This window comes from Perna viridis, chromosome 13 (genome assembly GCF_037379345.1).
Source record: "Perna viridis isolate PV_CMFRI_1.1 ecotype Kerala chromosome 13, ASM3737934v1, whole genome shotgun sequence".
NCBI classification, from domain to species: Eukaryota; Metazoa; Mollusca; class Bivalvia; order Mytilida; family Mytilidae; genus Perna; species Perna viridis.
Window position 1 is genome coordinate 22,494,883 of NC_142457.1, and position 133,552 is coordinate 22,628,434.

At 32.0% G+C, this 133,552-nt stretch overlaps 3 protein-coding genes across 11 annotated transcripts in view; 1 reads left to right on the forward strand and 2 right to left on the reverse strand.

Annotated features, from left to right (window-relative positions):
* LOC148600011 (arg8-vasotocin receptor-like) overlaps positions 1 to 2,857 on the reverse strand; it is a 9,363-nt gene extending 6,506 nt beyond the window's left edge. The window contains exons 1-3 of the mRNA XM_088559123.1: positions 2,822 to 2,857; positions 2,527 to 2,624; positions 1 to 106 (exon numbers count right to left, since the gene is read on the reverse strand). The exon at positions 1 to 106 is cut by the window's left edge and continues 24 nt beyond it. Of these exons, the coding sequence (XP_088415249.1) occupies positions 1 to 106; positions 2,527 to 2,616 (196 nt within the window). The 5' untranslated portion in view covers positions 2,617 to 2,624; positions 2,822 to 2,857. The remainder of the gene's footprint in view (positions 107 to 2,526; positions 2,625 to 2,821) is intronic.
* A 29,892-nt stretch (positions 2,858 to 32,749) lies between these two features.
* LOC148600012 (protein CFDP2-like) lies at positions 32,750 to 33,757 on the forward strand. The gene is made up of 2 exons (XM_088558108.1): positions 32,750 to 32,889; positions 33,187 to 33,757. Exons 1-2 carry the CDS (start codon positions 32,750 to 32,752, stop codon positions 33,755 to 33,757), a joined length of 711 nt encoding a protein of 236 aa, XP_088414234.1.
* Positions 33,758 to 42,349: 8,592 nt separating this feature from the next.
* On the reverse strand, positions 42,350 to 116,865 carry LOC148600013 (cardioacceleratory peptide receptor-like). 9 transcript variants are annotated; one of them, XM_088557146.1, is made up of 10 exons: positions 116,544 to 116,863; positions 65,634 to 65,653; positions 65,011 to 65,157; positions 51,531 to 51,636; positions 49,054 to 49,153; positions 47,557 to 47,686; positions 46,275 to 46,597; positions 45,159 to 45,285; positions 44,228 to 44,311; positions 42,350 to 43,581 (listed from the first exon to the last, which is right to left on the reverse strand). In XM_088557146.1, exons 5-10 carry the CDS (start codon positions 49,138 to 49,140, stop codon positions 43,328 to 43,330), a joined length of 1,005 nt encoding a protein of 334 aa, XP_088413272.1. In that variant the 5' UTR covers positions 49,141 to 49,153; positions 51,531 to 51,636; positions 65,011 to 65,157; positions 65,634 to 65,653; positions 116,544 to 116,863; the 3' UTR covers positions 42,350 to 43,327. The 9 variants fall into 9 exon arrangements, with proteins under 9 accessions (XP_088413272.1, XP_088413271.1, XP_088413273.1 ...); XM_088557145.1 differs by lacking the exon at positions 116,544 to 116,863 and adding an exon at positions 65,741 to 65,979; XM_088557147.1 differs by lacking the exons at positions 65,634 to 65,653; positions 116,544 to 116,863 and adding an exon at positions 65,741 to 65,979.
* Positions 116,866 to 133,552: the final 16,687 nt, after the last annotated feature.

The following is a 133,552-nucleotide window of genomic DNA, read 5'->3' on the forward strand; positions in this document are numbered from 1 at the left end:
AGAAAGCCATTCTGGAACTTTTCCTTCTTCTAAACAGCAAAATAATTACGAGGGCATTAAAGCATACAATACCAATAAACACAGATAGAGCAATCCAATTGTAAGGCTGAAACATAGTAAATATTTAAATTAAATGATGTAAGAGTAATCAAAGGAACCACATTCCTAAAGGAAATCAAAAGAAGGTAATCCAGTAACAAAGACCAGTCATGGAAAACAGACAAACACAACAAAGAACATAAAGTAATCAAAATTATACATACAAAGTAACGAAAGTAAATGCGGAACTCCAATAAAAACTGGGTGCACGGACCAGTTACACTGGTAGGGGAAGCGTCCTCTGCTTTTCTAGAAACACCCGTCGAGTTGCTTATAAAAACGCAAGTCCAGGGTATACGAAAGAGAAAAAGAAAACTATGACACGTTGAATAAATCCGTTTTCATGGACCCACGAGTTCAAGATGATTACCACAAAACTTCTTTAGTGATGACTACAATCTCGTAGCAACATAATCCTGTTCCATAACAAAAACTGTAAAAAGTCTAGCGCGATACAAAAATGCTGTGTAGTTACGGCAAGCTTTAGCATAATGTTGTGATAAAACTCCATACGCAGGTGCAGAAGGGATGTTGCCACATATGAAAGGAAAGATGACAATTTGAAAGGAAAGTCATCACACTTGTCTTAAAGTTTGATCAATAGTTTTCCTTTACCACCAAAGCCATTGATGTTATTTTAAATTGCAAGCTAAAATATCTTCGCTTGTCTTGAGGAGATACTGTAAACCGAATTGTTTTCACTAGCGATTTAAATAGGTAGACTTAGGGTGAGGGAAATAATTCTTAAGATTGTTGATATTTTTGCATTGTTTTCGAATTTAACAAAGCCTGTCAAGCATTTGGCTCAACTAGAATAAAATCAATCTAAGTTACCTCTATGCCTACATAGTATATATGTTAAATGGTTTACGCAAACGTACCAATTATTTGTCAGAGTTATGCCCCTTATCAAAGAGGAAGAGGAAATTGCGATAAAAATCGTTTTCAATATGTTTCTTTAATAATTGGACATATAATATATTGTTAGTCCCAAAGTTACATAACTGATACATAAGAATGATGGTCGTCATAACAAACTCGTGGATCGTAACGATTATTCATCAGCACCATAAGAACCGATTTATTCATATTGTCATAATTATCCTTTCATCGTTTGTCTACCCCAGACGTGACATTTTAAGAAAAAAAATGAAAAACCCACCAACAAACAACGCTTTTTCAATCTAATATGCTCTATATTTACATAACAATATTTATTTCTGTATTTCAGATCTGCACTTTTGAGAAAATATTACATGTGTTTCCCCCTAAATTTCAAAAACGCAAACACAAAATGAAAAACGAAACATATCTTATAAGAAAGTGTAAGTCGCGAAAGGGACTTGTTTGTCATATTAAGCAAAACTATATAAAGATTGATTTACACTATACTAAAATAGGGCAAATTCTTTTTTGTCTGAAATCTTTCTATGGCTATTTATGTCATTTTATTCTTTGAAAGATACTATTGTCTTTATTGTTATCTTTTCACGTAATGATAGAGTTCATCACGACATGTTTATTACATTTCTAATAAAATTTGTATTAGTTATTTCACTGTAGATTGCATAAACATTATTTTTTTCTCTTTAGGAATTTAACGAAAAACACTGCACCTCTAGACACTAATTACTATTAATGGCTTAATGAACATTTTACTCAAACATCTAATTCATTTGAGTTCTGTTTGGGTCATGTTTGTTATTGCCATATATTGTTAAAATTCTGGTTTATATGCAACTGAAATTTATTTTGTCATTGCAAAGCACGTAATTATTACGAGAAAGGGTGTTAAATGTTTTGCCTGGATTATATGCCTGGGAAGCTCAGCATGAAAAACAATTTCAATTTTAAAAAGGCCTAAATATGTGTGTTAGCGACTGATAATGACGTGACTAATTATATATTTGTTGTAATATTACATCCTAAGGCATAGATATTTGTATGTTGCATGTATTTAAAAACGTCAATGGTAAATAAGTATGGAAAAAAAGTTGTGTGTTAGCTAATACTTTGAGTTGGATGTAAGATCTGGCAGTTCAAGGAGCAATGACTTACAGGAGCGTTTAAACCAAGTCAAAAACTTTATTTTTTTTTCAAACATACAGTCGGTTTTTTGTTTTGTTTTTTGTTTTTGTTTATTGTTTTTGTTTTTTTTTGTTTCATAATAGTCGGGCCAACAGTATACTAAATTTTAAAGTCCAAGATATGAATTGGCCGGTATATATACCATGCCCTTCCTCATTTGATGCAATAATGCTAAAAAACACCGTCGAGTCAGCAACCAGTAAGCCGAAATGGCGCAAAACAAATATTGGACTTAACAACCAGTCCTTAACGGAGCTTAAGAATGCTCTTAAAAAGGAGCTTACAGCCAATAGACAAAATAAATGACTTGAACAGGGATGTATAAAGCAATTCACTTACTGTGTGGTCAAAAATAACTGACTGGATGTTAGATATATTTGAAACGTTGGATGCATTCAAGTCCATTAGCGTTAGATTAGATATTTCCATCAGCAATTCTGGAAAAGAAATAAACAAATATTAAATCTAGTAACGATGAGGTTTCTATTCATATGGGAATAATATTTAATCAAACGATAGTAAACATTTTTTTAGAAAAGGGTTAAGGAAAGAATGTCACGTTTTGGCTTTAAATTCAAGTTTGTGAAATGTTTGTACGATATTGGCGTTTAAACAGCCCCACTAACATACTTACTTTTATTTTCTATGTCAATAAATCTCGAAAACGTCCTGAAAGAATATATCGATTGTCTAACTTACCTTTTACCTTATTTTGACATATTTAAAAAAATCAATCTAACATGCATTTATTGTCCTTTAGAAATTGATCACATATCATAAATAATGCTTTATTATATACCACAGATGAACATATCTTTTATGATAACATGCTGTTTATATTTTGGCTTTTTTTGAAAAAGAAGGAGTTATTTCTGGATTCATTTTTTCTATATTTTTATTTTAATAAGTAACGCCGGTTATTATCGAATGCAAAAGTTATTAACAGCATAGTTAACAAGCTTTGAATATCATGTTTTTAATTAATCACGTTTATGCAAATTCATATTTTCAATATCAACAGAAACACGTTTGGGTATTGAATTATTGATTTTAATAACCAATATGTAATTTGATTTTATCGGAAACAAATTATTGAAAAAAGTGAAAATATTTAATATTTTAATACATCTGTTTTCAGTCAGTGCTTCGGTAGTGATATAAAACTATGGGAGATTATTTTAATGGCTGGGCATATATTTCAAACATCTTCACCTACTAATACTTTCAACAATGATATAATTTTGACATACTTAAAACATTTTTGTGTATGGTTTTTGGACAGAATTTATCAATGTAGATATATATCATGTCCCAATATTGTAAATGGACCATGCAATGCAGACAGACTAAATATAACTGTATAAAGCGAGTAGAAACGGGAAATGTATCAAGTGAAAAAAAATCATACCAAATATTTAAAAGCCACCCCAAATGCATACGATGACGTATGCAAAACAAATCCATACCCGAAGTTTGATATCATATATTGATACGAATACAGAAAAAAATAATAAGTTCGTTGTCGGTTAACTTTTAATAGTTTTATCACGATTTGTCGTCCGAAAATTCCACATCATTTGAAGATAATCTATAAAGTATCTAATCGAGGGACAGAGACCAAGGGTGCAAAACAGACGCACACATTAAAGTGCATAAATTAACCAAATAATACGTACAGAGCAACAAAATTAAAGGAGTAAATCGGTTACTCCATTTAAAACTGGGACGATGGAGTAGCTGCGCTGGAAGGATAGGCGTCCACTGCGGGAGGATTTATGAGTTCAGTGCACCCATAATTTAATTAAGACTAAATATCCTTTATTTAAGTCAAATCAATTAGTTGATGCCGTAAGCATTGAATTCAAATCAATATTATTTTCCATTGACAGTTTATATAATTCTTTTGTAGGATATTTTTGGGGTATCAACGTAATAATCTATCACTTAATTGAGTCAAATACCAAATACACAATATTTGAAAAACCTTTTCTGCTAAAGCAAACGATTAAGCTTACAAATTCATGATATTTGATCATTTGATTCTACTGAACGTCTTAAAATTTCTTTATCACTGTTAATACATCACGTCGATTACTTGAATGAAGTTGTTTTCGAACCAAGTTGTGATCATAGTATTGATTCAATTATACAACTACACAACGTTTAACAGTACAATTAATTAAATATTCTATTTTACAGACTCTAAACTACTCTTGTAAATTATTTATCGAATGTGTTTTAAATCATGACTATTTTGCTGTTGGCAACATTCATACATGTATAGACCAATCATTCATATAGTTATTAATAAAAAAAAATCTTCCAATTTTAAACGGAATAATTGCACGTATCTGCATGGACGAAATCCATTTGACTTCTTGCACGACGAGGAAAACCATTGACGTAGGCTCAAAAACCTTTATTTCAGGTACTGGTCCATATAAATTTTAGACACCGTCAATGGAAGAGGTGACGTATTTTCAAGGAAAACTCACCAGAAAAACAATATTTTTCTGTCTATATGTGCCATATATTCTATATTGGTATGTAAAGATAGTCTTTACTGAATTCAGATCGGCATTTTTGTTTAGAAAACCATTCATCCATTTCTATTTAAAAAATCAATCAAATCAGGGACGATAACTTTTGTAAATTTCATTAACATTCTACAAAATGTTTGTATGTTATTCAACAACCGAATGACAAACTAAGCCGTTTATGTTTTCCGTATTTGTTTCTGAATTAGAAATAGAAAGGCGTTCGGTGCGCTTATAACCTACATAAATTACCTGGTCTCCTGTCTAGTGTTTATAAAGACTGCAACTTGAGGGTTGGTGATTCAAGTCGTTATGGGTTAAAAATGACAAATGATATTTTTTTTTGAATATGGAGTCACTTCTAAAGTGATTGACGTCGGTATTTGCTGTATAAATAATAGATTTTTTACCAAAGACCGCACAATATTTTCGTTTTGACATTTTTTTTTCAAAATTCTATCAATAAAAAGCAGACAGAAGAAGGTGGTATAATTTTGAACTAATCATACATAACACATTTCCAGATAATCATGAATCAGTGCGTATTTGAAACTCAGGCAAGTTGACTTGAACACAATTTTCATGTCACACCGAGGTTTACGACATAAAAAACACAAATAACATAACAAAACAAAACAAACAAAAAATAATAAGAAAGAAAGAGAAAAAAAAAGAAAAGAATGAAAGAAAAAAAAAAGTTCTATTGATATTACTTTATATTTTGATTATGATCTTCCTATATATTTGATTTTAATGCTGCTGATGAGAGGTTACTCCTTAAAACACGTGTACAGCATATCGAAATTAACAATATATAAAACTGGTATTTTTTGTATTTTATATTGCTTTTTCGAAAGTTAACTGCGTGCCTTTGAAAACGGATACTAACAAGTCTAACAAACTGATTAGGAATACTACAGATAAAAATCAGCTTCAAACATACAGTTGGTGACGAGGAATCATTATAATTTATAATAAAATAAGTCTCATATTCATCAAGGATCGAGGGAAACATGTTATTTGAAGTGCATGAATAATATAAGAGTTAGTAAGCTAAGCAATTATCATTAAACGTATATGATTAAATATTTTAGATTAATGTTCAATATTCTACTGGGGCATAATCAGCCTTATGTTTTTAGCGAAATAGTTCACTTAGGGGTCACTTGTTGAAGCGCAAATTTATTATTACAGATTAGAATAAAATAATGAATTTAATTTTAAAAAGAAATACACAATACACATTCCTCGTATTACAATCAAAAACATTACGCGGATAAAATGTGTAACTTAAAATAACTCAGTTTCTCATATATATGACCAATTTGATCATATATCGTCTCGACTTTTATTAAATTATTCAATTACTGAACATATAACAACAAGAACTTAAATGAATAATACTTACAGTTTTCCCGTTTGATAATTACTAATGAAACTATCATAAAATATGTAGCGCCATATCATTTTCAACGTTAATGGAAATGTCTCTTTTTACAATTATACGTAGACTTCTATAACACTCATCTCAGTGGATGTCATTCAGTTAATGTATAACACACTTCTTCCTGTAATTTCATACAACCTAATTGCTAAGATAATCAACACTTACTTACTCTCTAAATACTTTTGAAACGTTTAACTTAATTTATTTTTGCTATTGAGCGACATTGTCGTATTCAGCCTTAAGAGTATTTCACATAGATAAAACTATCGTTGTTTCTTCCTGAGATTAAGTCCGGACGTTGTTTTAAGCGATTACAACAACTAGTCCTTTTGTTTAGTTTACTACACTGTTTTGAATAACGGATAACACATCATTCACTATTAATTTATATCGTGGGATGTTGAACAAACCCAGGTTTTATACAACACAAAAGGGAGAAAAGAGGAAAAAGAAACTTTCATGATCTTTGATATGATATGAGACGAATGATATCCAAATTGTATCATGCTTTATAGAAATGCATTGTTAATTGTTATATTTAAACTGTTTTAATGTGTATCGAATGGATATTTTAGAAGGGAATCTAATAACTCCATCAACTTGATATGACTCTGCTTTAAAATGTAGATAAATTCCGAAGTAGTCAGATCGATTCAAAGCAAAAAAATTTGTGATTAGTGTCAAAAGATGACACTTTTGTATATATTTTAAGTCGTTCTATTAATAGTTGAAAATTATGATTTTTAAGCATTATGGCCCTTGGGGTTCCTCGACTTTTTAGCCGATTTGTTGCAATGATTGGTGCATAAATTCAACACTTTAAAAAAAAAAAAAAAACGGTGCGTGTAGCATATTAGAAATTCTTTCCGATATTTCTCTGTCAACAACATTTTTTTTCACTGAGCAGTGTTTTGACCTTTCCGCCTACCTTTATATTTTTTTGATATTGATTTTTTCAATACATATTTAGTTTAAATAACGCAATTTAGTAATAAAAAAAACACAAAAATTCCAATCATAAATTTATATATATAGCAATTTATGTTCTGCTAAATACTTGTTTTACAGCATCGCGAAGCGTTATCTGTCCCAAAGTTGGTTGTTATGTGAAACTTGTAAAAAATAACAATCATTAAATGTGCTATTGACATTATCGGAGAAAGTTTTAATATTTTGAACCTGAACTTTGCTTAATTTTAAGTATTATCACATTTCCGTTCTAACAATATTAATCCATAACAGTTGCATTATCAGCCGTTTAAAATAGAAACTGTTTTAATTTATTATGTATGATAACATGCCATGTTTGATAGCATGATTTCATAAATTTAAAAAGACATCGTTTTGAATAACATACTCTTTTGTTTTTTTTTTTTTTTTTATAAATGTTTTTTTTTTAAATTATTTGAAATACACACAAAAAGACATAATCATTAAAATATTCACATAGTGTTATTGATTTAACCGATTTTGACCAATTTTATGCTGCCTCGTTGTGTTAAAATATACCAGAAATGATTAATTGTAATGGAAGATGGAGGGTTAGCTTGCTAGTAATGCCTGTAAAACGTTTGGACCATTGCGATGGTTTCCAACTTTCTGATTGTAACCTGATATTGTCATTTGTAATACGGACTTTCCTTTTGACCACTCCTTTTGTCGTTTTCCTCGCAAGCTCCACGTGACGGCAAACATTCGTTTGCTCTCGTACTAACCGCTGTAAACAGGCCGTTTGAATTTCTTCGGCTTTATTCAAATCATACATCGTTTAACACTCATATAACGTAGCGTTAAATTATTCATTTATTTCCGGGCTTTACAAGATTTTTGAATTTTCTGAGAGAGCTGGCTGCAGCGTCTGGATTGAATTTCGAACGTCAGACGCCATTCGAAGCTTGATTGCCTTATAAGTGTGGTAATAACCCTTCATCGGATTTACATTTAAGGTAAAGTTTCCAGTTTTCACGTTTTAAGCTTTGATTTTGATGTACTTGTATTGTCCCATTTTAATGATAAATTTTACTTTTTTATGGGGAACGCGGCAAGTGTTAAGAAAAGCAGATGACGCTTACCCTACCGGTGCACCTGGTCCATGCCCTATTTGTTTAGTTGAGTCCCAATTGCATATTTACTTTTGCTACTTTGTACTTTGTGTAATTTTGGTTATTTGTTGACTGTCTCTTTTTTTCATGCCTGGTCCTTGTCTTTCCGGGAATCTTAGTTCCCTTGATTACTCGTAAACATCTGCCAAGATGCCAATTTTAAATTCTATCAAAAGTCATTATATTTCCTTGACTATTTTGATCTGCCTTTAATATAAAATTATTTCCCCAAACAATCAATGAAGCACTTATTTATGCAAATCATTGAAATGTTTTTACTATCACGTAAAAAAATTGTTTCATGAAAAATGTTGTCATGGTAATCTTGTTCTATATCATCCTTCAATGTTGTTTAAATGAAAACTGGCATTCCTGTAGGAGTGTTCGATAGGAAGGCAATCATTTTGAATTCCCTGTTTAAAAATGTGACTAAGGTCAATGACATTTAAAAAATAAATTTTGAAGCCTGAAACAAGTTAATAAAAATAAATAAAACGATCCAATGATAACGATTCTTTTGAAAAGGGTAATGACTTTACAAATTATAAGAAAGATTGGAGCAATGACTATGTGTACCGGTAGGGTAAAGCAGTTTTAGAGACTATAATTACACAGGCTTAAGAGATAAATTCAAACATCACTTCATTACTTGTATGCAATACTGTAAGTATGTGAACTCCTTTGTTCTTGTGATTTACTTTACTGAAGTACTAGCCTTCAGGAAGTTATTATTTATATTATTTAAAATTTGTCGTAAACTATAAATTTAACTTACGAATTATGTTCCTATGATGATTCAATTTTGTAAAATCGCCACCGGAGGATATGTCCATAGACCAAAATTTATTTTTTTTTGAAAGCATCAGCTTAAACAGAAAGTCCGAGCTTATATACAAATGGTCTTTTTAAAAACGTTGTAACTGTGATGACTGATAGATTGATTGATATAATGAGATGGTACTTACTCTCAAAGGTTATTAAGTGTAAGTGTTTGTAAGAATCAGGCAAAATGGGAAAACATGCATGTCAAAACCCCCACCGATCTGACAATGTATTACACTCAAGGTTAATTTCTCTTTATGAGAAGACCATTATTTAATCTCTGCATCACTGGTTTTGCCCAGAAATTTTTCAATAGAATGTTGTAAAATGAGCTTTTGACAGAGTTATCTGCCCTTTAAAAGTTCAATAACAGTGGATTTCAATGAAATTATATCTCAATGTCCAAACACGATATTGAAAATGTTGTCTTTTTCCCTTGATTCTGATTGTATCAAATTACACTACCCAAATGATGTGTTTTTCATACCATGTTTCACCCACTGCCTGATTCTTACACTGACACTTAATTCTTGTCAGAACGGATGTGTTCTTCGCGTGATAATTGATCTTACCACCTCACAAAAAGCAATATTAAACAGATTAGCAGCATGGGCACATTTTCAAACCCCATACAAAATAATTCGATACTCAGTTTTATGTGTGCCACATGCTTGTTATTAGCAGCTATTTGCCTCAGCCAGGGATCTGCCCACGCCATTTTGCAATCTTCCTCAACTCCATCTAGGAGATCTTTTAAAATCTATCTACCGTTTGATTAAGAACAATTTCAGAATCAACACATTTTTTCTCTCGCCGTCATTTTCGAAAAAAAATACTTAAGTAGCTGTCTTTGTAAGAATCATGCAAAATCTGAAAAATGTGATACACCCCAAAAAAGGCTACATATTTTTATTTTTGTAATTAAGTTTTTTTATGGGTCTATACTATGAAATGTGTAATTATTCATTCAAATCTGCTTCCTCTTGGGAGATAATCGACATTGAAAATACAGTAGATTCTATTGTATTTGAGCGCATACAGTGCATTCTATATAATTTTTATCTCCTAAGAGCACGGTTATATGAAAAACCACATGTTTATGTCTGTTTACTATGACATTTCAAACAAAATATCAAAAATAAAAATATGTAGCCTTTTTACCCATGAATCATATTTTGCATGATCCTTAGCTGGAGTGCTACTTAAATTCAGAAATTATTGTGATGTTTTGATTATTACTATCTCAATATTCTTGAATATTTTGCTTTACTGTACTTACAAGTAAAACTTTATTTGAAAAACAGAAATTTCATAAATTGTCTGAAATCCCAGATAATGAAAAAGAATACGTAAGTCTTATATTTCAAGAAACAAAACACCTAATTCATGCAATCAATAAGATAAAGAATCGAATACCAATGGAAGGTTCCATTACATTTTAGTCACAAATTACACGCGAAGTAACATCCAGGTAACTCGCTTGATTTATTTGTTTACACCACACTCACGCAAACTGTTTGAACAAATAAAATCACAGAAAAATGACAGCTTTAAAGATTAAGCTCGCAAACAAAATCATGATCCGAATATTCAGTTTAAAATAATGTAATAATAACCAAGTTAAAAACCTGCGGAAAAGCAATCATGTGAGGTAGATTTTCTATATTTCTGTAATAAAAAAGATTACTAAAATTTAAAATACCATCTAACATATGATTGAATATTTTTGCGATTTTTTATTTTTTGTACGGAAAAAACCGCACAGATTGAAATTTAAAAAATGATTTTGAAACTAGGACTAGGAAAATCATAATTTTCAACTATTACTAGAGGACGCTTACCCTACCGGTGCACCTGGTCCATGCTCCCAGTGATTTACCCTACCGGTGCACCTGGTCCATGCTCCCAGTTTTTAGGGGTTGTGCACAAAAATTTGTTACCAATCAAAAACATGCAATGCAAGGCTCAAAATTTATATGATCATGTTGTTCTGTCAAAATTACTCTAATTGCACTTAAATATTGGCAATTCTAAGAATAAGGCATCCTCCGTTTTATAGGTTTTGTTTATTCACCACTTTCACATGTGTATCTCTTTTTAGACATACAATGATAAAGTGTAGGCAATTTTACAAAAAGTGTGAAATTTGTCGTAAGAAATGATTTTAGTGGAGTCCGAATTGCTCATTTGCTTTTGTTACTTTGTATTTATGATTTTAGTTACTTTATGTGCTTTGTTGTGAATGTCTGTTTTCCCATCTGGTCTTTGTCACATTCTGTTGATTACCGCTATAACCTTGGTTCCCTTGATTACTCTTTGATTAATTTATAGTGACCTGTAAGTGACTTGTGACATTGACTTGTAAAGATGTCATGATAATTAATATGGTATTTTAATGATTAAGTTGAATTGACAAGATAATTATTTTGATTAATCAATGCTTAATCAACTAAATCTGTTAATTATCATTACAATTTTGATAAAAATAGTTGATATAATTATCTTGATTTCTGGCCTCTGTTCAGTGGATGCAAGGAACTTTGTTGCATATGTTTGCCTTAGTTATTTACTTCTCCTTCTGCCCGGCAGCACACGTGTTTTTAGTTATATAATTTTTCCATGAAGCAGATATGTTTCACAGTTATTTTTTCTCTTATGAAGCAGATGTGTTTCCCAGTTATTTTCTCAAAGAGGCGAAGGGACTAACTAAACAATCCACTGACACGGGTCGGGCACCCAACGTAGTGCAATCACAGCGGTAGCCCCGACACGACTCGTGCTATTATCGCAGTAGTAGCCATGCATACGCAAGCTTCTCGCCTTTGTCCGAGGACATGTCGAGACCATGTTCTATAAGCCACCACAGCACTAGCCACGTATAAGCACAGGCAAGCTATCCTGCTTGTGGTGTCTTCCACATAGTCCGTGGCTCGGCCTGGGAAACTTCCGATGGCATGGTCAGTCGTAGTCTTATGCGATGTCCTCGACAAGGTATCTTAGGTATCTGTAATTGTGTTATATTTTTACATAGTAAAAAGGTTTTATAAGGAGGTGGGTTGTGATCACGCAAAAGTACTTTAAACTTTTTCGTTTTCACATTCGGTTTGCGTATGTGTTGCTGGATTTGATAGGGGCAACTTTAGCTGAAGCTGTGTATAATGTTGAACTTATATTGTTCATCCTGCTAGGATTTTTATTCACCATTTCCATTTTCGTAATATTAGTGATAGCCAAAATTAAAAGTTAGCATGCAAATTATTTTGTCAAGTCGATTTTAAAATGAAAATATCACGAGAGACATCTTGCCAAAAAATATGGCATATCAGCACGTAATCATAATTTTTTAAAGCATGAAAACAGGATAACTATGTCATCTTATTATTAAAATCATCACGATAATTAACTGGTTATATTGACTAAGTGTCAGCTAAAGTGACAATTTGGCAAAATAGTTATCTGATCAAGTCAACTTAATAATTAAAATATCATGATAAATTATTCAACTTGACAAATCAATGTCACATACATGAAAAGGCAATTATGACCTGAAATAGCTGGAATTAATGACGGTTTTCCTGAAGTAACCACTACACACGCACATTTTGAAAATATATTAATATATCAATATTCATCATCCAAATGCGGTGACAAATTGTTAACATCAAAATTTGGAGGATAGATTGACCAAAATTAGCTTATCATGAGTTCAAACAGCTAAGTGAGTTTCAATTACATATTTTCAAAATGGGACAGATAGACCGTTTGTAAAAGATAGATTGAGCGCTAAGTGTAAACGGGTTCTTATCAGAACAAATTAGTTCAAGGACTACTGAGAATCGTAACTGGAAGTGTACGAAAATTTGAAAATAAACATCAGTAGACAAAAAAGCTGTTTAACTCTCTTCTCGCAAACGGAAAAATATGCATTGCAAAATAGAAATGCTACCCTAAAGCATCTCTTTTAAAAATGTCCAACAATGGGTAAATTAGGCTTTGGTTTCGAAATTCAATATGTGCATAAAATCATTGCTGAGTGACGACAAAAAGGTACAAATATACATATACATGCATTTTCTTTAAATATATAGGAGTTGTAAATTCCAATAATTGGTATGCAGTCAATCGTACAATTAATTTTGCCTGTGACAAAAAAATCTTAACTGTATTGAACCAATTCCTTTAAAAGATACCTTTGAAGCAGTAATCAAGAGAACCAATATTATAGCGGAAATCAAACAAATGTAATCCAGTGACAAGATCAGACAGAAAAAAATCTGATACACACGACAATAAAATAACCTACAATAATACGTACAAAGATACAAAATTAAATCAGCAACTCGGAATCCAATAAAAACTGGACCAGTAGTGCCCAAGGGGTAAGCGTCCCCTGCTTTTCTAGAAACACACCCGAATCGCCTATAAAAAATCAAACACAGAGTAGATAAAAAAAGAAAAAGAAAACTACGACATATGAAACAAATCGGAAATCGGTTCTAAAGGTGCAGATGAATACACGTTCATGATGACGACAATATAACGTCTGTAGTGATGACTTCAATCTAATAGCAAAATTATCCTGTTGCAGAAGCCAAATTGTAAAAATTAGTGCAATACAAAAAGTCTGCGTAGTAACTACAAGCTCTCGCAAAACGTATGAATTGTGATATGAAAATACTCCCTACGCATGCGCGGAAGGAATTTTGCCATTTGATGAAAGGAAAATTGACGATACGGAAAATGTCGTCGCTTATGTGTATGTCATATAGAAAATATATGTATCCTTATCACCCTGGAAGCTGTACAGCTAAAATTAAAATCAATTATGCAAGAAATTCTAAAAGCTTATGACTGACTGCCACAGTCGTATAAAACAGTCATCTTTAAGCGTAAAATCACTAACACCTTATTTACCATTTTAGATTATAGTAGAATTATTTATATTCTTGTTTGTATTGGACTATGGAAGTTGAATGAAGTAAATAAGTACTTGTCCTTGTAAAATGCTGACAGTGGCTCTTTTAAGGTGATTCAAGGTGTAGAAAAGCATACAGAATAAACGATGCCCTTTGATCTACATATGCCATATCCTACATGACAATAGTCCTTTCTGTATATAGATTTGTACTATTGATAAAACCAAATATTTACCTTCCACTAAATTTAACCAAATTAAGCCAAATTAAGAATGATTACTATTGCAAAGTGCTAATTTCGTGTACAATCTATACATCTCAAAAGCGCAACACATGCATGAATAACCTACCGTTGGACGACAAAAGGCAGATAACTGATGCTTGTGTTGGTAAACAGTTCTTGCTTTGACCAGATTATGCTTGATTTCATTAACAAAAGCTGTACATTGGATTCGTTTTTACTAAGTAAGAAGATTATCTTCAACAATACTAAGTCGGAATTTCAATTGAGCACATGAATAGCAGTATAAGGATTTGCTAAATAAAATGTCATGATGCCATAATATTTCGACTTACATCAGCAGAGAGTTTCGGGATTCATATCGAGTTTACTGTTGATAGTGTAATTAAAAATTAAATTGAACAATATTTGCCTGTGTGCTGGTAAAATATCATTGCAGCACATAATAAAACAATAAAAAAAAACTGTTTATGTGTGTCTGCACGGGATTAGCGTAGAGGAACGAGTAAAAAGACCGTAAAATTCCCTTACGAATGAAATAACACGTACACATGAACAAAAGCAAACGAGAAACTCGGACTCCTCCAGAAACTCAGAGCATAGACCAGGTGCCCAATAGGTAAGCGTCCTCTACCTTTCTAGAACCACTAATGCTCATAAAAAAGCCATGTCCGGTATAGACGAAAGAAGGAAAGGAAAACCATTGCACGGTGAACAAATCGGTCCTGATGGCGTAGTTGGAAATGATCCACGAGTTTATGATAACGGCCATAAATCTTCTAGTAATGATTTAAATCTTAAGCAACACAAGAAACATCTTCTTTTTTTTTGCTCAGTTGCTCGTAAAATATATGATGAGGGGTAGACAAAAGTGCAAAGGTAAACTATGACACGGTGAATGTCAAGGTGTTGAACTAACACTGGTTGATTTGCATTTGTCAATAATAAAGATGACCTATTAAAACAAACACCGACATAAAAGTTTCTAAATAATTGATCTTCAAAGGGTTTGAGAAAGCTGAAATCGCAGAAAAGCATCATATTTGATTGGTTAAATGTTCCACAGACCATCATTTGATAGGGTTGTTCTTTTTACGCAATGTTTATGTAGTCTTAACTCTATCCAAAGTTTCGTCTTCTAACTGGATACTGACCATTAAGATTTTTTTTATTCCTTGTAAATTATTGATTTGTTTGACAAATCAGAAACTCCGCGAATATATCGTATTAAGTATTTTCTTCAACCCAGCTTATATGAAATGGTTGCATTGGTGACAATGTCAGCTTTTCCAAGTATTGATTTTATTTGGTAAATTGAAATGTTTTTCTTTCATTACTTGTTGTCAGTCTCAACACGAGGTCACGAATTGCATTGGGTTGTACATGTAAGAGATAGAAGGGTAATGCTACATAAAGGACGTTTTAGAGTCAGCAAAACAAGTTTTATAACTGCAAATGTATCAATGAGTCAGAAGTGCACGGATTGGATAAATGATAAAATGTGGTCAAAACGGATGTCAGGCGATGCGCTGTAATGTATAAGGCTATGTTGTCATTGTCAATTTCGCAATTTTAAGTACCATTCTGTGTATGAATCATGCAGTTTAGGTACGTATTTTTTCTCTGTTTGTCTTTATTGTGCATCAACTAAATTCAATACATTCAGAAAACAATCGATAATCTATTTAGATTTATTCTGAATCATCTGTAACGTAAATATGTTAAGAATGCTTATATTATGAAAAAGTGGGGGGCAATATTCAACTAAATTTAACATCATCACTTTAAAAAGGCTAACAACACAATTTTTATGGTAATTTTTAAAGGTTTGTTTAAGTCTAAATACTTGCATATTACAAAAAATGACTTTTGTCTTTATGTGTCATACCTTATCAACATTCAGCCTCATATTTTGACAGGAAAAATCTACTGTTTCTAGTAATGATAATTTGGGTATAAAATGTATAGGGATTGTACCCCCAACCAAATATAAATATTATAATTACACGTAATGAATGGAAGAAATGTAAGTTTTTATTCCATGTTTTTTTTTATATTTAGGTAGCTTTAAGGCGTATATTGATTGCATCAATATTTTGATTTTTATGATATGACGTGCTGTATATATGTGTATATTCATATATTCGAGTTTTATGGAAAGGTACACAATGCATTACTATCAATCTAAAGCTCTTGTGATTAACCTTTTCCAAAACAAACCTAATGCAAGAAAATTTCATTTTGGAATAATTGTTAGATAATAAACAAACTTATACTAATTCAGATTTATCAACAATTACTTGAATGTAATATAATTCATGAAAATGATAAAGCATAAATAAACTCAATTTTAATTTTAACCCAATATTTTTCAAGGAAGACACAATTAATTATCACAAGACTTATAATGTTTGATGATATATTCAATTGGTAGTCAAAACGCATTTCCAGGCAGAAAACTCAATCCGTTATGAATTTTTGAATGAAATGTAAAAACAAGTAAAAACACAATTTTACTGCGTCTGCTATCTTTTTCTTAAAAGATAATACTTGTTTTTAATTATTTGTAAAACTAAGGTGACCGATGACTTCGTTGTTTCTTAATTAGTGGCTGCGAAAAGTGGAATTGAAAGGCGTATGCCACTTAGTTCTAAACTTTTCGTCATTAAATTGAAACGGAATTTCTTCATGAAAAACTGAAATATTCATAGATGTGAATTTAGCGTACATAAACTTATGGAATACAAATTAATGAAAACTAGTAAAATTAGATAAAAATTTAAACGGTAAATGGTACGTAACCGAAAAAAAAACCAAACAAACAAAAACAAACAAACACGCCTGAAAACCCAAATAATTTTGAAACGCATAGTAGTATGCAAACTACGATTTGTGACACATCAAACTCTGCGCAACTTAAAGCTAAATTCATTTTTGTGATATCACAGCCGTCACAGTGTGTGACATGAAAGTTTCTGAATGACTACAACAGGGATTATTTTGTGTACGTATCAGGCAATTTCCTTTTTTTTCCTCACATCTCTTTCCAGAATATCTTTCGAATAAATATAAGGAATTTGCAAGACTGTTCATTAGTACAAATGGTTCAAGGTTTTAGTTTTTTTGTAGTATCCCTATCTAATATTAAATTTCTTTTACTTATTGTTTTTCTGTATTGATTTGTTTCATTATCTATTGCTTCATCTTTGATTCTTAATATTCGAGTTTTCATTGTATTTCGGAATGGTAATTTCGACGTCTAAAACGGCAGCATGTCTAACTGTTTTAAAGTTTTCTGTTTTTCCTTCGTCTACTTTGGAGCATTTAATGAACAACTCGGCGGATGAGTCTAGATTAGTTGAGGACAATTACCCCATCGATGCTCTTGGTTCATGCTCCCAATTGAAGGTGAAGTCCGGGTTTCTCATTCAATTTTTATTCTTTTGTACGTGTTATTTTGTTTTTTATGTTCTTTGTTATGTCTTCTTTTTTCATATCTAGTTTTATTTTAGAAGTGTTTTTATTTTACATTTCCGCTTGTTACTTCGTTCCCTTGAATACTAGTATTTACATATCTCAACTATGAGTTACAACTTAATAGTTCTTAGTTTGTTCTTCGAAACCATGACTTTGTGTCTCATACTTTGTATATCATCTGAAAGTATACCATTCCGCGTCATTTTATTCAGTAGTTTTCTAGTTAGGAATCAGGCAGGTCTTGTGATATACTCGCATCAAAGTAAATTTTATCCAAATGGAACTAAATAAAAGGTCAAACAGAGCCGACGTTTTACTATATCAAAACTGAATGATAAAAAATTTGTTCATCTTAACAAAGAATATTCTAATAAATCATATTAAATCAAACGCATCATGAAAACATCACAGAGATACAAATTTTGACATATGCCACACTGGACCTGGATCCTGATACCCTATAAAAATCAACAGGAAGAAATATTTTGTATTAACTCACAAACAGCTATAGCCACAGTGAAAAAAAAGAAAAAAGAAAAAAAAAGCGTAATGTCGAATAGAAATCTTCACAAAGAATTGGAAATTGGTCCTTCTTTTACACGACCATTTTCCGTGCTTTGTAGATTTGGAACAGGTTTATAATGCTTAAAGATCAAATTTAAAAAAAAAAGGTGTATGTTCTTTAAGTTGCATCGATCTGCATTGTAAGAACCAATTAGACCACCGTGTCATAGGTTTCCTTGTCCCAAACAAGCCATTTTATGAACATCTTGTCAAGTATTTATAGACGATCTAAAGAGGCTTAACCCATCATTGCAACTGGTCCGTGTTCAAGGTTTTTATTTGATCTGTCATTGAAATGCTTTACTAACCTATTTTTGCAAGGAAAAAAATCCGCTGTTTCTTTTCTGTATTTGTTTTACCATCATACAGTAACTGATCACTATGACAGCGACGGATATAAATATAAGTAATGATGATGAAATCCATAATTCTGCCTGAAGTGAAACAATTCAAATGATAATAAAACACTTGTTGATGTCATGTGACATGTCAGCTCTATCATTTCCTTTTAAAATCGTGTTCTTCACGTTTATGTTAGAATAATGTTTAAAACAATTCTTTTCACTGCGGGATAAAAGAAAATTGGTTGTAAGACGAAAAAGCAATACCACAGGTATAAACTAACAACATGGATCGACAAAAACTAGGAAAACTCTTGCGAAGTTCTATTTTTATCTATTTTCGCGTGGATTGGAGAATCGTTTAGCATGAAAGCTGACCAAATCCAAGCATGTAAATTCGTTTTTTTCTCTGTTTATTGAATTTTGGAATGAACAAATGTTTTGTAAACTATGTCCGCCTCTTTCTAAATACAAACCTACGTCCTAAATACAAAATGATCATGTCCCATTAAGTCTAACCCGTATTGGAAATGTTGCACTCACTTCTATATCTGTATTAGTATTATGACAACTTTAACCAAATGTCCTATGAAATATCCCATACGGAATACTAGACAGAATTATCCATACAGTTAATGCTAGCCCATATCTATATATTCTTCTCTGTGATATTGCCGATTTTCGAATCACAAATAAACTGTCTATCGTTAAAACGACAATAGCGTTTGTCAATACATGAAATGACATCATGTGTAAATATCCATATGCCTTACATGAGGCATTTTTCCAACATACAAGAACAAAATAATTAATCAAGATTAGTGGAAGTAGGTAAAATAATCAAACAAAAATATACAAAACAAATTAAAAAAAGAGATACCAAAAACTCAAAGACAGCACAAGATATCTCAAATCTGTAAACTGTATGATTATTTGTAGAATATATACAAAAAATTGTATCATTTCAGAGTTTATGCTGAGCAAAATGAATACTGTGAAAGCATTATTCTTCGTGGGGTACCAATTGTTGTTTTCGTAACTCCATAACGGGGAGTCATAAAGAGTTAAGACTACCACTGTACACCCAGGAATCATTTGACCTAAAACATGGTCATACTGTAAAATCAAGGTCACAAACCTTAATCTTTGAAACAATTAAATTGTCATAACCTTTGAACAGAAGCTCGGAGGGTTCTAAACGTTGGATCAAAATTTCTCAAGGGGGTCATTTAAAATGAAGCAAGTATGCACATATTTTTTATCAATATGAAAGTCTGAAGTTTGCAGTGAGAAAGCTTTCAGTAGATTGTGACCTTTGACCGTGGGTGCAAATCAAAGGTTACATCAACCAAAGTTCATTAAGGGACGTCCCATGACCCTCTGACTGCTGATTCTCGAATATACATTTTCATAGCTTTATGCTTCATGCGACCACACTCTCCAAAGAAGAGATTGTGGAAAACCATACATCTGTGCTATCCTCTTTTGGTCTCTCTACCAAGGACGATGATTGTGATTTACCGTCTATGTACTGGATTCCTAAACTCCACAAGAATCCATACACACAACGTTTCATAGCTGAATCTGCAAAATGTACCACCAAACCTCTTTCAAAACTTTTAACTTCTATACTCACAACTGTCAAAGAGGGTTTGCAGTTCTACCACAACACTTGTTACTCCCGTAATGGTATTAATTCAATGTGGATCCTGAAAAATTCGAAAGATCTTTTGGAAAAAATCAGTTCAAGACTATTATCTGAATATAAGAGCATTAAAACCTATGTTTTTTTCAACACTGTATACTTCTATTCCCCAGACTCAGTTAAAAGCTCTACTGAAAAACATTATCCATCGTTGTTATTCAAAAAAAAGATGGTACACCTAGATACAATTATATAGTTCTTGGTATAGATTCCTTATACTTTGTAAGAAAAAAATCCAAATTATCTTCCAAATATACAGAGGAAGATGTTTTCAAAATATTGGAATTTTTAATCGACAACATGTTTGTCCAGTGTGGTGGACGTGTTTTTCAACAAACGGTCGGCATTCCAATAGGAACAAATTGTGCTCCTTTACCAGCTGACCTATTCCTTTACTCTTATGAGGCTGACTTTATAGCTGATTTGATCCGAAAGAAAGAATATCGTTTGGCTAGATCATTTAATCTCAGTTTCCGCTATATAGATGTCGTATTATCTTCAAACAATCCTAGTTTCCGGGAATGGATACATAAAATCTACCCTAAAGAACTTGAGATAAAGGATACTACAGACACTGTAAGGTCAGCCTCATATCTTGACCTACACTTAGAAATCGATGGTAAAGGAAAACTATTGACCAAACTTTACGACAAACGTGACCTTTCATTCAGAATTGTCCCTTTTCCTTTTATCAGTGGCAATATCCCTTCAGCACCTGCGTATGTAGTGTTCATATCACAACTCATACATTATGCCAGAACTTGCCGAAACTACGCAGACATTTTGTATCGCGCAAGAACTCTAACAAATAGGTTTCAGGAACAGGGTTATGTTGCTACAAGATTGAAGTCATCACTACAGAAATCGTCATCGTTTAATCATCGTCATCATGCACTCGTGGATCGCTATTGTGTATCCGTCTGCACCATGAAAACTGATTTATTCAACGGGTCATAGTTTTCCTGTCCTCGTTTGTCTACCCCGGACTTTTTATAAGCAACTCGGCGGGTGTTCCTACAAAAACAGAGGACGCTTACCCTACCGATGCACCTGGTCTATGCTCCCAGTTTTTAGGGGAGTCTGAGTTGCTCATTCACTTTTGTTACCTTGTATGTATGATTTTAGTTACTTTATGTTCTTTGTTGTGTATGTCTGTTTTCCATGTCTGGTTTTTGTCCCTGGATTGCATTCTTAAGATTACCGCTATAACCTTGGTTCCCTTGATTACTCTATAGTATGATATTTCTAGGGATATAATTCATGTAAGCTTTGATATCAGAATATGTATTCATGTTTATTCATTTGGTAATCTGTATTGCTATTTAGACGATGTCGATCGCTATGCGATACTTTCGTCTAAGGTCTGTGACCACAAGATCAAAAATAGCGAATTACTGATTGCAACGTCTTTTATATGCCCAGGTCACATACTTTAATCACATGACTGGTTCAGTCAATTAAAGCCAAAGGGGTGGTTACAAATTATCGACCATACCAATGTATTAAAAATGATGTCTAAATGATCGTATGCAAACAATATAACTAAATTCCAATTGAAATTGACAAATACAAACGTACATATTATAACAATGACATCGAACCAACCATGAATCATAATGTATCAGTGGACTTACTCCAAAATCGTGCACTATTCCTCACTATAACGGTATAAAGAATGAACTACAAAATGTATATTTAAATCTCTCTTGATGGTCAGTGTAATTATTTACTGAGATTAACTGGATTTAACTGATGTATTTTGCAGATAAAAGCATCATGTAATTTGTTTAACTTTGAGCACAGTTGATAACAGTATATTTGACAGCTGACCATAAATCAATTTTATTACAAATTGTTTTACCATTCGGGAAAGACCTTTATGAATTATTAAACCAGCTATGGATACACATTATTTTAAATTGCATATCTCTATGACTACATGCTACTACTATGATTTACTGCTCGTTGACTAAGCCTCACCTGAAAAGGCTAAGTCCTGTACAAAAAATGACATTTGACCTCTTTTGTGTTTTTAGTAACAGCGCAATAAAAAAAATGTTTAAAACTGAATTCTGAGGGGCCTTACTAGTGCTATCCAGTTGTTGGGCTGAAAAAAAAAACAGCTTTATTTAAGTTGTCTTGCTCTTGTACAATTTTGTCCGGATTCATCTTAGAGATGATGTGGTATATTTGAACTTCAATCTTTGTGTATTGCACCTTAAACAAACTAATAAAGGTATATTCACTAATAGTCAAGTTGCTGTCGGGGCATCATGGATTTCAGTTACATGTCTTTCTAACATTTTAGTTCCAGATAGATCACATATAAAGACGGTTTTTACGAATATAAAATAAAAAGCGTAATTTTGTCATACATAAATGCAGTATTTTTATCTATAAAACTTAATTAACAAATTAAACTATAGCTGGTCATGTATATACCGCATGTTGGTACTTTTTGCGGTGTGCTTATTTAAGTATATTTGATAAAAAACGTTAATAATCATTCCTATAAATATTTAATCTGGGCTTAAGAACTTTGTGCACCACTAAACGTTTGCCGAAAAAAAAGAGCCACCAATATTATTCGTATACATTTTTGCCTTAATTTGCCAGACTTCACCCCTGCAAAACTACCCCCCACCCTATACGGTATATTGCTCAGTAGAAAGATTTATTATTAGATATTACGCGGTTCATTTGAGGATATGACTTGATTGTCTGTTGTGGAGAAGTTTCAAAGTTTAATTTTCCAATTTTATTATTCCAGCATCAGTTAGATATAGAAGCCACGTGCATGTCCGGGTGTTAAAAGAATAGGCCTGCAGCAGCGCTAAGCTTATCGTAAAAGGCGACTAAAAAGTGCTCAGTAACCTAGCCGGGGGCTAGGTGCTTTGCCCACAGAGCCAGTGTGATGTGTGTCCCAGATGGTGGAATGGGGTACCCCTGGCGTGTTACATGCTGGAGTTGTCAGGCTATAATACGAAAAACCTGACCTCAAACCGTAGTGGTGCACCGTGTTGGGAAAGATGTCACGTTCCTCGCACGTTAAAGAACCCTACTGTGGTATTCGATAGGAGTAGGAACATTTGCGCTCCGCGACAGGAGGCTAAATTGCCCGACCTTACCCATCCCTCCCTTTTTCGAGTGGCAATCAAAATTTGTCGACCGTATTATCCTTGTGTCCCATCCCTTTTTTTCATTTCACCATCATTTCATGTTCATTTTATTATCTATTTCATGTTCATCGTCTGAATATAGCTGAAATATTGCTGCTCGGACGTTTAACCCTAACAATCAATCAATCAATAGATATAGAAAGACAACTCAGGCGCAGTTGCTCTGAATTGCCATAATTATATTTATAAATAGTGTTTTGGGAATCTCTTTTAAATACGATTTCTCAAAGAGTTTGATTTTTTGACAAAACTTAAAGTAAAACTATAATATCCGCAACCCTTGTATGAAAAAGTAGTAGAAAGTAATTATAACATGCAGCAAGATATGTATGATTCAGAATTTAAACTAAATTTGCAGACAATACACCATAAGTAACACATACAAGTTGAAAGAATGCACATATCAACTAAGAATAAACGAGTGACTCTACTACATATTTTAAGGAAAGGAAATGAACTAATGTTGTCGTTTTTGTAGAATCATGCACCTTTTATAATATGTGATACATCCTTGTAGGCGATCTCCGAAACAGAGGTCCTTGTATCACCTATGTCAAACAAACACGAAGGAGCTACCAACCTCTGTTTCGGAGATTGGCTTGTGGGAAGCTTCACATTTTTATTTGTGTTATTAAGTTGATTTAAAGGTCAATGCAATGAAATGTATAATTATTTATGCCATTCTGTGTCCTCATGAGAGATAATCAAACAGTTTTTAGTGTATCTTGGTGTCATTTCAGAGTTATCCCCCTTAATTTTGAATTCTACAGTACATTAATTATATTTTAGTGTCATTTCAGAGTAACATCCCTAATTTTTGAATTTCGTGTCATGATTTTTAATTCTACAGTATATTCTATATAATTATTATTTCCTCCAAAAGAGAAGCCATACGTGTTTCTGTTTACTGTAACATTTTAATCACAATATCAAAAATAAAAAAAATAAGTAAACTTTCTAACCATGAACCACATTCTGCATGATTCTTATCTGGAGAGCCACTTATAAATTTGGACTAGGAGAAGGTCGTGCCTTCGGTATATATTGCAGATATGTGTTTATATTGTATATGGGGAGGGATACAGTCGAACTTCACTCGCTCGAACTCGGATGGCTCGAACACCCGGGATTTCTCGAACACAATTCAAAGTACCAAACTTTTCTCCTAAATAATCAATATAAATAACCTTGGATTTCTCGAACTTCGATTTCTCGAAAACTCGAACTGACTAGTTGGTCCGTTCGGTAATAAATCTCAGAGAATAAACCTCACTAACTCGAACTCGTCAGCCATTTTGTCGTGTTGGGTAATATAAGGTGTGAAAAACTGAAACCCTATCATTAATCAGTGTCATTTTAGTTAATTACAGGTCATCACTAATTAGGTAGTTTTGATAAAACTGATTGAAGTTCGAGAATGTTCCGAAGTCAGTATGATGAAAGAAATTCGGATGAAAACAAATTATTGACCAATGAACCCGCACTTTGGACGTTTTTAAAAGAAAACACAGCATTTTTATTGTCCACAAATCATCATAATCATCCGAAAGCGAATAAAAAAGATCCACGAACTAACACAACTTCGGAGGAAGTAAGCAATTTCTAACGATTAAGTCGAACTCGGACCGGCAACGACAGAAATCCGGAAATATACGAACTTCAATTTCTCGAACTCCCGATAACTCGAACACATTTCAATGGTCCCTTGGAGTTCGAGCTACCGAGGTTCGACTGTATATCAAAAATATATAAATCAATGACCAGTACTAACCGTATGATCAATAATGAATACTCTCTGAGTTACAGGTATATTTTGGATTGTGTAAATTTCAGTCGATAAAATATTTACTTCTATTATGTTAAATCTACAAGTAACGAAAAAAAAACAACTTGTTATAGACAGTACACGGTGTAACGGGAGTATAGATTTTATAGGGAATGCAAACTTTTATTGGGGAAAATGGAAAAATACGTTCTGAATTTATTTATTTGTTTATTAAAACACGTCATATCTGGTTGAAAATAGCATTTGAAAAGTTGATGTGTCTAAACATAAACAACTTGATAATGTAAATAATTGAACAAAAAATGGATAGAGATTCTATGGGGAATAACAATCACAATTTGATAAATTTTGACAACCATTTTCATGTGTTTCAACCGTTTTGACTGATTACATGATCAATTTTAACACCAATTGAAAATTCGAATACAAAAATACCATTCAATATAACTATTGAACATCTAGATGAGATGTTCATGTGTTTCAATGTGTTCTGCGTCTTTTCTTAACTACGGGTTCCCACTGAAAGTGTCTACTATTTTTTTTCGAATGCAAAAAAATATACAGAAAACCGTATTACACTATTGGAGAGTTTACGCTTAATTCCTTTTAGAATGGATGTTTCACTGCTTACCAGTGGCAGTACCGATCTAACGTACGAAGAAAATATACTTAATTTTGATAGTCCTTTCATATTTTTTAAAAGGTCAAAAAGATTTCTGACCTAATATTATGATTGAGATAAAATCAGTGTCACACAAGAACAGCGCTTCCACCCGTCCACTTTATATTTCTGTCCAATTTTGTACATATATTTCTGAAATTTTGGTGTTTTCTTTAATTGTTTTTTTTTTCATTGTATTGGTGTTTTTTTTTTATATTTATTGTTTTTCATTGTACTGTTGTTTTTCTTTTATTTTCTTTTTTCTTCATTGTTTTGTAAAATCTAATTCACAATTGTCTTTTTCAATATTCATGATGATTTTATGCATGCCCTCAATGTTCTAATGTTCTTACATATGCATTGTATATTATTGTTGGGAGAAGACTTCATAAGTTGGTAAAACGTATGTCCTATCCCTTTTGTAGAGTTAACAAAAACTCTTGTTGTATACTAAGGAGCAACCTCTCATCAGCAGCTATCTTATCGAGTCAATCTAGTAAAATCTAAATAAAAAACCTATTTGTGTAGAAGAGAGTAATTAAGAGAACCAAGGTTATAGCGGTAATCAAAAAAATGTAATCCAGGGACAAAGACCAGACATGGAAAGCAGACATACACAACAAACAACATAAAGTAACTAAAATCATACATACAAAGTAACAAAAGTAAAAACTGGGAGCATGGACCAGGTGCACCGGTAGGGTAAGCGTCCTCTGCTTTTCTAGAAACACCCGCCGAGTTGCTCATGAAAAGTCAAGAGGAAAAGGTACTAAAAAACGCTATCGAAAAAAGGAACCCAAAATATCATAACTATGATATACCATGTGCAATGCAAGGAGTAATGCCTCGGTGTTTTAGGGGGTTTGCTAATGTTACAATGCGTATAAGGAAAAAACATGTATGATATACTGCAGGGGTTGACACATCTTTTGGTCCACCAGCAGGGCATGGACCCAGTGGTTATTAAAATTACCTGTCATAATAATTATTTAAATATATATTTTAAATAGCTGACTCATTCATTCGAAAGGCATATTTTTTTCCATACAAACTTTAAGAATTTCGTAGCTTTGTGATTTATGGTGATATAAAATTGAACATATTTGATGTTATACTACAGTACCAATTTTTGATACAATAATAGCAGTCATTAGAAGCAAAGACAAGAGTTTTCATCGCCTTTGTTTGTTTTAAGTTTTTTATTGAACGCAAGCGCATTGGAGCAATTCGATCAGATACAATTTAATTGCAGTAATACTTTCTCATTTTGTTTTACTTTGATAGGTGAAACTTCGTTTTCTCTTGAAACCAAATATTTATTATCTTGATTGATCACGTCAGGCGCTTTACTATTTTATCAAAATTTGTTGATGAAAGCATGTGAAACAATCATTTAAAATAATACTTTAAACACATTCATTACTCTACAAAAATTGTTTTTAAATTAAAGAAATGAAATTGAACGATAGCAAAATTATTAGTTTTACATCCTGCGTTAAAGATATATGCAATAATGCAATATAAATACCTAAAACAGCATTTGTCTCTGCCAAGAAATATTATATGAATAGTGAAAACAAAGTCACATTAACTTTAACTTCCTCCAAAATCGTAATTGTGTGTAAAAATATCGTGCTTTCAAAAAGAATATTTGGCACTTTAGAAGTTTAAAACATTGTACAGAAGGTGGGAGCAACAAAATTTAAAACTGGTCCACAAAACACCATTTCATATCACTTACATTGCAATTGATTTCACCTTTTTGGAGATCATAAGACAACATTTATTTCTTAGAAATGGAGAAAATAATAAAAAAATAAATCCTTAAAAAAATAAAAATACAGCAATCTTCACAACCTCCCCCAAAGTTATTTTGATATATTTTACATACACTTATTGTATAAGAGTGTTGGGCGTAAAACATTAACAACAATATACAAAAATGATATATTTTACCCAATTGAAAATAATTTGTAAAAAGTCCCATTTCCACTATGTCTTTTTTTTTTGTATTTTCAAACTCAAGTCGTTAATGTGAATATCATCAGTTCAAATACACACCCATTAAGACGAGAAAAAATATTTCGGCCATCATCGATAAATCTAACTCTTAAAGCTTTCAAACAAATGAGGTCTTCTTTTTGTTCAATCAGGACTGCTTATGGGACAAGAATTATGTAATAAAATTATGAGTAACAGGAAAACATAAAAAAACCAAACAAACAAATAAACAAAAACAAATAGTAAGAATTAGATATCGTTTACGATTGAAAAACACAATAAAAAACAAAAAAAAAACAAAAAATCAGAAAAGCGAAACAGAACAAAACAAAAACTATCCCCAACAAAACAAAACGAAAGCAAACATACAAACAAAACTACTGGTATCTGATATGCTGTGCCAAAATGTCATTATATATTTGGTTGTCTTCCGTTTTTCATGTCACGTGGGTTGATATAAAGATATCATGTAGGTCACAATAACGCAATTATGTCTCTGTGGTTTACAGTCATATCTGTAGCCCCTAGATGGAAATTATAAAAAATAAGACTACAAAACAAAACAAAAGCAATTGCAATATGAACTCAAACAAAGAACCATGACTTACGTCAGATGCACCAGGATCATTTAAAGTGGGGACCCTCATATGGAAATAAAGTGAATAATTATGCTCTCGTATCCTTCAACGCTGAATGAATTCATTTTGCCTGAATACTTAAAACCGGACCTGCAGTGCTGCCGACTGCGCACACTTTTATGTTCAAGTTGCACATGACCTCACTCATGGTTCTTTGAGTTCATATTGCACTTGCTTTTGTCTTTTTATATTGTCTTTATTTTTATCAATTCAAGTTTTCATTTCTGATATTTTTTTATTCCGTGTCTACTTTGTATAAAATATTAATCAAGGGAACCAAGGTTATAGCGGTAATCAAAAGAATGCAATCCAGGGACAAAGACCAGACATGGGGAAACAGACACACACAACATATAAGATAAAGAAACTAAAATCATACATACAAAGTAACCAAAGCAAATGAGCAACTCGGACTCCACTAAAAACTCGGAGCATGGACCAGGTGCACCGGTAGGGTAAGCGTCTTCTTCTTTTTTAGAACACCCGCCGAGTTGCTCATAAATAGGCAAGTCCGGGATAGACAAACGAGGAAAGGAAAACTATGACCCGTTGAAGCAATAAGTTTTCATTGTGCAGATGGATACACCATCACGATCCAGAATTGTCTCCGTTTTTTTATGTTCCTCACCACTTCTGATTCCTCTGACAAGTCTATCTGTTTGATGTTTGTATTTTTGCCGATAATAAAAACGAAATAGTTTGATTGACAACCTGTTTCTTATTATTTTAAAAGCGTAAAATATTTCCTTAAATCTTTTTTTAACTACAAAAATAAAAAGATAAGTGCAATTTTCACTGGTTTTATTGCACGTACAATATTGATATCACTCTGAATCAACTGTCAGATGGTCTAGTATTTTTTTGCCGATATTGAAGTCAGAATAATATGACTGACAGGCAAAATTGTTTTTTTATGTTTCTTATTATTTAAACAGTGTAAAATATTTAATCATGTTTTTTGTACGTGCATGTGTTTTAACCACAAATATTGTTAAAGAGTAATCAAGGGAACCAAGATTCTAGCAGAAATCAAAAGAATGTGATCAGTTTGTAAAGACCACACATGGAAATTAGATACACACAACAAAGAAAATAAACATACAAAGCAAAGAAGGTAAATGAGCAACTCAGACTCCACTAAAAACTGGGGGCGTGGACCAGGTGTGCCGGTATTGTACGCACAGAAACGCCCGACGAGTTATTCATAAAGAGTAAAGTCCAAGGTAGGCGAAAAAGGAAAGGAAAACCATGACACGTTGAACAAACTATTTTATCATGGTGCAGATTGATAAACGGTAACAATCCACGCGAAATCCTGTTCCAGAAGCCTTATTGTCATGCATGAGTCTAGTGCGGTACAAAAAGTCTGCGTAAACTTTGGCATAACTTATAAGTTGTGATATGAAAACGCCAGAGGCAGATGGTGAAGTGATGTTGCCAGATATGAAAGGAAAGTTGACAATTCGGAATGAAAAGTCTTGCATTTGTCGTATAGTTTTGTTAATAGTTTTCTTTTACAGTCAATCTCTTAGTGTAGGTCAATATATCAGGCTGATGTCACAGTGTCTGTTGTATCTTTAATCTCAAATTATTTAGGTTTTAAGTATTACTGCATACAAGTCAATGTCAAAAGTCTAAGGTCAGTATCATTTATTATCTTTTTATAAGGTGATTTTCAAAAGAAGGCTTATTATGTTATCGTTTACTGAAGCAATGTTAATGCGAAAGGTCATCGGTATCTTTGTTCTTGTAAGTGTATTGATAAATTCCAAAGATAAGGTAGACGCTCTTGTCGAAAAAAAAGAAACATTTAGTATATTTAAAACCATTGGTATATTAATTTAAGAGTCTCATTTTTCAAAAGAATACATTCTGAAATATCTGTTTACGAATATGAATTATTCGTGTTTATTGTACATCAATTTCATTCCACAGCATGTTCGAGGAAATTGATGGCAATTTAATCACAATTGTATCACTAAACGGTACACGATAACCTCATACCGGTGATTAATATAACGTAACATGAGCCAGGATTGTAGTATGACGATATGCTATTTCATAAATGAAGAGCTGGATTCGATACAAAAGTAGAATATGCCTTATCAAATAATTACTTGAAAAGAAAATCGTAACGGCGAGATAAAAGTTCTGTATTTTTTTTTTATTTGAACTTAAAATCAATTGAATATTATATAATCCAAATATGTTTCCGAAACAAATTGGAATCGGAACAAAAACATCACCGAAAAACTGAAAAGAGTTTTATCAAAATTTACACGTGACAACTGTCAATACAGTTGTAGTAGTAGTTATATACTAATTAAAGTGATTGGTCATTTGATAAACGCGAACGTAGCCTATTATTTTACTCATTTTTTTTGGTTTAAGTACGTCAGAATTCTAGTGATCACGATCTGTTAAAGACTTGCAAGCACTTTCATGGATCTGAATACAAATCAAAAGTAAAATATTAAATTGATGGCGGTAAGGTAGATATGCTTTTCATCACTAATGCCATGTCTGTAAAAAAAGAAAATCTGCAGTTTCAGAACACACACCATACGCAATGTGAAAAAAGTGAAAAAAACGTTGGAATCAAATGACATGCATACACATTTATGCAGACCGCCATTTTTAAAATTTTGATTTTAACTTATTTGGTTGGTTTTGTTTTTGTTTTTGTTTTGTTTTGTTTTGTTTTGTTTTGTTTGATATTTTTTATTCGCTTTTGTTTGGTTTTCTTGTGTTTTATTTTGTCTTATTAGCTGACGATTTTTTTGTGAATTGAAGTTGCTTTCATTTTTCATTTTTAATGTCTATTTCTCTTCAAAAATACATATCAATCGTAAAAGAGATTAACTGTCGATCAGTCAGATTCACACTTTCCAGTAATGAAATCAACTAAAAGAAATAATCCGATCTTTTAAGAGCAGTTCCCACCAAAAATAAAAGGAAAACAGGTGGAGGGGTCATTTAACAACATTTATTAAATATATTTTTCCTCAAGAATTCAAATACACAATCAAACAGTATCTTTATTCTTTTAGACTTGGTTTCGTAAAAGTTAGAATTTAAGATTTGAAAAAAAAAATGAAATTTTCAATTTTAAATGAATTGATTGTTCAATTTGAATAAAATGGTTTTAGAGAAAGCTTAATTTAAGGTTTTTGATGGAACTGGGCCCAAACAATTTAATTTTTGAAATCCCTACTAGCCATTGATGGTATCACGCTTTTATGCCAACAACAAAACGAAATCTGTCACAAGCTTATCACATAGAACCAATGTTGAAGTGTGATATACCAAAACTATTAATTTATTTTGGACCATACTATTTTGTTATTCTAGTGCGTATCGATCGGATCGAGGAATTATGTAATCAATATGCGATATGAAATACTAAATATTTGAGTAAATGAGCTCCGTAAATTATCCAAAACTTTCAAACTCTGCGATTATTCTTTGTTTCAAGTAAGATAACAGGTGACATTTTATTTATGTATTTATTGGAATACATGATGGTTAATAATTTGATTTCTTAAAGAACAGATATTATCATTTTTTTTAGGCTGAAAATTAAACTCTCACATCCCCTCATACTTCATTCCACCATCCAATCAGAAATACCGCACTGTCAAGAAGAAAATTATGTGTTGGTGGCTTAAAAACCATAGGGTAGTGATATGCGTCTAGTGCAGTAGTGATCGAACGTCTCTAGATCGCTACTGACGCTGGCTACTCTACTTGTAGACGAAAAGGGGAGCAGCGTAAGCAGAAGCCTTCCTCTGCCAGTACATAGCCTCTACACTACCAAGACTCCTTCAATTTGCCTCCCCGAGGTAACACACGGTAACTTGGGTCTAGTACTCAAGGCTAACATGAAGGGGATCTCGGAGTAACAAGGACCCTAGAGGTGCAGAGTGCAGGCCCACCGGCGCGTGGAACACGCCCTGGCTCTCACCAACCTTGCCCCACCTATGGGTTAAATAGATCGCTGCCTTGTGATGGACTGTTGAGTCAAAGGCTACGGGAGACAACCCAGACAGAAAACGATGGTCAGACTGGGATCAAACCTTTGAAAGGGAACCTGTCTAGGAGAGGAAACTCTGATGTAAAACCCGGCTAGAAAGGAGTCGTCACCCATGGTAGGGAACCTATCTAGGAGAGCTAACTCTGATACAAAAGCATGTGAGGGACTTGCTGACCACCACATTAAAATAAAGCTGAAGCTAGAGGGCCAACCCCCCACTAGTGGATACAAATGGTTACAGAAACGATTACAGTAAAAGTCATTCCTCGGAGAAAGAGGACCAAACCAAACATCGAGGACAACAAATGACGCGAAAGCCGATGAAGTTGTTCTCACCAAAACAACCAACAACCATAGGCACTTGGAATGTTAGAACAATGTATCAAAGTGGCAAAAGCTTGCAAATTGCGAACGAAATGGATAGATACAATATCAAAATTCTAGGACTCAGCGAAGTAAGATGGAATACAGCTGGAATGACAACACTATCTTCAGGTCATACAGTCATATTCTCAGGAAATCCAAATGAAGACGACATACATGACAAAGGCGTGGGATTCATGCTTACAAAGAAAGCCAAGAAATCGCTTTTGGAGTGGAATCCAATACTGCAAGAGTGATATCAGCTAGATTTGACACTCGATTCCAGAAAACAACATTTATACAGGTGTATGCACCAACAAACACCGCAGACGAAGATGATAAAAATGACTTCTACAACTTATTACAATCAGTTGTTGATGCCGTTCCTAAAAGAGACATCCTTATCATCTTAGGAGATCTGAATGCCAAAGTAGGTGATGACAGAGGAGGTAGAGAAAGGGAGATAGGACCACATGGAATAGGGCAAATGAATGAGAACGGAGAGATGTTTGCTGACTTTTGCGCTATAAACAGTCTAGTAATTGGCGGTACTTGGTTTCCACATAAATCTTGTCATAAAACCACCTGGATTTCACCATCTGGAGACACTGAAAACCAAATAGACCACATAACAATAAGCCGTCGATGGAGATCTTCATTACAAGATGTACGAACAAAACGTGGAGCAGACGCAGCATCAGATCACCACCTTGTAATTGGAAAAATTAAACTCAAGCTTTACAAAAAGGAAGTTTAATGTTGAGAAGTTTAAAGATCAGAAAGTGAAAGAAAACTTCCAAATTACACTCAGGGACAGATTTAGTACTTTATTAGATCTTGACAACGAAGAAATGAACAATGATATTGATGATATCTGGAACTCAACAAAGACAGCCATTCTGGAAGCATGCGAAGAAACAGTTGGTTTCATTCAAGTGAAAAGAAAGAAATGGATGTCAGATCAAACATGGGATACAATATCTGAAAGAAGGGAAATAAAAGAAAAGTTGATGAGTGCCAAAACCAGACAGCAAAAGAAAAACCTGCAAGACCTTTACAGCGCAAAAGACAGAGAAGTGAAGAAAAGCTGTAAAAGAGATAAAAGAAACCATGCTGAAAAGTTAGCAGTAGAAGCTGAAAACGCCTGCTTAAAAGGAGACATCAAAACATTGTATAACATCACAAGACAACTCAGTGGAAAGATCTCTCAAAATGAAAATTTACCAGTCAAAGATAAAAACAACAATACCCTCACAAAGCTGGAAGATCAGCTTGACAGATGGAAAGAACACTTTAGTGAGGTATTGAACAGACCACCACCAACAAATCCACCAATACTTGAAGAAGGTCCAACACTTAACATAGAGACTGACAAAATTACCGAAAATGAAGTAAGAAAAGCCCTAAAACATCTGAAGAATGGGAAAGCAGCGGGAATCGATGGCATACCACCAGAAGCCCTCAAGTCCATGAATGACACTACCATTCAATATCTTCTTGGGCTATTAAACCAGATATGGGAAAAAGAAAAAATTCCAAAAGACTGGCAAAAGGGACTCTTGGTAAAACTACCTAAAAAGGGGGACAAATCCAATTGCAACAACTGGAGAGGAATAACTCTTTTGTCCATTCCTAGTAAAATCCTATGCAGTATAATCTTACAAAGAATGAAAGAAGAGATTGATAGCAAGCTGAGAGATGAACAAGCTGGATTTAGACAAGAACGATCATGTGTCGACCAGATTGCTACACTCAGAATAATTATTGAGCAAACGATCGAATGGCAGTCATCCCTATATCTAAACTTTATTGACTTCCAGAAAGCATTTGACAGCATAGATCATCAGGTCTTGTTGAACATTCTAGGACACTATGGGATTCCACCTAATATTATTTCCATGATTAAGTTACTGTATGAAGAATTATCTTGTCAGGTCATACATGCTGGTACATTGACGGATCCTTTCCCTGTAACAACTGGCGTAAGGCAAGGATGCATTCTCTCTCCCCTTCTCTTTCTCATAGTCATCGACTGGATAGCAACAACAGCTTACAACGACCCTCATGGTACAATGGACACTAACATCTCGTCTAGAAGACCTCGAATTTGCAGACGACATATGCACACTATCGCATCGTCTTCAAGATTCCCAACACCAGGTCAACCATCTCGAAGAAACAGCTAAAAGAACAGGATTGTATATCAACACCGCCAAAACCAAAGCCATGAGAATCCAACAAAACCAGATGGATCCAATATTGGTAAATAACCAACAGATAGAGAATGTAGATAAATTTACGTACCTTGGAAGTGTCATGAGTACAACTGGAGGCACTGACGAAGATGTACAAGCCAGAAAGATGAAAACATTACAGGCTTTTTCCATTCTAAAGCCAGTATGGAAAAGTAGAACACTGAGAACGGCTACTAAGATCAGAATTTTCAACAGCAATGTTAAGTCTGTCCTGTTATATGGTTGCGAGACCTGGAGAGAAACAGAAAACACCATGAAATCTATACAAGTCTTTGTTAACAAGTGCCTAAGAAATATACTGAATATCAGATGGCCAGAAAAAATAACAAACAAGAAACTCTGGCAAAGAACAAAACAACAACCAATAGAAAACACCATTCGAACCCGAAAATGGAAATGGATTGGTCATACTTTAAGGAAGAACAATAAAAACACTACAAAGCAAGCTTTAGATTGGAATTCCCAAGGGCAAAGAAAAAGAGGAAGACCAAAGAACACCTGGAGGAGGGGTTTGAACTCTGAACTGAAGAGAGTAGGACTAACGTGGAAGAATTGTAACACCATCGCCCAAAACCGAAGCGAATGGAGAGAAACTGTAGTCGCCCTATGTCCACCCACGGACGAAGTGGAATAAATCATTAAATCAAGAAGAAAATTCTAAGTCCTCATAGAATCCCATGTATATATGATTTATTGCATACTCTCTTATAAATAAAAAATGACTCCCCGTTTTCCCTTTCTAGATACGGCGAAATTCCTATCTCATTCCCTAAACTCTGCACCATGAAAACTGATTTATTCAACGGGTCATAGTTTTCCTTTCCTCATTTTTCTACCCCGGATTTGCCATTTTATGAGCAACTCGGCGGGTGTTTCTAGAAAAACAGACGACGCTTACCCTACCGGTGCACCTGGAGTCCGAGTTGCTCATTTGCTGTTGTTACTTTGTATGTATGATTTTAGTTACTTTATGTTCTTTGTTGTGTATGTCTGTTTTCCCTGTCTGGTCTTTGTCCCTGGATTACATTCTTTTGATTACCCTATAACCTTGGTTCCCTTGATTACTCGATATCCCCAATTTCCTACTCATCCTTTCAACATTGAATGGGAAGGTTATCCCGTCTAAGAAACACAAGTCATTACATTCGTTACAGAAATTATATTTTTTTCATATAAATGATTATAAAAAAGAACATTTTTAAGACATTTCCTGACAACTGTTGATATTTCAACTTCAATTCACGTGCATCAGCCAAAAATTAAACACTGTATCATCGTATATCATCGCATTTTGCTTATCTTCGAAAAGGTGCCCATAGATGTGCTCTGAAGATATGAGAAAAGTAAAAACCACAGTGTTTTGTTTGTTTTTATTTTTCTATTTTTTTTTTCATTAATAGAATACGTCCTTTATTCATTTTGATTTTGTTTTTTATAATGTGTTTGTTTGTTTTGTTTTATTTTGATGTTATTTTTTTTTTGGATGGATTCTGTCATATTGTTGTTGTAGGTGTGGAGAACATGTACCTAAGACCTGTAGGTGTTTAATCAATGTGGAGAACATGTACCTAAGACCTGTTGGTGTTTAATCAATGTGGAGAACATTTACCTAAGACCTGTAGGTGTTTAATCAAGAAAAGTAAAATTTGCATTATTTTTAGTTTATGTCAAAAATTGTCTGTATAGTTGAATTGAGTTAAAAAGCTTAGGAAGTTGATTAATTTGAAATCAAGTATTATCTATTTCGAGAAAAAAAAGCAATGAATTAAATAATATCAATTTATGTATTTTTTCCTTGTCTCCCTTATTAATGAGTAAAAGCTGCTGGTTAGTCATCAAGGTAATTACAATGGCAGATCGTTGTAGTCTTATTTGAAAATGATACACATGGAAAATAGTCAAGAATGAAAAAAATGTTTTTTTTTTCTATTTTAAATACGATATTGGTAAACCGAACCCTAAATAATTCGGAAAACTGTCAAACTTTTAAAAATGTCAATCAGCAGTAAATTAAATGACATATTATGCCACAATGATTTTGAAAGTACATCTTTTTGTCTTGAATGTAATTATACAGGTAAAGTTTCACGTTTAAAGTTATGGGTGATTTCATATGTTTCACCTTCTGCCTGACTTTCACGGGGACTGACACCTTAAATCATGCATCATTATCATGTTACCTACAGGAGCAAAGTATCAGAGTAGTTAAGGCGTTGAACTTGTTATCGCTAGGTCGACACCGTTTGGGGTTTAAGCTTAACATGTGTCTTGGATTTCTGGCACCTACCGTAACATAGTCATGTCATAAATTTTCGAGCATGGAATATCAGGCTTTCATACTCATTGTATTTTCTTCGCTATGCAAATTAAGTAACAGTCTTTATATACATCAGTGTTTCAAGCATGTTACAAACCTTCCGAATTCATTTTTTGCTAATTCAAAAAAAGTTATAGATTATATACCAGTCTCAGTTAATCATTCGGTTGTTATAATTTCGAGATGAAAAATATATAGATTACATGTATATATGCAAATAGCACTTTGCAATAGCTATTTTTCCGCATTTGGTTTGATTTTTGGTTTGTTTTATTGGGATATGAATGTTGTAGTTTGAGACAAAATGCAGACATGAATACCAAAAGGCCTGTCTTAACGTAAAACTCTAGCATATATATTCGAAAGATATCGTTTGTTCTGTCGGTTTTCCTACACCATAAATCACCATGAAATATTGGCTACTATACATGTCATATATGTTGTCGTACCAGCAGACAAATCCCAAAACAACATTGTTTTTGTCTGCAAAACGTTTTTCGTCCAATATTTATTATCAGAGGTAGACGTAGAAAATAATAGCAGTGATAAGACCTATACTGCTACCACACTTTCCAAAGAAGGGATTGTGGACAACCATAAATCTGTGTTATCCTCTATTAGTCTCTCTATCAAGGACGATGATTGCAATTTACCATCTATGTACTAGATTCCTAAACCCACCAAGAATCCATACAAAAAACGTTACATGGCTGGATCTGCAACGTGTACCAACAGACCTCTCTCTAAACTTTTGACTTCTATACTCACAATTGTCAAAGAGGATCTGCCATCCTATAACATCAACTGTTACTGCCGTAGTGGTATTAATTCAATGTGGATCCTGAAATATTCGAAAGATCTTTTGGAGAAAATCAGTTCAAGACTATTATCAGAGTATAATAGCATTAAAACGTATTATTTTTCAACACTATATACTTCTATTTCTAATACTCAGTTAAAATCTCGACTTAAAAACATTATACTTCGTTATTTTTTCAAAAAAAGATGGTACACCTAGATACAAATATATAGTTCTTGGTAGAGATTCCTCATACTTTGTAAAAATAATCATCTTCCAAATATACAGAAGAAAATGCTTTTTTTTAAAATGCTAGAATTTTTAATGGACAACATATTTGTCCAGTGTGGTGGACGCATTTCAACAAACGGTCGGCATTCCAATGGGAACAAATTGTGCTCCTCTACTTGCTGACATATTCCTTCACTCTTATTAGGCTGGCTTTAAAGCTGATTTGATCTGAAAGAAAGATTATCGTTTAGCTAGATCATTTAATCTCAGTTTCCGCCATATAGATGACGTATTATCTTTAAACAATCCTAATTTCGAGGATTTGATACATCACATCTACCCTAAAGAACTTGAGATAAAAGATACCACAGACACTGTGAGGTCAGCCTAATATCTTGACCTACACTTGGAAATCGATGGTAAAGGAAAACTATTTGCCAAACTTTACGACAAACGTGGTGATTTTTCATACAGAATTGTCAACTTTCCTTTCATCAGTGGCAACATCCCTTCAGCACCTGCGTATGGAGTGTTCATATCATAGCTCATAGATTGTGCCAGAGCATTCCGAAAATATGCAGCGTTTTGTATCGCGTTAGAAGATTGAAGTCATCACTACAGAAGTTTTATCGTCGCCATCATGAACTCGTGGATCGCTACGGTGTATCCATCTGCGCCATGAAAACTGATTTGTTAAACGTGTCATATTTTTCTTTTCCTCTTTTGTCTACCCCGGACTTGACTTTTTATGAGCAACTCGGCGGGTGTTTCTACAAAAGCAGAGGACGCTTTCCCTACTGGTGCACCTGGTCCATGCTCCCAGTTTTTAGTGGAGCCCGAGTAGCTCATTTACATTTGTTGCTTTGTATGTATGATTTCAATTACTCTATTTTCTTTGTTGTGTATGTCTGTTTTCCATGTCTGGTCTTTGTCCCTGGATTACATTCTTTTGATAACCGCTTTAAACTAGGTTCCCTTGGTTACTCTTTCATCTCTACCATAGGTAGTGTCTGACATTAACATGGATTGGTACATAAACAATGGACACAACAAATATAGTACACAATTTGTGTATACTCAAAGTAATATATGTCAGTACAAATATTACAACTAGATCGCTAAAGCATAGATACAATTTGTGTATACTCAAAGTAATATATGTCAGTACAAATATTACAACTAGATCGCTAAAGCATAAATACAATTTGTGTATACTCAAAGTAATATATGTCAGTACAAATATTACAACTAGATCGCTAAAGCATAGATACAATTTGTGTATACTCAAAGTAATATATGTCAGTACAAATATTACAACTAGATCGCTAAAGCATAGACACAATTTGTGTATACTCAAAGTAATATATGTCAGTACAAATATTACAACTAGATCGCTAAAGCATAGACACAATTTGTGTATACTCAAAGTAATATATGTCAGTACAAATATTACAACTAGATCGCTAAAGCATAGACACAATTTGTTAAGGCAATTCATTAAACTGTTTTAAACTGTTTGTTTTTGTATGTCATATGTCTAAATGTCTAAGATTTTTCATTCTGATTAATTTTAAATTTCGATATAATATCCTGCATGGTGATTGTCATTTTCGGTGCTCAGCCCTCTCTGTGAGGACAGTTGCACTGCAAGATTAGTTCTTGATTATTTTGTTTGCAAAAGACCAGAAAAATATGCAGTTGTACAGTTCTTTTTTTTTCTTTACATGTAAGCTGAAATCGTATCTTAAATTTTGATAAGCTAAATAATGATATTTTATTGAAGATCAGAGGGATATACAGTGAGTGTTCTGAGCGATTTCCATTCATAAGGAACATTTGTTTTAATTAAGGGACAAATAGACCATACAATTTAATAATATTTTCTCCGTCGAACCCATAACCCTTGCCTGATTTAACTATATATGTATGTAGACATGAACAATACTGATTAACAATTAGCGGGTAAGTGTTATTGTAAACGACTTATTCGGTGTACTAATTGTCACTATTTTCGCGGTGGAAATAATTCTACGAGTTTAATTCTTATATTTTGTATTTTTCATCTCATGTTATATTTGATGGTTGCAATGGTGGAAAAGTAGGTTTTCCATGTATTGGTTTTTTACTACTTTCATTACTAGTTGTAAGTCTCAACACGAGGTCACGAATTGCATTGGGTTGTACATGTAAGAGATATATAAAGGAAGTTTTAGTCAGCACAACAAGTTTTATTACTGCAAATGTAATAACGAATCTGAAGTGCACGGATTGGATAAATGATAAAATGTGGTCAAAACGGATGTCAGGCGATTCATTGTAAGGTATTAGGCTATGTTGCCATTGTCATTTACGCCATTTTAAGTATCATTCTGTGTAAGAATCATGCAGTTAGGACACTTCTTTTTTTTCTCAATTTGCCCTATGTGCATCAAATATATTCAATACATTCAGAAAAAAATTGAAAACTATTTAGATTAATTCTGAATCATTTGTGAAGTAACTATGTCTTGACTACTTGTATGAAGGAAAAGGTGCGGAAAAATATTCAACCTAATTTGACACCGTCGCTTTAGAAAGGCAAACAACAAATATTGTGATAGTTATTTCTGAAGGTTATGAAGTATAAATACTTGGATACTGCAACAATGCCTTTTTTTCTTGATGCACCACACCATATTAAGCCTGATGTTTTGACAGAAAAGATCTTCTGTTTCTAGTAATGATAGTTTAGGTATACAATGTATAGGGATTGTACTCTAACCAAATATAAATAGTTTAATTACACGTAAAGAATGGGAGAAATGTAACTGCAAAGATATTAATTCTATGTTTCCAATATGTTTGAGATATAAGGTATTTGATCAGTTTTTTTTCTATATTCAGCTGACTTTAAGGCATATAATGATTATATTAATATTTTTATTTTTTATTGACATGTATGATATGATATAACACGTTGTATATACGAGTATATTCATAGATCGCGAGTTATATGGAAAGATATACCATGCAATACTATCAACTTAAAGCTTTTGTGATTAACTTTTGCATTCTAAAACCTGCGGTTATACATATTAAAAAGCCAACACAAACCTAATCCATAAAAGTGTCTTACAATTTTAAATTAATGATAATACCAGCATTAGTGCATAAACTTCTTTCAAAGAACTGTTTATCGAGGGGATCCAATTATAATGGCCATGTAGTTATGGTTATATCAAGAATTCGGATACCGATAAAGTGATAAACGCCAATTGAGTCAATGAATTCAACATTGCACGAATCAACGAAATGTTGACAATTTCCCCCCAAAACTACAATACAATTTAGGCTCATCAACAACTATTTGAATGAAATATTATTCATGAGAATGATAAAGCATATATAAACTCAGCTTTAATTTTAAACGAATATTGCTGTCTCAAGAATACTTTTTATAATGACACAATCAATTGTCACAAGACTTAGAATGTATTATGATATATTTAATTGATAGTTTAAACGCATTTTCAGGCATAACACTGTCTCCACAACTCAATCTCTTAAGACATTATAGAATGAATTCCTTATACATTCATGCCACAAGCGTAAAATGATGAAAAATATTAATAAACTAAAATCACAATACATGTTCTTGTCAACACACCTTCTAGGAAAATTAGAAACACAATGTACGTTTCGTGTCCTAAAACACAAATCGTATTTGTGTAGAACTGTAGCAGGTCTTAACGGGGTCCTCGGTCTATCATTTATTGTTCATTGTATTTTTACGCGGTCTAATTATTTCTAACTAGCAATCGTAAATGAATACTGAATAAAAGAATGTATCCACATTTAAAAGATTACACCAGAAATAAATACAATCTATAAATATAAAAAAAAATACACAAGTAGAGTGAGAGAGAAACGTCGGATATGAGTGACACGATATGACAACAGCGGAAAACCCCTACCACTTATACCACAGACGAAACATTTCAACAAAACATTTAAAGATCATGACTGTTGAGAGCAGAATGAGATAGTTCAATATATAAAGAAATTGATAAAAAGGATAACAATATTCATAAATCAAAATGATTGTTCGAGCTTTGCTTTATCATAAATATTTAAATGGGGGGTAATTCCAAGAAAACTGATCCTTTGCTACTCAATGAACTCTAGCTGTATCCACATTACCAAGTTAATGTTTCTTATGTACTTAAAAATTATCCCTTAATATCTGATAAGACTAGATCACTCATTTCATTTTGCATCACTTGCATAGCACTTCGTACCTTACACACAAGTGCGATATTTTTTTTCATTATTTGTAGAACTAAGCTGACCGCTGACTTCGTTTTTTTAGCGGCTGCTGATGGAGGACAAATTAAAAGTAAACTAGTGAAAATAGATGACAATTGAAGCAGTAATGGTACGTAAACCTATAATTATGTCGTTAATTTTAAAATGTTTTGTTTGTCTGTCGAGGATTCAGAAAATGCATGAATAGGTCTCTAAACATTATCACAACTACATCGACGTTTTCTTCAAAGGTTACGAATTCAACAACATAGGTTTGAACGACATAAATATCGCACAGCTAAATCATCTTCAGGAAAACCAAATGAATTTTAAAACGCTTAAGTGTTTAAGCCGATAGTAGTATGCAAACTACGATTAGTAACACATCAAACTCAGCATAATTTAAAGCTTAATTAATTTTTTCATACGATTTTGAAAGGATTAAGTATGTGATATGAAAGTTTCTGAATGACTACAACAGGGATTATTTCGTGTCCGTGTAAGGCAATTTCCTTTTTTTCTCAAATCTCTTTCCAGAAACATCTTTCGATTAAATATAAGGAAAACTATTGGATTCGCAAGACTGTTTAGTGGGGCTAGTGCATAGCTTGTACTAATCCAATTGGTGTTTGTCACAATTCCATACAAATGAAAAATACTGCCAACGAATATTGGACCCCAGCATATGATGTATACTGAAACAAAAAGAAAGACAATATACACTCAAGATATTATTTAGTCGCATTTTGGTCTTACTTGCACGAACGATAACATTTGCAATCGATCAAATGTTTTCCGGAAGTTCTAAATTTGATTTGTCTACTTTTAAGTTGTTTTTGCTGTTTTGAGTATTTTCTTTCTTTTTTGATTAACTCTCTGTTTTGATGATTGTTTTTTTTAAGTTGGCTTTTATCATTCATTGACTAATTTTATTTATACTTCTCATTCAAATGATTCAAGGTTTCAGCTTTTTTCTGAAATTAAATTTCTTAATTTATCGTATTTCCTCATGGTAATTTCGACGTCTAAAAAGGCAACATGTCTTACCGTGTCAATGTTTTCTGTTTTTTTTTCTTCGTCTACTTCGGGGTTAACATTTCAATAGCAACTCGGCGGATGAGTCTAGACATGTTGAGGACAATTACCCTACTGATGGACCTGGTTCATCCTCCCAATTGCAGGTGAAAACCGAATTTCTCATTTACCATGGTTTTCTTTTTGTACGTGTTATTTTTTTTATTTATTATTATTTTTTTTTTGGTCTTTTTTCATATCTACTCTTTATTTTAGAAGTGTTTTTTTACATTTCTGCTCGTTACTTCCTTGATTATTAGAACTAACCTATCACAACTATGAGTAACAACTTTATAGTTCTTATTTTGGTCTTTGAAACCATGCTTTGATGTCTCATACTTTGTGGATCATCTAAAAATATACCATTAAGCGTCATTTTATTCAAGAGTCTTTTTCTATTGAGGAACCAGGCATATCTTATGATATACTCGCATCAAAGTAATTTTTTTCCTCCTAACATTATTTTTATCCAAATCTAATTAAATAAAGTCAAAGAGAACAGACGTTTCAGACGTTTAACTCAAAACTGAATGACTAAATATGTTCATCTTAACAACGAATATCCTAATGGATCAAATGAATCATGGACAGATGAAAGAGTCACAATTTTTTACATATGCCACCCTGAAACTGGATCCTGATACACTCTAAACATCAACAGGAAGAAACAGTTTTGTATTAATTCACAAACAGCTACTGCTTCAATTAAAAAAAAAACATAATTTCGAAAAGAAATCTTCAGCAAGAATTTGAATTTGGTCCTATCAAACCTATTTTTTTAACCGTGTTTTGTACATCTGGAAGAGGGTTATATTGCTTGAAGATCAAATTAAAAAAAGTGTTATGCTCGTTATTAAGAACTCGTCAATGGTTATAGTGTATCGATCTGAATTGAAAGAACCGATTAAATCACTTTGTCATTGGTTTCCTTTCCTCACTGATGTACCCTAAAAAAGACATTTTATGAGCATCTTGTATGTATGATTTTAGTTACTTTGTGTTCTTTGTTGTGTATGTCTGTTTTCCATGTCTGGTCTTTGTTCCTGGATTGCATTCTTTTGATTACGGCTATAACCTTGGTTTCCTTGATTACACCTTGACTAGTATTTTTAAACAATCTAAAGACAGTTAGCACACCGTTACAACAGGTCCGTGTTCTTGCTTTTTATTTGATCTGTCATTGAAATGCCCAACTAACCTTTTGTTTGCAAGGAAAAAAATCCGCTGTTTCTTTTCTGTATGTGTTTTACCATCATACAGTAACTGATGACTATGACAGCGACGGGTATAAATATAAGTAATGATGATGAAATCCATAATTCTGCCTGAAATGAAACAATACAAATGATAATAAAACACCTGTTGATGTCATGTGATATGTCAGCTCTATCATTTCCTTATAATTCATCTTTATGTCAGAATAATGTTTAAAACAATCCTTGAGTTTCACTGCGGGATAGAAAATTTGGTTGCAAGACAGAGAAGCAGTAACAGAGGTACAAACTAAAAACATGGAATAAAAAGGATACTTTATGAAGAACAAGTTGTACTACAATATCTGTACTACTGCACAGATAGCAGTGACTTATCATTTGTTTCCTGTGTAATAAACAATACGATAAATCTCATTGTGAAATATATTCGGTGATTTCAGTCTTGAAATGTCTCACGCCAATACGTCACAACACAATTAACATTTTTTTAAATGCTGAAAACAGCGAAAAATTAATTAAAAAAGGTATACGTGAATAACCAAAATATGGTAAGTCATACCAAGAAAAAATTGAGGATTTAACTCTGGAATAAAAAAAAATTCACATGCTTCGTTGATATTTGTTTCATGTTACCAATATTATCAGGGTTTTGTTGGTGATTTTGTTAAGTGACTCTTCCCAATTATTGTCGGAAAAGAAAAATTCTAGATAAAAAAGTGACTTCCTGTGTCAGCTGTTTCACGTGTTGGATCTGATAGCAATGTTCATTTATATTATTTTGTTCGGTTCGAATTTAATTTTGATATTATATATATGGTTAAAAATCAAAATCATTAGGATATGCTTAACAATATAAATATGCGCGGTCCCGGTCTACATCGCACAAAACTATGTATTTATTGACCATAACGTGGTTCAGTCTTCTACGTTTAAATTTAAAAAAATAAAATGTAAACTCGGTGTTTTTAGTGAATCAGTTTATTTTTAAGAAAAAAAAATGTTTCTATACTGATTTCCCGTAATTCCTGATACAAACCCAAATCCTTAATACAAAATTTTCATTTCCCTTGTCTAACCCGTATTTGGAATGTTGCACTCACCTCTATATATGTATTAGTATTGTGACAACTTATACCAATTGTCCTATAAAATATCCCATACGGAATACTAGACAGAATACCAAGTATCCATGCAGTCAATGTTAGCCCGTATCGATATCTTCTTCTCTTCGATATTGTGGATAAAGGAAATTGAATCACAAATAAACGGTCTATCGTTAAAACAACAATAGCGTTTGTAGATACGTGAAATGACATCATGTGTAAATATCCGAATGCCTTACATAAGGCGTTATTCCAAAATGAAAGAACGAAATAATTAAACAAGAGTTGTGGTAGCAGGTAGAATAATCCAACACAAATATCTAAAAATAAATCAAAAAAAGATACCAATATATCAAAAACAGCACAGGATATCTCAAATCTGTATAATACCTTTTTTTTAGATCATATACAACAAAAAATAAACAATTTCAAAGCTCATGTCGAGCTGAATGACTACTATCACAGTATTTTCCTTTGTGTGGTACCTATTTTCGTGGTATTCGTGGGTTTGGATAACCACGTAACTTGGTACCCAAACGAAAAGAAAATTTCATATTTGGTTGTATAATAGATATTAAATTGATGCAATTATAAACTCTAGAATCAGAAATCGTATAGACATGGGACTGCTACCATACACCTAAGAATCATTTGGCCTTCAACATCATCACAATATAAAGGTCATACTGCAGTGTCACGGTCACATACCTTGCTCTTTGAAACAATCAAAATGTCAAAACTTATGAAGGGAAGGTAGATGAGTTGTAAACCTTGGCTCAAAAATAATCAAGGTCATTTCATATGCAGCATGTATGCACCTATTCTATTATCAATACGAAATTCTGAAGTTTACAGTGAGAAAGATTTTTAGCAGTTTGTGACCTTTGACCTTGGGTGCAAATGAAACTTCACATCAACCGAAGTTCATTGGGGAAAGTCCCATATCTCTCTGACTTCTGATTCTCGCAAAATAAAGTTTCATAACTTAAGTATGATATTTCTAGGGATACTTTGTATAACTTCCGTACGGTTTGATAGCAGAAAACATGCTTATGTTTATTCATTATTTCTGTTTGTGTATTGCAACCGATTTCAGATTGATTCGATAAGTTTTCAAGATATCAACGAATAAGAGAAATTGTTTTCCCATTTGGGAAAGACCTTCATAAATCATTTAAACAACTACAACATGGATACACACTCTTTTTAATTTCACATCTATACAACATAATTAGTATAGATACAAAGTATGATTTACTACTAGTTGAGAAAGTCTCACCTGAAAAGGCTAAGTTTTGTACAAAGAATGCCATTCTAGACCTCTTTTGTCTTCTTAGCAACAACACAATCAACAAAACGTTAAAAAACAGAATTCCAATGAGCATCACTAGTGCTATCCAGTTATTGGGCTGAAAAAAAAATGCTTTAGTGAAGTTTATTTGCTCTTATACATGTCTTGTCCAAAATCGTCTCAGGGATGTTGTTGTATACACATGCTTTAAAAAAACATAGGTATTATACAAGGATTATTTCATGTATATGATAATTGAACATTAACGTGTGTGAATTGCACCTTAAACAAAATAAACAAGGTCTTTTCACTAACAGTCAAGTTGTCGTCGGGGCATCATGGATTTCAGTTACACGTCTTAATAACGTTTTTATCCGAAATAAATCCCATATAAAGACGTTTTCACGTTATTCTGTCATGCATAGATCCAGTATTATTACTTATAAACTTACATAACAAACTTAAACCGTGTATATACCGTATGTTTGGTAGTTTTTGCGATGTAATAATTTTATTGTATTTTGGCTGCGTGTCTTGGGTAAGGAGCATAACTCTAAAAATCAGTGATATGTTTGTATCATATTCAATTTCACCTAAGCCTTTCAAGCTTTCACTTGAAACATAAGGAAATCAATCCAAATTACTGTGATGCTTACATGAGATTGATACAAAGAGCCTGAATACATACAAACGTTCCAATAATTCTAAAGAGTTGTGTCCCTTACCCTAGCTCTACCTCCTTAAAAGCGTTAACAAAAATTCCGAAAAATATTTAATCTGGTGTTCAGCACTTTGTGGACCACTTAACGTCTGCCGAAATATGAATCAACAACATTTTTCGTATACCTTTTTACCTAAATTACCCTAACGATGCATATAATCCACGCTCTCAGTTTTTAGTGGAGTCCGAGTTGCTCATTTGCGTTTTTTACTTTGTATGTATGATTTTAGGTACTTTATGTTGTTTGTTGTATATGTCTTTTTTCCATGCCTGGTCTTTGTCCCTGGATAACATTCTCTTGATTACCGCTATAACCTTGGTTCCCTTGATTACTCTTTGAGGAAGGTAAATGTACTGATGTAGTAGTCTTTGTAAGAATTATGCACATTATGTAACATGTGATACATAGTTAAAAGAGACTGCATTTTTATTTGTGTTATTAAGTTGATTTATAGGCCTATACGATGAAATATTTATGTCAATCTGTCTCCTAATAGGAGATAATCCACATTGAAATTCCAATAGTTTTTAGTGTATCGTAGTGTCATTTCTGAGTTATCCCCCTTCAATTTTGAATTCTACAGTACATTCATATGTAGTTTTTATCTCCTCAAAGAGAGAAGCCATGATTCTTATTTGGAAAGCTACTTAAATATTTGGGCTAGAAGAAGGTCGTACCATACACACATATTGCAGATATGTGTTAATGATGTATATGGATAGGGATATATTAATATATGGATAAATCAATGAAATTTACTAACCGTATGATCAACAATGAATACTCCCTGAGTTACAGATATATTTTGGACGGTGTTATTTTCAATCGATGAAATATTGATTGTTTTCATGTTTAATCTTGATCTACAAATAAAGAAAGAAAAACTTAATATTAGAAAGTACACGGGGTATCGAGAATAGAGATTTTATGGGAGATAATAATTTTGATTTGGGTAATATGGAAAAATAAGTTCTGAAAGTATTTATTTATATACAAAATCATATCAAATGTAATTGAAAATAACATTTGAAAAGTTGATGTATGTAAAAATAAACAACTAAATAATGTTAATATTAAAGAAGGAAAAATGCTTTGGGATTGTATGGGGATATCTATTTGTGGAGTGGGCAATTCTGTATGTGCAAAGGGGATAGGGAGAAAGGGGGAAGGGTATATAGTATAAATTGGAAGTTCATATCCTTAAGAGCTTCATCTACTTTGATCAAACAGAACGAAAGCGTCATGATAACACAGAGATCACTTTAATATGTTACATATTGACAGTAAACCCATGAATTTTATAAAGCTTGACAACCGTTTGCATGATTTTAACCGGTTTGACTGATTACATGATCAATTTTAACACCAATTTAATATTTAAATACTAAAGTACCAATCAATATAAATATAACACTTTTCGATGAGTTGTTCAAGGAGCAAACTTTCATCACCATATTTTAATCAAATAAGTAGTCAAATCTAAATACAAAAATATTTGTGTAGGAAAGGTACTAAAACAACTTTCAAAATAGGAGCCCACAATTATCATACCTATGATATACCATGGGCAATGCATGACGTAATGTCTCAGTATTTTTGATAGCTTTACAATATTACTCTGTATATTATATTTAAAAATGTATGATATGATTCGTGGTCATAAAAGTCTGACTACTTGGTTGGTGAATACACTTGAGGATTTTTGGTCTACAAGCAGGGCATAACCACAGTGGTTGTAAAAAAAACAACCATGATTACTATTTCTAAGGGTCATATCATTGAAATAGCTAACTCATCCATTCAAGAGGCAAATAATTGTTCATACAAACTTTAACGATTTCGTAGCTTTATTATATATAACATTTAATATCTGTGATGATGTAATGCTATTTTTGATACAATAGTAGCAGGCATTAGAAACGAAGACTAATATCATACGTTTTCATCGTCTTTGTTGGTTTAAAGTTCCATTTTCCATTGACAGCAAACGCTTTGGAACAATCGATCACACAGAATTTAATTGCTGTAGCACTTTCTCGTTTTGTTTAAATTTAATAGGAGAAACTTCGTTTTCTCTTGAAACCACCAAATATTTATAATCTAGATCGATCACTCCAGACGCTAAAACATTTTATCAAAATTTGTTTAAAAAAACATTCCGTGAACCAATCATTTAAAATTACATTTGTAACATATTATTCACTTTACAAAGAGTGTTTTAAATTAAGGAAATGAAATTGAAAGATAGCGAAATTATGATTTTCTATGCTGCATTAACGATACATGCAATATAAATACTAAAAGCAGCATTTGTATCTGCCAAAAAATATTTATATGATTAGTGAGAGTCACATTAGATTTATCTCCCTTAAAAATCATAATTATGTTATAAAATACCTTGCTATTAATCAGAACATTTTTGACGCAGTTTCGCTTTTACCCTTTGAGTTAAAGACGCACTTCCATGGAAACAAAAAGTCACCTGATCGCAATTCTTTTTTCCGATAGACCAAATACTCATAACTTAATGGTGTTAAAAAGCGGTATCGAAAATTGAAATTACGTGCCATGTGTTATTTCCTGAATGAAATTTAGAAAATTATACCTGAAAAGAACAAATTTTACCGCGTCGGCTATCTTTTTTTAAAGAAAGTATTGTTTAACTTGACACTTTAAAGTTTAAAACATTGTCCAGGAGGTTGGGGCAATAGCATTTAAAGCTGACAAAAAACACCATTATATATCTCATTCGTTGTAAATCCAAATATTGGCTAATGTTAAAAATGGTATCTTAACTTCATTTACATGTATTTTAAAATCAGTTTTCTTACATTTGATGCGATGACCTATAATTAGACGTCATAAGAACCACTTTTTTAGATATGGGGCAAATTCCTCAAAAATCCTTAAATGTAGTTAGTTATTATAAAAAGTATGTAATCCTTACATTACCCATAACAGTTATTTTGATATCTTGTGTTCAAAACAATATTGTGTATCATTGTTTTATGAAAAGGTGTTGGGCCATAAAACATTAACAATAATGTCAAAAAGTAGCATATTTTACCTATTTTAAAATACTTTGTGGAAAAGTTCTATTTCATAATGTCATTTCTTAATTTTATTTTTGCAATTTAAGACTTAAGTCGTGAAACAATTAAGTGTGACTTTAAGATGTTCAAATGCACACACAGTTCAAAAAAAAGGAAAAAAAAATTTTGCCACCAATGATAAACCTACCTCTTAATGTTTTGAAGCCAATGAATTCTTCTTTTTCTTCAATCTTGATTGCCTATGAGACAAAAATTACGTGTTTAAAGGTGTTACCACGACGAACTTTTCTGGACTGGAAAAAGGAAAATAACATACAACCAGAAAATAAGAAGAAACAAAATAAATAAATAAATAAATAAAATAGAAAAAAAATTATAATAAAAGAGGAAAAAATGATAACGATCACGTTAAATATAATTTAAATAAAATAACAAACAATAGAAAACAAAACTAGAAAAAAAAACTAAACTAAAAACAAAAGAAAACCCCCCTTCACAAAAAAACAAAAACAAAAAAACACCAAAAACACAAAACACAAAAAACAAAACAAAATAAAACAAAACAAATCAAAGACATATCTAATATGTTTTCCCAAAATGTCATTTTTATATTTGATTTTTAGTGGAGTGTAAGTTGCTCTTTTATTTTTGTTACTTTAGATGTATTAATTAGGTTATTGTATGTTCTTTGTTGTGTGTGTGAGTCTGTTTTCCATGTCTGATCTTTGTCCTGGATTACATTCTTTTGATTTCCGCTAGAATCTTGGATTCCTTGATTAGTCTTACAATAGCGCAATTATGTATCTGTGGTATTCAACCTGACCTTTATCCTCTTTAATTGTTTTCGTATTTTATATAATTTTATTCCGTGTTTACTTGGTGTATGTGAATTTTCTCCGGTTTCTTTTTTATTCTTCATCACGTCTTTGGAGATTCTGATGTATCTGAGGTCTCTGATTCGTCCGTCTGCTTGATGGCTTAGTATTTTTCCCAATATTGAAATTGACAGAAAAGTTTTTTTTCTGTTCCTTATTGTTCAAACATCGTTAAATATTTTATAAGTTTTTTTTTGTAAGCGCATGTGACTAAATTAAGCACCATTTACACTTCATTTACTGCTTATGATGTTTATATTGCTGTTTTTTTTTTGTTTTTTCTTTTTTTTTTGGGGGGGGGGTGGTGGTAGACCTTGTGTAAGGGGCATAATGTTTGAAATCATTGATATGTTCGTAACATATTCAATTTCACCAAAGACTTTCAAGCTTTCCTTCGAATCAGAATTAAATCAGTCAAGGTTACGTTGATGCTTAAATGATATTGATGTAAAATGCTGAATACAAACGTTCCAATGATTTGTTGTGTCCCTTGGTCTACCTCCTTATTGTTGCAACTAAAGTGAAAGTCACACGCTTCCTATTACATCAAGTAACCAAAACATTCAAATGTTTAAGAATATGAAAGAGTTTGCCTCTTTGTTATCTTTATTGATAAAACACTATTGAATCACAAGAAATTCTTAAAGAGCATGTCCTGAAACGGAAGTATTCTTTTACAATGTTTAAAATTTGTTGTTGACATCAAATAATTACAGCTGTGAAATACATCTAACGTTGAGATAAAGTCTCTTAAACATTCATGATATGAAATATAAATAATATAGACAGAATAATTCAGAGTGCATCCTAACTACGTGAGATCACGAAACGAAGAATATAAAGAAGTTCACGTGTTCTTTGAAAACGTCCGACAAGACGACGAAATAATTCTTAGCATGTCAATTTTACAAAACTCGAAAGTGTGTATTAAGCCGTAAGGTATGACGTGATGAAAATTACCAAAAATCATTGTGACCCCATTCTTAACTTTCAGATCAATGATAGCGCAAAGTTTTGTAATGACTACTAAAATCACTTTTTCGACGAAAATCAAACTTCATTAAAATTCATATTAATAACCCATCAATGATATTCTGGTGCATCATTCTTTGTACGTGGAATTTGATAAAATGATATCGTAATCTTAACGGTTTTAAGTCCGCAATTGACTGCCCCAGTGTTTACGCTAGGCAGATGTACTTGAAAAGAATTTCAATTTTATACTTTACAGTAAATTAGTACAGAGATAATAACTGTATCGGATTTGAAAGTTTGTTGCCGTCAGTTAAGATTTGATGCCTTTAAATCTTCAGAGTCAATACAGTTATCTCCTTACGTCAACTGTGGATACAAAACTAATCTTAAACAAATATTGCAGAATTGTTTAGGGTATAGTATTTCTTCTCTTTGTGCACTTCAATTATTTTTTAATAGCTAATATACTTCAAGTAAGACATTTACGGCTACTGTACAGGTGAATGCTTAGGTGACCTAAGTGTACCAGTATCGTCGATGAAAAAATTAATAAAATATATAACGCATTGCAATTTTGAAAATGTGTTTTTTATGGCATGACTGGGGGTTTGGTGTCATGGGGGGTGTGCCAATGGAAATAAGCTTGGGGAGGGGGTTCTATAGGGAAGTCCCGTTCGGAAATGGAGATGGAAACAATGGGAATGGTGAATTTGGGATGGTATATGGTATAAGGAAGTTTATAGAATTGAATTGTCACAAATTTTGACTTTCCGAGTTGCTCATTTACTTTTGTTACTTTGTATGTATGATTTTAGTTACTTTATGTTCTTTGTTGTGTATGCCTGTTTTCCATGTCTGGTCTTTGTCCCTGGATTACATTCTTTTGATTACCGCTATAACCTTGGTTCCCTTGATTACTCTTCCAACTGAGCATAAATCGACTATAAGTATTATAATTTAAACCAATTCACTACCTGGGAAGCTTAACAGTGAGCAGCGGTTGTAGGAGTCAAATTTACAGATTGGAGACGCATATGTAAGTAATTAAAATGTGCAAACGAAAATACGTTTTATAGCATTTTGCACATTTGTTGATCTTATTTTTTTTAGCAAAGACGTTAGCGCAGAGGTTGGACAGATTGAATAATTTTATTGCATATAATTCTGTATATTGCAAAGGTTTATTCTGTTAGCTTACATTTCAAGCATATATAACATGAATTGGATTTGACAGAATAAAATTTAATACAAATGCCAGTTAAAAAAAATACTATTCAATTGATAAAAACGTCCTCTGAAGTTGCACCAGAAAGGTATGATGAATCAGGGAGTGAATTTTAATTCCCTGGGTGAACCATCAGTGTAGTACTTGAAACCGAAACGTTAATTTCTTCGCAATACATTTTACATGTAGAAGGCGAAGCATATTCATTAACAGTTAAACAGGCACGAACATTTATGTACAAAATATGTGAAATTATCTTATTCAGTTAAAACATGGTTATATTGTATCATAAATGTAAAAATAAAATCTCGCTTCCCGTCATATCTTTAATTATAAAAAGAAGTATGAAAACAGTGTACTTCGTATATCTGTCAATAACAAAACAAAATCATAAATAGTATTCTTACTTGTTGTTGCGAAATGTATTTAAGCACCAAATAATAACCTCAAATCAGACAAGAAAAAAAAACTTTTACCCCAATATTTCTCGCTACAACCTGCTGCGTTTGCTCACTATATAATGAAAGCACTTCCCTACGACCGTTTTTTTTTTTTTTTATTTGGTTCAACATATTTTGTTTTTGTAATTCTGTCAATAAGATAATCAAAACACTTTTGAGTCTTGTATGCATTATATTTAGTTATATTTTGACCTATTCCGTCACTCTTATGAGGCTGACTTTATAACTGATCTGATCTGAAAGAAAGGGCTTTGTTTAGTTAGATCCTTTAATCTCAGTTTCTGCTATATAGATGACGCATTATCGATAAACAATCCTAGTTTCGGAGATTTGATACATTGCAACTACCCCAAAAAACTTAGGATGAAGGATACTACAGACACTGTGATGTCAGCCTCATATCTTGACCTACACTTAGAAATCGATGGTCAAGAGAAACAATTGACAAAAATATACAACAAGTTTATACACCATTTATATAATATCTGAAAATATACTAATTTTCTCCGTCGCGAATTTTCGTGGTTTCCGAAAATGGCGAAAATTAGTACACCGCAAATTCTAAAACGTTTACAATAACAGTTAACCGCTAATTGAAAATAGGTTATGTTCATGCCTACATATATATCTAGTTAAATCAGGCAAGGGTTAGAGGATCGTTGGAGGAAATTTGTTGTTGGACAATTTATTAAACTGTATGGTTTATTCGTACTTTTTCCCGTGCAGGTCCGGGTGCCAAAAGAATAGGCATGCAGCAGCGCTAAGCTTGTCGTGAAAGGCGACTAAATAGTGCTCAGAAACATGGCCGGGGGCTAGGCGCTCTGCCCACAGAGCAACTGGGTTGTGTGCCCCAGGTGGTGAAATGGGGTACCCCTGGCGTCTTACATGCTGGGGTTGTCAGGCTATAATACGGAAAACCGGACAGCAAACCATAGTGGTGAACCGTAGTGTTTGGAAAGATGCCACGTTCCTCGCACGTAAAAAACCCTGCTGTGGTATTCGACAGGAGTAGGAACTTTTACGTTCGGCAACAGGAGGCTAAATTGTCCGACCCTACCCATCCCTCCATTTTTCTAGTGGCAATCGAAATTTGTCGACCCTATTATCCTTGTGTCCCATCCCATTTGTCATGTCATCATCACTTCGTGTCCATTTTATCATCCATTTCATGTTCATCGCCGGAATATATATCTGAAATATTGCTTACAATCAATCTATTTGTCCTTTAATTAAAACAAATGCTCCTTTTGAATGGAAACCACTCATGGCAATCACCGTGTACATATATCCGTCAGATCTTCAATAAAATATCATTATCTAGCTTTTCAAAATTTAAGTCACGATTTCAGTTTACCGCTAATATTGCGATGCAGCTGTCATCAATCCTCGCAATCTGGGCTAAGCATGGCGGATGATAATCATCAAGTTTGATATATCGAAGTTTAGAATTGACTTGCACGAAGGACCTTAGGCGTTTAGGGACATATAACTCAAAAATACGCACAGTTTAAGTTGTAGATTGTGTAAATATCATGCAAAATCTTTAAAATGTAACAAACCCCAAAGAGGCTACACATTTTTATTTTTGTAATTAAGTTGTGTTATGGGTCTTTATTTTGAAATGTGTAACTATTCACTCAAATCTATCTGCTCTTAAAAGATAATCAACATTGAAAATCCTATATATTCTGTTGTATTTGAGTATCATCTACAAAGTTATCTCCCTTAATTTTGAAATATACACTGCATTCTACATAATTTTTATATCGTAAGAACACAGTATCTATGAAAATCCGAATGTTAAGTTCTATTTACTATGGAAATTGAAACAAAATATCACAAATAAAAATATGTAGGCTTTTCACCCATGAATCACATTTTGAATGTTTTTCAGTTTGAGTGCAACTTAAAACAGTTTAATGAAATGCCTTTACTACTTTCTTCTATGCTTTAGCGATCTTGTGGTAATATTTGTACTGGCAAATGTTACTTTGAGTATACACAAATTCTGTGACTGTATTTTGTTGAAAATTAATTCGTTTAAATTCCAATCCATACCTATGGTAGAAGTGATTCATGGTGTACGAAAACAAACCGAACAAACGATACCTAATTAGAATTTATATGTTATATTTTTCACGTAAGGACAGTTTTTAGTATTAAGATCTGAATTTTATTTTAAACTAAAACATTCGTATCCTAATAAAATCAACCAAATCAAACCAAATCATGAACCATAACTTTTGCAAAGTGCTAATTTCATACATATTCAATATATTTTTCATCTCGATATTTTAACAAACGTATGATTCACTGAGACTGGTAATTTGGTATATAGCTGTTTTTGAATTAGCAATAAATGAATTCGGTGGGTTTTTAACATGCACGAACCACTACCTGTCTGATGTTCATAAAGACTGTTACTTAATTTGAAAAAGCTATGAACTTAATTACAAAATGGCAGCTGGTAATTGTCACTATTGTAAGCAACTTGTCTCGATTGGTATGTCTCTACAGGATTTGGAATAAGCACAAATCAGCAAATTGTTTACTGTGAACTATATAAATTTTCTTTAAAGAATTACTGTTAATTGTGGCAAAAGTGTAAAAGCATTGAACCATATATCACATTTATATGAATTGTAAACTTTGAACTTTGCAGCACACTTGGATAAGTTAAAAGAAACGAGACAACAATGTACATAGATAATTGTTTTATTTAAAAGCACAATGAAACATGGTTTGTTTGATAAATAAGTTAGGATAAATTTCATTAAACTTCGATGATTCCATCAAGATAGGTGTTATATGAGTTAATATAACATAAGCTATGATAAGCAAGTCATCGGTCTTGATTTTCGATCGATATGCTAAGATACGATTATTGCATTACCACGAAAATTTTAGGAGTTGGAAAGTCTGATATTCTATGCTCAAAAATCGATGAAACCACAAGGCTAAACCCATGCTAGGCTTAAACCACAAACGGTGATAACAAGTTCAGTGATTGGACTACTCTGCTACAGTAGGTAACATTGGTAATGATGCATGAATTAAAGTGTCAGTCCCTTTAAAAGTCAGGCAGAGGGTGAAGCAAAGTATGAAACCACCCATTACTTTAGCTGTGTAATTTTACTATCGATAAAATCACAATAAAAATATATTTACAAAACTTTTTTGGCAAAATGTGTCATGTTATTATACTGCTGTTTAACATTTCTTTAACTTTAGAAAGTTTTTTGAATATTTACGATTCGGTGTGAAAAAGTTTTACCAGGCGCGGATCCAAGAGGCCCCCCCTCCTAAATCGGTGAGAAAAAAAATTTTCACCACAAGTTTCATTCAATGATATTTTTGCCAAGCTTTGCACGGCATTTAATTCAATAACCCCCCCCCCAAACTCACATCCCGGATCCGCCCCTGTTTGAATAAAATAGTTATGAAATTACAGAAAAAAATACATTTATTGCATATTTTTTATTTTTCACGTTTGTATTATTTTCAACTCAAACTTCAATATTCTGTCATTGCGATTACCTTCAATTTCAATGATAAAAGTGATTGGTGAATAGCCAGAATCTTTTACTCCTTTACAGGGAAGAAATACATGAATTGATAATATCTAATTCAATGATTTTTTTCTTAGCGATGTGACTTTACAGACAATATCAAAATGTAGCAAAGTTAATATTTTTGCGTTTCATATCATGTTGGGAAATTGATGAAAAAAAATGAAAAAGAGCAATACACTTTTTATGCACTGCATGGATTAAATAAAACCTAATTTATTTGCATGGCGCTTTAATATTATTTGTAGCATAAAAGAGGCGTAAAGAGCAAGTGCAGCATATCATAATAATGTCACCAAGAGAGCAAAGGTAAAAAATCACAAGAACAAAACGTAACTTCAAATTGATAGCTAAAAGACATGCAAATTTTACAATTCTTGATTAAAAACTAGTATCTAACATTCGGTTGAATACACTAAAGGTCTTAGGTAAATCTTTAGCATACTAAAAAACCACAATATTAAAGAAACCATTAAAACAAACAAACAAACAAACAGAAAAAAATAACAAAACAAACAGAAAAAAAACAAATACCTAAATAAAAGACATATTCATAATGAATCACGGACGCATACAGTCAATCAGATAAATAATATGAAACAAAAAAACAAAAACAAACAAAAAAAAAACTGCTGCGTCTACTGTCCTCGTATCTACATAGCTTATTTATGCACACCTTATCGATGATAAGCATGAGGTGCTGATATACGGGTTTATAATATTTAATCTTTGGCTGATGAGATTGAATATGTTTATTTGAGTTCATGACATATCGATCGTATTTTACCTTGTTAATTCCATTCTGGTATCACAATGCAGGTGAATTGAAGAGAAAAGTATCAACAGATGTCAGGGAATTTCACTGAAAATGATCTATTTTATGACCATTGTAATTGAAAAATTTAATTTCTGTAACGATTTTAATGACTTATTGACTGAATTGGGAATAACGATATTTGGAATTGGGATAGGAATTTATCTGTATCGAGAAAGGGAGAACTAGGAAACGTATTTATGTGTAAGAAAATATGAAATAAATCATGCATCTGGGATTTTATGAGGATTTTGGATTTTCTTCTAGGCAGTGCGGAATTTCAGAAAAAAAATGGTTTGGGCTATGCGGAATGGAGAATGATGGAATGTGAGAGCTGTATTTTTAGCCTTTAAACATAATTATGTCAGTTCTCCATGGAATTAAATTATCACCCATCAAGTATTACATACACAGATGAGTAAAATGTCATCTGTAAACTTACTTAATACGAAGAATAATCGCAGAATTTGATGATTTTTGCTAATTTGTGGCACTCAATTACTCGAACATTTATTATTTTGTATCGCATATTGATTTTACAATGTATCGATCGATTCTCAAAACGATAACAGAAAAAGTAAGGTCCTAAAATAAATTATGCAAGGGATAATTTTGATACTTTAAATTATCGCCCTTCAACTTGGGTTCGATGTGATCAGCTAGTGACAGATGTCTATTAACTGTTGGCATATGAGCGTGATGTCATTTCCGGCTGGTGGGGATTTCAATTATAAAATGGTTGGGATCCTGTTAAATAAAACGTCTTAAATTGAGCTTTATCTCAATTTTTTTTTCAAATTGAAAAACCAATTTATTTTAATTTAATTTTTTAGGAAGTTTAAAGAATATGGAGAAAACTTACTTTTTACGAAACCCATACATGGTCTACAAGAATGAAGATATTGTTTACCTTCGATGCTGTTTAATTGTGTATTACAATTCTTGAAAAAACAGTTGTTTAAAATGTTGGTAAATGTCCCATCCATATGTTTTACTTTTTTCGTACGAACTTCTGTTTTGAGATCGGATTAATTCTTCTAGTTGATCTCCTAACTGGAAACTGTCAATCTCGCTGATCGACAGTTGATCGCTTATACGACCAATATGACTTTTTGCATAAAATATATTAAAAATGATACTTACATAGCAAATTATAGTCACAAAGACCCCTCCGGCTAATAAGACAAAATAAAACAAAATAAAAAAAAGAAACAAAGCAAAAATGAAACAAAAAGATACAACAAAAACAACAAATAAAAACAAAATAACAAAAACAAAAACACAAAAACACAAAAACACAAAAAAAAACAAAAAACAAACAAAACAAAAAACAAAAAAACAAAAAACAAAAAAAACAAAACAAAACAAAAACAAAAACATTAGTTAAAATCAAACTTGAAAAAAAGGCGGTCTGCATAAATGTGTATGCATGTCATTTGAGTACAACACGTTTACACTTTTGACACATTGCATATGTTGTGTGTTTACTTTTGAAGCTGTTATTTTCTATTTTACAGACATGCCATTAGTGATGGTAAGTATATCTACCTTACCGCAATCAAGCCACTAATGATGGAAAGCATATCTTTACCACAATCAATTTAATGATTTTACCTTCGATAACACGGAATACTTAACGGAAACGAAGAAAGCGTATAGAAAATTAAAACTGAAGTGATGATCGATTTGTATGCAGATTCATGAAAGTGTCTGCATGTCTTAAATTGGTCGAGACCATTAGAATTCTGACAATCTTAAGAATGCCACGCCCTCTTAGACCAAATAGGCAGCAAAACTCTAAAGTACGTACACGTGTTATCAAATGACCTATCGCTTTAATAACTATAGAAAGACTACTACAACTGTAGTTACAGCTGCTCACGTGTGACCTATAATTTTTCAGTTTTCTGGTACAGTACCTGAACCGATCCGTGCAACAAAAATTGCGATCGGTCATCGGTCACTGATCACTTTCCGATCAGTCATCGATCCGTCAAACTGATCCATTAAACCGGTGATCGCATCACGTGACCACAGAGCGGTCAATGTATTTTACGCTTTTTATCGTTTTCTTTGTCAATTTTACACATATTACATAATGTAATAGATTTATTTAAACATCAATTTATACTTTTATTTTAAATTTCTTTTATTTCAAACAGATCTTACGCCATTTTACATAACAAAAATGCGATCAGATCGGTCACCGGTCATCGATCCATCAGCGGTCAATAAATCAACAGTCATCGATCCGTCAAATCGTTGCGCAGATCGGTTCAAAGACTGTAATGTGTTAGTTCAGATTCCATTTTTTTCGAGCCCCATGCAGATCCGGGTGTTAAAAGAATAGGCCTGCAGCAGCGCTAAGCTTGTCGTAAAAGTCGACTAAATAGTGCTCAGAAACCTAGCCGGGGGCTAGGCGCTCTGCCCACAAAGCAACTGGGATGCGTGCCTCAGGTGGTGGAACGGGATGTTACATGGGGTTGTCAGGCTATAATACGGAAAATCTGACCGAAAGCCATAGTGGTGTACCGTGTTTGGAAAGATGCCACGTTTCTCGCACGTTAAAGAACCCTGCTGTGGTATTCGATAGGAGTAGGAACCTTTGCCCTCCGCCACAGGAGGCTACATTGCCCGACCTTATCCATCCCTCCCTTTGTCTAGTGGCAATCAAAATTTGTCGACCCTGTTATCCTTGTGTCCCATCCTTTTTTCATTTCATCATCATTTCATGTGCATTTTATAATTCATTTCATGCACATCGTCGGAATATAGCTGAAATATTGCTGCCCGGACGTTAAACCCCCCAAAAAAACCAAACAAACAAATATACATTTGTTTTCGAATACATATTTGGAGTATATGATATTCTGTCGATTCTATATTTAAATCAGAAATACATGGGAATTTAATCTTGCCGTAAAGATTTTACTTTCAAGTAGTTATTTGAAAAAGCATTTTCTACTTTTTGTATTCAATCCATCCGTCAATATGTCAAACAGGATATCTTCATAATAAAATCCTAGATCATGTTATTGTGTATTAATCACCGGCGTTAGGCTTTCGTGTTCCGTTTAGTGATACAATGGTGATTAAAGTGCCATCAATTTACTCGAACATGGTGTAAAATAGAAATAATGTACACTTAACACGAACAACTGATATAAGACATTCATAAGTTATTCCTTGGAAAAATTATATTCTAAAATAAATATGTCAATAATTTTTAAGTGTTAAAAGGTATCTTCCGACCACAATGTCTACCTTATCTTTAGAATTTATCAATACATATACTAGAACAAAGATACATTTCTCATTAACATTGTTTCAGTTTACGATTACATACTATGCCTTCTTTTGAAAATCACGTTCTAAAAAGATGTTTTAAATGTATTATAGTGACCTTTGATTTTTTGACATTGAAACGCATATATTAAGGTAACACTTTTTCTCTATCAACAATGTATAAAGTTCAAGACTATCGGATTATACGTTTCGGTAAAGATGTATTGTATGGTTACCACGGTTTCAAAATATAAAAAAAATGTCTCAAAATAGAGTTAAATATACTTAACATGGGGATTTTATCCATCGCATCGTCCCCAAAGAACATGAGATTAAAGATAATACAGACACAGGAAGTCAGCCTAAAATCTTGACCTACACTTAGAGATCGATGGTAAAGGAAAACTATTGACCAAACAAGAATAATAATGATTACAAGAAGGTAAACAGGAAGATTTTTTTCTCGTCTGAATATTGAAATAGGAAATAACATTGAAAGGGATGGTGCATCTGCATATATTTGTCATAACATGAATGGCTAAAATATCTTTCTGAAATAGGGAAGACTTTGAGTTATTATTCTAATACACTCCATTGTCATTTAAGGGCAATATTTCCTCCTGGACAGTAACAACACTCGATTACTACATGTAACTGTATATTTGGTTCTCAGTTCTGTAGTGTGCTCTGGTTTATCTTGTATTTGTGCGTCATTACGGACATGATGAAACCGTAAATTTTATAAAACAATAACAAAATATCACAACCGTAAATATAAAATGTTTTATTACTTAGAGTTATGTTCCAGGTTGCATAGCAACCGATAAAGTTTCTCATTTCTTTATCTGCAACATACAAGTAACACAAGGTAAAAGTACCATTTTCCTCATTTATAAAAACGCCTTTAATGTAAATGAAAAAAAAAGATAAATTAGGAAAATGGAGTACCATCCATCCGTCTTTCGATTTTTTCGACCAGGATTGGTTTTTTTTTTAATGTAGGCCCACAAATATTTATTCTTTCTTATTATACGTAATTTCGATTTCCTTAACATATTTTGTACGTTCTATATAGTGACTCCAAATTGTTATTGTTAAGATTATGTAATTTCAGCAGGGATTTAAATCGCTATGATATAGAGAACATTAATACTTCAGATCAGAAATACGTTTCCCATACGTTAAGCTAATGACTGAAATACTTTGACATGGTTAATAACTCGAAAACTTTGTACTTGTCGAGACACTTTCACAAAGCAGTTGTGCATAAATTTGAAATGCATTCCAAAGTCACTCGAAATTCACCTAATAAAGAAAAAAAAGTTAACGTACATTATATGTGTCATTCTATGAAATCTTCCGAGATATAAATCAATATAAAAGTCAGAATTTTACAGGCGTAAATTAAATTTAGATAAATGTCTTTTACATGTAAATGTATCATCTGTTAAAAAATCTAAATTTGCTATTGACTAATAAGCCTTTTTATGATATATAACTGCATGATTCAATTGGATTTATAACAAAAAATATGATTGGTTGGTTCTCTTTCATCAAAACAAGTATAACTTACTTCGTGTTTTGACGCCATTAACATCAATTAGTCCGAAGTCCGTGATTGAAACAGTTACTACAATCTTAACTTTCACTTGATAATTGAGATACAATCTAATTAAATAACAGAAACAGTAAAACGTCTTTCCTGACCTTCTTAGGTAAAGCAAATGTATTTATATATATGATTACCCAACATTTAATACACTAATTTGGAATATCTCAGATTGCACAAAATTTCACTTTAAAGACTCTTACACAAGTATAAATAGGATGCTAAGGAAAAACCAAATTTTATAAGATTTCATATCTGAAGAATCAACTGAAGTAATTTGGTTATATAATGAAAACGTCAGGCAATCATGAAAAGGCTTATTAAAGAAATCGTAGTTTGTATACATAACTAGTGAGCTTAAATATTCTTTAAAGAGGTAGACCCAGGGTAAGGGAAGCAGCTCTTGAAATCAGTGATATGCTTGTATCATATTCAATTTCACCAAAGCCTATCAAGCTTTCATTTGAAACAGAATAAAATCAATCCAAGTTACTTTGATTCTTACATGAGATTGATATAAAATACTGAACACAAACGTTTCAATGATTTTTAAGATTTGTGTCCCTTATCCTAGGTCTACCTCCTTAAATGGAACGTCCTAAACGTGTTACACCAAAGTACGTTGTTGGGCGCACAATAATGAATTTTAATTTATCATTCCTTGAATGAATGTCGTCATATTTTATCTTGACTATGTATAAAATAATAACTATTTTTGGGCGTAGATAATAACAACCACCGGAAAAGTCATATATACAGTGTTTTATAAAAAAAAACAGTTTAGTTTTTGTCACCTCTTAAAACAAATGAGTATAAAAAACACACTAAATATGTATTAAAACAAACAAACATACTTTTAAAATGGTTCTAAGTTGCTTTTCATTAAACGGGTCATTCCACTTAAACTTCAGATTTGTGTTTCATAATTTGTTTGTACGCAAGTGCTTTCTCTCAGACGACGTACCAGACAAACAGGAAGTAAAGTTAGTGACAGTTGTTTCCTACCGGTAATGGAAAACAAGTTCAATCTACATCTTTATCACACAAAGTATGACAGACGAACTACATATGATTGGTACATTAAATTACTTTTAAAATATGTGCATAAAACTTATCCAAAACACACAAATTTTAGGACAATTATACACTTTACCTTTAACTATTTAAGTACAATTGAGCCGCATATTTACCTTAATGCCAAACCCAAAACCTAAAACTATTATAAGTCTAATTTACTTAGTCCGAGTTGCTAATTTGCTTTTGTTACTTTGTATGTATGATTTTAGTTACTGTATATTCTTTGTTGTGTATGCCTGTTTTCCATGTCGGGTCTTTGTCCCTGGCTTACATTTTTCAATTACCGCCATAACCTTGGTTCCCTTGATTACTCTTCCCATGTCATTTCAACGCCTCGCTGTACCTTAATTTATGTGTTTTTTTTAACAATTGAATCAATTAAAAAAACTAAGGACCTTACCTTTTGTATCGCTTGATATCCTATAAAAATTAAAATTCTTTCCTATATTTAAATGTAAGTTTCAGCCACTAGTAAAATAGCAATATTGAAATTACTAAGGACCTTACCTTTTGTATTGCTTGATATCCTATAACAATTAAAAATTCTTTCCTATATTTAAATGTAAGTTTCAACCACTAGTAAAATAGCAATATTGAAATTAAACTGCAGACATTGATCAAGGCGGAATACGATTCCCATTTAGTGTTTTACTTAACTGATAGGTGGTGGTAATAACTATCGTCATGAATAAAAGATTAACTGCACCAAAACGATTTAACGTCTGTGTAAGAAAATGAACGATCTATTTATAAGATTATTGTTTTATGGAAAACGAACTTAGTAAATAAATTAAGATATTACATCAATTCTACAGTGGGTAATGTGGCAGTGGTCATGGCTTTTTGGTTATTTCCATTTAATTTGTTATAGATGTAGTTACATAATGGAGGGAAAATGACCAGTGAGTTTTTATTGTTGATACTCCTGCCACCGTAAAGACCTTGTAGTTATGCTATTATGCTCATTTCTTATCAATTTGTAACCGATTCCTGATTCTCTACGTATCACCGTCAAAGCCGCTGCTATAAAGGAGATAAAAAATCACAACTCATGAGCACTGCTCATGACAATTGTACAAAGCTATTACCGTTGTATTTTACTAATATTATGGAGATATTTTGTAAAGCAAAGGTCAAAAGCTTTAAATGGCGAATATACCCTCTCTGCATAGGAATGAGTTGGCAGATGCTTCAGTAGTTTCGCTTAAGTATTATTCCCATAATTTGTTTTTTTTAAAATAACAAGAATAAAACATGAAGGGATTGAAAATAAAGCGAACAATTAAACTGTCAGGCTAAGGAATAAAAACAAGTATTTTGTTTATTCTAAAATAAGATTAAAAAGGCAAGTAACCTTTTAAATGAAAAATAAAAGAAACAGATAATATGATTTAAGGCGGAGGGAGCTGATTCTTTGTTCACGGTTTACAGCCATATTGCTATTAAATCAAGTCAAAATAAAAACATTTAAAGTACATTTTCTCCCGCAAATTATACTGCAAATAAAATAACCTGTCTTGAATCCAGCTCCGAACAGAGTTTGACGTTCAAAACTCACTCTAGACGCTGCAGTAGTCTTCTTAAATATGTAGGAATCTTACAAAGTCATGAAAATGTGAATGATTTCTGCGACTTTATCCGATTGTCAATTGTCGTATAATTTGAAAGATGCCTCATAATTTCAAATAGTATGGCTGCAGCGGTAAATAAAAGACAGAACGAAAGTCAGTCGGTGCTTGGAACTCGGAATTGCATATGTAATAAGTGATAAGTCTTGTACGCTCATTTTCAAATCTTGTTAGATACGCTCCATTGTTTATTTTTGTTCGGTAATTCAATACTTTATGCATCCAATATACATTTCCCGATAATGATATCAGCATCTTTACACCTACTTAATGTAAGTGGAAATGAAAAAAAAAGTTTTCGGAAATTCAAATATTCAAGCACATGTGACTTGAGTTTTGAGGTCCATGGTGTTTGTTAGAAAAACTCTGAGTTTTCAAGAACTCTTTAATATATCTATAATGCAATTACACTTTATTAAATATGATTTATTATTATACCATATCTTCTTGTATTATCGTTCAATTTAACAAAAATAATGAAACACATTTCAAAATGCACGTATTCATCATTTTAAATCATATTATAAAGTTGTTTATGTCAGCAACCTCATTACCCTAACCTGTTTCATCAACTTGACATTGGCATCGATTGTAGTAATAATTTTTGTTTACCCTGGTCCTGCTTGACCTGATTTGAAATTACCTAGCAGTGAACGGCAATTAAACAGCATATAACATTTTCAGCAATCACGTGTTATTCTGACACTATTTTGTTCATTATAATGAATTAAAGCCAAAAAACATTAATGTATCTAATATGTATGTATAGAACTAATTTTAGACAGATCATATGTTGACATTTGGAGGCCATTATTACAACCTAATGCTCTCAATCCTTAAAAATATAAGTGCATGTGGCTACTTTTATAAATACTTACACAATTCATACAGATCGTTAAGAGGAATTTCTGTTTGGTATGGACAAGCGCACTGACTAATGGATTTTTATTCAAAATAGAACTCTAAAACCAAGTTTCATGTTTTATACATAGTAAGCGGCTTTTTTTTTTGGCGGGTGTAGAAATTGACAATTTTAAAGCTAAAATGTATATAAAAACGTTTGGTGTTTCTTATTTTGGCGAACGAGAAGTAGTGCATTTAGTACTTAAACTCAGAGCCCATATTTGGCGGAATTTATTTTGGCTCTTAAATACACCAAAATAAGCCCCCTCCCCGCAAAAATTACATGCGTTACTGAAGTAAGATACAGCCATGTCAATTATCTATATTCTTACTGATCATAAGTGCAGCAAATTGAATAGTTGCATGTACAGGAAATAAATATGTTATTTCTGACCCAAAGTTTACGCACGTAAAGTATAAAAAAGCTTTACATCATTCTAAACATCCCCGGATCTGTTTTTAAAGCTGTCGACTATAGTAGTGCTTTGCTCTGTAGACGCAAGTTGTTTATTCCATTAACCGATAGTTTAATGATAGAATTTAGAAAGCTATTTCTGGTGTATGAATGTATCTGAAGGAGAGTTTGTGTCTGTTTGGTTCTGGTGTCTGATTGATTCAATAGTTTTCTAATTGAAAAATAATTGATTTACAATCTTATAAAAAATCCTTGTTCTTGTTCGTAATGCTTGCTGCAATCGCCATTTTAGTTCGTTTAAGAAATGCAGTTATTGTTACTTTATTTAAAAATATCTGATAAATTGCGCAATTTGTTTTGTTTCTATTCCTAAAATCAAACATTTTAAGTACTTTTATGTCTAATAATCAGGCAAAATATATATCAAGTATTGCATATGAAAAATAAAAAAACGCATTGAATTAGTCAAGTATTTCTTCCTCATAATTTCCGAAAATAACCATCAAAATGTCTATAAAATTTGCAAGTCCAAGCAAGGGATAAGTAAAATATAGTATGGACATTTTTCAGCACTTTTTCACTATATCAAAAAATAATTGTCTACGTCACACATGCTACAGAATTAATTGCAATAGCTAATTACTTTATTTTAGATGTTTATGATGAATATAATACAAACATATCACTGATTTCAAGAATTATGTCCCTTACCCTATGTCTACATCCTTAAGACCTTTTTTTCTATGTTGTCCTTGAGAAGTTTGTAACTACTGGTTAATATTTTAAAATCTCAACGATGAATATATTTATGAAAAACAAGACAAATTTGCAAAATGTTGTGTCACTTATTGCCTGATTCTGACAAAGAATAGCACTTAAGTGTTAACATCATAATTTATTTTAATTTATTAACAACCCACATTAGATAAAGTTATTGGAATAACGTATATATGATTTTTCTATGTGAAAAGAAATTGTTTGTACGTATGTTCTATTATATTTGGACAACTCGTAAATTCTTCACTTTTTAAAGGTCTGTACAAAAGATGTTTATACTACATTTAAAAATATTTACTTTGGTTAAATACAAACTAGCATAAATTGGTTCGTTCTTGACAATATCTTATGTAATCATGTGAAAAAAAAAGAAAAATTATCTGTAATCAAAATTTACCGTTTATAAAGCAGATTTAAATTTAAGATAGTTATTACTAAGTGAAAAATAAAAAAGCAGTGAAAACCGAACCCTGGATAAACCAATGTAAGCCAGACTAAACCACCAACTTAAGCATTGTCAATGAAATTACAATAAACAAACGTAAAACATTTGCGATCTTTTTAGTTGTAAACGTCCATTTCATTACATCTGGGCCAAGTTGCATTTTGCAGGCACTTCTCAGACATATTGTGTTCTGTCTTGATAAAATGTTCTTATTCTTACATCGGATCAAAATTATTAAGGTTATTTCATTTTTGTTTTGTTGGAAACGCAAACATTATGACTGTTCTTATTCGTTACGTACGTTGATAGATATTTGTGTTTGGTGATGTTGAACGTATAACAAGACCTAATATACATTTCCGATACATTTTGTAGACATACGCTCCGTTTTGCTGTATACGTAAGCGTTCCTATATTTGGACCAAAGTTGCATTTGTTGGAAGTTATGTCCTGTTTGAACGTTGATGTAGGCGTTCGAACATCAGGTCCAAATATGCACCTTTGAAGTTGATTTTGTCGACATTTATGTCCTGTTTTTATACATGTAGGCGTTCTTACAGTAGGTCCAAATATGCACCTTTGAAGTGTATGTCCTTTTTTTTTAAAGGTAGGCGCTCTTACAGTAGGGTCCAAATATGCACCTTTGAAGTTAATTTTGTCAACATCTATGTCCTGTTTTATTAAACATAGCGGCATTCTTACATTTGGTCCACATATGCATCTTTGAAGTGTATGTTCTGTTTCTTTAACATGTATGTGTTCTTACAGTAGGGTCCAAATATGCATCCGTTAATGTCAATTTTGTCGACATCTATGTCCTGTTTTGTTACACATTAAGATGTTCGTACATTTGGTCCACAGATGCTCTTTTGAAGTTACTTTTGTCGGCATTTATGTACTTTTTTATTGTACAAGTTGATTTTATAACACTTTCACAGTTGAGCTTCTGCCGTACATTATCTTGAAACTACTTAACTAATTTTGTTGTACATGAGGATGTCCTAACACATGACCCAAATTTGTGGTTTTGCAGTACATTTTGTATTCATTAGTGTTCTGTTGAGTTCCCTTGCCTAGAAGAACATTTTGTTGTATTATCCCATACGAGTGCAATCTTTGTTAAATAAGTTTTAAGTTCGAATTTACCCACCCAGAAATCTTGCCAATTGAAACAGCAATCAATCAAATATGGATTAAACGATTATTTCTAATACTTAAAATTTCGATGGTTTCTTCGCATTTCATTTTTTCCTGATCGTTGAGCAAATATGAAAGAAAACATAACTGATTTATTTTCAGACAATTTTCAACAATTACATTATGTTATCACATAATGTTAAATATTTTATCTAGAACACAAGCTTTATTATGAGGAATGTTTGTAAAACACAATATGCAAAATGAAATTTATCAATCATAAAGTATTACATTTATCGAACCATTGCTAATATCATTGAAGATAGACGGCGAATCTATAAGTTTCAAAGTTTTATTACTATATGCATTTGATCGCACACTTTTCTATTTTAATTACTATTTGTTTCTTTGTTTTTTTTTAATGAAACCTACAAAAAATGCTGGATTTAAGATAAATCCAGAATGTGAGTAATATTTAATTGTGACCAAATATATTTTTTTCATGTTTGCAATGTTGTTCCTTTTTTTCGTAATTTACATTATTCATGTTTAATTTCTGATGACCTGGATATTAAAAGAGGTGAATTAGATCACTATGTTTGACCACTTACAGTTATTGTATCCGAGAATTGAACTTTTTGAAATTGCTACTTTTCTAATCCAATCAAACATAATTTTGTTGCCAGACATTGAGTTTAATAATGGTTTCAACTAAATATGCATGAGTCACGAGACAAATACTACCAAAATAGTGAAATCAGTATGAATTGAAAAATGTGGCTCGTTTCAGCTTCACCGGTTACATAAAAGAAAAAAGTCAATAAATGGTGCGATTTTTTTTTTTGTACTTTCAATAAGATAAACAATAAATACACCCCAATAGTTCTAATAAAAGATTATTTTGGCTTTATTTTTCATAATATCCCCTTATAAGAAAATACACGCCATTATATTTAAAAATATAGGTATTTTATACAGACAGGCCCAAAACGAACTTGGTGTTTTGGATGGCAACACGTTGCTAAATTTGATTCAATTCTGGTTAACGAATCTGGATGTTGATAGGAAAAACACTGATTATAGAATTATCACTTCAGTTTTGACATAACGTGCATTGATTATATGTAAATAACACAATTTTGTAAATGATAATAATTACATGTAATTTAATACTGGCATTTAAGGCACATTTCATACTAGAAAAATGCTAATATCAGAAATGAGGGAATTAAAACTGGCCAAAGGAAATACAATTATAAAAGGTAAATATTAATGGCATTTATTATATTTTGACCAAACTTGTTTCTGTTTTTTATCGAAAATCTATCAAACAAATAGTAGCACGAAAATTCAACTGATGAAATAATTGGGTTGTTAAAAACCTTTAATCTAAATAATCTAGCAGTTATAATAAATTTAAATGTGATAAACAGGTCGGGAAAAATGTATGTATGCAAATGTTTGTTAGGAAAATTGGGATAATAAATTTTCACCTGGAATATCAACAAAACCTGACACTCCTGTATGCACATTGTCCAATTCTGAATTGGCCTTTACGGGTACTTTAAATCTAAATATTTTTATTGGCAATGTGCTCCTAGCATAATACTAGTTTCAAGATTTCACCTTTGAGATATGCTTTTCGCTTGTTCTTGAAAAGGTTCATTTTTATATATTTAACAAAAATGTTTTCACCATGTAAAAAGTCATCTGTAAATATTTTAGTATCTGCAAGACACGTTGGTATCAATAATTAACGTAAGGAACTGTGTATAGATGTTTCCAGATTAAAGTGTGAAAAAATCTGCAAACACTTTGAAGGAGGAGTGTGATATATTATAACTTCTTCTGCGCAGACATATATACGCTTTAAGTTTGATTCCCTTGATCTGTAAATCTAGTATTTCACTTCACTTTCCTTATGCAATACGTATATGTTCATATTTTCAATTCTTCTGCCTACACAACGACAAGAAAGTAAAACTCAATTGTCACACATGCTGCTTACTAAATTATTCAAGAACGAGAATTTCATATGCAAGGCAATTTGTAATGATTACATGTACGTAAAATGGTTGTTCGTCAATACCGAGACATGTAAATCTTGCTTATACTGTTTCTGACCATACATGCATTGCATGCCAAATGCCGTTTCTGTGGCTATCTTTACCGGCCATAGAACAATTATTTACGACAGAAAAGTTTACGACTAGGTAAAGTCAGAATAAGCATTTATGTGTTCACTTGATTATGCCATAATGTTTAATTTAATCGTATTGAAGGGTGTGATTGCACATAAATGGTCTTATTATGTAAACACATGAAGAGAAAGACATCAACAGCAGATTAAACAGCTGATTTGACAGATGGTATAGTGTGCGATTAAAAATTAAAATTATTTATAAGTAGTATTCAATAGAGTTTGCAGTCAACTTTGTCTAAACCAGACCCATTATGAACTTTAAAGTTGGTTTTGATCGGGAATTTGTCTGGTTTATCAAAGTTCAAATATATTTCAATTGATATTAAGGGATTCTTAAGTGTCTGGGTTAGACAGATTTCTTTTTATTGTTCAAGGTTCAGGTCAGGCAGGTATAACACTATAAAAAGTTGAAAATGACAAGCAAAACTCGAAAGGCTTTATTTTTCTTTGACGATTTTGGCAATATCTGTACCATCTTACATAATAGCTGATATTGATCAGATATTGCACCGCATAAACTTTCTGTCAATTTTTATCCGAGTGTTGCATAGTTCAATTCCTTGACGAGTTTTTAGGTTACGTTAAGTATCACGAAAGTATCTTTGTAATTGGATTTAAAGCTGAACAAATAAACAGTGGTAGAACTTAATGATTACAACAATTGATACGATGAACTACATGTAACAGTATTTCAATTTAATGTACAAGACGTACTTGTTAATGTTTGGCCATGCATTAGTTTTTATCGATTTTAACGATTTGTTGCAATGTGATGTCAAATTCATTAACAAATTGAATAGTTTTTTTTTACAAATAATTGATGAATGACGAATTTTTTGGTGTCTTTTCGTTGCCTTAACCTCATTTTGTTGATTTCGGATGGTTGTTCACTTATACCAAGTTATCTACCGTGTTTGCACATTATACTTTTTAAGACATGAATAATTTCACTCTTATTTCAAAAGTGTTTGCCAATATTGGTCATTATTGTGTGTTCGTGTCGTTATTTGACCCCATTGGAAATAAGCTATTTAAAGCATTATGGGTTATCCCAGGCTATCAAATCATGTATTTAAAATATACTACAGGGATTTATATGATTATGTATCTATTTGCATGGTTTATTTTGTATTGTAAGCTATTTTAATGCACTGATATTGCCTAAAAAAATCTAATCTAATATAATCTAAGTTTATTTTTAAAAAGTGTCGTCAATCGTTCTGTTAACTTGGATTTGATTACTTTTCTTGTCGGAACCTTTCAAAGATTGATAGAAAGAATAATCGAGGGAACCAAGGTTTATAGCGGTAATCAAAATAATGTGACCCAGGGACAAAATCCAGACATGTAAAACAGACATACACAACAAAGAACATGAAGTATCTAAAATCATACATACAAATAACAACAGTAAATGAGCAACTCGGACTCCACTAAAAACTGGGAGCATTGACCAGGTGCAACGGTAGAGTAAGGGTAGAAGGTGTGATCTCGGTAAGTAATTAATGTTTTTATAAAGGTTTTACGATGATGCATTTGTTGCGTTTCTCAATATCTGTCCCTTTTCCTACATAATGGATGTTTAATGTACAGAGTAGTATCCAATATGTTTCGAAAAAATAATACCAGCTGTTAATTGGCTAGGTTAACCGTGCATGAATGGCATACTAATTTTATAAAGAACTAAATGTCACAGTGTAACTATAAGGTTATGTAAAACAATTTCAAAAATAGTTTTTTGTTTGTCAGATATGACGAAAAATGTATCAGTGATAGGAAATATGAAGGTAATTGAAACTCGACGTAGGAAATTGAAATCTGTTTTGCCTAATTTACTATATTTTTGTTATCAACTGAGGTTAAGTAAATGAGGGACAAATACCGACGTAATTTCCTTTTCTTCTATCAAGTAATTCGACCAAGAATATTCTGTATTTTAACTCCAAAGCAAATCATATCAACTGAATCCATGCAATAGCATTTTCTTATAAGCATATTTCATCCATTAAATTTCATTTACGGTGAACTGATTATTGCAATTATGCAAGAATTAGAAATCATGTTACTGGAAGTAGGTTAGTACTGAATATTTTTAAATTTACTTTGCAATATGCTCCAAAAACTCCTGTTAAGAATTTACATTTGTATCTTTATATATTGGAATGTAAGTTTATGTAAAGGAGAAAAGGTTTTCGGTTATGCAATTTTAGATAAAAATGATTTGTTTCTGTATGCCACATTGATTCGGCCTTTGGAATCATCCTCTAGTTTTGTTGCTGTTAGATACTAAAACTTGAAACCAAAACTTCTGGTCAGGATCAATTGATATGTTTTCGCATCCACAAGACAAAGGTTCAGTCTCTGTAAGAATCAGGCAATGGTTGAAACATGGTAAAAACAACACCGTCTTGAAAGTAAAATTCGACTTTTTGCACTATCTAAATCAAGGAAAAAGTTATAGTTTATATCTTTTCGGTAAGTTGAGTTATAATGTCATTAAAATGCATAATAAATGAATATTTCAAGGGAAGATAATCTGTCAAAAATATCATTTTTCCCACATTTTATTTAAAAAATTCGTAACAAATCCAGTTATACAGAGATGAAATAGTGAAATCATATTATCAAACAGGTGTTTTGCGACATGAAGGTTTATATTTTTCCTATTTAACCGGATTCTTACAAGAACTTTCATTTTATCTTTTACTGTTTAAAGAGAGAGATACTTTGCCAAATAACTTTACAATAATTGCTTTGTCTAAAACGCCTGTACTTGTTTTTCGATGTCTACAAACAATTCACAAGTACATGTATTACGCAAAATATCAATGTGTTAAAAAACCAGTCAAAACAGTGTGTAATTGACAGTCATTAAGTATACTAATCGTATTATCTGTAAAGTAAACAACTTTTATTTATTGTCTTTAAAGCACGGTTTAATTTTTACAATCACATTTGATAAAAGACAAAAGTAAGATGTGTTTATTCCATTACTTAAAATGAAATAACATTATAACATTTCATTACCTTAATATTTAATTTGAAAAGTATTGGTAACAAATTAGTTTCATATCTGTCGAAATGAAAAGAAAGAAAAGCTGTATTCACCTTTGTTATTATCTTATGATATAGTACAAGATGTGAAAACCCTTAACCATGTGACAATTTTCACGTACAACCCGACTTATCAATTACGTTGCACTTGATTTCAATGACGGATGAAATCGTCATTTGAATAAAATTTTACCATATCTTATATAAGTTGTATAAAATTAAAATTTTGTTCTTTTAATAAAATAAAAAAAGAGCAGTTGCTTTAAAACAAATGTGAAGGAATATATATAATAAAGTGGAATGTTGTATTTTGATATTCCGTCACTATCAAAGAAGCCATACAATGCTATATTTTGACCCCATTATGTTTAGTTCCCTGAGTATTTCCTCCAATAATGTCTTTGAAATATATTACGAAAATTTCCATTTTGCACCACCTAAAAAACTAAGGTGATCGATAAACAGAAGAGGGGAGACACTGTGAAGGCCAGCATTCAAATGCAATATACGAAATCCAGTAGTCAGACATGTCTTACTCTAAAATATATAATACTGCAATTGTAACATTTATCAAAATGTGCAGTACAACATATTTTAAAATTCCTAAAAGACTAGGCTTCGTTCCTGCACTGCACATGGTAGAAACTCTCAATGACAAATCCTGCTTCCTTCTTGGATAGAATGGGTTTTGAATACTTCTTGTATGCTATATATTTTTTTTTTATTTTGATCTTCTTCTTTACTTGATTATAGTTCTGGTGATTAAAGATTACTCTTTAAAAGCAAATCATATGATAAACATTTAAGGTAGACCTAGGGTAAATGACACAATTCTTACGAATCATTGTAACGTTTGTATTCAGCGTTTTACATCAATCTCATACAAACACCAAAGTAATTTGGACTGATTTCATTCTGTTTCAAATTAAAGCTTGATACTGTTTTGTGAAATTGAACATAATACTCAACTCATAAAGAGATTGTTGTTCATTATCATGGAGTATCGGAAATATTTTCTTATCAATATCAACTTACATCGGGGCATTGTCTTTATAAAGATTGATACAGAACTGCATTGCCCCAGCCCAAATACGTACAGGGAAAAGTCGAGAAAAAAAACGTTTTTTCGACAAAAATTTGAATAAACATTATAATAGTAACTTACATCGCACTATCCAAAACAAAAGTATATGTTATTATTTAAATATAATTATAGTAAATTGCATCGAAAAGGTAATTGCAAATACTACCATATTACAAGACTGTCAAGTGATTACCCTAACGTTTAAGGTAAACGTCAACGAATGATTGTGAATTTGTGTTTCAGAACCTCAACATAAACTTTTTTAAACAACACAAAAAAGTAATTATTGGGTATGATATGACAAAATGTACCCCCATTTTCCTAATAATAAACAAAGTTATTATATGTACTTGTTAAAAACCTTTTCTCCATTTATATTAGTATTAAACGAATAAAATGTAAATTATATGTTAAATAAGATAAAAAAAAATTAAATTAATTCAACGCAGAATTTTAACCACACCAACAGATCTTATCTAAAATATGACAAAATATCAAGTTTCATACGCCGTAACTCGCTGTTGTCATTATTTGAACTTGAAAAAAACTCTATTGCTCATATATATTAATTATCTATAACATCGATAATCACCATTATTGAGTGTAATAACACATTCAAGTTGGTTTTTTTTCACATTTGTTACACAACTTGATTATGGTCTGTACCTCAAAATAGGGGTGGTTGGGTACTCAAATGCATTGCTTGTTCAATAAGATCGACCATAGTGACTTACTTCATCATTTATAAGATAAGAGCAGCCTTAGTGATTTAGTTTATCATTGATCAGATAAGATCAGCCATAGTGGGTTAGTACATCATTTGTTAGATAAGACCAGCGTAGTGACTGATATCTATTTCATTTTCAAACGAGCTTGATGTAATGTTTTCACATACTCGACAGCAATATTTCAGTTAATATGACGTAAAACATATCAATAATTCTTAGAAAAAACATGAAGAGAGGTCTTAAAGTACATTAATATTTTCCCGATAAATGGATATGTATCGATTCTAACAACCTGACGGCGTGCTTTTTTCTATTTGCATCTATTTGATGAGGAAAACACGAGAAAATAATATTAGCGAAACGATACAAGCAGTTGTTTATGTCATTTCATAATTTATACCTTAGCAGCTTTATGGGAATACAAAGGTTGAGCCCTAAATATTTTAGGCTTCTATGGGTATAAACATAAAATATCTAGAAGATCTGAAAATTGTTGGTATTAAATATTTCAGCCAACATAAGTTTCAGGTACAAAACGAAGGAGAATCCTTAAAATTGGCAAATTAGTTAACCAATTATACATTATTAAAAGACAATGGTAGTTCAATACGAAAATACAATTATACGAATGGCGATATTAAGGCAAAAACCGAAAAATTTAAAATAATCAATATTTTGTAGAGATACTACATTAGTTTTAACGGAAATTATTTGTTAAACCAGGTTTTAAGGCGTAAATCTCACGCAACCATTACGTTCAATTGCTTCTGGTTAAATACAATACAATAACCTGCAGAACAAATATCGTTGAGCAAAGCTGGTAAAACATACACAAACCATATTGATAACATTTGAAAATCAATCATCAAATTTTTTTCCAGGAGCAATATAATTCCAAATAATATCTTGATATTGGATATAGAACTAATTTTCAGTCAGGGTATGAGACACGTTTCTAAAACCTGGGTCCAAGAGTAATCTAAGTAACCAAGATTCTAGGGAAATAAAAAAAAATGGAATCCAGGGACCTAGACCAGACATATGCAACTCGGACTCCACTAAAAATGGAAGCATGGATCAGATGCACAGGTAAGGTAAGCGTCCTCTGCTTTTCCAGGAACATCTGTCCAAATGCTCATAAAAAGTCAGGTCCCCTTGCGGTAGACGAAAAAGGAAAGGAAAACTATGACAAATTGAACAAATCAGTTTTCATGGTGTAGATGGATACACCGTAACGACCCACGAGTTCATGATGACAACCATAAAACTTCTGCAGTGATGATTTCAATCTTGTAGCAAAATAACCCTGTTCCAAAAGCTTAATTATAATAAGTCTAGCGCGATACAAAAAGTCTGTGTAGTTACAGCAAGCTCTGCTTTAACGTAAGAGTTGTGATATGAAAACTTCATACGCATGTGCTGAAGAGATATTGCCACAGATGAAAGAAAAGTTGACATTTCTAAATGAAAAGTCATCATGTTTGTCGTAAAGTTTGGTCAATAGTTTTTCTTTACCATCAAGACTTCTTACAATTAGTCTTCTTGCCCTACCGGTGCACGTATTCCATTCTCCCATTTTTAGTGGAGTTCGAGTCGCTCATTTACTTTTGTTACTTTATTTGTATTATTTTGTTTACTTAATGTTCTCTGAGTTGTGTGTCTGTTTTCCATTTCTGGTCTTTGTCCCTGGACTACATTCTTTCACAATCCATTATAAACAGGCCCAAGGTGTATACAAAATTTAAAAAGAGAATATTCAGCAAGTAATATTCTAGATTTTAAGCCAATCAGAACGTGTTTAGATTCAACATTCAAAGACTATCTAGTATTCAGTGTTAAATAACAAACAAAGTTTAACTTTGGTCTCTGTTACTGATCATATGAGAACGGTTTTCCAAAGGTAATTATTAGCATATTCAAGTTTCTCTTAAAGGTAAAAGCGTTTGGGCATTAAGCTATGAATATTGCCTAAATATATCAACTTAAATGTAATAATATAAATGTTGTTCATAACATAGTGCAGTATGTAAATATAACGAAATATAATAATTTGTTGCATTATTTCATTTTTATATTTTCACACAAGATAGACGATGTAATAGTGAATGTTTTTACTAAATGTGAATTGTTCCTTGCGTGTTGAAACCATTTCCTTGCTAAAAACTATGACAAGGAAGCGACCAAAAAGTACCAAACTTGACAGAATATCTGAATATTTGTAAATTTCAAGCAATTTTTTGCCCTTTCAATCCAAGAGTAATCAAGAGTCCTGGTGTTTTCTTATTTGTGATGAATTCAAATCTCTCTCAAATTCATAATTAGGTTATTCAACACTTTATGATTGATTTTCAGTAGGATTTAAGGCAAATCAGACCCTTTATCGCTCCTTCTCCTTCATCACGACAGGACGTATATATTCAAAGTAAAGATGAATTCTTGAATATGAGACATATGTAACTGAAAGAGGACGAAGTTGAATAAATAGTTATATTTTTAAAAAAAAAATATGTCGACATTTCCCATTTTATCGCTTTTCTAGGTATCTTGATGCTTCCTGGCGATTCTTGTTGCTAATTCATGAGACCGGAAAGACTAAGTGTTCATACTTCGAACTGGCAGGCTGAAGCCAGGAAGGCATACTCTTATTGGATGTCGGAAAGGGAAAAATAACTGAATTTAAATGATTAGTAAAGACCATATTATAAACGTTTTTAATTGAAGACGATGCCAAAAATTTCTAGCTTTGTATGCGAAGCTACAAAATACCTGACTTCCAGCCAGACTGAAATCAGTTCTTCTACGCTTTGACTAAAATTCGCATTAAATACTGTAATGAGGTCTTCGTCCTCTATAATATTCCCTTTTGTCCAAATACACCAGATGATGTCCTTTACCTTGGAATTCAATTACAATTTTTTTTTTTTTTGAAATGGCATATTATACTTTAAATGCACAGAGATCGATATAGATTTACCCAAATTATAATTAACAAAATAGGACAAAATATTGATAAGTCTATTTTTGGCCCTTTATTCCGCAACTAGGAATCAGTCCAAGCCAAAGTCAATATGAAACCATTAGATAGTGGTTTAACTTCACAGATACAAGTTGACAATGACTACAGGGACAAAACAAAACGTACATGGTTTGCAAGTAATAACGTTGGCAGGTGTACGGTTTTGAACGATTAAAGTTTCATTTTTATTCCCTCAACCTATATTGTAAAAATATTACCGTCATAATTTGCCTGGAATTATTATTTATTGCTCTCCTAGCGGTAATTTTGCATTGGTGATAAGTATCCTGTTTGTTTACAATCCCAATTATATCATGCAGGCTGATGAGATCAAGTGTATCGTAAATTGTCGTGCACTTACATTATAACATGACTTAACTATCGACGTATTATTTCAGACGCACTTAAGGAGGTAGACCTAGGGTAAGGGACACAATTCGTAAAAAAACCATTAGGACGTTTGATTTCAGCATTTGACATCAATCTCATGTAAGCATCAAATTAACTCGGACTGATTTATTCTGTTCCAAACGAAAGCTTGGAAGGCTTTGGTGAAATTAAAAATAATGCAAACATATCACTGATTTTAAGAGTCATTTTCTTTATTCTAGTTCTTACTCCTGTAGTGATGCAGTTATCATTAAAATCTATATCAAATTTGTTTATTTTTTTTTTGCTTGTCATGTTGCATCTATAATCATTTTTGTAGTATTGTCACGGAAGACAAAATATATATGTTGGAAGGAGAACTTGTAAAAATATGTCACTTCTAAATTAAACATACAATATGTTCCATTTTCCGAAACCGCTGTCATTGTTATCCGAGATCAAAATAATAAAAGGAAAAAGACATAAAGACAAAAACGAACTAAAATAGAAACAAAACAAAACAGAACAATAAAAAATAGAAAGTCAGAACAAGTAGACAACATAAAAAAAATAAAAATAAGGTAACGGCAAAATTATCTAAAATATTAGCGTTATAAACAAAAAAAACAAATATAAAATAGTAGAAGTTATGTTAATAAAGTGAATACTAATATCATGATATGTTCTGTATGTTGTTAAATTTGTACTCCGTAATTTATACCTTTGGGAAATGTAGGTGAAAAAAAACTTGAAAATAATTAATTAGTGTTTCCACTCTGTTAGAATAAACACCACAACAACTATTCAAGTTAATACCTGAAATACCTGTTAGGTTGATAATACATTCCAGGACAAATGTTCATTAATCACGTTTGCGAAACGCCGGTCTCGTGCATCGTGATATTGTTACAAAATTTGTCTGATGTCGGTGACAAGATTGGCTACTTGGTGCAATTAAAAAGCAAAGGAATAGAAAGAGTGATCAAGGAAACCATGCAAATCGGTAAGCAAATGAATATATTCCAAGAATATAGACATAAGTAGGTAGACCTAGGGTAAGGGACATAACTCTTGAAATCAGTGATATGTTTGTATCATTTTCAATTTTACCAAAGCTTATCAAGCTTACATTTAAAATGGAATGAAATGTCCACATTACTTTGATACTTACATGACATTGATGGAAAATGCTGAATACAAACAAACCAAAGAGTTGCTTCCCTTCCCCTATGTCTACCTCCTTAATTGGAAAAGTTGACACAACGAACATGAAATTACCTAAATAACACTTTTGTTGATTTACATACTGAAGACACTTTTTTTTCTTAAAAATCAATGCATATAAAGCATGTCCACATCATGTCGGTTTTTTCCTATTCTCTCTTTTTCTAACCCCGACGTAACATTTTTGTGTGTGGGTTTCCTAGATCAGTCCCTTTTTATTTGGAAATTGATATGTCGATAAGAAGCTCTGCCTACTCTCGTCTCGCGCCACTTCACATGTATTACGATTCAAAATTTAAACAAAGTAGGGTCTCTAATGTACAATGATCACAACTTCAATTAAAAATGTAATTTTTTGAAGCAAATATTGTATCAACGTTCAGGAAAATGATTCCTTCATACAACTAAGTGGGTATGACATGCACGGTTTCAACTAGAAAGTCGTTTGAAAAGGTTGAAGGGCGGAACTCCGCCATACAACTGAATCTCCAACTTTTTTTCATGGCACATTATTTTGACCCCAAACCGACATATCAATATCAAAATAAAAAAGAGAGGGATTGCAGAATCAATGGAAATTCCATATGTGCAAAGGACGCTTTCCCCTACCAGTTCACCTGATTTATTTTCTCAATTGTTTAGTGGAGTCCGATTGAATCATTTTGCTTTGTTTCATTGTACGTGCTATTTTGGTATTTAATGTCTGTTGTTTTCTGTATCTGTTTTCCTTTCTCAGGCTTTTTCCTTGAAAAATTCTCTTGCTTTCTCTTGCTCAGTCCTTGATTACTCTTACAGTATATAGAAGTGCTCTTTTTTGTACCATAATTCACATGATTACTACATCATAGCATGCCATTTCCTAATTGCGTTCACCAGAATATTTTATAACGGTAATCAAGGCTATCAATTGTTTCTAACATGCTAAAAGTACAATTGATGAAGACCAATCATGAGTTGCCTGTCAAAATATTTCATAATACATTTTTAGAGCAATTAACAATCTTTGATTTAATTACGATGCTTTTAATAACTATTTAAGATAAATTGTTTCCGAAAGAAAACAGTTTTACAACAGCAATAACGCCAATACGACGATGAAGAAAAATGCCAACGTTAAGTCTCAATCATATCTCGGTGAATTAATGATGTAGTGCTTGAGTTTGTGATGTGGTTGTTCTTTATGAATAATGTGATGTTTCGATATTTTTTTTCTATTTATTAACTGGACATTCACAGAATGAATGACATAACTGTCAATATCAGGGTTGTTTTGTGTGCTTGAAGAAACATTAAGAACACTGAAGATTTGCTTTTAGTATTTATGATGGATTCCTTAGGCAACTAGAAGAACTTATTCTAGACTTACAAAGCCGATTCTGATATATTCCTTTTTTTGTATACTTCTTGCATGCAAATATCTGTTCTTAATCTTGAACTTCCTTAGAGATTAGTTATAATGCTGCTGATTAGGAGTTACTCCTTGAAAGATATGAACAGCTCACCAAAATTTGAAATATTTATTTCAGTGGTATTTTCTTTGAATTTAATAAGTCATATATTTAAACAGTATAAGGAAGATTATGCTATGAATGCCAGGGGAGACTCAAGTTTCCTTATTAATTCTAAAGCAGAAATGATAACAGCAAAAATTCTAATTTTATTGTAACGGAAACATGTACAGATGTAAAAACAGTAACTAAAATTATATATTATAAATTATATTCAAGATATTCGTAAATCTAAAAATATCAAAATAAAAGCCAAATCCAGCACCAAGACGTTCTACCATGTTGTATACAAGGAATCAAGCTTTGTTGTGTAATGAATTTTAAAATGATTGATGGAAATGTTAATATTACACATTTATCCCAATAAAACGCATGGCAGTTATTTATTAAAAAAAAGTAACGATAGTTATTGGTTTAACAAATTAGTGCTTCCTTAGAGAACGTACTTGAATAAAGTCCACAAGTATCAACTTATTTTTAATAAACAAAAAAAAATGTTGTTTGATATATTAGAATCGTGGACTGTTTACCAATGGACGTTTATGTGCTAACTCAATGCGAAACTAATTATAACCTGGTTTACCAAAACAGAAACAATTACTCAAAAGGCCTATTACACAAATATAAAAAATGTCAAACACGATGGAAATTTGTTACACTGAAGCCAGTAATTAATATTCCCCATTGTTAAACGAATTGGTAGCTATATTCTGTGTAGTATAATTGGTATGGAGAGTTGTAATACACATTAACTTCCATTAATTTACAAGGTACTAAAATGTGTGTTTTTTTACATGATATTGCAAGAGTAATCAAAGAAACTAAAATTCTAGCGGAAATCAAGAGAATGTAATCCAGAGACATAGACCAGACAAACACAAAAAGAACATAAAGCAATTAAAATAATACATAGAAAAAGTAGCAAAAGTAAATGAGCAACTCGGACTCCACTAAAAACTGGGAGCATGGACCAGGTGCACCGGTAGGGTAAGTGTCTTCTGCTTTTCAAGGAACACCCTCCATTTGCTCATAAAAAGTCAGGTCCCGGGTAGGAAAGAGGCAAGGAAAACTATGACACGTTGAATAAATCAGTTTTCATGGTCTTTCTTTCGGATCAGATCATCTATAAAGTTACAGCTCAGCAATCGACCAATTGGTCACCATGATCCATGATAAGGTTAAAATGCGATATCATAGGATAATGATGGTTTCACCATATTTATCTCATATGTAATTTGAAATATCTTATATAATTGCATCCTATGCGAGCAAATAAATAAACAAAATGGACGACCCTCAATAATGAAATAAATATCAAATATAATGAGCATAATATAGATCGTAATATGTTAGTAAACAAAAAAGGAAACATTTTACACAGATGGTCAAATTTAGAATTAATTTGTTGAATTATGCCTAGTATTGCAGTACATAGAATATTTTATTTGTTCTTCGTCATGTGTTAATGTAAGGAACTTACAGCTCAGTCATCGATCAGTAAACAACTCCGTCAAATAGATGACCCATTGATTTTTAAATTCCATAACTCATGATCGGTCACTGTGAAAATATGAGTTTCAAAGCTAGTATATCGTAAGATTTAACTAGGTCCACTTCCTGTATTTTTACCATAATTTTATGCATAAAATGGATATGCCTTTAGCGCAATGCATAAATAGGCTATACGACTGCAAAGTGAAATGTCCGAAGTCAGCCACTGTACAGCATACTATACTTGAATCGGTCTGCGTAATTATTTGACTGGTAAATGATACGTAACTGATTTCCCTTGACGGACCAGTCTTAAAAGATTACAATTTACTCATTTTAAGAATAATTATATACGGTGTGTATTTTCTTATTTTTTTATTCAGATACATTTCTAAAATTCATACTAGATATTGAAACAGTAAAATGGTCTTTACAAGTGTGATCATGTTTAAGTACCGTTCTATGTAAGAATCAGGTAACGGTTTGAACATCATAATATTAAATTAGGTCTGCCTTAAATTCATTAAATACATCACGGAAACAACTAGAAAACTATTTGAATCTACCCTGAAGCATATTTACTGTAGATATTTTTAACGGATTATCAGGGAAAAATGCGGGATTTTTTTCCCATCATTTTGCCTAAGTACTAACTAAATTTGACATTTCAATATCTTCAAAAGTCAAATTCTACAAACACAATGGTTATTACCTGAAGTTATCTGGAACAAATACTTGGTAAATGCAATTAAATCTGCGTTTTTTTCCCTTCAAGTGCTACACAATATATACATTATGGCCAATTTGTAGACGAAACAGTACTTAATTCACAATTATTTCTGCGGTAGATACACAAGGGGCAGCTTACGTTAATACATTCTATAAAAGTGATCACATATGAACACGTCTTAACGACACAACATTAACTAGCTTTTTCATTTATAGCGATGCATTCCCATGACATTTGCTGCACATGCCGTAAGACTAGACGGTCTGTGATGTTGGTTGTTGGTCATGGTTGAATAAACTTTATTATCAAATTGATCATAGATGTGTTTCCTTGGTTTACAAATATGCATTTGTTTTCATTATTTTCTTCAGCAGTCCATTATGAAGTTTAAAGGTCCATAATAACTTACTATTGCTTTCAATGCCAGTCCATTTTCTATAATGGCCTTGTAACATCAGTAGAAAATCTAAACAGGTGCAAGTGTAGGGATGTAAATGTCAGGTTATAATTTCTGGTTAAAATGACACTGAAATCATTTAAGAATGATATTGCCATTTCATTGACCTGAGTATTAAAAAAAATGTACTCCACGTACACATTGACTTAAAAGACCAGCAACAACTTTTAAAGGTAGATAATAAATTTAAATTTAATGTTTTCTAAAATATATCAGTTGATGAGAATACTGGAAAATTTGTCAGGTGCGTCTGCAGAACCCAGAAAACGTTATTCACAAAAAAATATATCATTTTCAAAGATACGAAGAGTTTTAGGTTGTGAAAACAGATCGAACATGATATGATCAATCGTATTAACATATTAGGCACATAAACCATAAATCACTCATCGCGAATGTTTTGATAAACTCATTACATTAACCTCTGATAAGAAAGATTTGAAAACATAAAAGAAACAGGTGTCTTTCAAAGTGAATAATTTTTATTTCTACATCAAGTAAAAAAAAAGAAGAACTTTGTTACTTCAATTTAAACATTTTTTTTTCCAAAATCTCATGCATAAACATACTTAATCATAAAACTAAAGCTTAGCTTGATTGATTGGGCATGATTGCTTTTCTTAATTCTGAGCTTCTAGCAATATATCAGTCAATTAGAACGCGTATAACATTTTATTTTGTTTTATATCACTTGTATTAATTTTCAAAACATCCTCTTCTATTGCGTATTGAGTAACTGTATGGGAATGGGGTAAGAGGAAATGCCTTTTTTTTTGGGGGGGGGAGTGTGAGGTGGGAATTTTGGATGATGGGTATTTGAGAACTAAATTAGCATTTTTTGATACATAAAATACATCTTATTTAAAGACTTAGTTAAATGGACAAACGTAATTAACGCTTTGACTGTACTTTCTTTTCATATAAAAATATAAGAATCGGCATATCCTTTTCTACCAAATGAATCCCCGTTGCACTTTTATTCATCAGATGTTTTCACTATCAAATCAAATTTCAAAAAATATCCAAAAGAAAAACGTCTTTTTTGATAAGATTAAATATAATTTGATAAAGATAGATACTTAAAAAACAGATTCCTCGGATCAAATTTCACATTTAGATCATTCAATTCTACAACATAAATTTATATTTTAGTTTAATTTGATATATTTTTGATATGATTAAAACTTATTTCTATCCTCCCAATCCCCATGTCTCCATTTGCCTATGCATCATAGGATGAAAAGTTAACTTGTACACGTAATGCAGTTCTAAGGTGATATTTCTATCACAGCCATATAATTGTGATCGTCGTTGAATTCGACAGACAAAATGATGGAGCGTTAGCGAGATAAGACAAATACACAAATATGTATAATTGTATGACTGGCGGATAATCATCGTTGGCAAGGTACCTCAGAAATATTTACAATTATTGATGCTCTTTATAATTACTGGCCGATAATCTATCTACCGGAAGTGACGTATTTTAAAAATGACTTATGCAGTTAAGATATGATGTTATGAACTTTCTAAGTCATTGGTAAGGACATTAGCAATATAACATCAGAAAAGTATGAATTAGTAAAAAGATAAAATCCACGTGAAATAAGTTACCGTAGTACACTTTGTAGTTTTAAAAGTTTATCTCGCGTAAATTCTGCCATTTTCAGATTAATTGAAAAATCCATCGAGTTCTATCATAATATTATATGTTTTCGACTTTGTACATGTTTGAGTTTTGAGCAGACAAAACTGATGAAACCTATTGTCTTTCAATCAAGATTATTCCTGTTTCCCATTTTCAACACTCAAATTTCATTCGAATTATTTTAGAACTTATCAAAATATTTTTTCAAAGCTTAGTAATTTTAAAATCTTCACATATCATTATTGAATGTTGTAAAGAAGCAATTTAAGAATAAGTGATAACGGCCCTGAAACCAGATTTCGTCAGGCCTGTTAAAAAAAAATAACAAAACATCAGTATATTTTATGACATCTAATGCAGGCCGTAAAATAGTTCCTTTGGCACCGTCCATTTTAAAAGCCAGCAGTGGTGGTACTTTGATCTTCTAAAAAATGATTTTTTTTTAAATTCTTGGGACACAAATTACTCAAAGATTGAAAGGATAAGTAATGATTATATATTTTCCTCATTTCTTCGAATTAAAATGGCAGATTTTTGCAATAAAAAATTGATTTCGGGTATTGATGAAATATAATTAAAATGTTGCGCTCTCAGGATAAAAATGGTTCATATTTTATCAGAACGCTTTTTTATTAAAATTTGTTTAATCACGAGCTGTGGACTATTATAAGTTGTTCAAGTCAAATTACGAAACCAAATTGTACACACTAACCTTTAGGCTTGTTACATATCAAGTCAAATTATATTTCAGTGGAATTATTAAGGCAATTTAATCAGCAAAAATAAACAAAATAAACAAATATAATGTCAGTCATGTAAATGTCGGTAAAAAATAATCAAAGTGTCAAAGTTGATGAAAAAAATTAGAGGTATCATTATTCATGTGGAAAGCCAAAACGAAAAAATAACGAAAATGTACAATGTAGCTAAAAGAATGAAAAATAATTACATATACCTTAAAACGTACTGTACAATTCTTTTTCGCCAAATATGGTTCGATCCTTTTTTTAAAGTTACACATTCTATATCTTATATGTAATAAATTTAGAGTAAATCAGTAAACAGTTTCTATTGTATTCTAGTGTCATTTTCAGAGTTACATTTCTTAATTTTGATTTTTACAGTACATTCTTTATGATTTTTATCTCCCATGAACAAAGGTTATATGAAAAGCCACATTTCTGTTTACTATACAATTTTAAACAACATATCAAAAATAAAAATATGTAGGATTTCCAACCATTAATCACATTTTGCCAGATTCTTATATGGAGTGCTACTTAAGTATATGGATGATTATATAATCTCAAGGCTTTCTATAGTATTTAAGATAAAGACTTACCACATGTCTAGTTCAAAGTAAACATAATTCGCCAGAGGAAAAAAATATCCTGTATTATTTTGATTTAGTCCCTGAATAAATGTAAAATTAAATACTCCCTACGCCAAATATATCACTGCAGTCTCCTTCAAAAATAATGGGAAACAATTTTCATCCGATATACTATTTTGAACATTGTCTGCATAACAAAGCAACCTTCAAACATTAATATTTCAGTATGTTTGACATGAATGGCGATGACCCTTGGCTCTGTTGATAAAAACACTGAAATGCAGAAAATTATAAATATCTGTCTTTATTCAAATGTCAGATTAATTTAGTTATTACGTTTGTTAACCATACAATATCTTTGTTATGTATTGAAAGTTTGTTTAAAACTTCTTTTATCAAAATCTCAAAATGAAAGGAATGCTTAAAAAAATATAACCTGTCAGGGCGTCTTAATATAACATTTGACATATGGAAATATGATATAAACTTTCAATACAGTTTAAAAGAATGTATTAGCACGCATAGTGTGTTGTTATCTTGTTACGTTGTATATAAAGTATATCATATTATCCATCTTTGCTTATTTTCCTATTCAGCTCGGCCTAATCGTTAGTTTAATTTAGAAACCATTTGCACCCTCTCTCACCTAGTCATACCTTTAAAAAGTCCTATCCTAAACTTTTGATTTGAATGGCTTGCAGTATTAGATCATTTAAGTGTAAATTCCTATATGAATCAAGCAGTAGGTAAAACAAAATAGGAAAAAAACAATTATTTTGATAGTGTAATTTGAATATGCACCATCGGAATCAAGGAAAACAGACAAGATTTTCCTTATCATGCTGGACCATTGCTTACAATTTTATTAAATGCTCTAAAAATGAACATTTCAAGGACAGAAAAACCTCATTTTCTCTAAAATATCTGAGCAAATCCAATGAAGCAGATATCAAATAATGGTCTTTTCAAAAAGAGATATTTTATTGTCGGATCGGTAGGGTTTTAACATGTGTCCGATTTTTCCAATTTTGCTTGATTCTTACAAAAATACACGTAACTCTCAGTCTCTGTAATAGTGCAGTGGGTAAAGTATAGTATGAAAAAGCATCACTTTTTCAGTGATTACTAATCAAGGAATTAATACAAGAATATTTATTCCAGTAAATGAAGCTGGATTGCAAGTGATCGTTCAAGTGGCAAATAATTCACCCAAAAATATCATTTATTACATTGCATTGGACATTTTCGCATCATATCCACTTATGCCAAAATCATATATTGGCCACGGAGCACGAAGAAATTAAAAGCTCTAAATCATGAGCGATATAACAACAAAGCAGTGCATTATCAATTAAGTCCAATTTATTGGAGTAAAAATGACACTTTGTCCGTCAGAGGCAAACCTCAAAATCCTGTTAAAAAACTTCCTTGATGTTCTTTGTTATGTATGTCTGTTTTTCGTGTCTGGTCTTTGTCCCTGGATTACATTCTTTTGATTACCGCTATAACCTTGGTTCCTTGATTACTCTTATATAATTATCAAATTTGTGGGATTTTTTTACATACATGATTCCAATTATACATATATTACCTGATTCTTACAAAGACATGTACTTTTTATCGAGTATCAATGAAACTCATGTCTACTATGATATGTTTTCTGTACACTGACGACAGGCTGTAAAATAATTTAATCAAAACACATCAAATTAAGAACGATAACTTTTGCAAATGGCCAAATCCACACACAATTTATATAAATTTTGTATCACAAGTTCAGCAACAATATAACGAACTAAAATTGAACTGTTTCTGATTGAGAAATGAAAGAGAATTTGGTATGTTTTTGATATACTTGAATTATCCCCGTCGTAAAATCTGCTGCAACGCTAACCCTACTACAATTCAATATTAAAACTAATAATACATTTGTATTATAGTCATATAGATAGTTATACTGATACCATTGTCATGTAAAATCAAGCAATAATGTCTGAATTTACAGTCGTTATGCTACAACCTTATCATTTTAATTTATCTATATAAATCATGCAGCCGTTTAAGTATCCAGCTCTTATTAATATTAAGTGTTTAGTTAACAAAATATCAATTTTTGATCAATTGACGTTGGTCAGGTACGAATACATGTAACAACTGTCCTACAATCCCTTTATATTTTGTAAAACTAATCAATTCCTCAATATCAACATTCTTAACGGAATAACCTTTTTAACATCCTCGACATTTTTAACATAAACAAAGGGAAGAACAGCGGTTATTTGATTTATTAAAACACAAGATCGTGATAAATCCATGGAAATGTATAGTGTTATTACAGCACCAGTACGGGATAAGTGTCCCATTTAATATATTATTGACATAATAGGAATGGCTTTTTAACACTGTGAAATGGGGTATTAGGAAAGTCAGATAAATATTCGGAAGTTTGTTATACAATAATTTGACGGTATGTTGTTTCAGAAATTGCACCAAAATTATGAAGAAAGCAATATGTTTGAAATTGTTTTTACCCATAAGTCTTCAATCTTCTCGTTTTTAATGCTCTTTAATTTAAGAAATGTTTCATGTGTTCATGTGTGTTTGCGTTAGCATTTACATTTTCACTCGATTAAGGAGGAAGACCTAGGGTAGGAGATATACCACTTGAAATCAGTGATATGTCTATTTCATGTTCATTTTCACCAAAGCTTTTCAAGCTTTTATTTCAAACTGAACGAAATCAATCAAAGTTTCTTTGATGCTTACATGAGATTGCTATAAAGAACCTATATTACAAAAGTTCTAATGATTTATAACAGTTGTGTCCCTTACCTTAGGTTAACCTCCTTAAATACCTCTGATTTATCCAAAATATAGCCATGACTCAAGCCGATTTTATTAACATATAAAACAATCAACTTTTCACAATTTCATAAATTATTAAAAAAAGGACCATTTTAAGCAAGCTACCACATGTATTTTATTTTTTTTTCACATTTGTTCAATATTGGGTTTGGCAAAATGAATAACCAACTGATGATATTGATATAAAACAAAAAAAAACATATGATAAAGCTGTCCAGCGAGTCAACACCAATCCATATGAATTTCAGGCTAAGCATTTGATAATGGGGATTCATGGATCAGGAAATAAATACAGACAAAAAAAAGCAAAATACTACTTTCAAGCTACTAACTACATATTTTCACGTAATTCTGGTCTTCTTGAACTCACAGATCTGTGTTTTGGGGAAAATGGTACATTTTAAATCAACCCAATGGTCTTCCCTACACAATCTATATAATTGTAATCTCAAGTAAATGACAGACTAAAACTGGTTTTCTGTGTAGCCGTTACTAGATCCAGAATACATGCTAAATAGTTTGGTTTTCAATATAAATGAATCACATCCAGTTGGTTTTCATACACAAAAATTTAGTGAAAATTCAGGTTTGTATCTCTGATTTTATGAGGAGATAATCTTGCTATAGTTAAAAAAATGTTAATTCTATGATTTTTTGTCGATATTTATATTACTGGGTAAGGAAAATCATTTTTTGTCACGAAATCTTTTTTTATAAAATGTTTTTTATTATGGTATAAAATAAAAATTTTGAATGAAGGATTCCCCTTGATTAATTTGAACTAAATGATCAATGATTCTGTGAAAGCGAAGTTGTTTCAGAAAATAGTAAAAGTAAACCGTACATTTTGTAGAAACGTGTGTTATGTGTTAATACACTTGTATGTATTCTTACCTTTGGTCAAAAATTGCACGTTGTAGTACATTGTGTATGTTGTGTTGCAACTATATGTAGTCCAAAACTTGATCTAAACCTATTGCAAAATTGTTTAGTTCTAGCGCGATACAAAAAGTATGCGTAGTTTCGGCAAGCCCTGACATAACGTTGCTCATAAAAAGTCAAATCCGGGGTAGACAAACGAGGAAAGGCAAACTATGAATCGTTGAATATTTCAGTTTTCATGGTAATGATGGATACACCATAACGATCCACGACTTCATGATGACTACCATAAAACTTCTGTAGTGATGACTTCAATCTTGTAGCAACATAACCCTGTTCCAGAAGCCTATTTGTTAAAGTTCTAGCGTGATACAAAAAGTCTGCGTAGTTTCGGCAAGCTCTGGCATAACGTATGAGTTGTGATATGAACACTCCATGGCAGGAGCCGAAGGGATGTTGCCACAGATGAAAGGAAAGTTGACAATTCTGAATAAAAAGTCATCACGTTTGTCGTAAAGTTTGGTCAAAAGTTTTCCTTTACCATCGATTTCTAAGTGTAGGTGAAGATATGAGGCTGACTTCACAGTGTATGTAGTATCCTTTATCTCAAGTTCTTTTGGGTAGATGCGATGTATCAAATCCCCGAAATTAGGATTGTTTAAAGATAATACGTCATCTATATAGCGCGATACAAAAAGTCTGTGTATGTTCGGCAAGCTCTGGCATAACGTATGAGTTAAATGAATGATATTGCCACAGATGAAAGGAAAGTTGACAATTCTGAATGAAAAGTCATCACGTTTGTCGTAAAGTTTGGTCAATAGTTATAGTTATATAGTTGATCAAGAATTTGAATTGATTGTATACAGTTATGTTCTAATTTCTATCATATCTACGGTATTATTATGCCTGTTCTACTCTATACATACTCTAACATCGTTTCAAGGTTACATTCTTGCGTCGTTCATTGGAGGCACATGGTGGAGATGTTGTCTCTTTGACATATTCGTCATATCCATTTTCGTTACATTGCATTACATTTTGAAAACATTTATATTCTGTTTTGCTGTATTTGTTAGTATTCTTACACCTGATATAAAGAGACCTATTTCAGTGTGTTTGTTTTTATTTTTTTTTCCTTTTTACATATGCACGTATTCGAAATCCTGGTCCGATGTACATTTTTGCGCGACATTCGTAGAATGTTATGTAATGGTTGAATGAAAATGAATAAACTTTGGCATGCCTCTCAAAAAATTTAGTTCATTTTTTTGTATATATACGTATTTCAACACTATCAAAAGTTGCACTTTTGCAATGCATTACGTAGACACATGTGCTATGTTGTGTTGAATACTTACGTATTTTTACACGTGGTACAAAGTTTCACTTTTGCAATAAGTAAAGTGGAACAAAGTTTTACTTTTAATGTCATTTTTGTTGACATTTGTGTTTTGATATTTTGTAAATATACAATATTCTAACCTGTGTTCCAGGTTACCCTACCGGTGCAGGACGCTTACCCTACCGGTGCACCTGGTCCATGCTCCCAGTTTTTAGTGGAGTCCGACTTGCTCATTTACTTTTGTTACTTTGTATGTATGATTTTAGTTACTTTATGTTCTTTGTTGTGTATGTTTGTTTTCCATGACTGGTCTTTGTCCCTGGATTGCATTCTGTTGATTACCGCTATAACCTTGGTTCCCTTGATTACTTTTCCAAACTTGCACCCACAGTACATTTCGTAGAGCAATTCTATTCATGAAAATAATGTAAGTGTTACTGAGTGTAACACAGTTTAAAGTTACAAGTGAGAAGATTAATATAATTCGAAAAAGAATTTGATACCCAAATCATGCATAATTATTTACGCTATTGTGAAAAGAAATTTAAGAAGACATTCTTATTTAAATAGAAAACAAAGACATTTTACGATATTTTGAAACAAGACCCCTTTATTAAATTTTTGATATTTTACTCACACCAGAATATGTTTGTTCAAAGATAAGATAAGAAAGTTTTTGACTTAGCATAAGGTTTGAATAATCTTGAATGCACATCATGTATTCAAAATTGTGTTTTTCATCTATGAACAAAAATCTTAACGGCATTATCCGTTAAACGACATTTATCCAGTGATTGATATGTATATCTCAACATGAAAATGATCGGCAGAAGCTATTACAAGTCTGATGTAGAGAAGTTTAGTCGGTGAAACTTATCAGATTGGCATGGCCTCACAACTCTACCAGCGTAATTTCTGTATAAATAGTGACGATAAACATCAAAATTGGATTATAGTAAAATTATTGTCTGTGAAAGTTATCAAATCAACATTAAGTGGAAAGGAAAGTTTATCAGACCGAATACCCTTTCATGCAGAACTTCTATGAGAGGTATAGCATACAAATATATGTTAGTTTTGGCTCGTTATTAGTTGAACTCTTAGCTTGATGATGTAAATTCTCTAACCATGATTGATTCTATAGACAAGATAAGAGTCTATAAATGCACGTCATAACAGAAACTTTGAATCAAGAAAATAACGTATATATCCAACTACAAAGTAACACGTCCACGAAATACACAGCAAGTGTGCAAATTTGGACTGGATATCAACAGTGAAGCTTCAGAAAATATACATGTACTACAAAATGACCCACAATTGTCTGAACATTCTATTCAACAGTGAAGCTCTAAATATAAAAATAAATATAAAAAAATATAAAAGTATAAAATAAACGACAAGTGTCTACAAGTGTACTTCAGCAGTGAAGATTAAGAATACGTACATGTACTACAAAATAAACCCATGTGCCTACAAATGTATTTTAACAGTGAAGCTTTATAAAACTTACATGTACTACAAAATAAACCCACAAGTGTCTACAACTGTACTTCAACAGTGATGATTAAGAGCACGTACATGTATTACAAAATAAACCACATGTATTTTCGAATGTATTCCAACAATGAGGATTAAGAATACATAAATGTACTACAAAATAAACCCATGTGTCTACAAATGTATTTCAATAGTGAAGATTAAGAATACGTACATGTACTACAAAATAAACCACATGAGTCTACCAATGTATTTCAGTAGTTAAGATTTAGAACTTTAAGATTTTTGTAAATGTACAAAAAAAAACGCATGAGTTTACAAATGAACTTCAACAGTGTAGCTTTAGAAAACGTACATGTAAATCAATACAGAACGCCAATGATACTCTCGAATAAATATGTTCACTTGATAAAATTTGCAAAAATTAGCAAGCCCAAAATTTATTACGTCCTCATCAGCAGTCCTTTTCACAAAAAATCCTAAGTGTAAAATTAGTTGTAGCCTTGTATGCTTTTTACAGAAGGCACAATTATGAAACCACCTATCTCGCTGGATAATCAGCCTTATATGCATTTGATACATAGCATCTACCCAAAAGAACTTGAGATAAAGGATACTACAGACACTGTGAAGTCAGCCTCATATTTTGACCTACACTTAGAAATCGATGGTAAAGGAAAACTATTGACCAAACTTTACGACAAACGTGATGACTTTTCATTCAGAATTGTTAACTTTCCTTTCATCTGTGGCAACATCCCTTCGGCTCCTGCGCATGGAGTGTTCATATCACAACTCATACGTTATGCCAGAGCTTGCCGAAACTACGCAGACTTTTTGTATCGCGCTAGAACTCTAACAAATAGACTTCTGGAACAGGGTTATGTTGCTACAAGATTGAAGTCATCACCACAGAAGTTTTATGGTCGTCATCATGAACTCGTGGATCGTTATAGTGTATCCATCAGCACCATGAAAACTGATGTATTCAAAGGGTCGTAGGTTTCCTTTCCTCGTTTGTCTACCCCGGATTTGAATTTTTATGAGCAACTCGGGGGGTGTCTCTAGAAAAGCAGAGAACGCTTACCATACCGGTGCACCTGGTCCATGCTCCCAGTTTTTAGTGGAGTCCGAGTTGCGCATTTACTTTTGTTACTCTGTATGTATGATTTCAGTTACTTTATGTACTTTGTTGTGTATGTCTATTTTCCATGTCTGGTCATTGTCCCTGGATTACATTCTTTTGATTACCGCTATAACCTTGGTTCCCTTGGTTACTCTTTCAGAAAGCACAACTTCCTTACAGTCATTTAAAGGTCCTTAAGTTTTAAAAAATTCTATGAATAATTATTGGTAAGTATAACAAAGTAAACTACTTTGTCATTAAAAGAAGGTTATTACTGATATACTGTTTAAGTAGCAGTCTTTGTTAGAATCATGCAAAATCTGAAAAATGTGACACGCCCCCAAAAAGGTACATATTTTTAATTTTGTAACCAAGTTGTTTTATGGGTCTATATCACGAAATGTGTAATTATTCATTCAAATCTACCTGCTCTTAGGAGATAATCAACATTGAAAATCCAATAGCTTCTATTGCATTTGAGTGTCAATTACAGAGTTATCTACAGTGCATTCTATACAATTTTTATCGCCTATGAGCACTGGCTATATGAAAAACTAAATGTTAATTTCTGTTTGCTAAAGTATTTTAAACAAGATATCAAAAATAAAAATATGTATCACATTCTGCATGATTCTTAGCTGGAGTCCTACTTAACATATATTTTTGATTCAATACGTTGGCTTTTGAAACATTGCAGCACACTCTATCTACCATTTACTTGATAAAGTAAATGCCATTAAAACTGATATTAATTTTAAAGGATTATTGAAAGGATTGTACAACGATACCGATAAAGATGTTAACACACTATAATAAAGTATATTATGTGCAAAATTTTCAGTCAACAAATGACTTTCTTCAGTGCCTTAAATAAACTGAGTGTGTATGAAAGTAAATGGTCTGTGAACACAACTCACTACCTAATCAGGTCAATACCTGTGACGTATATATTTTTTACCGACAGTAACAAAGATCTTGAACATTGTGCTATAGACACACGTTGTGTGTTGATCTTGAATACTGAACTATAAAAATAAAAAAAAATTACAAACCATATAGGCATACACACGTTGGGTAAGAATTGCTTTATCATTTTGGAAACAGATTGTAATGCGTGAATTAAAAAATAAATTATGTTCAAGAGTATTGTAACATTACAGTTTTTTCTCCAGTCTTTGTCAGTACGTACGGGATTGCACTTCGAGTATTCACGAAATTCTGATTTATGATTCTGTTGTGATTTGTTTTTACATTCATGTTTCAAATTATGTTAAGATGTTTGCCGGAATCTTACATTGATTTGAATTTAGTAAAGCAACCATTATCATCATGCCTTTATTGGAAGTCTTTGTCACGAACTGAGTGTTGATATAGATATGCACTAAATTATGCGTGTTATTGTATAAAGTAAAACCTAAGTCAGTGTTGAGATTAGTCTATTGTTGGCTACTTATCAATTTTAAGGGAAAACATTTTCTTTTACCGTATAAGTATTAAAAGACACGAAATCAGTACAAGTTTTTTAATCGTTATTATATATAGAAAACATGTATTCGCAGGAATAAAAACAGAATCTGTTAAGATGTAAGTTTACTTGACTGAAGTCGATGTAAATTAGAGAAATATTAATCTGTTAAACTTTATAGCTACGGAAGCTGGGTAATTCTATCAAACGTAAAGATTAAATAAATCGTTGGTCTAAATGCACTAATATTACACTCATAAAACTATTACCAAATCATGTTTTGTTTATTTAATCAGCGATGATACAGCCATATCAATTATCTTGCTGATATTCAGAGTGACATTAAAACGAAAATAGGAAACGATATATTAAGTCTGGAGCATTTCCTAAGCGGTGACAGAAGTAAAGTCAAACAAACAAAATAAAATAATAGATGATACAATTTAGCGCAAACAATGTTATTATTGTTTTTTTCCTAATAATCACATTACCATTCTTTAATAGAGTTACATCTTCACGGTTATTGAAGTCATTGATCTTTTTGACATGAAGACACATCACAGGGAGTTTTGCAAGTTTTATTCATAAAAAGATAACACCAGACAGTTAAGTGTTATATTATTTTGGAAGAAGATGAACTTATTTTGTAAGTCTTTTTTTTTTTTTTTTTTTTTTTGTAAAGTAAACCACTCTGAAAGTATCAGGTTGAATCTATCATACGTATTTAATCAGAGTTACTGTTGTTTTTATTTCATGTTATTGAATTATCATTTATATAGTTATTGATGTAACAGGTGCACGAAATTATAAAAAAAAACATCACAAAACCGTTTCTGCGATATCCGATGTCGAATAACCGATGTATCGAAATCTATGATAATCAGTCTTCACTATAAATCTTCGAGATTAATTTATTTTGACGTTTGAAAAGCAACTAAATAGGGGGGCAGTTAATTAATTTCTAACAAAACATCGGCGGGTGTTTCTAGAAAAACATAGGACGCTTACCATACCGGTGCATCTGGTCCATGCTCCCAGCTTTTAGTGGAGTCCGAGTTGCGCATTTACTTTTGTTACTTTGTATGTATGATTTTAGTTACTTTATGTTCTTTGTTGTGAATGTCTGTTTTCCATGTCTGGTCTTTGTCCCTGGATTACATTCTTTTGAGTACGCTATAACCTTGGTTCCCTTGATTACTCTTTAAATTAAATCATAAACCGAAATAAATTTCAATGCCAGCAGATAATATATAAATTATGATAACATATCACTTTTCATACGTCGTAACTAGCTGTGGTCATAATTTGAACTTGAGCAAAACTCTAGTGCTCATATCTAAAACTGTTCTATAACAACTAAGACGATAACCTATAATAAAACATACACTATCATTGACAAATGCAAGTCTTCTCTTTAAATAATTTGGTTATATTTATATCAGAACTTTATTATTTGCTGTGCCAAAAATGGGTGGCGTGGTTACTTTAATGCATCGCTTGTTGAATAAGATTAGCCATAGTGACATATTTCATCATTTGTTAGATAGGATGACCCACAGTGACTAATATCATTTCATTTTAAAACGAATTTGATGTATTTTTTCATACTCGATGAATTCTTTCAATTTATATGACGTATTATATTTCAATAAAAAAACAAGAGTAAAAGTCTTTAAGTACATTTATATTTTTATCTGATAAATGAATATGTCTCGATTCTAACAAATAGCCAAACCCAACTAGAGGCTTTATTGATAGAAAGAAGTATTTAACAGCTGTGAATTTGGTTTAAATCTTAAAATTACGTACTTTGGACCTGCGTGACCTAGTTGACTAAATATGCATCAAGAAAATACATTGATAGTTCCAACATGCGCCTAGTTAATTCCTTCTGTTAACAGCTAATGAGTTTTTAAATTGAAATCATTAGACAGATTGAAGACTATAGAGAAATTAAGGGTACTTACTCGATTTTTAAACTGTAAAACTCTTTACAATACCCAAATGAAATACGTAAAGTCATCGAACGAGTGGCGATATCAAAGTAAAAAACGGAAAGTTTACAACAACCACCTCCAAACTGCACGCAGCGGCAGACCTTAATTTTCGTTTTTACAAAGAGTGAATTTCGATCGGCAGATCCTGTTCAGAATTTGTATCTAATCGATTTTTAATATAATTGTTTCAACACAAATTATTGGTTTAACAAGAATTTATGGCGCATAACCTCACGCTTCCATTACATTAAATTGCGCCTGGTTTATTGCTCACGTAAACTTAAAAAAATATCGTCGCGAAAAGATGGTAAAATCAGTAGTCAAACCAGTACAGAAAATATACTGATACATGTAACATTGTGGAAATAAATAATATATAACTTTTTTTGAGAAGCAGAATATTTCCCAAGAGAACTTCTTTCAGTCAGCGTTTGAGACACATTTTTATAACCTTTGTCGGAAGACAATGATTGTATATCAAGCAGTCAGAACAGTGGCAATTAGCGTTTACATACCAGTGCATAATGTTATTATTTTTTTGTCAGCTGCATCCTGCCAAGTGTGAGGGTTTCCTCGTTTTTTGAAGACCCATGGGTGGCCTTGAACTAATTTTTGTCATCCCGGTGGGTTGAAATATTCATCATATTCATTCTCCTTATATATAATAAATTAGAAATATGAAGGAATACTGTAAATTAATAAACAATAGGGTATTTAAGTCTCATCATGTGACCCCGTGATTTCACGAGAATGGGTCCTAGTCTACTATTCAAAAGCATGGAGATTTGTCATTTACAGAGCATTGATTTAAGTATTAAGGACAAAACATCTTTTTGTATAAGGAATACCGACAAAATATGACAAATATCTATCTCTACATGATGAAGGTATAAAGATAAAACATAAAATATAAGATTTTGTAATGTTATACAGCGTTTCCAGTACCAGTAAGTGAACAATAAAATGCAGATCGGTCTTCGGTTTTCAATACCTTCTACATCCGAAATTCCGGTAAAGAAAATGAAACTAGAACGCGACTTGCATACCCTATTTATCTTGCTCAACCCTTACCTTGGTAGATATACATCTACACGTGATGCTTACACTTTCTATCGAATTTCATCAAACGCCATTTAATTATTACAAAGAAGTCACCCCCACATAATTTACACAAAGAAACCTTTGTGTAAATTAAATCCACATTATTGTTTTCAATATTAATACTGTTTTTACGATATAGCATCAATAACAAAAAGGTTATTCAGAGGCAAATATCTCAGTAAACAATATATTTAAGTTTCTATTCCTATCACATTTACCGCGAAATGTTATATCTATGACAATCAAAATTAGTCGACCCCATTGTCCTTGTGCCCCATCCCTTTTTCATTTTATCATCATTTCATGTTAATTTTATCATCATTTCATGTTCATTTTATCATCAATTTCATGTTCATTGTCTGAATATAGCTGAAATATTGCTGCTCGGACGTTAAACCCCAACAAACAAACAAACAAGTAATATCTATGATATCTTCGGCAGTCATAATGGTCTTTACCGCTATAACCTTGGTTCTCCTAATTACCCTTTACCTTGATTACCCTTTGCCTTGATTACCCTTTACCTTGAAAATCTATTGCAACATCTTTATTATTTTGATATATTAAAGTATAATTGCAGACAGGTCGATACAAAGTTATTTAATTTATAATTTGCGAAATCGAACAATATGTTGTTAAGTCTATTTTTTTAACAGTAAGATGTATCACTCAAAAATCAGTCCGAGCCAACATTAAACAGTAAATCACAGATCTATACTACTTTATTTAATATAAATTCAAGATATTGCGTGGTAATGGGAAATAAAATTTTGACAACGACTAGTATAGCGAAGTAACAAAACGTACATGATTTAATAAACGTTGATATGGTTTTGTTCAATAATACAACAGTAATATTTACTCACAATATATCGTAAAAATGTACCTATGGTGTCTGAAATTATCATTTATTGCTCTTTTAGTCGTAGTTTTGTATCTGTAATAAATGATTTTTATTGCTTTAATAATCCCAATTATATGCATGTATACTGCAGAGATCAATTGAATCATAAATTGTCTTCCACTTACAGTATATCATGACTTTTTTAAGAGTTGGGCAGATGGAAAAAAATCAGAAACGTGCATGTCAAAAACCGGCCGATCTGACAGGGATGGTTACACTGTTTGAAAATACCATTGTTTGATCTCTGCCTTACTGGATTTCGTCAGAAAAAATTCAATAGAATACTGGCAAAACGAAGCTTTTGACTTAATTACAGTACTTGTATGGGGAAAGTTTTCCATTCTGTGTTAAATGGTGGGAATGGGGAATGGGGATTTGGAATGGGGATGATGTATGAAGATGGGGATTTTTAATGGAGAGGATGGGTAAAATATTTTTTAACAAATATTTCTATTTATATTTTTTAGATTTAGTTAATAATAGAACATTAAATATTTAAGAATTAAAAAATAAAAAAAAAAAACCATTCAACTTGATAATGTAAATATTTTATAAGAAATATGCAATAGGGATTCTATGGGGATGGTATATAGTATATATGGGAAGTAATATGAAAAATCTTTTCTTTTTTCCCCTTAATTCTTAAGGTGCCTATAATGAAAAACTACGCAACTCTATTTTTTTCAAACCATGTTTCACCCACTACCTGTTTCTTACATAGACTAGCATTAATTTAAAACTTTGTTTCACTTCAGACGAAATTAGGTGATAACGTTTATTACCATTTTCTACATCAATTTTAATTTCTTTTGCATATTGTATCTATAATAGATGGATATTACAGTATAGTCATGTGATATAAAATATATGATGGAAAGAACAAAACTTGACAGAATATCTGAATATTTGTAAATTTCAAGCATTTTTTCTGCCCTTTCAATCAAAGAATAATCAGAAGTCTTCGTGTTTCCTCATTTGTGGTGGATTCAAGTTTTCACCAAATTCACAATTAGATTATTCAATACTTTATGATTAATTTTCAGTAGAATTTTAGGCCAAATAAGACCCTTTATTGCTCCTTCTCCTTCTCCTTCATCACGACAAGTCGTATTTATTCAAAGTAAAGGCGAATGCTTGAATATGAGACATGTGTAACTGTAAGAGGAAGAAGTTGAATAAATAGTTATATTTAAAAAAAAAATATGTCGACATTTCCCTTTTTATCGCTCTTCTAAGTATCATAATGGTCCGTGTCACTGATTGATGCTTCTTGACGATTCTTGTTGCTAATTCATGAGACTGGGAAGACTAAGTGTTGATGCTTCGGTCTTGCAGACTGAAGTCAGAAAGGCATACTCTTATTGGATGTCGGAAAGGGAAAAAAATAACTGAATTTAAATAATTAGTAAAGACCATATGATAAATTGTAACACCATCGCCAAAAACCGAAGCGAATTGAGAGAAACTGTAGTCGCCCTATGTTCACCCATGGACGAAGTGGAATAAATCATATGATAAACGCTTTTATTGAAGAAGATAGGAAAATATCTAGCTCTGTATGCGAAGCTCCGAAATACCTGATTTCTTGTTAGACTGAAAAATCAGTTCTTATACTTTATGACTTAAATTCGCATTAAATAGCGTAATGAGGACTTGGTCCTATATTTACAATCCCAATTACATGCAGACTGATGAGATCAAGTGTATCGTAAATTGTCGTGCACTTACAGTATAACACGACTTAACTATCGACGACTTCGTATTATTTTGTTACTTTGTATGTATGATTATAGATAATTTATGTTCTTTGTTGTGTATGTCTGTTTTTCATGTCTGGTCTTTGTCCCTGGATTACATTCTTTTGATTACCGCTATAAACTTGGTTCGCTTGATTACTCTTTCAGAGGCCCTTAAGGAGGTAGACCTAGGGAAAGGGGCATTACTCTTAAAAATCATTAGAACGTTTGATTTTAGCATTTGACATCAATCTCATATAAGCATCAAATTAACTCGGACTGATTTTATTCTGTTCCAAAGGAAAGCTTGAAAGGCTTTGGTGAAATTGAAAATGATAGTATCACTGATTTTAAGAGTCATTTCCTTTATCCTAGTTTTTACTACTGAAGTGATAACGTTTATTATTAAAATTTCTATCAATTTTGTTTTTTTTTTTTTTTTTTTGCTTGTCATGTTGCATCTATAATCATTTTTGTAGTATTGTCACGGAAGACAAAATATATATGTTGGAAGGAGAACTGGTAAAAATATGTCACATCTAAATTAAACAAACAACATGTTCGATTTTCCGACACCGCTGTCATTGTTATCCGAGTTCAAATGAAAAAAAAACAAAGACAAGGACATAAAGACAAAAACGAACTAATACAGAAACAAAACAAAAATGAAGAGAATAGAATAGAAAGGCAAAACAAGTAGACAACATACAAGAAAATAAAAATAACTTAACGACGAAATTATCAAATGCGTTATAAACAAAAGTATATATAAAATAGTAAGAGTAATGTTAATAAAAAAATTACTAATAATGAAACAGTCAAAATGTTGTTAAATTTGTACTACGTAATTTATACCTTTGGGACAAAATGTAGGTAGGTAGAAAAAAAACGAAAAATAATTATTTAGCGTTTCCAAACTGTTAGACTAAACACCAAAACAACTATTCCAGTTAATACCTGATATACCTGTTATACCTATAGTACATTCCAGGACAAATGTTCATTAATCTCCCACTTATGTGCATGATTCTGTTAACATGTTACATAAAATTAATATCCAAAGTAAACGACAAAGGTTGGGCATATATCATGGAAGATACACAATGTTTAAATCATGAATATAGCATATACAATTTTCATAAAACGCACCAATAATTAAAAAAAAACATTATGTCATTAGTTATCATACACTATGAATAAAAATTTGATAAAATAAATATATATTCCCTATACAGTGTTTGAGAAACGCCGGTCTCGTGCATCGTGATATTGTTACAAAATTTTTTCTTATGTCGGTGACCTGATTGACTACTTGGTGCAAGTAAAAAGCAAAGGAATAGAACGAGTGATCAAGGAAACCATGCAAATCGGTAACCATATGAATATATTCCAAGAATATAAACATAAGGAGGCAGACCTAGGGACATAAAGGACATAACTCTTGAAATCAGTGATATGTTTGTATCATATTCAATTTTACCAAAGCTTATCAAGCTTACATTTAAAACGGAATGAAATGTCCAAGTTACTTTGATCCATGACATTGATGTAAAATGCTGAATATAAACAAACCAATAAGTTGTAAGAGTTGTTTCCCTTCTCCTAGGTCTACCTCCTTAATTGGAAAAGTTGACACAACGAACATGAAATTACCTAAATGACACTTACGCTTATATACATACTGAAGACATTTTTTTAAATCAATACATATATAGCATTTCCACATCATGTCAGAGTTTTTCTATTCTCTCTTTTCTACCCCCGACGTAACATTTTTTGCGTGGGTTTTCTAGATCAGTTCGAATTTCCTCTTTTTATTCGCAAATTGATATGTCGATAAGAAGCTCTGCCTACTCTCGTCTCGCGCCACTTCACATGTATCACGATTCAAAATGTCAACAAAGAAGGGTATCCAGTGAAAAATGATCACAGTTTCAATTAAAAATGTAATTTTTGAAGCAAATATTGTATGAACGTTCACAAAAATGATTCCGTTATACAACTAGGTGGGTATGACATGCACTGCTTCAACTAGAATGTCGTTTGAAACGGTTGAAGGGTGGAACTCAACCATACAGCTGAATCTCCAACTTTTTGTATGGTACATCATTTTGACCCCAAACCGACATATCAATATCAAAATAAAAAAGAGAAGGATTGCAGACTCAGGGATAATTCAGACTATTTCTACATATACAGAGGACGCTTTCCCCTACCAGTTCACCTGATTTATTTTCTCAATTGTTCAGTGGAGTCCGAGTTAATCATTTTGCTTTGTTTCATTGTACGTGCTATTTTGGTATTTAATGTCCGTTGTTTTCAGTATCTGTTTTCCTTTCTTTGCCTTTTTCTTTGAAAAATTCTCTTGCTTTCCCCTTAGTTCTCTGTTTCCTTGATTACTCTTACAGTACATAGAAGTGTAGAATTACATCACTGCTCTTTTTTTGTACCATAATTCAAATGATTACTATTATACTTGCTTTCTCTTGCTCAGTTCTTAGTTTCCTTAATTACTCTTACAGTATATGGAAGTGCTCTTTTTTGTACCATAATTCAAATGATTACTACATCATAGCATGCCATTTCCTAATTGCGTTCACCGGAATAATTTCATGACGGTAATCAATGCTACCAATTGTTTCTAACAAGCTAAGAATACAATTGATGAAGACCAATCATGAGTTTCCTGTCAAAATATTTTATAATACATTTTTAGAGCAATTAACATTCTTTGATTTAATTACGATGCTTTTAATAACTATTTAAGATCAATTGTTACCGAAAGAAAACAGTTTTACAACAGCAATAACGCCAATACGACGATGAAGAAAAATGCCAACGTTAAGTCTCAACCATATTTCGGTGAATTAATGATGTAGTACTTGAGTTTGTGATGTGGTTGTTCTTTATGAAGAATGTGATTCTATTTATCAACTGGACATTCACATGCCTGGGGAGACTTAAGTTTCTTAATGAATCCTAAAGCAGAAAAGATAATATTATATATCATATTCAAGATATTCGTAAATATAAAAATATCGAAATAAAAGCCAAATCCAGCACCAAGACGTTCTACCATGTGATATACAAGGAATGGAGCTTTGGTGTGTAATGAATTCTAAAATGATTGATGAAAATGTTAATATTACCCATTTATCACAATAAGACGCATGGCAGTTATTTATAAAAAAGCAACGATATTTGTTGGTTTTATCAAATTAGTGCTTTCTTACGGAAAGTATTTGAATAAAGTCCACAAATATCAACTTATTTTTAATAAACACAGTAGTGTTGTTTGATATATTAGAATCGTGGACTGTTTACCATTGGACGTTTATGTTGCTAACGCAGTGCGGAACTAGGTAAAACATGGTTTACCAAAACAGAAACAATTACTCAAAAGGCCTATTACACAAATATCAAAAAAATGTCAAACACGATGGAGATTTTTTGTCACACGGAAACCAGTAATTAATATTTATTCCATTGTTAAACGAATTGGAGGCTATATTCTGTATAGTAAAATTGGTATGGAGAGCTGTAATACACATTAACTTCCATTAATTTACAAGGTACTAAAATGTGTTTCTCTGACTTGATATTGAAATAGTAATCAAGGGAACCAACATTCTAGCGGAAATCAAGAGAATGTAATCCAGGGACATAGACCAGACAAACACAACAAAGAACATAAAGTAATTAGAATAATACATATAAAAGTAGCAAAAGTAAATGAGCAACTCGGACTCTACTAAAAACACTGGGAGCATGTATCAGGTGCACCGGTAGGGTAAACGTCCTCTGCTTTTCTAGGAACATCCACCCAGTTGGTGATAAAAAGTCAGCTCTGCAGTAGACGAAAGAGGCAAGGAAAACTATGGCACGTTGAATAAATCAGTTTTCATGGTGCAGATTTATACACCGTAACGACCTACGAGTTCATGATGATGATCACAAATATTATGTAGTGATGAATTCAATCTTATTCCAACATAACCCTGTTCCTGAAGTCTAATTGTGAGAAGTGTTGCGCAATACAAAAAGTCTGGGTAGCTACGGCAAGCTCTGCCTTAACGTGTGAGCTGTGGTGTGATATTTCCATACCCAGGTGCAAAAAGGATGTTGCCACAGATGAAAGGAAAGTTGAAAACTCTGAATGAAAAGTCATCACGAATGTCGTAAAGCTTGCTCAGTAGTTTTCCCTTACCATCGATCTCTAAGTGTAGGTCAAGATATGAGGCTTACTTCACATTGTCTGTAGAATCCTTTATCTCAAGTTCTTCAGAGTAAATGCGATGTATCAAATCCCCGAAACTAGAATTGTTAAACGATAATACGTCATCTATATAGCGGAAACTGAGACTACAGGATCTAGCTAAATGATGGTCACCATGATGAGTTTAAAAAACAATATTATGGGATAATGATGGTTTCACCATATTTATCTCATATGTAATTTGAAATATCTTATATAATGGCATTGTATGCGAGCAAATGAATAAACAAAATGAACGACCCTCAATAATAAAATAAATATCAAATATAATGAGCATTATATACATCGTAATATGTTAGTAAACAAAAAAGGAAACATTTTACACAGATGGTCAAATTTAGAATTAATTTGTTGAATTATGCCTAATATTGCAGTACATAGAATATCTTATTTGTTATTCGTCATCTGTTAATGTAAGGAACTTACAGCTGAGTCACCGAACAGTAAACAAATCCGTCGAATAGATGACCCATTGATTTTTAAATTGCATAACTCGTGATCGGTAACTGTGAAAATATGAGTTTCAAAGCTAGTATATCTTAAGCTTAACTAGATCCACTTCCTGTATTTTTACCATAATTGTATGCATAAAAAATGGATATGCCTTTTTGCGTCATGCATTGATAGGCAATACGACTGCAAAGTGAAATGTCCGAAGTCAGCCACTGTACAGCATACTGTACTTGAATCGGTCTGTGTAATTATTTGACTGGTAAATGATACGTAACTGATTTCCCCTGACGGACCAATGACTGTAAACCAGTCTTAAAAGATTATAATTTACTCATTTTAAGAATACTTATATGCGGTGTGTATTTTCAAATTTTTTTTATTCATATACATTTCTAAAACTCATACTAGATATTGAAACAGTAAAATGGTGTTTACAAGTGTGATAATTATAAGTACCGTTCTGTGTAAGAATAAGGTAATGGGTTGAACATCATAATTTTAAATCAGGTCTGCCTCAAATACATTTAAAAAAAATCAAGGAAACAACTAGAAAACTGTTTGAATTTACCCTGAAGCATATTTGCTGCAGATATTTTTAACGGATTATCAGGAAAAAAATGTTTCCATCATTTTGCCTAAGTGCAATTTAACTAAATTTGACATTTCAATATTTTAAAAAGTGAAATTTTACAAACACAAAGATTATTTCTTGAAGTTATCGGGTACAAATACTTGGTGAATGCAATTGAACCTCTGCGTTTTTTTTTCTTCAAGTGACACACCTTATACACATTATGCCCAATTTTTAGACGGAAAAGTACTTAATTCACAATTCTGCAGTAGATACACATGGGGCAGCTTACGTTAACACATTCTTTAAAAGTGATCACTTATGAACACGTCATAACGACACAACATTAACTTGCTCATTCATTTATATTGATGCATTCCCTTGACATTCGCTGCACATGCCGTAAGACTAGATGGTTGAATAAACTTTATTATCAAATTGATGTCATTATGGATATGTTTCCGTGGTTTACAAACATGCATGTTTTCATCGTTTTCTTTAGCAGTCTATTATGAAGTTTAAAGGTCCATAATAACTTACTATTGCTTTCCAAGCCAGTCCAGTTCATTATGATTTTCTAAAAAAAGCCCATGTAACATCAGTTGAAACCCTAAACAGGTGCAAGTGTAGGGATGTAAATGTCAGGTTATAATTTCTGATTAAAATGACACTGAAATCATTTAAGAATTATATTGCCATTTCATTGACCTGAGTATTAAAAAAATGTACTCCACGTACACATTGACTTAAAAGACCAGCAACAACTTTTAAAGATAGATAATAAATTTAATGTTTTCCAAAATATATCGGTTGATGAGAGCATCGAAAATATGTAAAAAATAAAACTTTATTGCATGGTTATCTGACCTTGAAATACTTTCCCCCTAAAATGTATTTGTCAGGTGCGTCTGCAGAACCCTGAAAACGTTATTCACAAAAATATATCATTTTCAAAGATACGAAAAGTTTTAGGTTGTAAAAACAGATCGAACATGATATGATCAATCGTATTAACATTGTAGGTACATCGCTCATCGTGAATGTTTTGATAAAATCATTACATTAACCTCTGATAAGAAAGATTTGTTAAAGACATCTGAAAACATAAAAGAAACAGGTGTCTTTCAAAGTGTATATTTTTATTTCTATATTAAGTAAAAAAGAAGAACTTTGTTACTTCAAATTAAACATTTTATCCAAAATCTCATGCATAAATATACTTAATCATAAAACTTTAGTTTAGCTTGATAGATTGGGCATTATTGCTTTTCTTAATTCTGAGGTTCTAGCAATACATCAGTCAATTAGTACGCGTATTTCATTTCATTTTGTTTTATATCACTTGTATTAATTTTCAAAACATCCTATTCTATTGCGTATGGGGACAGTGTAGGGGAATGGAGTAATAGAAAATGCGCGAAAATAAAATTATTTAGTTAACCATTTTCTTTTCTCGTTCGTCTACCACGCACGTGACAATTTATTAACAACTCGGCTGGTGTTTCTCGATAGGCAGAGGACACTAACCCTACCGGTGCACATTATGCATTCTACCAATTTGTAGCGGAGTCAGGGTTGCTCATTTAGTTTTGTTTCGTTGTCTGTGTAACTTTAGTGATTCTATGTTTATTGTTGTGTGTTTCTGTTTTTTCCTGTTCAGTCTTCACCCTTGGAATACATTCTTCGTATTGCCGCTCGAATCTTAATTTATTTGATTACTTTCATTACATCACTTCCCATTTTGTTCCATATTTCAAATGATCATTATATCATAACATGCCATTTCATAATCGTGTTTACATGAATATTTTTATAATGGCTATTAAGACCATCAATCGATTCTAACATGCCTAAAAATACAATTAATGAAACATGAGTTTTTCAGTCAAGATATTCCATAATACATTATTAGAACAATGAACAATCTGTGATTTAATTACAATGCTTTCAATAACTATTTAAGATAAATTGTTACCGAGGGAAAACAGTTTCACAACAGCAGCAGCGCCAATACGATGGTTAACAAAAATACTTACAGAAATTTCAAACATATTTCGGTGAATCAATGATGTAGTACTTGAGTTTGTCATCATAAATAATGTGATATAATATATTTCGTTTCTGTATAAAAATGAGAGTATCACATAATTAATGACATAACTGTCAATATCAGGGTTGTCTTCTGCACTTATCATTCAGACAAACTGTTTTGAAAATTGTATTTTTCCATTTTCTTAAGAAGATCCCCTGTATTTAAGATTCTTTTGCAAACTTCAGAAGAACTTGTCGTTGATGAAGGTAGTTTCCTATTTCGATATTTTCTCTTTTTTTGTATACTTCTTGCATAGGATTATTTTTCATAATTTTGAACTCCCTTAGTACTTGGTTCTAATGATGCTGATTAGAAGTAACATCTTACAAGATAGGAGTAGCGTATAAGTATTTTGAATATGTGTATGATTTGTATTGTTGTGGGGTTAATTTGGCCATTTGTTTAAACAGTTTAAGGTAGACGATGTTTGAAATGCCAACGGAAATTTACGTTTCCTCATCTGCCCAAAAGCGTAAATAATGGCAAAAGCTACTTTTATTTGAAGCGGAACTCAGTAATAGAAACTAAAATTATAAGTAGTGAAAGTTTATACGATTGATTGGTTGTTGCATCTGGTCCTAGGGCAGATATAGTATATATTTCGGGACAAGAAAGTTTGACCTTTATCCTCCATATACCAAGTGCTACTTAGAGACCACTGATTTGAAATCTTTCCTTAACCTAGGATTGAACCCCTGACTTCCAGATCTGAAGGGATCATGAAATCCAATACTGTCGAGGTGGTCAATTATTAATAATGATAGTAATTAATGATTTAATGATTTAAGCATGGAATTATGAAAATTTGAAATTCAGTTATATTGAATAGTATTATAATAATATAAACAGTTAATATTTTAAGCATAGGTCAATTAAATAGAGTAAGAACTCCACATGTGATCACTCATTTCTACGAATTGATAGACGAACAATTTTATTTTTATTGTTTTTGTGTGGTTGTTTTACTTTTTTGGTGCAATTGTATATGTATCCTCATTGGATTTTTTTCTCAATCAAATATTTTCATTATCAAACTTTAAGTTTTTTCCCCAAAATTTGTCGACATTTAAACTATATTTGTTAATTGAATTCAAAACATTTTCAATATGAATAAATACTTTAAAAGAGTAATCAAGGGAACCAATATTTTGTCTTAGGCAAACAACCTTTAAGTGACAGCTTGTTTAATTTGACCATGATCTTGGACTTTCAGGTCAGATGTTATTTGTATGTGTGTTTGTTCTTTGACGAATCTAGTTTTGTCCAGGGTAAACATCCTTTGCTTTGGAATTAGAAATTTGCCGTATTGGAAATCATCAAACTGATTTTACACGTTTTAGACCGGAAGTATTTGCAGGCTGATTACTTATCAAACAATATCAAGATTAAACCGAACTTGTCATATTTCGACTTTGGATTCTCATTATAGCTATCTTGTTAAATCAGGCTGCAAATTTAATAGTTACGGTGTCAATAAGTTTTTATTCACATTCGACCAAAGCCTGTACCAATTCTAAAGTACCCTTTGCAAATGTATTTCAAGGAATAACCTATCAGTAGCAGCATTGAAATTAAGACTAAGGAACATGTGAATCCAAAAATAAATTGTAAACAAAAAATTCTCAAATCAGAAATATGTATATATCGAAATAGACATCTAGATCAAGAACCAAGATGTTCTACCATGTGCAATAAAAGAAATGAAGCCTTGGACTTTTACGAATCTTGAAGTGATTGATGAAAATGTTACTTGACAAATTTATCGCATTAAAACGCATTGAAGTTATTTATATCAAGCAACAATATTTCTTGGTTTTAATTTTTAAAAACTGCTTTCATTAGAACTTATCATTACAAGATATGAAAAATATACCCTGGTTTACCAAAACAGAAACAATCATTCAAAAAGCTTTTTACACAAATAAAAAAATATGTCAAACAATATGGACATTTTTTATACTGAAGCCAGTAATAGATATTAGTACCAATGTAAAACGAATCGGTAGCTATATCCGGTATTGTATAATTAGGTGGGAAGGCCGTGACCGTAAATTCACATCATTTTAATGAGTTTTTATGCCATAATATAAAATTGTGTCATCATGTAAAGTTTTTAAAAAAATATAAAGAGATAATAATGGAGTTGCAGTACTAAGTATAGTGTCAGCTCAATTTGTAAACAGATCCGTCGAACCGGTGACCCCTCGATTCTTAAATCGCCATTCTATTGATCTGTCAGTGTAAAAGCAAGAGTTTCAAATTTTGCATATCTAGATTGAACTAGGTCCGTTTCCCGTTTTTAGGAACAATAGTATGTTTAACACTTGAATATGACTATATTGCCATGCAGAAGTAGGTCATACAACTATTTAAAAAGTGAATTGATTGAAGCCAGCGGCTGTACTGTCTGTGTAGTGTCTTTCAATCGATTTGCGTAAATATTTGACTGGTTGATGACACGCAACTGAGTTCTCGGTTAGGGACCACTGACGGAAAACCAGACATTGGAACGGTATCTACTAGTTTCATCATTTTAAGTTACTGAATTTTAATTTCTATTTATAAATATTTCGAAATGCAAACAAAAGATACCGAACAGTAGAATAGTTTTAATAAGTTTTATTACTTAATCATTTAGTTTACGGAATTTATATTTATACTCAGATACATTTCGAAATGTAAAAATGATATTGAAACTGTACAATAGCTTCAAACAATGTGAAAATCATATCTGCTATAGATTCACTTTTACACATTCTATAACGGTCACTCTTATTAAAACGTCTTATCGACAATCATCAACTGGCTTATTCAATTATAGCAATGCATTCCCATGACATTCACTGTACGACGTTGCCATTTTTTTATATTACTTGGAACTGAAAATACTAATGGACAAGTTTGGAATTGGATGAACTTTAGCTATTCATTCATACGAAACAAAAAATTAAAAAACAAAAACAAACAAACAAAAAAACAAAAAAACCTAAAACAAAACTAAAACCAAACCAAACAAATATAAAATCAAAACCAAACCAAACAAATATAAAATCAAAACAAAACCCATTATTAGCAGTGATACCGTATATGCGTCAGGCTTTACTATTCATTACCAAATGGATATGAATCAAAAGTTTAGTCAACTATTACAAACGAAAAAAAAACAAAACAAAAACAAAAACAAAAACAAAGCTTTCCTCCATGGTTTTTACATAGATGGAAAGTGGCCATCAAAAATAAAAAGAAAATGCTAATAGTAGAACAAATTTAATTGGTCGGATATAAATCAACGAAGACATTTCATATTAAAATGAAATGATTTGTGATGATATAAATGCAGTGCAATTAGTTAAAAGAACTTACACAAGATATGTTTCTTTTTAAATATTTGTGTCGGATATTCCTTTCATGCACTGTTCAGTAAAAACAATAGCGGTAGTAACAAAATAACCAAACTAATAAAATCCAGGTAGTAGTCAAAATAAATAGTTAAAAGGAAGGACTAAATAACAAATGGAAGTATCAGGATTAAAGTTGGAACCCATTGCAATGGTCCTGACTTGGTACAGGCATTTCAAATTGAAAGGTCTTTTTATACCTCCTGCACTTCCATTACTATTTATCTTTCTAAGAAAATCTACGATGAAAGAAGATTTAAAGAGGCCCTTAACATGACAGAAAAGCGTATTTACTCATTATCTTTGTTCTTTCACCATTAGTTATACACCCTTTCTCCAGTTCCCGATACTGCCGCATTTAATGTCAAAAGACAGGACATATTTGATGGAAGCAAGAGATAATTTCAAAATCTGATTAATTTTGTTAAGCAAATCTTGAATTCTGCCTTGCAATTAACACGTTTAGAAAGTAGTTTGACATGACATACTGACGTCAACTGTTCAATTCCAGTTCAAAAATATATAGTTTTCACTATTTTAAACCCGATGCCAAATATCATACATGTAACTCATTTGCAATGTTAAAATGCCAGAATGATTAAATTTGAAATTTTCCATTTTCACAACGATGGTTTTAGATTATGTAATGATAAACATATTTTTGCGGTTTAGATACAGTTCAGTTCCCCACCGTTTCTTTTTTATATTTATAAATGAACTACATTTTGTCACCCATTCAATATTTGTTCCAAGGATATCGACATCAATTTTGCTCTTTGTGAAAATCATTTAAAAAAAAACAAAACAAATGAACTCAAACTGCGTTTTCTTTAAATCTTCATTTCAATTTCCAGACCGGCCAATCTAATAGGTCGTAAATTCATAAGATTAAACAAGCAGTGACCCATAATTATTAATAGCAACATAAATGTATTAAAGGAGAATAATGGGCATTTTTTGTTTATTTCCACGGGACATGGGTGAAGTACATAAAACATGTCCTCTTTTACTATCATTCATAAAATATTCCTTTAAAACAGCCATTACAATCTAGCAGTATAATCTAACATCGGTATATTTTATGATATCTAATGGATAGCAGTACATTAAAAAATAGTTCCTTTGGCACCGACCAATCATACCTGAGGATTGTGGCGCGGGGTCTTTCTAAAAAACAGTAAATGATTAAAATTTTTGGAAGAAAATCATTCCTAATCGATGGAAAAAAAAATTAAAAGTAATAATTCCATGCATAAAGTAAATGAACGTATTGTCAATTTGTATATGCAACACAGGTACACGTAAATGTCGGTAGAAAGACGAAGCATAAAAACAGGAAAAAGGTACGATCTCCACGTACAATGTAGGTAACATAGTAAAAATAGTTACATATATGATCAAAACTAAAAATATAAAAAAAAACACCACACAAACTATTTTAACACTTACAATATGAACTTCCATACACAATTGGGAGTGACATCAACTGGTCCGAAAGGGCGAGAATACTGAGCTCCTATAGATGTTCCAGTCACATGGCAAGTAAGTTAAACGGGGAAGAATCTAGCTATAATAATATTGCCACATGACACACCTTTTTATCCAGAATCTGGACACACAATGTCCAGTCAAAGTTCCTTTCAGTTAATATAATGCAAAACTCCAAAACATAATGCAAATCCGTTTTTGCAACAAATGGTTTAATCCTATTAAAATCACACAACATTTCATATCTGATACGTACTGAATTGATAGTTAATCTATAACTTTGAGGACTTCACATCATCATTGTATTAAAGGTAGAGCATCTACTTCGTTACAAAAACATTTATGTCATGCACTTACTTGAAAAAGACATATCTAATGTAAACCAAACTACAGTAAAATCTGTCAAAACCGAACCCCTTTTGGAGTTTGAAATTGGTACGATTAAGACAAGTATCCAAGGTTCAGAACACGTTTACATCGATTTAAAAGCAATTTAAAGTGCCTAGATTAGACAGGTCTTCGGATTTATCAGTGTTCGGCTTAGTGTAAAGTGCCTAGATTAGACAGGTGTTCGGATTTATCAGTGTTCGGCTTAGTGTAAAGTGATAAACTTACAAATGTTGTTGGATAAGTTGTCGAAATATCTTTCTTTTTTTATTTTTTTAGTGATGTGCGTGCGGAAACTTGACTTTTTTAAGCCAATCAAGTCTAAATTTGCAATTAAAGTAGAATTCGCTGTACAACACCACATTTTACTATTATTTTGGTAAACTTGAAAATTCGGATTTTAGTATGTACATTTATATAGTCGAAATGCTTTCAGTGATATTATAGATACAGACTTACCAAACGCGTGCCTCAAACTTAACAAAATTCACCACGGGAATAATTATCCTGTAATATTTTGATAAATTTCCTGTATAAATGTAAAATGAAAACTTCCTATGCCAGATTCTCCTTCCAAAATAATGGGAATAAACTGTTCATCTGTTATATTAAACTGAACATTATGTGAATAATGGAGCAACCTTTACGCATTAATATTTCAGTATGCTTGACATGAATGGCGGTGACCCTTGGCTTTGTTGATAAAAAACATTGAACTGCAGAAAGTCATAAATATATGTCTTTATTCAAATGTCAGAATAATTTAGTTATTACGTTTGTTAATTGTAGAAATATATTTGTTATGTGTTTAAAATTTATTTATAGTTTCTTTTTTCAACATTTCAAAATGAAAGGAACGTTTTAATAAGAAAAACTAACAGGACTTCCTTTTTTTAACATTTGACATATATATATACATACATCTATATAAGCATGCATAATGTATTGTATTCTTGTTATTGTGTATATAAAGTTTATCATATTAACCAATTTGGCTTTTATTTTAATGTTCAGCTTGGTGTAGTCTACTTCCATTTAGCCACTCTGCACCCTGTCTCAACCTGGCCGTAACTTTTGATAGTCCTGACATAAATACTTGATTTGCATGACTTGCACTTTTTCTTTAGTATACGTACGATTGACATTTAACAGTCAGCATCTGGACTAGTCAGGCAGTGGATGAAGTAAGGTAACAAGACACTACTTTGACAGTGTAATCAAGTAAAGGCAAGAATTCTCATAATTGTTCAGTTAAGTAAAGTTTAACGTCATTTCAATGCATTGTTAGTGATCATGTCATAGGCAAATAAATAAATCAGAAAACTTTCTAATATTTATTGGAATTTTCGCATCATAGCCACTGATGTATAAATCAGATACTGGCCACGGAGAACGTAAATGTATTAACTTTGAAACATAAATAAACAATTGTTATTATATAAAGACATATAACAGCAAAGCAATGCAACTTAATCAACAATTTTTTAGTTAAAATAGAACTCTGTCCTTAAAATCATATTAAGCATTAAAAAAGGGAATACTTTCTTAAGTGAACGTATTGTAATATAATTTATTGGTTTCCAATTATACACATCTTACCTGATTCTTACAAAGACATATACTTCATAATCAAGTATCAATGAAACTTTACACTACTATGGTACAGGTGTTTTCTGTGTAGTGACGACAGGCTGAAATACAATTGAATCAAATAACACTAAAGTAAGAACGATAACTTTGTTTTAAAGTGCTTATTTCATATACAATTTATGGGTCTCTATCTTGTATTCTTTGCCTCTTAGACTTCTATAGTAAACTTTAAATTTTCATGACTTAAAAAAAAATGACAAGCAGTCTCAATCTAACTTTTGACAATGTTTTTACCATTAAGGAAGTGTTAAAACAATTTTTAGGTCCATTTTAGAAAAAAGGCACTAACTTTGGAACACCAGAACAGGTCGAACCATAAATTGACTTCTTCTACTTTCACTTTCATTTTGAGTTCATATAAAAGTCTCCTTTTCTGGAGCTTTATTTTCAAGGAAATACTGTTTTTTCTCAAAAAGATGTTGTTTTTTTTGTGTCATAACTTGATATTTACCCTGTACTTTGAAACAAAAACAAAAATATGAGATATCAAAAAGAAAGCGCAATATATCAATATATTGTTCGGCCCCTGTTTTGACGTACACCCGATTAGGAATGTGCAATGAAAGACTGATACCTATATACCTTCAGCAAGAGAATAACAAACTAAGACTGGTTTTGTGGTCTATAACAGTTTCTGATGGAGAAATAAAAGTGAATTAGGTAAGTTTTCGACATGCATGAATCACCTTCAGTCAGATAATATAAGGACTTCTGCAGTTCGAAAACTTGTACTATTTAATATCAAAACTGACATCATAGAGGCCGAATTTTCCTATACACAGTAGAATTGACACCATGTTCATATAAAAGAGTAACCAAGGGAACCAAGGTTATAGCGGTAATCAAAAGAATGTAATCCAGGGACAAAAACCAGACATGGAAAACAGACATACACAAAAAAAAAACACAAAGTAACTAAAATCATACATACAAGGAAACAAAAGCAAATGAGCAAATCGGACTCCACTAAAAACTGGGAGCATGGACCAGGTGCACCGATAGAGTAAGCGTCCTCTGCTTTTATAGAAACATCCGCCGAGTCCAGGGTAGACAAACTAGGAAAGGAAAACTATGACCCGTTGAATAAATCAGTTTTCATGGTGCAGATGGATACACCATAACGATCCACGACTAATTTTAAAAAAATCACGTAATAATATCTGAATGCTAAGACCTTACAATGTTTCATTTTTATCTATAAGTGATGAAGTCGTTTTATTATCCAGCTCTTATTTAATTTTAATACATGTAGTTACCGTCCTCCAATTCCAGCTATTATTTAATGATAATACATGTAGTTACCGTCCTCCAATTACTGTTCAATTAATCCATTAAATAAGATTGAACGGAGTACTAGTAACATCATTAACATAAATAATTGAAGAAACAAAGTTTAATTAAGTTGTGTTGATTTAATAAAACACAAGGACAGGAAGATATCTTGTAATTACAATACCATTATGGAATAAACGTCCCATTTAATTCGTTATCGGGTCTTGAACAATATTGAATGGGGGATGGGGGAAATAAGATAAGAATTCTGAAGTTTGAAATGTAATACATTAAGGGGAAGGTATTTTTGTATTACAGTTTGAGAATTGGATCAACAACGCCTCATTTGATACGTTATTGGGATAATAGGAATTGGGTGTTAAAGGGTAATCAAGGGAACCAAGGTTATAGTGGTAATCAAAAGAATGTAATCCAGGGACAAAAACCAGATATGGAAAACAGACATATACAACAAAGAACATAAAGTAACTAAATCATACATACAAAGTAACAAAAGTAAATGAGCAACTCGGACTTCACTAAAAACTGGGAGCATGGACCAGGTGCACCGGTAGGCGTCCTCTGCTTTTCTAGGAACACCCGCCGAGTTGCTCATAAAAAGTCAAGTCGGGGACTTGTAAAAAATGTGGAGAGGAGTATCGATAAAGTACGATAAGAAATTGGATGTTTGATACAATGATACGAAAGTTATTTTTTTTTTTTTTTGGGTTTTTTTTTTTTTTGTTTTTTGTTGTTTTTTTTTTTTTTTGTTTTAGAAATTACAATATTGCTTAGATGAAACCAAATGCTTGTGATATTGTTTTCGTCATTAGTTCTGTAAGTTACATGTTGTTTTATTTGGGTTTTGTGCTTTGGAATTTTTTTATTTTCGTCTGTACAAGCGTTTAATCTTTCATTCATTTATCGAAAATGCAGATTTTGTTTATATAAAACTATCATTTTCTTTTAATGATTGTAAAAAAACTAAAAGAAAAAAAAAGAATAATTTTGAAAAAAAACTACCAGATGTATGTTCATACATATGATAAACATGTAAATGAGTAGCTATTGAACAGTTGATTTTTTGTTCTTTTCACACTTGTTGATTACGGGGTTTGAAAAAAGTGAACAGTAGACAGTATTAAGATCAAACAAAATTTGGCCAGCCAGCGAGTCAAGAACCAATCCATATAAATTTTAGGCTAAACATATAGTAGACGTGATTCACTGAGCAGGAAAAAAAACACGGAGAAAATCGTACATTCATCTTCAATTTACCTCAACCAAAAGAGTGAGAAAAAAAACAGTTCTGGCAAAGTGTTCCCTACACAAACAATATAATTTCGTAAAGCGTAAAAAAAATTGCTGATGATTTATATGTAGACCGAATATTTATTTTGTTCCTCAGATATGAATTTGATTCATTATGGTTTATCATCCTATGTCGGACAGTTTATGCATTTAAACAAAAAAAATGAATGTGAAGATTTTCCATTGATTAATTTGAACTAAAGAAACAATGATTTTGTGATAGTGATGTTGTTTCAGAAAATAACTATATAGTCATCCGTACATGTTTCTATCTAGAGGGAATACCCATTTCGATTATTTAAAGAATGTCTGGTATATGTCGTACACACGAAATAACATTCATAGCAACCTACTTTCAAGTGTACAAAACGGGAAAAAAGTTCGTTTTATTTAAATAGATATAAAACATATCCTTTATTCCTTACAATTTAAATTTAATATCAAAAGTATGTACAAAACTGTTTATCTACACTCCTTGGATCGTTCACGTTTCCCATTTTAGCGATCGTGTATCGTTTATCGTGCGTTTACTCATCGTTTTGCGTTCGCTTAAACGCACGATAAACGCACCATAGAAGCGTTAGTTTATCGTGCGTTTCGTGAGCGTTTAACGTGCGGTTGGTTATTGGGAGTGCGGGGAACCTAAACGTCTCATGGAGTTTAATATTTTCCTGAGTTCGATGGACGTTTTTCAGTGACACGAAATTATTCCTAATAACCAATATTTCAATATAAACCATAACAAACAAACATAAAAATCGTTTCGTTACCAAACCGAGCATCCCCAATTTGGTTCATCCTCAGTTTTGTAAGAATCAGACAAATTGTAATTTTACTTAAAAGAGTAATCAAGAGAACGAATATTAAAAAAAATATAATACTGGGACAAAGGCCAGGCATGGAAATCAGACACACTCAACAAAGGATATACAATTAACAAAATAATTCATAGAAACTTTCAAAAGAATATGGGATACTTGGATTCCACTAAAAACTTTAAGCATGGACAAGGTGCACCTGTAGGGTATGCATCCTCTGCTTTTCTAGAAACATCCACCATTGCTCATAGAAATTTAAGTCCTGTATAGACGAAAAAGGAGAGAAAAACTATGACACGTTGAACAAATCAGTTTTCATGGGACACATGGATACAACTTGAATATCCATGAGATCATGACGACGACTATATAACTTCTGCAATTATGACGTCAATTTTTCAGCAATATAACCCTGTTCCAGAAACCTAATTGTAAGAAGTCTAGCGCGATGCAAAAATCTGCGTAGTTACGGCAAGCTCTGGAATAATGTATGAGTTGTGATATAAAACTCCATACGCAAGTGCTGAAGGGATGTAGCCACAGGTGAAAGTATAGTTGACGCTTTGGAATGAAAAAAACATCGCATTTGCCGTACAGTTTGGTCAATCGTTTTCTTTCACCGTTGATCTCTGAGGATAGGTCAGGATATGAGGCTGAATTCATAATGCATGTATTATCATATATTTGAAGCTCTTGGGGTAGATGCGATGTATGAAATCCAAGAAAATAGGATTGATTAATAATATATCACATATATATATATATATATATATATATATATATATATATATATATATATATATATATATATATATATAGTGGCAACTGAGAGTAAGGGTTCTAACTAAACGACGTACTTTCTTTTGGATCAAATCAGCAATATAATCAGCCTCATAAGAGTGAAGAAATAAGTAGAGAATTACAATTTGCTCCCATGTTTGCAGTACATCGGTTAGATATGTGTGTTATGTTATGGTGTACATGTATATAGTATACAACCTCATCAAGAGGTGAACTATTGTAAAGTAATTGTATAAAGAAGTATTCTAATTTGAATTACATCTATGCATTTTGATACCTGTTCTAAAGTAGTACAATTTTAATTTTCCTCTATTTTCTGAACATACTCTACACGTATCAAGGTTGCATTCTTGCGTCGTTCATTGAAGACACATGGATGGCCTTAAGCTAACATTTTTTTTATCCTGGTAGTGATGGTGTTTCTTTGACATATTCACCATATCCATTTTCGTTAGGTTGAGGTATATTTAGAATACATTCATATTTTATTTTGAAGGGCACCTTGTCTCTGTGGTAGCTAGGGATTTGCAGTCTTGTCTTCAATACTTTTCGCCCCTGATGAAAGCCGTAAGGAAAATTTGGGCTCACATTTTTCAATTTGTAATTACGTTTTATTCATATTTTATTTGTATTGAATTCTACGTATTTTAGCACAGGTGAAGTACATTTCGTAGATATGTGTTCTGTTTAGTGGCTTTTTTATGAAGTACATTTGCTACCTTATCTTCAGAATCAGTAGTGATTAGAGGATTTATATCATCAAGCTGAAAGTTTAATCAAATCACGAGCCAAAAGCAACATATGTTTGAATGCTAAAATTGTCATAGAAGTATGAAAGCATTTTCGCTTTAATAGACTTTCTTTTCTATTCAATGTTGATGTGGTAACTTTCATAGACAATAGGTCTACTGTATTCTGAAATAACACAGAAAGAATGGTGAGGCCAACCTGATACGTTTTATCGACTACACTATTCTAAATTAGACTGTGACTATATTATTCCAATTCTTCTAATGTTGAGACATAACTATTTTCTAGACGTAAATGCATTTCTTTCTTTTTTTTAAGTTTTAAGTGCTATCTATTCTGTGATGAATTAGGCAGTGTGTGAAACATGGTAAAAACAACCCAAGTTTTTCCATGAAATCTTATTCATGTTATTTGGAATGCAGAGATGGCATTCATTTCTTTTGGTGATATACATCATATAAAATATATTGCAATTCAATCATCAAAGGGAGATTACTTAGTTAACACTTACCATTCTATTGTTTATTTGAAATCTCTTGTTTGTATCTTCTGACACTTTTAATATGATCGAACTGTAATTTCGCTTTAAAAGACCATAAACTATGCTTACCAACATTTTCAAATTCGTCCGTTTTTTTTTCTGAGCATTATTATTTTTCAATTTTGCCTGATTCTTACAGATTCTAACAAATTATGATGACAACTTTAAAAGTTTATACAGTAAACGTGACAATTTTCGTGAACATATTTCTGTTGTACGTGTCTGTTTTTTCATATCTGGTCTTTATCCCAGGATTACTATTTAATACTTATAATTTTTAAACCGATTTGAACGTGGATACCATCGAATATGCTCACTAAATAAAATCTGCAAATATTAGCAATCATATTCAGATTTTGTTTGATTTTTTTTAGATAGAACACCTTTTCTTTACGCTGACTTTTAATCGCCATCTTAGAGTGCACTACATAGTTACATTAAGGCGCACTGTTTCACACACCAAGTTGCCCCCGTCAAATTTTGTAAAAAGTCTTAATAATAAAGGAAACTACTTTGTTGTTAACTGAGGAGTGTTATCGATATATTGTTTAACATATCTTGGTGATTGATTACGTTAACGTCGGCTTGTAAAACTTAGCAGCTCACTCTTTCCACCATTTACTTGATAAAGTAAATGCCATTCACAACTGATATTGCTTTTTACAATTTTCGATATATGAACTTGTGTTCTAACTAGTAATCTCATTTTAACTGAATTTGAACCAAATACCTACAGAAGCAATTAAAACCATATTATCAAAATATGTAAATAAAATCAAAATAATCAGGATTCGGAAAGTACAGAAAACATAATTCATGGATAACGTCTAAACAGTGAAAGAGTAATCAAGGGAACAAAGGTTTTACCGGTTATCAAAAGAATGTAATCCAGGGACAAAGACCAGACATGGAAAACAGACACACACAAAAAAGAACATACAGTAACTAAAATCATACATACAAAGTAACAAAAGTAAATGAGCAACTCGGACTCCACTAAAAACTGGGAGCAAGGACCAGGTGCATCGGTAGGGTAAGCGTCCTCTGCTTTTCTAAAAACACCCGCCGAGTTGCTCATAAAAAGTCAAGTCCGGGGTAGACAAACGAGGAAAGGCAAACTATGACCCGTTGAATAAATCAGTTTTCATGGTGCTGATGGATACATCATAACGATCCACGAGTTCATGATGACGACCATAAACTTTCTGTAGTGATGACTTCAATCTAGTAGCAACATAACCCTGTTCCAGAAGCCTATTTGTTAGACGTCTAGCGCGATACAAAAAGTCTGCGTAGTTTCGGCAAGCTCTGGCATAATGTATGAGTTGTGATATGAACACTCCATACGCAGGAGCCGAAGGGATGTTGCCACAGATGAAAGGAAAGTTGACAATTCTGAATAAAAAGTCATCACGTTTGTCGTAAAGTTTGGTCAATAGTTTTCCTTTACCATCGATTTCTAAGTGTAGGTCAAGATATGAGGCTGACTTCACAGTATCTGTAGTATCCTTCAACTCAAGTTCTTTTGGGTAGATGCGATGTATCAAATCCCCGAAATTAGGATTGTTTAAAGATAATATGTCATCTATATAGCGGAAACTGAGATTGAAGCCAAACGATATTCTTTGTTTCGGATCAAATCAGCTATAAAGTCAGCCTCATGAGAGTGAAGAAATAGGTCAGCAAGTAAAGGAGCACAATTTGTTCCCATTGGAATGCCGACCGTTTGTTGAAAAACACGTCCACCACACTGGACAAATATGTTGTCGATTAAAAATTCCAGCATTTTGTAAGCATCTTCCTCTATATATTTGGAAGATGATTTGGAATTATTTCTTACAAAGTTTGAGGAATCTCTACCAAGAACTTTATATTTGTATCTAGGTGTACCATCATTTTTTGGAAAAAACAACGATGCATAATGTTTTTAAGTCGGGACTTTACCTGAGTATGAGGAATAGAAGTATACAGTGTTGAAAATCATAGGTTTTAATGCTATTATAGTCAGATAATAGTCTTGAACTAATTGTCTCCGAAAAATCTTTCGAACTTTTTCAGGATCCACATTGAATTAATACCACTACGGGAGTAACAAGTATTGTGGTAGGACTGTAGACCCTCTCTGACAGTTGTGTGTATAGAAAAGTTCTGAAAGAGGTTTGGTGGTAATTCAAAAGTATTGATAATACTTCACTATGCCTGCAATTCAAATAATTCAGAACAATTGAAAAGAGGTTGATCCCTTCCCCGATGCGAAACTGACGCAATTAAATTACCCATTAGGAGATTACACTATTGATGTAATCCAGTTGTGATTGATGGTAGCACGTCTCTTTGTTTCACAGTTGAAATCAATTATACATTTATATTTGGCATTACTATCTACCGTCAGATAAGCTTGATATCTTGATCAATCTTATCTTCCACAATGCTATTCATTATGATTTAACGAGTTATATTGTGAAAACAAAATTAAAGTAATATAGTTGATGATCCAGATATTCTTAAAGGGGGATCCTACCCGGACCAAATATTTTTCCTCGTTTATAATGTAATGCACCATATTCACCTGCATCAATTATAACAATGCAAAGTAATAACTTTGCTTAATTATTATTTTTAACTTCATGTACATTGCTTTCTGCATACTTTTTCAATTTTAACTTTACAAAAAAGTAATCAAGAGAACCACGGTTATAGCGGTAATCAAAAGAATGCAGTACAGGGACTAAGACCAGACATGAAAAACTGCAATTTTGGAATAACATCAAATCCTTAACATTTATCTTAATTGTCCGCTATTATTTTCGGTGAATGCTTTCTATCTACAAAAAGTAATTAACATGAATTTTGGGCGTTTCCGAATACAAATATTAGAATTAAATCTTGAATTACGTAACTTGTTACTCTAGTAAGATTACACTCACTTGCAAGCGCCATGTAGATGTGTTTATTATGTTTAAACCAAAACATGACAATATTTAAGCTATTTTGTACAAAGTGTCCTCATATAGCATACTTAAATTATAATATGTAAAACTAATCATTAGACTCCCTAAAAATGAAATTTACGTTTAAATGACGCCGTTACGACTCTTTTGAAAATGCGATTTCGACAGTTGCAGCTACCTTCGTTTTCAATGAGAATTTTCGTTTATATTACCCATAAGCTCTGAATCATTCTTCGCGAATTAAACAATAAAACCATAATGCTAAGCTAATTTATTTAAGTTCCTCACCCTCATTCAGTCATTATTGAATTTTCTTAAATACGTTTGAATATTATCAACTTTTGTATTGTAAGATTTATCATATTTTCAAAGGCTATTCAAATTCTAATAGAAGTCGATTGTAATAGAGATGAATAACTTTAGATACTAGCAAATAGGCTTCTGATTTGTTCAACGTGTCATAGTTTTCTTTTCCTCTTGACTTGACTTTTGTATGAGCAACCCGGCAGGTGTTCCTGGAAAAGCAGAGGACGCTTACCCTACCGATGCACCTGGTCCATGCTCTCTGACACTGCAGAGTCGAATTTATCGAACATATTTCCTCAAAGTAACTGCTGTTTTGTTGATTTTTTGTTTTTTGTTTTTTGTTTTTTTTGTTTTTTCTAATTGAATGATCATTCATCATAATTATTGATATAACATTTGCGTGAGATTATCCAAAACAACAAAACCCAGTTCCAATAATATCCTATATCAGTTTTCATTCTTAACTATATATCTGACGTTTGAAAGGCAACTAATTAGTCAGGAAGTTAATTGATTTATTACAAAACATGACATAACTTTGTTTTACACCGTTTGGCGAGACTTTTTATTACTCGTTGACACATTTATGGTTTAACATGTATCTTCGATTGATACTAATAGTAATTGAGTAAACATTAGATGCATCTAACCTTGAAAGTAACTCTGAGAACTTGATATATATTGAAACAAATAAAAGTGGTACTGGTATTTTTCTCTTTAATGACATTTGTTTTGCTGGTGAATATGAAATTTCATATGAAGCTCAATCCACATGCATTTCATGTAAGCAATATGTAATGTTTATGTTTTCATATCTTGTTATGAGAACTATATTTTATCGCATTTCATGGTTTCAATTGTCCTGCTTTGTTTTGGTAATTGTCATTTGTTACAGTAATTGGTTAGGTGACTTCCTAATCAGAGTTAGCAGCTATAATCTGTAGATAGTACAAATATACATTATATTTATCTATATTTATCTACTAAGTACTAAGAAATGTCATTTTGTAATTTATATTTTGTTTTGGAATTTTAATGTTACGTAGGGTATTATTGTTGGTAAATATTCAGAAGTAATTTCTGGTCGATGGAAGACCGGAGGAGGAAAGACGGAGGAAAATAGTATATAAGGTGGTAAGTTCAGTCAGTTTGGAGACTAAAATTGGAGAGAACAGAAGTACATGCACTAATTGTAGACTGTTATGGATGTTTTGTTTTTGTTTTTTGTTTTTATATTTTTATATGATTTTCACTAAGAGTTGATTATGTTAATAACCTTGTAGGAGTTACTTGTCGTAACTGGAAGTAATGGCCTGTGGAAGCACCTGGGATTATACCTTTTAGCAACATTGCTTGCCGTAACAGGAAGCAGTGATCAATGGTAACATAAAGGATAAAACCTTTTAGCAGTATTGCTTGTGGTTACTGGAAGAAATGCCTGTGGTTTTCACTCAGTATTTAGATTTTAGTATGAATTCATTTTTGTTTTAATGTCACACGAAGTTGATAGACTGTTGCGTGATTCCCGAATTATGTGTTAAGACTTTGGATGCGAAATTGAAATTCCCGAAGTATGAGTTTTGTTTCTGTGTGTTTGTGTCTGTGTACTGAATATGTTTTGTATTATTTTCCGTGTAGTTTTTTTCGATAAATACATACATATTTGGGCTAGTACGAATGCTTGATTTCGTTTGTTCACAATAAAAAGTAGATTAGACGATTAATAGTATGACATCATATAAGTGAACTTTATCTGTACTTCTTGATCTATCGGCTAAAATATACCCCTGCCTGAAACTTTTCAAATGCTCGGCCGATATTGCAAATATGTACATGTGTTTTGATACATGTAAACAATTACGGTAATATTAAAAAAAATGTCAGATGAGAATTTGCTATTGTCTGAGTTCATTATTCACAAATGAAATATTGTTATCAATTTGTCTTGCATCTGATACCAAATATAATGACATTTCAAAACATACTCAGTATCTTAAATAAGTTTATGAACATATTTTCATGGCAACCAAAGGGTGTTTAAATCTATAAGGACACTAAGGTTACTAAAAGAATGGAATAAACATTTAACCATTTCAATTATTAAATAACACTCCACATAAGAATCATGCAAAATGTGATTCATGGTTGGAATACCTATATGTCTTTATATTGGATATTTTGTTTAGATCTCATAGTAGGCAGAATGTAACATGTGCTTTTTCACATTACCCATAGCCGATAAAAATTATAAAGAATATACTGTAGAATTTAAAATAATTAAGGGGGATAACTCTGTAAATGACACTATAAGAAAATAGAAACTATTTACCATGTGAAATATCTCATTAGAGCAGACAGATTGGCATGAATGATTATAGGAGATGAAAATATATAGAATGTACTGAAGAATTTAAAAATAAGGGAGATAACTCTGTAAATAACTTTAAAATACAATAGAAACTATTAAATTTTCTATGTTGATTAACTTCTAAGAGAAGACAGATTGGAATAAGCAGTTAAACATTTCATCATAAAGGCCTATAAAGCAACTTAATAACAAAAGTAAAAATATGTAGCCTATTTAAAGGTGTATCACATTTCACAAAATTTGCATGATTCTGTATAAGATTGTAACTTGATAAAGTAATTGCCGTTATCATAATTTTGAACAAACACATAAAACTCGTACTCACTATTAAGCATTTTTAGATCCAAATACACAGAAAAATCTAAATCACAATTACAAAGTGAATTGTTTTCAAGAAGTATTCAGTACCTTATATTTTCGAAATAATAAGTTTTGTTTTAGTAATGTTTATTTGAATCTTTGATTCTATAACTAGAAGGAACTTAAATTTTCATTTTTGCGACATCATAAATATAAAATATGGTAATGTGAATAGTATTTATTGTAATTGAAAATATTTTCTAAATATTTTGTTCTGGACGACCGCTTTTCTTCTAGATATGCAATAGCTTTTATCATATAGGTAGCACTAATTTATCGAATGTCCCTGTGTAAAGTAAAACAATAATTCACAATGTGAAATAAAAACAGTAATTTCAGGCCTGGACTGTTTCCCGCTAAAATGCCACAACACAAATATCAATCAAAAATTATACACAAAGCAGGTCAATTTATTATGGAGAAATCTTACTAATAAATAAGACAATAAATTGGTTGTTCAGTCTTTCCAACTAGTTTATTTTATCATTATTAATTTTCAGAGATAAGAGTGGATGTTTCTATAGAATTATCAACAATAGCGTTGATGAAAGTGATGAAGTACAGGAATATGATGCACACAGTTTGATTTATTACACACCTTATTGTCGGAACCATCAAATGTAAATCATATTGATGTTAGAACTGTTCCTACAGTTACCATACCAGTTGAACCTAACACGTCACATCAATATCTTATGTCCCGTACATGAAATAATATGTTTTCACTGGAATTCGAGTTTCTCATCTACTTCCATTTCTTTGTATGTGTTATTTTGTTTTTTGTTTTTTGTTTTTTTGTTTTTTTGTTTTTTTGTTTTTTTTTTTTTGTTTTTTTGTTTTTGTTTTTTGCATGTTCTTTTGTGTAAGCTCGTGGATGTTTTAAACCTCCCACTTATATAATATACCGCCCAACTGATTATTCCCATTTCCACATAATAGAATCCCCATCCCCCACTCAATCCCCATTGCATATTTTTCTTTTAATATTTACAGTATCAAATTAAATTTTGTACTTTTAAACTCTTCAATATTTCAGCTGTTATTTTTAATTAGATTTAATACTGTTTTCATATCAATGAATATTTAAAACTAATTTCCCACCCTTCCCATTCAAACTCCCAATCCCCCATACACCACGACTTAAATCCTCAAGTGTTTACGGTACGAGTGATCATATTCCGGTTATTCACGATAGATTTTCGTCATAATTCATCGATAATTTAAACATTAATTTTTAATTTTTAATTATGTGATTGCGGATTGGTATTAAAGTTTCGACGTTTTGGCGGGAGAAAGTCCGAGTGTAAAATAACATAATTTATTTTCCAGTGTGAATTATCGAGATTTATTACACCCGGAACAATCGATGAAATACTGCTATCTATATAACAATTGCATTGATAGTTTACAGTAGAAAATTCCATATATATCTACATGTAGTACTGTGTATCAAATTTCCTTACGTCATCTGCGCTACAGCCGCTGTTTCACTACGTTTACTTATTCAATATTTTGGGAATTAATGGTGGCGTAATAGTTCGCGTGTCGGACTTCGATGGCGAGACGGGTTGTGTCAGTAGGGAACGAGATCATATTCCATTACAAATTAGTTTTTTTTTTCAGTCATTTTTGAGGTAATAATTGTCTTCAATAATGATAAAGGTGTGATAATCAAGAACTAATATGGCCAAGTTTTATTTGAAAACTACTTAGTACATAAATATAAATGTATTTTAGAATAACAGAGTTTAGCATGATTTTTTTATATAATGTTTCTATTTGCAATGTACAAGTAAAAACTATACAAGCATTTGTTTTGTTTTTGTTTTCTTCTTGTATGAAACGTACATTCACAAACTATTGTCCTAACAGTATTCACAGTTCCTTTTTTTCAGAAAAATCCATAATGAAAGTTTTTTTTAAGGAAACGAATTAACATGGTTTGATTGAACTTTACCGTAGTATCTAGAATCAAGGAATTTTCAACGGATACGACTATAACGGACTATGGCTATTGACTTTTAATTCTAAAACACCAACACATTAGCCACATTTAACATTCCTTTCTTGAGATAAAGGATACTACAGACACTGTATATCTATATATAGACATATCTTGAGGAAAACTATTGACAAAACTTGATGACTTTTCATTCAGAATTGTCAACTTTCCTTTCATCTATGGCAACATCCCCTCGGCTTCTGCGCATGGAGTGTTCATATCACAACTCATACGTTATGCCAGAGCTTGCCGAAACTACACAGACTTTTTTTATCGCGCTAAAACTCTAACAAATAGGCTTCTGGAACAGGGTTATGTTGCTACAAAATAATCACAAGATTGAAAGAGTAATCAAGGGAACCAAGGTTATAGCGGTAATCAAATAATGTAATCCATGGATAAAGACCAGACATGGAAAACAGACATACACAACAAAGAACATAAAGTAACTAAAATCATACCTACAAAGTCATCACTACAGCTTTTAATGTTCGTCATCATGAACTCGTGGATCGTTATGGTGTATCCATCAGCACCATGAAAACTGATTTATTCAACGTGTCATAGTTTTCCTTTCCTCGTTTGTCTACCCCAAACTTGACTTTTTATAAGCAAATCGGCGGGTGTTTCTAGAAAAGCAGAGGACGCTTACCATACCGTAGCACCTGGTCTATGCTCCCAGTTTTGAGTGGAGTCCGAGTTGCTCATTTACTTTTGTTACTTTGTATGTACGATTTTAGTTACTTTATGTTTTGTCCCTGGATTACATTCTTTTGATTACCGCTATTACCTTGGTTCCCTTGATTACTCTTTCTATCATTCTTATCTCAGAGGGACTAAATAATCCTTTGCACTTTGCAGTACCTATATGGAGTAAACTTCTCATTTCATGAATTTTTGGGCAATGGGGCCTGAATTCATACATGTATGAGATACGGGTCGGTATTAGTCACGTACAGTGTATGCATGATTAAAGAGAAATTCATTTTTACCTGAACCACTATTTTTATCAAATAAATTAGAATTAAAATGTGTTTCCTCATATCTATAATATATGTAAATAATGTATGAGGCGATGTTGAGTTCGTAGTTAAATGGGATGTAGGGAATCGTAAATGGCGATTGGGGCAATGAATTATATAGAATAGAATAATTACCCAATAGAAGAGATGTAAGCTAACATTGACTCATGTATAGCAATATGAATATAATGAAAACATAGTTTTTTTTTATTTATCTTATCATCTTATTTTTGTTATTGCAATATCAATAAGATAATTAATTAGAAAGTGCGAATGATCAAAATATGCTCACGAGTGCCGAACAGGGCCTTGATTTAACGTTTAACGAGTGAGCGGAACTTGTTCCACATACACGTTAAATGGCATAGTGCTCGTATTTTGGTTATACACATAAAAATTGACTATCATATTTATCATATAGATTTCCTATA

Bases quoted from the DNA above. Each gene is read 5' to 3' on its own strand.
- LOC148600012 (XM_088558108.1), top strand. From the start codon at position 32,750: ATGGTAGGGAACCTATCTAGGAGAGCTAACTCTGATACAAAAGCATGT. The intron at 32,890-33,186 runs GTAAAAGTCATT...TACATGACAAAG, and splicing joins TGGTTACAGAAACGATTACA to GCGTGGGATTCATGCTTACA.
- LOC148600013 (XM_088557148.1), bottom strand. From the start codon at position 49,140: ATGAAAACAATCAATATTTCATCGATTGAAAATAACACCGTCCAAAAT. The intron at 47,687-49,053 runs GTTAGTAAATTT...TTTTTTTTTCAG, and splicing joins TATTCATTGTTGATCATACG to CCCAATAACTGGATAGCACT. The intron at 45,286-46,274 runs GTGAGTGCAACA...GTTTCATTTCAG, and splicing joins ATACTAATACATATATAGAG to GCAGAATTATGGATTTCATC.